This window comes from Barbatula barbatula, assembly GCF_947034865.1.
Source record: "Barbatula barbatula genome assembly, chromosome: 17".
NCBI classification, from domain to species: Eukaryota; Metazoa; Chordata; class Actinopteri; order Cypriniformes; family Nemacheilidae; genus Barbatula; species Barbatula barbatula.
Window position 1 is genome coordinate 15,125,507 of NC_136780.1, and position 144,179 is coordinate 15,269,685.

At 42.6% G+C, this 144,179-nt stretch overlaps 3 protein-coding genes across 4 annotated transcripts; 2 read left to right on the forward strand and 1 right to left on the reverse strand.

Moving 5' to 3' along the window:
* Positions 1-7,695: 7,695 nt before the first annotated feature.
* Positions 7,696-19,544, reverse strand: LOC306906699 (uncharacterized protein; the record flags this gene model as incomplete). The annotated part of the gene is made up of 7 exons (XM_079478299.1): positions 7,696-9,824; positions 13,355-13,567; positions 13,657-13,819; positions 13,901-14,107; positions 16,440-16,546; positions 19,005-19,207; positions 19,357-19,544. 7 exons carry the CDS (start codon positions 19,542-19,544, stop codon positions 9,271-9,273), a joined length of 1,635 nt encoding a protein of 544 aa, XP_079334425.1. The 3' UTR covers positions 7,696-9,270.
* Positions 19,545-29,735: 10,191 nt separating this feature from the next.
* On the forward strand, positions 29,736-43,695 carry cdh26.1 (cadherin 26, tandem duplicate 1). 2 transcript variants are annotated; one of them, XR_013787885.1, is made up of 20 exons: positions 29,736-30,010; positions 32,278-32,331; positions 32,721-32,816; positions 32,962-33,117; positions 33,265-33,412; positions 33,513-33,688; positions 33,771-33,899; positions 35,355-35,540; positions 36,269-36,540; positions 37,641-37,783; positions 38,124-38,351; positions 38,674-38,895; positions 39,587-39,717; positions 40,276-40,329; positions 40,995-41,057; positions 41,624-41,668; positions 42,444-42,485; positions 42,740-42,814; positions 42,972-43,420; positions 43,518-43,686. XR_013787885.1 is itself a non-coding variant. In XM_079478881.1 (19 exons), the coding sequence occupies exons 1-19, from the start codon at positions 29,975-29,977 to the stop codon at positions 43,188-43,190; spliced, it is 2,475 nt and encodes an 824-aa protein (XP_079335007.1). In that variant the 5' UTR covers positions 29,736-29,974; the 3' UTR covers positions 43,191-43,695. The 2 variants fall into 2 exon arrangements, 1 of the variants encoding a protein (XP_079335007.1); XM_079478881.1 differs by having other exon boundaries at positions 42,972-43,695.
* Positions 43,696-52,480: 8,785 nt separating this feature from the next.
* Positions 52,481-74,722, forward strand: LOC306906949 (cadherin-like protein 26). The gene is made up of 17 exons (XM_079478718.1): positions 52,481-52,548; positions 52,727-52,849; positions 53,005-53,157; positions 53,271-53,415; positions 53,727-53,899; positions 54,069-54,200; positions 55,160-55,342; positions 55,445-55,755; positions 55,844-55,986; positions 56,666-56,890; positions 58,931-59,149; positions 61,041-61,156; positions 61,240-61,296; positions 72,040-72,120; positions 72,205-72,246; positions 73,564-73,641; positions 73,772-74,722. Exons 1-17 carry the CDS (start codon positions 52,510-52,512, stop codon positions 73,958-73,960), a joined length of 2,409 nt encoding a protein of 802 aa, XP_079334844.1. The 5' UTR covers positions 52,481-52,509; the 3' UTR covers positions 73,961-74,722.
* Positions 74,723-144,179: the final 69,457 nt, after the last annotated feature.

The window sequence follows — 144,179 nt, forward strand, 5'->3', positions numbered from 1 at the left end:
CAGTATAAAAAATAACTAGCCATTCTAACACGCATTACGAGTCAGTTACGTCACCTATATGTTTCTTTGCTCACAGCTGATTGGTCAAACTTCAGTCTGAGATATCGAATCCAGAACATAACCTGCAGGTTAGCCGTGCAGCGTAAGACACCATGGCGACGAACACCGAAGAAAGCCGAGCTACTTTCATGGTACCTAAAACCCAGGGTTGGCACAAACTAAACTGAAACATAGCTGGCTAGCCACCTAAACCAGCTTCATGGTACAGGTCCCTGGAAGAATGCTTATAACCAAACAGATCTTGCCCCCCGTTGACTCCCATACACTATGATAGTCAATGGGTGTTGAGATCTGTTTGGTTATAAGCATTATTAAATTATATTATTCTCTGGACAACTGGTCACTTTAACGTAAACTGACCATTTACATCTTGAATTTTAGCATTGTGCCTTTACCCTGCCCAAATCAGAATGAGATATTTATACTATATATATATATATATATATATATATATATATAAACACAGTATGTGATATATATATATAGCCTAAGATAATATTGGCATCCTAGAATTTTTGTAGACCGATATCCTAAAACTAGTGTGGGCTTATATGGGGACGGTTACAACAGCAGTTGCAACATGATGCTCATACTGCACATGCTTAGTTTGTATTATTTGCAGTATATTCATGCGCTGAATTTTTCCTGTACTGTCTAATCTGTTTTTGTGAAACATTCATATAGCCTACTTTAAATCAATGTTTTCTTTGCCTCTAATGGGAAAAGCCTGCATGTGTCAAAGTTATTGTGTCTAGATAATATGGCAAATTTTATGACTGCCATTGTAGGGGCAGTTACAACTAGTTTTTTTATTTGTAGTACAAATGTGTTGTAAAGATGAATCAAAATTTGGTTTGTTACTCATTACTCAGAAATGTTTCTCCAATTTAGTCCTTTTGTACAGTCACACACACATAAACACCCCTTTAGTTCAGAGAAGTGCTTTCAGTATTTCAGTACATTTTTCTTGATTTTCATAAAAAATGTTTTGCCAGTTTAACTTTTTAAGGAGCCTGTCTGTTCACAAATAAAGCAAAGAACTGGCAAAATGATGTTATAGAATATAGTTTGTATTACATTAAGATAAATGTTGCAACTGCCCCTGCGGACTGTTGGAACTGTTCTGTTGCAGCATTTGACTTTAAGTATAAATTGTGCGTATACTATCATACACATGTTACAGCAATGTGGGTGGGTAGCTCATAGATGTGGGTGGGTTTAACATATTACAATTTTGGCTTTCCACTAAACATTCTCTGAGATCAGGTTTGAAAGTACAACCAGCACAGATTAAATCATTAATTTTTTTTACTGCAATTCAAATGGGCACAGTGCAGTAGAAAGAAACGATTAGATAATGTTGCCTTACGTATATTATCGAATTGGCTTTACATTTGATTTCAACTTGCTATTTTAAATCTTCAAACCAAGACTAACAAGACAGTTTTATTTCATTACAGTATATACATATAAGTTATCATACCACATGTATCATTTTAACAAAAAAGCACATTAAAAAAGACTATTAGATTAAAATGTTAAAAATGAACATTGATTCACCATTAATATCTGAATAATATGCCATCTACAAAATGAGCATTGTAGTTCCATTTTTTACAATGTCTTTTACCTTTAACAAGGTCCGGAAAAAAGGACCTCAGGTAATGATAATCTCACAGGAATAGTACGTCATTTCCTGTTTTCTGTGTTTGTATGGAGTCTCTTGAAGAAGAATTGTGTAGGCAGTGTAAAATTACATTTCTCTACCAACATCTATCCCAACCGAATATCCTGTATGCTTTACACTGTATAGATCAAAACATGATGATGGTAAATAAAAAGTAACCCCGGCCCTGGAGGCTCGTCCGCTTCCTCAAACATCCAGCCGTGTTACAGGAATGTGTAAAGAAGGAAACTTGTTACTTGTGTACGTTTGAACTCTCCCCGCTTCAAGGAATGTACCATCCGTAACACCGTCTTCGTTCAGCTTGTAAGCAGTTTGCTTCTATTTTTCCTTGTCAGTGCATCTATTTTTAGGCACTACGTCCGGCAAAGATTAGTTAATGCCCCACACACTGTCTCAATATCACACTGGATGTCTTCCTGATTCCGTGGAATAACAGATGTCAAAATGGTGAACTTTAAACGGCCAATGACTCTTTCCATATGTATTCTTACATTTGTCTGCCTGGTGTACCAGCTTCAGAAACCAGACAGCTGCTTGTTGCCTTTTTTGAAATGTGGAATATGAAGAGTGGCTCGGTATACCACAAGGTCCTCTCTAATGGAAAACCCTCGAAAGGCCAGAATTGTATCCATTGGTTCCAGCAGTTCGAAGAATCCTTAATTTGATACCATCTCTTTGACAGAAACACTTCCACCCCAGACTGGTGACAAAAAACAAACCGCTCCTGCTGGTGTTAATGGTATGGTGATGTTTATAATTTGACCACATCTGGGCTTGATCCATCATACATCTCGGTGTTTCAATACAAACCTCAATGCAATCAATAATACACCGACACTGCCTATATTTCTTGTGAAAACATTTTGGTATTTTATTGAGAACTGCACTCCTGGTTGGCCATTTAATCATTGGATTTAATGTCTGTGCCATTATACGGATTCTGTTTCTCAAAATATTGGAAATGTGGCCTTCTGTTACTGCAAACCTTAAATCGATGACCTCATCTCAGATCTTCCAGGCTCAATGTGCTGTATATCGCTGGCACGCTGCCCTTCAATTTAGATAGCAACCACTCAAAAATGACTGCTCAGACCGGTAAAGAAAAGCATTTGTTGGGCTTCCATTCGGATTGAGCTGAAAAAGCACGTCCTGCTGCAAAAGTTCCTCCTTTAGCCGGTTATTTTCCTCTGGTGCTGGACTTTGAGATTTTTGTAGATTTCTAGAGGGATCATGGCATCTTGTTCATCTGAGAGAAATAAATGCTATTATATACAGTGGGGCAAAAATGTATTTAGTCAGACACCAATTGTGCAAGTTCTTCCACTTAAAAAGAGGAGAGGCCTGTAATTTTCAGCATGGGTACACTTCAACTATGAGAGACAGAATGAGAAAAAATTCCAGAAAATGACATTGTCTGATTTTTAAAGAATTCATTTGCAAATTATGGTGGAAAATAAGTATTTGGTCACCTACAAAAAAGCAAGATAACTTCTTCTGTAACTTCTTCTTTAAGAGGCTCCTCTGTCTTAAAAGTATACTGCTATATGAACAAAAGTACAATAAGATTAGGTTTGCAAACACTTTTTAACAAAAAAATTGCTTTCTTACAACAGTATTTCATTTACATTGTAGCATTAACAAGCTTGTAAATCTCAACTTAAACATTTATGTAATCAAATTTTATATAAAATTATCTGCCACTGCTGGGCATTGACGTTCTATCTAGTTTGATAAAGAAAAACAAGTTATAATGATTAATGATTTTATTGTTTATATTGTGGAGTGTGATAAATAAGGAGACAGGAGACGGAGATGCGTCGAGTCAACTTTACTCCACTTAAAACAATAAACGAACAGCGAGTCAGAGTAAAACTGCTACACACCGGTAAACCCGGAACTTCAATAACAACACAAAACACACCCCCTTAAAGGCACAGTCCCTTGGTGAATGTCTCTTTCCTTGTGGATCACCACACAGGCCCCCCCAGAATTCACCCATACAAACCAGACAGAATAGGCCCGAAACCAAGAACAACCAGTGCCTAGAAAAGTCAGCGTATCGGGGGGCGGACCAAACGGCCATAACGGCTACGCTTAACCGGGGAGGGTAAGGCAGGGGGCAGGGCCGGTTCTGAGGCTGCCGCAGGGGGGCGTCCTCGCCGAGGGGGTTGGGCCAGCTGAAGGGGCTCGCCAACATCCACATGAGCAGGCTTGAGACGGTCTATAGCCACCCGCTCAGGCCTACCTCCCATATCCACAATGAAGTTCTTAGACCCTCCCACCAGGACACGGAAGGGCCCATCGTAGGGGGGCCGCAGCGGGGTACGATGGCCATCGTGGCAGATAAAAACGTACTTGGCGGAGGGCAAATCCTTGGGGACGTAGGACTGGGGGAGGCCATGGCGAGACGTAGGAATGGGCACGAAGGCATCGGCAATGCCCCGGAACACAGCCCGATGAGAGGCCACCGACCAAGGGGCCGTGGCATCTGGAAGAAACTCCCCTGGAACTCGCAGAGGCTGGCCATACACCAGCTCAGCGGACGAGGCTTGAAGATCTTCCTTGGGGGCGGAGCGAAGGCCAAGCATCACCCAGGGGAGGCGGTCAGCCCAGTCGCAACCCGTAAGGCTGGCCCGTAACGCGGCCTTCATGTCCCGATGAAAACGCTCGCAAAGGCCGTTGCTCTGTGGGTTATAAGCCGTGGTACGGTGGACTTTCACCCCCAGGATCTCCGCGACCGCCGTCCAAAGCTCCGATGTAAACTGAGGACCACGATCCGAGGAGAGGTCGGATGGTGTACCGAAACGGGCCACCCAAGCCATAACGAACGCCCGAGCCACGTCAGCTGAGGTAGTGGAGGACAGGGGAACGGTGAGGAGGTAGGTGTAACCACGAGAGGGGGAAGGTGGGCCCACTAGGTCCACATGCACATGATCAAAACGCCGCTCTGGCACTTTGAAGGTCGCCAAGGGGGCCTTGGTATGACGAGTTACCTTCGCGCGCTGGCACGCCACACAGGCAGCAGCCCAGGCCCTGACATCCCTCCGCAGACCCGGCCAAACGAACTTCGCCCCCACCAGCCTAGTAGAGGCCTTCACCCCCGGGTGGGAGAGGCCGTGGATGGCATCAAAAACCTTACGCTTCCAGCCAGCAGGTACCATAGGGCGTGGTTGGCCAGTAGAGACGTCGCAGAGGAGTGTAGAGTTGGCAGTGTCAAAAACCACATCTTCCAGGAGCAACGCTGTAGGGGTCGTCCTGTAGGCTTGCACCTCTGAGTCCGCAGTCTGGTCCGCAGCCATAGCAGCATAGTCAAGGCCCAAGTGGACAGACCCAGCAACTGCCCGGGAGAGGCAGTCGGCAACAAAATTGTCTTTACCGGCCACGTGCTGAATGTCAGTCGTGAACTCCGAGATAGCAGAGAGCTGACGCTGTTGTCGACCAGACCATGGTTCAGAAGACTTGGCCATAGCAAACGTCAGTGGTTTGTGGTCAACGAAAGCCGTGAAACGCCGGCCCTCCAACAGGAAACGGAAATGACGGGTGGCGAGGAAAAGCCCCAGGAGCTCCCTGTCGAAGGCACTGTACTTCCTCTCGTTGTCACGGAGCTTCCTGCTGAAAAAGGCCAGCGGCTGCCAGGCTCCGCCCACCCACTGTTCACACACAGCCCCCACGGCATAATCAGAGGCGTCTGTAGTAAGCGCAACTGGGGCAGTCGGAGAGGGATGCGCCAGCAGAGCAGCGTTGGCCAGCGCGGTTTTGGCAGCATCAAAAGCCTCCATCATCCCTGGGGACCAAGCCAACACGTCGGCAGGCCTCCCACCCCGCAAGGCGGCGTACAAGGGTCGCATAAGTTGGGCCGCATGGGGGAGGAAACGGTTGTAGAAGTTCACCATACCCAGGAACTCCTGCAGGGACTTCACTGTGCGCGGGCATGGAAAACTGGCGACGGCTTCCACCTTGGCAGGGAGGGGAACGGCCCCCTGGGGGGTGACATAGTGGCCGAGGAAGGTGATGGAGGACCGGCCAAACTCGCACTTGGCTGGGTTGATGATGAGACCGTGCTCCTCCAGCCGGCCGAACAGCTGTCGAAGATGCGCCCGGTGGTCGTCCACGGACGCGCTTGCCACCAGAATGTCGTCCAGGTAAACAAATAGGAACGGCATATCCCGCAACACAGAGTCCATGAGGCGCTGAAACGTCTGCGCTGCACCCTTGAGGCCGAAAGGCATCCGGAGGAATTCGAAAAGGCCAAAGGGGGTGATGACTGCTGTCTTGGGGACATCCTGCGTGTGGACTGGCACCTGATGGTAACCACGCACCAGGTCAACCTTTGAAAAGATAGTGGCACCGGCCAGGTGGGCAGAGAAATCCTGTATGTGTGGCACAGGGTACCGGTCGGGGGTGGTGGCATTGTTCAGGCGACGGAAATCGCCACAGGGACGCCAACCACCAGCAGCCTTGCTCACCATGTGTAGGGGGGAGGCCCACGGGCTGTTGGAGCGGCGCACGATGCCGAGGTGCTCCATGGTAGTGAACTCCTCCCTGGCGATCGCAAGCTTGGCAGAGTCGAGGCGCCGTGCTCGTGCATAGACTGGGGGGCCAACTGTGGTGATGTAATGCTCCACGCCATGCTTAGCCACCGCTGATGAAAAGGTGGGCGTGGTAATGTCAGGGAACTCAGCAAGCAGGCGTTGATACGGGTCCCCGGTAGCAAGTGTATTCGCCAGACAGAGTGCCCCCACCCCTCCCAGCGTGCAGGGGTACGAAGCAAAAGAAAGGGCGTCGATAAGGCGGCAGTTTGTAACATCCACCAACAGTCTGTAAGCGCAGAGGAAATCTGCCCCCAGGAGTGACGTAGACACGGCAGCCATGACGAAATCCCAGCCGAAACGTCGCCCGCCAAAACACACTTCCACATACCTCGTGCCATAGGTACGAATAGGCGTGCCGTTAGCAGCGTCCATCGGGGGGCCATGCCCGCCAGCCATAGTGTCCACAGGCGTTGCTGGCAATATGCTGCGCTGAGCCCCAGAGTCGACCAGCAGCCGCTGGCCAGACAAGGTGTCGGTGATGAATAGCAGCTTGCAGTCACGGCCAGCGCCCATAGCTGCTAATGAGCGCCGGCCCTGGCTTTTCCCTGGGCTGCAAAACTGCAAGGTTGGCGACACTGCTTGGCCTTGGCCCCAAACCTAGAATGGTAATAACACAACCCATCCTCACGCTGTCGGCGAGCTGTCACAGCGGCTGCGGTGTCCGGGTCGTCCTCTGGGGGGGGAAAGGGGGTAGACGTGTGGTGGTGGGGTAGCAGCGAATGGACAAACTGCTGCCGGTTGGCGAGGAAAATCCTGTCGGCCTCCACAGCCAGCGCCCGGTAGTTTCTGGAGGAAGGGAGGGAGGAACTGGCCAGCGCAGTGCGCACAGGTGCTGGAAGCTGCCGCAGGAATATGTGGGCGAAAAGGAATGAGGGATCCGCTGTGCCCAGCACAGCCAGCGTTCTCTCCATCAACTCGGACGGCTTGCCGTCGCCAAGGCCGTTCAGGGAAAGCAGGCGATCCGCTTTTTCCAGCTCCGACAGTTCAAATAGTTGCAACAGGAAAGCTTTGAGTGCGTCGTACTTGCCGTCAACCGGAGGTGCCTCTAACAGCGCCATAGCTCTGGCCGTCGTCGAGGCATCTAAAGCCGCTACTACGTGGAAATACTTCGTCACGTCCTGAGTTATTCCTCTCAGCTGGAACTGTGCTTCGATGTGCTGAAACCACGGCCGTGGGTTTTGCTGCCAAAAGTCCGGTAATTTGATGGTGGTAGCGTATACGACACCGCCATTAGCCGAGCCGCTAGCCGCGGCGTTTTCACTGCCGTCGTTGTGGGACATAATTCCGCCGTATCCAACTCGCATCAGGGGTCACCAATTGTGGAGTGTGATAAATAAGGAGACAGGAGACGGAGATGCGTCGAGTCAACTTTACTCCACTTAAAACAATAAACGAACAGCGAGTCAGAGTAAAACTGCTACACACCGGTAAACCCGGAACTTCAATAACAACACAAAACACACCCCCTTAAAGGCACAGTCCCTTGGTGAATGTCTCTTTCCTTGTGGATCACCACAATATATAAACTCTCCTTCAACACAAATTGTAAAGTGCACTGTATTCAAGTCAAGTCAAGTCAAGTCAGCTTTATTTATATAGCGCTTTTTACAATTTTCATTGTTATAAAGCAGCTGTACAAGAAAAAATGACTATAAGTAAAACATAAAAGGTTATGGAAGTCAAAACACAGGTCAAATATCAGACACACAATAAATTCCTATATGCAGTGTTAATTAAATAAGACTACCAAAGAACACCTTTAACAACTAAATTTTTGTATGCTTCTTTTTCTTAACAATTCATATAAGGAGAACACATTAAACTCAATAAGTTTAAGTATAACAAAAGTGAATATTTTCTGCTTATGGACAGTTTGTGTTTTGTTTGTTGACTCTGTGGCTGACTCCAAAGGGTTTTGTTAGATGTTAACCCCAAGACTAAACTGGAACTCGACGTTCATACATTTTCATAACAAACCTGTATCTTTCCTCAGAAACGATATTTATCTTATTTTATTACATTTATTCATTTGGCAGACGCTTTTATCCAAAGCGACTTACAAGTAGTTCTCTACAGTGGCACATTACTGCAGAGCAATCAGGGGTAAGGTGCCTTGCTCAAGGGCCCTTCAGTCATGACCTGCTGGCACTGAGATTCGACCCGGCAACCTTCTGATCACAAGGCCAACTCTCTAACCACCTTGACCCATCTTTGACCTAAGGAAGCATAAACCCTTTTACTAAGGTTTCTTATTAGTGGTGAGACACTACATTTGTCTCCTTCCAGAAAACCAATAAAATGTTCATATAAGTATTTCAGATGCTTACATCCGACTGCTAATGTAGATCTGTAGCTTACTGTCAGCGGGTAGGCTCTGGCCACAAAACACATCATCGCTAAACACAGCACAGTGATATCAAAAACACAAAGACAAACATGCTGTGTGATTTATTATTAGCAAGAAGATCAAGAAGTTAAATATTTATTTAACAATATGTACAACAATTACAATAATACTACTATCAAGTCGATTTTTGCAACCATGGTTGATGTCTTTATAATGCTTCCTACGAATCCAGCTTCAAATTCTTGAAGTCAATAAAGCAGGTTAAATGAGCATATCACTTTTGGATGGAGATCTTAGGCCCAAACCACCACTTAGGAAATAAGAAAACTGGTTGAACATCATTAAATCCAGAGTACCCCCCAAAAAGTTTTTTTTAAATCGTCCTCTGGCCATCGAAGTAGAACACAAAAGAGGATTATAAAATGAACTCATGCGTTGATGTCTACCCAACCGAGACTGCATCCAAATATGCTCTACATGTTTTTCCTTTCGAGCACGTTTCTGGGCGATGCGGTCGGTGAGCGTGTGATCCTCAAAGCATGTTTCCTGATTCTTTAACATTGTCAGCAGTTGTGTAGTGCATTTCAACCACGAGGAAACTCCTGTAGAGAACTCATGAACTCAGTATCTTCACCTCTGTGACATGACGCTGCATTCTGCAGTGTATTTTCTGTGCCTTGCACCCAGTTAAGAACAGACCATTCCCCAATTCCAAGCGTTGCTAAAAACATTCTCTTGCAAACTCTCCGTTTCCGTCCACCGACTTCCAAAGAGAAAACATAAGTAGATGACCTTCTTGAAGACAGCCCCCTTCTCCTCTGTACTGGGATGGCGTCTACCAAACTGCGCACGTACAATTGTTTCTCCTTCCAGTTCATGTACTCCCAAAAGCATTTAAAAAGGATCTCCCTGTCTGCCTCTTCAATGGAACTGCAGTGATGCTTAGAGGACTTCACACATGCGGCTGACTGACATCTCGCTCCCATCACCCGGGGCTGCTTCTCAACCATTTCTTTCTTGCTAAACCCAACGTAGGACTGTCCCATCATTCTTCTCATTTGTTGCACATATTTGTTATTAGTTTCTGGCATGCTCTTTCTTCTTCCAACTGTAACATCATCAGTCCCATCATGGGAATCTTAAAAAAACAAAAAAAACATTAGTATGTGAACTAACATCAACTGTTCCATGCAGCACTGCATTAAAAACAGTAGCCTCCATGTATATTTCCATATGATGGGATGGGGAGGATTTTGGGTTGTACAGCTATAGTTGCATTTTAATGGTGGTTTTTCGATTGTTCTTTTGCGGTATTTTGAATATTCTGGTTTATTTTCAAGTTTTTTTCAAGAGCCCACTTAAACTGAAGGATTAATGAACAGATTTTCAAAAACTAGGCATCACACACTTACAGACTTTTTGCAGAGAAAAACTGTCCTTCATACACTGGCTGAGGATCACACACACTACCAGATTTTATAAACGTTTTGAACACCACAGTGTCCCACAGAATCATGTGGATAAAATTGTTTTTACCTTATTATAAATGTGTTTGATGGCCATATTCTCACTTACAGAACATCTCTCAAAAGAAGAGCAGAAGCGCCACATTAAACTGTAAATGCAATCACAATTGCCTGGGGGCGATAAATATTAAACCCTTCTCAAAGTCTTTTGGTTAAATGAAATGCCGTAACTCGAATATGTCTGATTTCTTGAATCAGTAATTGGCTGATTTTGGTACATGGACCCGCCTGCAGGGGGCAATTTCTTTAGCGTCCAAAAGATGAGTTTGGGACATGAAGACAAGCACGGAAGACATATAGGCCAAGCATATATTTCAAACAGATTACTGTATATCATATCATATCTCAAAAAGTAAATGTATATAAATTAGGACTGTAACGGTACCTGTATTCGTACCAAACCATCACAGGTAAAATTCCATATGAAGTCATCATTCCTATGCCCTACTCCCTTCGAAGGGCAGATCCCTTGGAGTTTAGACTTTGGAGTGAACAGGGCATGTGTGTGCCATTATGCACACGTTTGGAAGGCACTTTGCAAAGGGAGCAACGTAATTTCCTTGTTATCTTCCGCTGGCATGTTGCCGTGACACGCAGGATGGTGTCCATCAGCAGATGTTGCTGTTTTGATGGCATACCTTAGGCATAAAACAGTTTGCAAATATTTTTTTTTTTTTTTTAAATATGGCATTTAATATATAAACACTAAAATACAGTTGGTCCATAAATATTTGTACAAAAAAACACTTTTTTTGTTATTTTAGGTGTTTATCAATGTGTATTCGAGTTACAGTTGTATAATGATTATTGTCTGAAAGGGCACACTCTCAGCTTTATTTCACATCCAGATTGGCTGAATGCTTTAGGAATTACAGCTCTTTAATATGAAGCTCCCCCTTTTTTTTAAATCACAGATCGTCTGGTATCGTGTAATGCCCTTAGACGCTGCACTGAAACTGTAATTTTGACCTTCAACCGTTTGGAGTCCATTGAAGTCCACTATGTGGAGTATAATCCTGGAATGTTTTCATCAAAAACCTTAATTTCTTTTCGACTAAAGAAATACATAAACATCTTGGATGACAACAGAGGTGAGTAAATTATCATGAAAATGTATGTTGAAAGTGAACAATTCCTTTTGTCTGGATGTTGTGAAGGTTTTCTTTATCATGGAGAGGATAATGTCATCATCCACCATTTTTATCTCATATGGACGCCCGGAATATATTGTTGTGGTGTGTTTGTTTCACAGAATGTACCAAATTGTTGACTCTTGATGCTTTAAATGTTCCTGGCATCTATCTGTGTGACTTGTTGTGTTCTTGAAATGTAACTATAGTCTGTTTTACTTGCATGGAGATCTCCCTGAACCCCATGATGTGGGTTCACAGCAACAGCTTCCAAATGCAAACGCCATACGTAGAATCAACTCCAGACCTTTAACATGCTTCATTTATGAAGAAATTATTTAAGGAAACCTGTGAATAAAACAGCTTTTGATTCAACTGTCCAATTACTTAAAATGAAGGAGCTTCATATTAAAGAGCTGTAATTCCTAAAGCCTTCAGCTAATCTGGATGTGAATACACTCTAAAATAAACTGACTATCCATTATAAAACTGTAACTAATACAATTTGATACACAACAAAAATAAAATTGCTTCTGTCCAAATATGTATGGACCTAACTGTAGTTAAAACTTTCTAAAATATATGTTTATTCGCAAACAGTTTTATTGCCCTTCCCAGGGAGTAGGGCAGAGGAATGATGATTTAATTTGCAAGGAAAAATGGTGCTATACAGGTTCTTAGGCTTGAATAAGGCTGTGTAGCCAAAATAACAATAATACAAAAGGTGCTAATACCAAGTTAATAGTTTCAACAAAAGCCAGAACAATACCTGTTAAGAGAAAGAGAGAGGGTTGGTTTTTCTTCATTCATTTGTCTGTCAAGTATTCACAGAAGAGATGTGTTTTAAGTTTTTTTTTTTTAAGGTTGTGAGAGATCTGATTGATCGGACTGAGTTAGGAAGAATGTTCCACCAACAAGGAGTTGTGAAGGAGAAAGAGCGGGACATTTATTTATTATATGCCCTAATAGTAGGCACTGTTTTTGTGTTGGAATAGATTGCACACACTGGCACATACTAACAGGAAATGGCCGTTGTTGTCTAGACAACATTGTGGCTAATAACTGTCACTCACATCAAAATACAGCTCTTCGTTTCATTAAGGTATTTATTCATTCATTATTTAATGTAATGTTTACTGTATACTTACATTTGTTAATTTAGTTTACTAAACTCCGCCTACATCGCGATGAGTTGTGTGTAAAATCAGCCATTAGAGTGTACATCATACTGCACTTCGACAATCCAGTAGTCATTGGAATACTCCTTTCAACATACTGCTTTTCTTTGGGACATACTATTCTACTTTTGAATACTACTTAGAACGGATTGGATGCACATTGGGACGCAGGGTATTACACCCCTAATATAAATGATTTCATGGTTGTTATTTCACGTGTGTCAATCACAATGAGAGTGGAGCCTTATCCCCCTCTATCGGCAAGCCAGAACTTGTGACCAGTCCACATCAGAATCAGTTAGATAAAAAAAATGCGAACAGCCAAATACCAACTTAGCTACTCCATGTATACATCACAGATGTTGACTTAGATTTTGCACCCACCTGCGGCTTATTTGATAACAATAACCCAAGAACCCATTTTACCTTGTGCTCAACCGTTTCCGGCACTTCCATGCAAATTAGAGATGCAGAGTTACAATGTTTGGCAGACCTTCTGATGGAGTTGCAAGGTTAGTCCTGTACCCATTTTTAATACTTTTCATTGGTTAAATAATTATAAAAATCCACAGACAGATATACAGGGGACCAACAGAGTTGATTTACATTGTAACACTGAATTTGGATATATGAGGTTTCCCCCCTGCCTCTTTTAAATGACAGACTCCAAAACACGACAAGTGTTATTATATACAGTGGACTAAAGCGACACAGTGCTGTAGCAATAAGAACGCCTTCAGTTCTCCTTCACTGCCTAAGAACAGTGTATACTGTGTCCAAACTGAGCCTCCTTTAACATGAAACATTATTCTTGTTGTTCGGTGAACAACATACCTTTGACAGTGGGAGGTGTAGAGCAGAGAGACTGGGTGACTGGTAGCTGGGTAGCCAGTGGATGGACAAGAGACTGAAAGACAGGTACAGGCTGTTCGATCAAAGAGGGGATCACTGGTTGAGGGGTCGTCTGAGGCTGGATCAGTAATAGCGGGGGGCCTGGTGGTTGGGCCGGAGCTTTGGTAACAGTTGGCTCAGGCGCCATTTGTTGGGCTAATAATGAAAAACAATAATGTAAGTGTTTATCATTTAAAACACATAGTTTGCATACAATATGTGCAGATAATATTCAATAGCTTTACCATTTATAAGCCGGACAAAAATCTGACGCATAGTGTCCTGTGCCTCCTTATACTGGGGGTGTTTAAATTTGATTGGACACAGGTACTGGGTCACAGTCTTAGACCGGCTCTTCCCCCCCACCAGGAAGAGCGGGTACATGCCCAGCAGCTGCCACTTGTGAAGCTGAAAGAGTCAAACACCACTACATCATAAAATAATCTTGAGTCGAAAAATTATAAAATAATAAATAATTTTCTGTTTTACCAGGAGATTTGTTTCATCAAGTAGATTGGTTAAATTCCCATTCTCCATCAGAGCACTGGCCCGTTCATCATATTTGTTTTTCTTTTTCTGAAGCTTTCGTTTCATTGGTTGTTCCTCCCCACATGCCTTGCAAACCTTTGTGGCAACACCAATGGCCATGTTACATTTGATGCACTTTTTCCGGCTCACTTTGTCTGATTCCATTTTCTAAAGCGCAAGAGAAGACATGTTGCATGATGTGACGTCGGCCTAAGGTGAATACTTTTTAAAAATCAAACAAATATCACATCTTAACAATTGATTAAGAACATCAAAGTTAGAATTTATTCACTGATATTTCAATCTTTTAGTATTGGTCAATATTAAAGATTTTGTAAGGCAGCCGTCTTATCACACCTCTCCCCTCCCCTCACTCTCTTCAGGCCATGACCATTGGAAATGTGCTTACATATTCAATACTGTGTATATAATTTATTGGAATGTTAGGAAGATTTTTTCATCATGTTTGGTATTGTTTTAAAGTTCATGGTGCAATGGGTAAAAGGGACTATTTCCTTCAAACCTAACAAAGAGTGTATTAGAGCTTTTTAACTTAAGGACATTGCCTGCACTCCTCTTTTTTTTTACATCTGGGTATATAAGGTGCGTTGGTAAAAGGCCCAGGGAGCATCCGTAACCAGAACTTCCCACACTACAACTGTGTGTCTCGATTTGGCCAGGTATGAGTAACTTTGTGGTTTTATTTTATTCTTATACTATGTTGATCATCTCTGTCTTTAAAGTTAGAATTGTCTTTGTATGGACATTCTATGATTTTAATTGATGTTGTACCTGACTGGCATAATACATTGTTATTATTAATTTGTTAAGAATTCTTCAGAGTCTGTTATTAAAGGGTAGATTAAAAGGAACCTGTTTTGTTACCGCAAAATCAATTATGTCAGGATAGCCGTTTTGGATTTAAACTACAAAATTAAAAAACACATTTACAAAATCTCACATGTACCAGGCCGCAAGTTGCATGATCGTGACTAAAATAACTATTGTTATGTTACTGAGCAAGCATGGGGCGACCAGACTTGATGATATTAGTTTACCCAGCAACCTCTGACGAAAGATCAGAACTGACAGTTTTGTGATCGTGAGATCCACATACTCGTCCAGTGTGAGACTCTGAGCGAGTTCAGGTCCCAAACGAAAGGATAACTATTAATAAATGTATAAAGATTAACAGATAAAATGAACTAAGATCAATAGATAAATTGGAAATGTCATATAACTTATACTATATTATATTAAAGTTGAAGTCAGATCTGTCTCAACCACAGAGTAATGTGGTTAATTATGGATTACCTCAGGGATCGGTTTTAGGACCCTTGCTATTCTCCATATACATGCTGCCCCTTGGAAAGATTATTAAAAACATGGGATTAGCTTCCATTGCTATGCAGATGATAACCAGCTATATATCTCATCAAGACCAGATGATTCCTCCCAGCTTTCCAAATTAGCAGAGTGCATCGAAGATACAAAACATTGGATGAATTGTAATTTCCTTCTTTTGAATTCAAATAAAACAGAAATTGTACTTATCGGACCAAAGACACGCAAACCGAATGTTTCTGATTATAAACTGCAAGTGAAGGATGTACTGTTACTCCAACAAATACAGTAAAATATCTAGGTGTTATATTAGACAGCAACCTGTCATTTCAAAAGCACATCTCAAATGTCACAAAAACAGCCTTTTTCCACCTAAGAAATGTTGCCAAATTATGAAATATACCATGTGTTGCTGATGCAGAGAAGTTTATTCATGCATTTGTGACCTCAAGACTTGACCACTGCAATGCACTACTAAGCGGTTGTCCTGCATCATCAATAAAAAAACTACAGTTAGTTCAGAATGCTGCCAGAGTTTCAACCAGGTCCAGAAAATACGATCACAAAACCAGAATGTTATCAACCCTTCACTGGCTACACATTAAGTATCGTATTGACTTTAAAGTTATTTTAATCACTTATAAAGCCTTGAAGGGTTTTGCCCCTACCTACTTAACAGAGCTTCTATCACACTACAAACCGTCACGGTCTCTAAGATCTCAAAACGCAGGACTTTTGATAACACCTAGAATAACTGAATTCACCAAAGGGGGTCTTAGGGGGTTTAGTAGCACCTAAACTCTGGAATAGCCTTCTTGACACTATTTGAGGATCAGACACACTCGCCCAATTTAAATCTAGATTAAAGATGTGTTTTTCGGTTTTCTTATTTTCCCCTGTAAAGCTGCTTTGGAACAATGCACATTTTGAAAAGCGCTATATAAATAAAATATAATTGAATTAATGTCAGTTGAACCAAATTGTAACAATTCCGTTTTAAATAACTTCACGTAGAAACACAGAGGAGAAGCAGAACACAATCTCCCTTCAACCACGCCATTGGATTCCGTCGTTGGGCCAGTGGACTGTCTTTCACAATATCAAGTTATACATAGTTTCCAAGATGATATCACATCTGAACAGTGTACACACATACCTTGTCTGACTCACTACACTGCTCTGCTAAAACATTCGATTTCCTCTTACGACATCCTCGAAAACTTCTGGAAGGCTCCTCAGAGGGATCAACATCTTCACTGTTATCTGTGACAGAAACTGGGGATGAATGTCATTGCATTTAAATATGAAATGTAAAATATATTAAGATTGCACGCATAAACAAACACACACACGTTTGTACAGCTATCTTTATGAGGACATACATTGACGCAATGCAATCTCTAGCAGTTTACCCTAACCATCAGAACTGAGTACATAACCCTAACCCTAACATAAACCTTATTATAACCTTAACCCTAAAACCAGGTCTTGACCCTAAACAGCCCTTTAAAGGGGTCTCAGAATGTGAGGACCGGCCAAAATGTCCTCACTTTACTCTCTTAGTCGTCACTCTAAAGATGTTATTAGGCTCAACCCGTCAAAATAAAAGTCCTTTATTTGAGAACAAGCCTTAACACAATTTTTTTATAATTCTGCCATGTAGTATATTAACTTACTTTAGTAAATTGAAGTGAATGTGGTAGTAAAATTATAAAACATAGTACATATAATAAAAAAAGATTACTTTTTACTATTGCTTAGAAAATAGTACTTCAATTTATGTAGACCTAAAACCAGAAAGGAAAAAAGAAATACGGTCTACCAGCCGTATTAGAATATTGCACTGTATGGATTGCTGTACTTTCGGTGTACTCGAGTACAGTGACAATAATAAAGAATCTTGAATCTAAAGACCGGGGTCTTCAACGTTTTTTGGGGCAAGGACCCCTTAGATGAGAGATGCATGGAGATGGGACCCCCAAATACTAAATGTGTAAACAGAGCTAATCAAATAGAATATTATCGTCACAGCAATGTTATGGCACGACATTACATAAGCACTATTATGCAAGTTATTGTTGCACATAGATACTTTTCTGTGTATTATTATTGTTAATCATATAGATTGTATGATTATTTAAAGGGATTTGCAGCATTATATATTTTCATTTTACTGCTAGATGGACAGTTAAACATTTACTTGTCCTGAACCTTAGTTTTTGTTAAGACTTCAATGAGATGACTGACCCCGGTTAATGGCACAACGACTATACTAGTGGAGGTAGAGGTCGTCTCTGGATCCGAAAGAAATAAGTGTAGATGTTATGCATTCTGCAAAAAAAGCAGGCTCGTACAAGAGTTTACAATGCAGAAGAGGTGTGGTGTCATTTACCTGTCAAATTAGCGGTTTACAGCTATAACAAATTTGAACGGAACATAAGAAATATATGAGAATGAACTTTATTTGCATGCAGCTCCTTTCAAGCTTACTCTGAACTTATCGGAAGGTAGACAGAGAATGCACTGATTCTAAACTTGCAATGGGCTTAATGCTGGCTGATTGGCTGAGGGGGGTTTCCCTCACACTTGCCATGCGATTATGTTGGGAGAGCGATGGGTTACGCTCTGTGCTACACTCACGGCGTTTATTCATATGGTTCCCCTAGTGTTTCACGCAATGTTGAGAGACCTCTCTCGAAAGGGAACATCTCCGGTTACGCTCGTAACCTCGTTTCCCCTAGAGGAGGGAACGAGACATTGAATAAACAGTCGTGTTCGCGCACACAGACCGTTGCACTGTAACGTTCAGTCGTAACCCCCAGTTCACACTGCATGCGTGAGCAGAGCGAGAGCAGCGCCATCAATGTAACTACATCATCACTGCGCCTACAGATTCGGGAGGGTATTCACACCGGAAGCTTTTGTACAGCAAATGTGCAAGGGGAGCAAACCAACCATACAGCATGCATTTGTTCTCTAAGTTTAAACAGTTGTACACGTGATACACTTAAACTTATGTTAGCAAGTGTGCAACACCCACGTAAATGGTAAACAATAAACTGCCCAAATTAATTTTGTCCATCTTAAAGTGTACTGTCACTTTAACTGAGCTTGAGCAGTGCAGCAAAAATAGACTCGCATTTTTTCGAAACCCTCGCACTAGTGCTGCTTCACACGGGGGTGAACTGGGGGTTATGTGGTCCAGACGGGGTGGCGATCCCCCCCAAAGCGCCGTCTTGGACCACATTTCCCTGTTACAGTTTAATTTCTACTGGCGTTATCCAATAAGGTTTAGAGAAGGGGTTCCCCTAGCGTTTCACGCAATGTCTTGTTCACATTTCAGCATCTCAATGCGGTTCGCCATTGATTATTGTCACACAAAAGCAATTCATAAAAACACAGAGCTCTGTCTAATGCACATATTCTTATTATTCCTAGCACAGGCCTTTTCTTCAAGTTTTCTTCAAGTTGTCCGGTCGGGCAAGTAAAATTCCCTCTAACTTGCCCATACAAAGCATTCATAAGCGTGTCGAGACCTGCTGGCTCTTAAAACGTGACTTTTGTAACATCAAAAGTCGGGAAATCTCTGGAATAGTACATACACTAAAAACCAAATGAAAGCAAATAAAAAGTTCTGAAAAACTTTGTTATGCAATGTCATTTCCAGCATACATACATCCTTTTATTAGTTCAAATGTTTTGCATTCTCAACCATTCAAACCTCGTTCTCCGTTGTTTGTTCTCCGGGAGCGTTCCTCTTCATCATCTTCCTCACACTCGGAGGACTCAACAGGAGCAAATATACCCAAATCCACGTCGCCTTCATCGCCCCCGTTTTCATCCTCCACCAGCTCGACGACGCAGTGGATGTCGGAGACGCTGTTAGCTTCAGCACCCTTCTCATCCGCTTCGCTTTTTATGGAACTGTGCGAGAGCAAATGTCGCTTAATCTTCATTGTGGGTAAAGACAGTCGAGGCTTTATGAGAGAGTTTATCCGAGTGTCAAAAGCTACTTCACAGATCGTTTGCGATATAGAAGACAAGCGTTTATTCTAGGAAGTTGATTTGTTTACGTTAGAAGCAGCAGCCGCTGAATCCTGCGTCCAAAATCCTTCTTCTCTCCATCGAAATTCACACTAAACGCTGCAGTACCGCCATCTACCGACAACAACCCACAGCGCAGCTGCTTCGAAACGTTCAGAACACATTGTGCTGGCGCCACCTGCTGGTAGCTAAAGCATCCTGATCGCAGGTCACTCATTTTTACCACACATTGCAAACGTTTTCTTAAAAGTCAATTTTCTCCAAATAATGAATCATAACATGCCATTAAACAGTATTCCGTGTTTCAGTTTTTAGCCTTATCATAGCATTAAAGTCTTTAAAGCTTGCAAAGTAAAGTAGCCTAGTGTTATTCCGAGTCTGGTAAAGGAAATTCAGAAATAATAAAAAAAATATTCATAGATTTTATTCATTAATCTAACACATAAATGGAAAACAGCTATGTTTGACATGAATGAAACTTTGACAAGAATAAATCCAAGGCTGAACTACCATTATTAATTTTATATTTAAGAATGTAAGTTGTTTGGATGCGTTAACACAGAATATCACTTTTGGAAGATTTTCTTTCAATGGCACAACTCTTCACCTTCTGCATTATCTTTTCTTTAATGATTTTATTGTTTTCTCAACCATATTCTTCGGGTGTGAATCTTCGATCATGTCCACTGAAGCCTCATTAATGTCTTTTGCACTTGCTAAAATAAAATATAAATGAATAATGTATGTAAGCAGTCTAAATGTCTTTATTTAATTATAATAGCGTGTGTGAATGGGTCGAATATTATACTCCAACACCTCACAAATATGTTCTCAAAATGGTCCTGTATAATTTTTCCTCCACTCATTTTTTCAATGTATATGGTAAATGCAAAATGATATATTTTTGTCTGTTCAATAACACAACATATGGCCTTTTTAAATTTGGCTAGACTTCACATGAGGTGATTAACAACTCATCCAGAGAAAACCATAGTAAACATGGTTCACCGGTTCACTTTTAGATCAACACCCCTTAGTGGCGAAACATCTGAAGGGTTTCGAAAATGAATGACGTAAGACAGCTTAGTTTACTCAAATGAGCGGCCTGTCACTGAGATCAAGCCACAGCTCTCAGATAACCTCCAGACTACAAAGTGTAATTACAATCCGTGCAAGCATTATTCCAATAGGATTCATTTGTGTCTTATTGGTTATAAAATGTAATAAAATGTGTAGGAGCTAACGCACAACATATGAGGTGCCGGTCAAGGAAGGTAAATGTATAAATTTTTGATCAAAGTCTTGATATTAAGATTATATTTTTTATTCTCTACTCTTTCTTTTAGCACTTCATCAACTTCTCCTTGAATTAAGTGTCTTCATTTGGTTTTATAATTCCACATGCAGAAACTGGAAAACATGGTCTCATCGCATCTGGTTCAGGTCTTTGCTCATTACACATAGAGCTCTTTTATTCAAATTGCCTTTAAGGAAAGATACAAAATATGAGCTTTAACTGTCGTGACAGTCCCACATGTTTTGTGTGGAAGCACATGGTCATTGCTTGTTATGATGGCCATGTGCTCTCCCGCCCTCTCTTTGACTCCGCTTCCCCAGTGTTTTTTCCCACACCAGCCTGTTGTAACTATCCCTTTTACTGCCCTTGCGTTTGCTGTCCTGTGCGGTTTCATTTGGTTTGGTCGATGTGCATTACTCTGGTTTTACTTTTCCCTGTATACCTTGTCTAGTTCCTGCCTTGTGTCAAGTTTAGTTATTCCTGTTTTGCCCCCTTGTGGGAAGTCTATGTTTTGCATTTGTTTTGAAGTTTTGATCTTTCACGGTTTTCGCTTCCCCGTGTGTCTTTATTTTATTTAGTAAAGTTTTGTTACCGTGGCACTGCAAAAAGGGATCTATATCCAACTTAGTAACCAAAATCACGCAGTCGCACATTTTAACCGGCAAAAAAACAAAACGTGTGTCGTACTGTCATGCAGAAATCAATATCTGTGTGTTTCCTTGCAACAACTGTAGCACGCAGCTTCTCTATTCGCCAAAGCCAGTTTCTAAATAATATCAATCATCTTATTTCTCTCGATCATTAATAGGAAAGTGTCTCACGAAAACCTTTGTCAAGTCTGTAAAATTGCATTGTTGCTTAGAAAAACATTTGTGTTCTGTACATTCAGAAATATATCTAATCTAGTTTAGGACATTACACAGAAAGCTGGCAGTAATGGCTAAGATAACTATATGCTATTATAGGCAGTACAATTTTAAGAAGTAAATCTGGTTAAAATAATTAACCAACTTTGTTTGGACAGAAAATACTGTTTTATTGTTTATGATTAAATATGTTCTTTATATTAGTTGGAGCCAAAAACCGAATGGTTTCTTAAAATATTATTATTGTATGTTAATGAAAAGATGTTATTATTGATTGTTATCATTGTGTAATGAATGCAGATGTGCAAGAAAACATTCTATGCACTTTCAATATGTCTATACAGTGCATGTCAACATTTTTATGTGTAGTATGTTGTTGATACTGAAATATTTTTTATACATAAATGTTACCTTCCCCAGTATTGTTGTACTGCATGAATAGTGGTTTAAGCAAGGGAAGTTTGTACAGTGCATTGTGCATACTTCTTGCACATCAGGTTTTTAAGAAAACGTGATAGAACAAGTTATGGGGGCCTGTGCCCCAGTAGAGCATTAGGTCTAGCAACGCCCCTGCCAACAAGCCTTCTTTTACATGTTTTTGCCTACTGACAATGAGGGCAAATAGCACTATTCTTTACTCAATATGGAAAGTCAAATCATGTACGGCTGCATATTTTTTACAGATCCACAGATGTAAACCCTTTTTGTCATCTGCTTCCTTCTCTTTATTTTTTGCTACATTGTTGGACACCATGCCCCACAAAATCCAACCCCTTGTCGCCATACTCTGTATGAATAATATCATGTTTATGTTGATGTTTTTTGATCAGGTGTGGTGAGTTTGCGCAACGGCAGAAGCATGTGCTTCATCGATTTTTAATGGCTCGACAAGAAGTATCAATGACATTTATCTTATGACTTAAATCATGATAATTTTCTCGGGTGGAAGCTGGGGTCTCATCTTTTGGACAGCAAAGTTTCATTGTTATTTAACATTGCAATTAGTACGTGTCTATAGAATTAAGCCAGTCCATTTTAACTTAAACATTTTAAAGGTATCTTTAAATAGGTTTTTAAATATTATCTTCTTAAATATTTTCAGCAATTGAAGATTGTTCCAAACCTGAATACATTTTTTTGTTCTGTTGACACACAGTTAGATATTTGGAAGTATTTCAGCATTCCCCATGGTATTTATTTTCCCTACTATGTCAGTAAAGAGAAACTAGATCCAACATTGTTTTAGTTTATCAAAATGTAAACTTTGAAAACTTTCCCATTCATTGAAATAAAAAAGTATTACCTTAAAGTTATTGGAAAAACTTAACTCCAGGAAAAATTTAAATGCTGCCTCAAAAATAACAGAACAACAGAAGTAAGTTTAAAGCAGTAAAATGATAAAAAATAAATATAATGTAAAAATAAATCTAGCAACATTACAAATAAAATCAGTCATAATAAAAACTTAAAACCAAAAAATAAAAGCTAATTTAAATATATATATATATATATATATATATATATATATATATATATATATATATATATATATAACTAAAACTATTATAACTGTATAATAAGATCTGACATTCTTACAAATATCTTCCTGTGTGTTCAGCAGAACAAATAAATGTATACAGGTTTGCAACAATCGGAGAGTGAGTAAATGATTACAGAATTTTCATTATTGAATGAATGAGGCATTTATATATTGCTTTATTGTGTATTTCTGTACACCCAAAGCGCTTTATTATTGGGAGAAGTATTCTTTAATGGAATAAAAGATCACCATAGTCTAGAATAGTGTTTTACCAATCCAAAATCCTGAGGGTTGTTTGCTGTTGGGTTATTAAGAAAGGGTGTAAACTTTCATTTCCAATGTCTATATCATAATATATTCTCTTGAAAAGTCTTTATCGTCATATGTGTGTTGAATATAAACTCCTTTCAGGAATTTCACCGTTCAGCGTGAATGTATGTCGTCATCCAAAATCACGTTTGAGGCACAGCAAAGTGCCGTAAATCATCAATGAGCCTGACACTTAAGATTTAGTCCTACACTTCACTTAAATTACGACTAAGCCGCTTTATAACTCATTTTTAAGTGCTTTTTTTGGCGTGTAACTCGTCCCGCATGGTTTGTCTGTGTATCAGAACATCAATTGCCATCTGCCATGCCCATAGCAACCAAACAGGTTAGCCTAGCAAGCATTTAGCAATATCTCTGCATCAGGGCATCGTAGAGACACAGGGATTTGTACGTTTTAGTTATAGCTTAGAGTATCATCAATTGGCAGATGCCAAGCCATGCCCATGGCAACCAAACAGATTGGCTTAGCAAATGTTTAGCAAAACCTTTATCTCTATATCAGAACATCGCAGAGACATGGGGGCTGTTTTGTTTCACTTGTGGCTAAGAGCATTATCAATTGACATCTGCCAAACCACGCCCATAGCAACCAAGACATTAGCTTAGCAACCATTTAGCAATACCCATATCTGTGCATGAGAACATCTAGAGACATGAGCGTTGTTCAGGTTCATTCTTGGCTTAAAGTGTCATCACTCTGAATGCCGTGCTCAGGTGTCAGGATTGTCAGCCACCCAATCCCAACCCCGTTCGGGCCTTATGCGATAGGTCCAGAAGAAGAGCGTTCAAAATTCTGTATGCTTATCGTCCTCCACATTTCTACAGTGTGGTCTCCACTTCCATGAAACCGGAATAAGTGCATTTGCTGACACAGGAGTTGCAAGTTCTGCTGGACAGAGGCGGCTATTATGCGGACTCCCAAAACGGACGTGGGGTTGCGTCCGATATTAGATCTTCGAGGATTGAACCGCTATCTAAAAACATACAAGTTCAAAATGTTGACAATCAGGACGATCGTGTTTCAGATTCGAGCAGGCGATTAGTTTATCCCAATCGATCTCAAGGACGCATACTTTCACATAGAGATCTTGCCACAGCACAGGAGGTTCCTGAGGTTCGCTTTCGGGGGCGAAGCATACCAGTATCGGGTTCTTCCGTTTGGCCTAGCCTTGTCACCCCGCACGTACACAAAATGCATGGATGCAGCTCTGGCTCCTCTGCGACTCCAGGGCATGTACATATTAAATTACAAAGACGGCAGGGTGATTTTAGCCCAGTCTCGGGAGCTAGCGGTTGGACATTGGGATGTTGTATGTGGGAGTCGTAGGGCAAATTTCTGTCCCTCAGAGTGATTCACATCCTCGCTTATGAATGTGGGAGCAGACCTGCTGTCCAGACAAGATTCAGTGAAAGAGGAATGGAAACTCCACCCCGAGATCTGTGAAAGATTTAACAAAACAAAGGTGGACCTCTTTGCTACGCAGGCAAGCATAATGTCCCCTCTACTTCTCTCTGACTCATCCCGCTCCCCTGGGTCTGGACGCGATGGCCCATACATGGCACAGTCTGCGTCTTCAAGCATATCCTCCAATAGCTCTGCTCCCGGGAGCCCTGGCGAGGGTTGGTCAACAGGGGTCTTGCCTCTTATTGATAGCTTCCCTTTGGCTAACCAGAATCTGGTTTTCGGACCTAGTATCCCTCCTCGATGACTCGCCATGGGCGATCACAGTCACGAGGGATCTCCTGTCTCAAGTGCAGGGGACGATACTTCACACCTGTCCTGAGCTTTGGAATCTCCATGCCTGGCCCTGAACTGGATCAGCTGAGAGGTGCTGGGCTTCCACCCGATGTATTCTAAAGAGAAACTGACTGCATCCGGTTGTCCAGAAATTCTCCTCCAATAGCGTTTGAAACGCAGCATCGAGAGAAGTTTTTGATAGGGAATGTATAGGGTGTAACCCTGTTCCCTGAAAAAGTGGGAATGAGATGCTGCACCTCAATTACAGTACTGTAGGCATGCCGGACATCATATCAGACAAAGTTGGAACCTGAAGACGCGTCCGCGTCACGTGTGTTTATAACCTGCAGGTGCAGGGGTAATTAGCCACGTTACCTGCCAAGGTTATTTAAAGCCAATTCTTCCCTCACAACTGGTCGAACAAAGAATCTTCTCCAATAGCGTATGAAATGCAGCATCTCATTCCCGCTTTTTCAGGGAACAGGGTTACAGCCAAGTAACCCGAGACGGTATTGACTGGTTGAAGTCAAAAGTATCTGTAACAGACTTGGTAGGTGCGTTCCAAATCTCACACTTAAGCACTGTAGTGAGGTAGGCGGGACGAGAGCTGGGATTCGAGGCCTGTGCGTGAGTGATTACAAGCGTCAGCGTCTCGTATCATGGAGGAGATTGGGAGCATAAGAGGACAAGCGACCGGACCGTCAGTGAGAGAGGACCAGGCCTGAATTTTATGTTGTGGTTTGTGTGTGTTTATTTACATTTGATTATTATTAATTAAAAGTTATTTTATGTTCGCCGGTTCCCGTCTCCTTCCTTCCCTTTTATGAATCTTGTTACAGTGGTGTTGGGAGGAAAGAGAAACATGCTTTCGGGGAGTCCTCGCTGCCGAGTGGCCTCGTGGGGCGCGGAGCCTGTCTCGTCGGCCCAAGAGGGGACGAGCGGGGGGCGGCCGAGGGGGAGGAGCAGGGAGTGGAAGAGCCGGAAGGGGCCACCGCCGGTGTGTATTAATTTACGTTTGATTTGATTAATTAAAAGTTATTGTATGTTCGCTGGTTCCCGTCTCCTTCCTTCCCTTTTATGGATCTTGTTACATGCACTGTCCTACGCCATTTTGTAGTATATAAGAAGTGAGTAGTGCATTCACATTGAAAATTCTAGAAAAGGAGTGCACTTTAAATACCCAAATCATGCACTTTTTCAACCTTAAATTTGAAGTGTGGAACTCTGGACACTTGTGGCGGGGGTTATCAAACGCTTCTTGAGCAAAACTCTCCTCTTCACACGCATTGTGCCGTAGTATTGACATCATTTGCACTGGAAAACCGATATACTGTACTTCTGGTTAGTATAAAAAACCATTATATAAAAAAATTGTGTTCCATTTGGGACGATACTACCCTTCTAAAATGAATGCACTACATGGTTGAGTGCAAAGTATATAGGATGTAATTTGGGAAACAGCTACCGTCTCTACCGACCACGGCCCCTGCACCAGTGCTGCCCCTCGCGTTCCTGCTCACTCGACTGCTGATTGGAAAATAATTTTATTAAACGTAATAGAACGCAAACATTTGCTTTGTTCTCTTTATTAAAAACTAATGCAAAAACGTGACAAATAAGGTGAAAATTAACTTTCCCATATTATAAAAAATCCATAAAGCCACATAGGTGTAACATAAGCCTTCTTTAATGTCATACGGCAAGCAATCTGCCTAGCCCCGTGGAATAAACTGTATGTGTGCAAACCTGCCTTTTGTCGTCCTACCGTGTGGTCTGTATTCCGTTACAGTAGAAACAAAATATATTTTATTACCTGGCATGTCTGTGATGGTTGAGGACAAAAGGTTGGAATGGGTATTGCTACAACTAAAAACAACTTATACTATGCCCAGAGGCAGAGCCAGCGCTTCCTATAGTCAGAGCAGGGAAATGCTTAGGGCCTCAGGCTTGGAGGTGGGGCTTCCATAACTGTAACGTGCCTCCAACTTCAAAGCAAATAACATCAAACTACTGCAGGAGTGCTTCGAAAGCATTTCACTAGAGTCTACTTGAGTCTTGGCTGCAGGCACCTGTCCTAACATGCAGGCTACCTTTGTCACCGCATATATCTTTTACCGCCATTGGCAGGCCGGGGCACAGAACTTTTGAGGTGCATGTGCTGAAGCTAAAAACGGGCACCCCCCCCCTTTAATTATAACATCTTAATGACAAATTAAATCAAACTAAATAATAGTCCCAAAAGCTCAAAAACACACTGTTAATAACAGAGAGTCTAACAGGTAGGAAATATAAAGAAATTTAAGTTGAAGTTCTTAAACACTTTACAGCCTTACAACACTTTACTTACCTTATTCTAAATGAAATACAGAAGAATACTCATTAAAGCTACAAAACACATTCATTTCTTCTTTTCTTTTGTCCTTAGATTACCATTAGTGACATGAGTCATAGCTGCAAGATTAAGATTGTGGCCCCTTTTTGGAGCCACGAGATTTTAGTGACAGTTTGAGCGTCTGGGCAGGTGCCTGGTCATTGGTGTTGCTTGTCATCACACAAGATTATTATTTTTACGTGTTTAAAACGCTTGCCCATTTCAACTTTCTATTGATTTCTCACAAAATCAGATAAAAACAGTCCGTTTTGTCTTCATTCTAAGTAAACAATCGGATATGTATCCCTATATCGGATCAGTTCATTTAAAGTGACTGTTGTTATTGCGGTATGATAAACACCTTCAGTGTGATATAAGAAGAAAGTGTGTCCTCATCACACTCTCAGGGCTCATTCTCCGGCTGTATATACAGTATCCCTCTACACTTCTCCACCAGCCAAGACAGACAGCAAAAACTAAAGTTATCGCCCATTGGTCCAGTCTCTGAATGAAGGCTATAAAGAGAATAAACACGTTCCTGCAGCTGACTGATTTTAAGTCATTTGTTTATGATGATTTTTTTCTCATTTTAAATACGTGTATACACTCACTTGTTTAACTGGTTAAAACTGTTACATTTTTATAGTGTAAAAACAATGTATTTCTTCTAAAAGGTGGAAGGGATGAGAGTACCGTGAGGGGCCTCCAACATAAGTTTTGCCTAGGACCTCCAAATGTTTAGAAAGTGGCCCTGCTCAGAAGTCAGCAGGTGCGCTGTAGTGCTACAACAGATACACAGCAGCTTTTGAGCATTTATTAAAATACTTTATTCATTAATTAACACTAATTGTTTTTTTCAAACCAAGATACAGTTCTGTCAAGGTATAGTTTGGGTTCTCTAAGCATCAAACCCATGACATTTGTGCCACTAACACAATGCTATGCCAATTGAGATACTGTACATGAACAATTACATGGTGACACCATAACTGTGAAAACTGTTCCCACAGTTAGTGCCATATCTCAGAACTGTTTTACCCCAGAGCAGTGAAGTGGTATTCCCACTTCCCATGCCAAGAACCTCCTTTAGTTAAATGAGACTTCCAAGTCTAAGCATGATAAACGTAATGCTATATTTTATCAACTATGATTTTATATATATTTGATATTAAAATAATTTGTTTTATATACATTTATATGTTGGAACTATTTTATAAACTGGAGTAACTAGGAAAAAGTAAGACGATTGCTCTGTCTTATTTTTTTCTGCAAAACAATCCTCAATGTAACTTGATCTTCATAAAGTGATTTCATTCCTATTCGCAGGGTTACCTTAAAATTGAATTCCAGGATCAGCATTCAGCATTCCAGGAACTTCATTAAGCTTTTAAGTCTTTATTTCAAAACATCTTGATATTATTGCAGAGAAGACTGAAGATGGTAATGCCATCTTTTTAATGTGACACCAAATATGATGTCATCAAAAAGTGTATTAAGGGATTATGAAGGACTGATTTTAAGGCAGTCAAACTGTTGTCACATTCCTAGTTGCTATTATCATGGTTGCTATTTAATCCAACAGTTAGAGGCACGAGTGTAAAATAAAACTATTGAGCAACTAATGATCGTCAGAATCAATAGGAACAGTTATCTGGATAATAAATGATTTATTACATGGCTTGATGTGTAAACGGCAATGCATTGTGTGGTGGTGGTTACTTTGTATTAAATTGACATTCTAACGTCCTCTATGTAACATTAAAAATATTGTAGAATAGTAAAGAATTGACCACGGTAAAAATATACTATATTATTGTAATAGGATTTTTGTAGTATTAACTGTAGTAAACTAAATCGTGACCATTAATATTTAAGTTAAAGCTATTGTATCTACGATTTTTATATGATTTACTAGTTGATACCTATAGTATTGTATTTTATAACATAAGTTTAGTCAGGGGAGTCATTTCCTCTGGGGACAGGGGGGACATGTCTCCCTCATTTTTCGAAATCCTGTTTGTGTACCCTCACTTTCAAATTAGTTTGCAATGATTATTGTACACAAGCCTACTGCTTGTAGTCAATTTTCAAATGATGACTATAATCTTTGCCAATTTGGCATCGCTTTTGGAAATAATCTGACACGAAACCAAACACGAAAGAGCTGAAAAGGCTTTCCGCCAATACTGCATATTTGCATATTGCGAACAACAATTGGTGAAGCCTGTTTTTCCACAGCACGGAGGAAAAAGTGAAACCCAACTCTGTGCCAAATGGCCCCTCCTAGTCTGCTGCACTCAAATGCTTTTGTGGTCGGGATGACTCATTGTGTTGAAAGACACAATGTAAGCGCAAAAACAAACACCTGAACACACTCACCGATCCTCAGAGAACTGTCCAAAATTAGACAAACTCCGTGGGATGGCTTATCACATCTGATATTAGTACAGGTGAAATCCAAAGGTGCTTCATTTTAGGAGTGTCGTCAGAGAGGAGCATTTCAGCATGACAAAGATCACCTTTTTGCTCTGTCTGCTCGCTGTGAGTACAACGTATTTTAATTTCAATTTGACCAAGATCGTATATAATATAATGACTAATAGTAATAGTGGAGATGTGTAGGTGCTGAGTCAGATTTAAGTATTTGAAGTATCAAGTATTTAAAGTTATTGTTTGCGCAGTCAGCACACATATAGGAATACGAAATGTGCAGCCATTTGCCTCCACGATAAAAAAACAAATAGAGGATAATCAAACAAACGTTTCAGTTCTCCCAAACTAGAAGAGGCCGTGGAAATACACGTACTTCAGTTCCCTGCATTGATCCACAGATTCAAAATGTACATCGGATCTTTGTGAATGACAGTTTATGCATCTCAAAATGCTTGTACACGGAACAACCGGTTATAAAACGGAGGAACTAAATTACATAAAAATCGGGAGCAATAGTTGTGAACTACAGCGGCCATAATTTCTTTATAGATTTGCAGGATATTAACATTATGCCAATTATTTCAACTAGACAAATGTTGTTATACATTGTTATCCGTAACTCACAGAGGCTTTAACAGTAGAATCGTGAAATACTAGAGTCTGGTTCCAGACGTCAAAGTCCAGGAATGTGTGAGCAGGTGTTATCCAAATAAATATAGGCCTATATCTGAGCTGAACAGTACTGCGAATTGTTTCCTTCTTCAAAATAGTTGAAAGACATCATGTGCACATACAGAGCAATACAGAATTGCACAGAAGTAGATTTAACATTTTTACAGTATATAATACAATGGCATTTCAGTCGGTGTTCACAGGAACGGATTGCAAAATATCACAACTGTTATTTATGGCACTTGGTAAGGCAACTTTTGTTATTACTAATGCTCATTACCAGAGCAAATCACACAACATCATGCCAAAATCTACTCGGGACATAAAGCGACCGCACAAGCTGTTTTAAAAGTCTAGGGATGCAGGTGTCAATAAAAATAGAAACAGCGATCACATTTCCATTTCAACACATTGTCTTTACATATCACGATTTGATCACGGCTGCCAAACGAATAAATGTTTGTGTTTACATAATATGTATCTGTACTGTGCATATTCATTTTGTATTTGTAAACGCATATTGTCACGGTTATCTTCATAATATTAAATTGCCCAACACCTGTTTCTGTTCTCCCTGAATATGTTCTCAGTTGTATTTAAGCCCTGCGTTTGCCTGTGTTCGTTATTGTCCGGTTTAACTTGTGCTATGTGTGGTTGTGGTCTCTCTTGTATACTTTGTGGATTAATTAAATACTTCTTGTGGAATATATTCCTTGTCATGCACCTCAATAGGCGACATCACGTGACACAAAAATGCACATCTTTAAGAAAAAAAACATAACATTGATATAATTTAAATATCTACATATTATCTCTCTATATATAAACACAATGTTTATTAATACAAAATAATATGCACAGTAGGCTAAAATAAAAAGGCTAAAATCGAATATTATGTTAACACAATCGTTTATTCTGGATGCGATTAATCGTTTAACAGCCCAAAAAAATTGATTAAACAATTTGAGCAAATAAAAATAATTGTTAACAATTTTGATCAAATCTTTAACACAATCGTGTGTCACTTTTATTTAGTAAAAACTGCTTTACTATCCTCCAAAAAAGCAAAATTAAAGAATTTGTGTTTTTTGCCATGATATTTACTGTCTCGTCTTATCCAAACACTTGTTAATTCATATGTAACGTGTGAACTTTATCCACTTTATCGTCGCTTACCCATTGTAATATTAAACACGCTAAATCTGCTCAAATTTACTGTATGTATTTGACAGATGCTCTGGATAAATGACTTAATGAATTTGAGTAAATTATTTTTGAGACGCTAGTGTCTTTAGTGAATGTACAGTAGGAGCAAACAGCTTAGACAGTCACATGGGTTGGGGTTTGGTTGCAATAAATAAATATAAAGACAATGAACTAAAAAGCAAGAAACATTACAAATCAATAGAACACAGGTGTTTTTGGAATACCAAACGTGGTCAATTGTTGTCACGGAGAGGCTGAAAGATGCACAAGGATTGACTGAAACGTGTGAATAACAAATCAAAATATATTAAAACTGACAACATTGGCGGGAACGGTGGTGTAAAAAAAATGTATAAGCAGCAGATTCCTCTTTGTGTAAAAGTGGTTGCCTCTTCCAAATTCAACACCCTAGAATTACACACAGACATACTCTTGTTAGTAGTGTAGACCTGTGTTGTGTGTTTTCACGTTTGTATTTACATGTTTACTTTCTTCAGTTTGTTCATCGGCTTGTTGTGGCGACAAATGTTACGCAACACAGAGAAAAGCGGGTACGTAAAGAACAAATCTTGACATTGCATGACACCTCACTTTGTATTCCACTAACTAGACAAAACCTGTCCAACACTTTTACCTGCCATTGTTTTTTAAGACTTGTTTTTTTTAAATACATTTCATGTGTAAATCAGTATTTTATTGGAGGTTCTTTTAGTTTCTGCAAATAAAACGTAAGTGCTTATATATATATTTTTCGTATAGGACACAAACTAACATACTTGACATTACTAAAGTACTAAACGTGTTTAACTGGTAAATAAAAAAATTTTCAGTTCTGTATCCAGTTTTGTGGCAATGTGAATCAGTGCTGTTTTTTAAAAAGGCAATTTCAATTTCCTCAAATCAAAAATTTTGCATTACATTTTCTCTTCATCTACCCCAGGATGCTGTTCTCATTCGTTCGAAAAGAAGATGGGTTCTCTCTACCATTGATCTCGAAGAGAACATGGAAGGACCTTTTCCTTTTAAAGTAACACAGGTAAATTTACAATGTCACCTGTCAGGATGTTTTCAATTTAATAGAATATTACAAAAGATGAATAATGCTGGATGGTACAGACCGTTGGTCTAAAAAATGTACAAACAAATGCATAACTGATATTCCTTTTCCCAACCGATGCTAGATGTTCAATGATAAAGACACAGACTTTGAAATCAAGTTTCTCATCAAAGGGGAAGGGATCACGTTACCACCTTTAGGTTTGTTTAGCATGGAGGAACACACTGGAAATATGTTCGTGCACCGGGCCGTCGACAGGGAGGTGAAATCCGTCTACCATGTAAGCCTGCAAACCCCACCTACAGCGAAACAATATCAAAGGGTAGCATTTGTAATGACACCATTGCAGTCTAAATAACACTTCTAAGAATTCACGGAAGGGATAAAAACCGATTCAGAATCCAGATTTGTTTTGATTCAATTGCAGGTGGACTTCGACGTTTTGGACAAGAAAACTGGTGGTGTGGTGGACAAAACACTGTCATTTAATGTGGAAATACATGATCTGAATGACAATCCACCCACGTTTACTCCTTCAACCATCCATGCAGAATTTCCAGAGAATGCACGAGATGGTTAACTTTGAAATACTGACATTTCTTATTTCTGCCTAAAATAAGTCGGTTTTGTAAGTTAATTACTTTACTTTTCTTACTCTATATTTTCTTATACTAGGCTCAGTACTGGCAACATTAGTAGCTCATGACAATGATCAACAAAAGACTCCTAACTCCCAGTTCACTATGAGATTGGCCTCACAAGAACCTGCTTTTCCAAAAATAGTCCTGCAGAACCTCACAAGAAGTACTACACTCAACCAGCTTAACCTCGTGGGCTGTTTTGATTATGATGTGAGTAACCTCAGCACATGTTTATTGTAAGACAACAAGATAACAGCCATTAACATTTTCACCTTCGTCTTTCATGTTTTAGAAAGCAAAACAATATAAAGTGCTAGTTGTAGCACAGGACCAGGGAAAACCTTCGTTGTCCTCCACTGCAACGGTTATTCTGGACATCAGAGACTCCAACAGTAATCCTCCTGAATTCACAGCTGCCAAGGTGAGTCGTTGCAGGCTTTCGGTTAGAAACAATAACAGTGATATGTGTAACTCTTTCTGTGATAAACGACTATGTTAATGTATAGAGAAAACAATAAGTGTTGTTGCCAAACAACACCATTAATGTTTGGTGCGAGAGTACTGTTTATGTGGCTCTGGACCTCGGAACCATTCAGGTCAATTTTCTGGGACATATCATGTGGCAGTGATACAAGATTTGAAAACCTGGGATTGTACCTTTTACAATCTGAGTTGTAAAAAATCTAAACGTTGAGAAAACCGCCTTTGAAGATGCTCAGAGGTGCTGTAGCAGCCTGTTGCTAAGAAGAAACAGGCTTGTTTTTACACTCACCGCTGTAATGACGTTGTGGAGACTAGATCAACCCGAAATGTGAAATTTAAATAGATTCCAAACTTGAGGGGGTATATTCACAAAGAGTGGGCAGCAGCGAGTGACATTTGTAGGCGTGTTTGTAACTTATGCTTGTAACTTATGTTTCCTATGTATTTCTGCACTTGAACTGCTGTTTAAAGCTGTTGTTATTGCTGAAAAGCACTGATTCAACATACGTCTGCATGTTAGTTTTTTAGTTTTGACCTGCCGCTTTGACAACAGCAGCTGCAGTAAATTGTCAGTCTTATACTGTAAAACGAGACAGACTTACTTAATCATCAAGAGAACAGCAGTATTTAACAAACAGATATCTAGGTTTTAAGTATATGTATATTTGTTTATTTTCTTTGTTAAATATTCTTTTCATATTTTCTGTCCTTAATATCTTGGTTTGTAGTCTTTCTCCAAGTAACCACAAAGAAAATACATCCCCCATGCTGTAACTGTAATTTACAGAGCCCTGTTTACAGTAAACCACAGCAAAGTGTTTCGTCTCCACTATTACTGCTAAACATGGAAAAAACATTTGGTTTGAAAACAGTTGGTACATAAAAAATGTTTGTATTACTAACCTGTTGAACGTCACTGTGGAACACTTAAGTTTACTTTAAAATTTGACATTTAAATTCTAATCAAATCATGACAAACTGTATATCACTATAAAGTTCACTGTATGCCTCTAAAACACACACCTGTCCAGTTTATTACAATATAAATTATGTCGAAACAGTAATTGAGATAAAATAATGTCTCAGTTAATTTGGGTGATTTTTTGCTGAGAAATAGTCTGCCAAGTGCTTTTTAAAGGCAACTTAGGACTCCATTCCAAATTATGAATTTTTAAAACCATTTAAGTTTGGAATGTGATTTCCGTAAATACAGTATATTCTCCATACATTTTGTGACGAGTGTATCTAATCATGAGGCAAGTAAGGATTGAGTGTTTTCTACGTGTGTTTTCTATGGCGGTCATTAGATGGTACTTGGAACAACTCATCTTATTAAAGGTTTTACTTGATACAAAACGTTTGAGAACAACTGATATACATGATTGTGTTGCAGTACAAAACTGAAGTCATGGAAATGGTATCCAACAAAGAGATCTTACGAATCGGCGTAACAGACAAAGACACCCCAGACACACCTGCTTCAAGAGCTGTGTTTACCATTCTGAAGGGCAATGAAGAAGGAAACTATAAGATTGAGACAGACCCCAAAACCAATGAGGGTGTGCTATACGTTATCAAGGTGAATGCCATTATTTGCTATTATCATTTGTACAAATAAAGAAATATATAAATAAATATTCACCAATATATATTTTGAGAAAATGCTAAATACTCTTTCATTTGGGATAAAAGTATCTACTTAAGGAATGTAAATATGTGCTTACACATGGGAAGATGGACTCTATCCTCCATTATGCCAAATTGATATTTTACTGTATTTCTTCTATAGTTTGGTTGGGTCTTTATGTTAGAAGGAACATGACAAACAAACCAAAAGTTATTTGGCTATTTATGCCTTTTTGGACACATTATTGATGGTAGCAAATGTCTCATTTACTCTGTTAAGTTTGCTAAGTTATGGGATGAGACTATATACCTTGTGTGAAGCAATTAAAACAATAATATTTAACATGACATGCTTGGTAAAGGGGCTTGAGTATTCAAAGCAACTGTATCAGTTTACGTTCAGATTCCCGCTACGGTGTTAGGTAAATCCCTTTAAGGCTCTTTCTCTCGGACTGTTATCAAAGGACATAGGCTAAGCTATATTGTCATGGCGTAACACTGTGTTTGACTGCTTCAACAATGTCTAATATTGAATTTCTTTCTGCTGCACAATTTTCTGTTGCACTGGACAATTATTCCATGGAAATCATCTTTGTTGCAATAAACGTTAAGATGATTTCCTAGCATGGATGATAGCCATGGTTCACCCAAAATATTTCAAATTTGTTTGTATCGTCACAGGGAAAGAATTTTGAGAAAACAGAAATCACAGAGCTGGAGATATCTGTGGAGAACGAGGAGAAGTTATTTAAATGTGTTGACTGGAAACCTGTAAAAAATCTCAAACCTCAGCCGAACACTGTAATAGTGGAGGTGAAAGTCATCGATGTGAATGACCCCCCTGTGTTTAAGAAGAGCGAGGAGTTGATATACAGGGTTGAAAACACGAGTCCAGGTGATTTGCTGTTCACACCCGAGGTTAAAGATGAAGACTCGGATGTAGCCAATATTAGGTGTGTTTGAGCACTAACAAAAACATGATTTCCTTGTTTTCATAACTTCTTGTTGCACAAACTGTGTAAACGGGCTTGGGTACCGTCTGTTTGTAAATCAGGACCCGTATTTATCAAGCTTCCGAGAATTACTTACAAGAACACTGCTGAGAGTTGACTTTAGAGTAAAAGGTTTCCTGTCTCAAAGCTGCTCTTAAAAGTTAAAGCAGCTCAGTCGTAATTTAAGTGAAGTGTAGGACTAAATCTTAAATGTCAGGCGTAGAGATGATTTTCGGCACCTTGCTGTGCCGCAAACGGGATTTTGGATGACGACTTTGGCATGGACCAATCCCTGAAAAGGTTTCCCTATTTAAGAATATTCTCTGATACATTCACGTTGAATGGTGAAATTCCTGAAAGGAGTTTATATTCAACACACATATGACAATAAAGGCTTTTCAAGAGAATACATTATGAAACAGACATTGGAAATGAAAGTACGTTTCCACCATTTCTTACCCATTTTAAACCGGTGCTGAAATGAGTTTTTATTCGCTTTAGTAGAGTAGTTTCCCTTCAAATACAATGTTATTTTGGGTTAAAAAAAACTTACATCACACATACCATTGAGAACCAAACACAGCATAACTCGAACCCGTACCTTTTATCTTGCGCACAAACAAGTTTGTTAAATGTATACATTTGATAATGATGTGTAGATGTTGTTTCACTAAATGCCTTTCGCAAATTCATACTTTAAAAAAGTGCCACCTGCAATTACGCCTATGCAGGGGAGTACCGAATTTATGCTTATGGTTCCATTGGTCAACCCATCTGTCCGCCACATGTCTCTGTCCCCTCAGCGCCATCACAAGCCCCTAGTGGCAACTCCTAGGCACTTGAGAGACCCCTCGGGCTGTCTTAAATATTTGGGAGAGTTAAAGGGATTCATAGCTTTAAGAAATTTGATAACTTAAGTTTGGAAGTAGGAGTAAATGTCATGAATTCTCAGCACTTTAAGACTAGATGGCACTTTGAGAAGCTTGATAAATACTGGCCCTGGTCTATAATCTGTGTGTTTGTGATATTTATGTATGTGCACATTTCGATTTCATTCAAAGGTATGAGTTAGTACAAGATCCAGCGAAATGGGTGACTATTGACCCAAAGTCAGGAAAAATAACCTCACTCAAGAAAATGGATCGGGAGTCTTCATATGTCAAAAATGACACCTACACTGTTGTGATCCATGCTATAGATGACGGTAGGCACCAGACTAGCAGTTATCAATAATCATTTTTTGCTTGTAACTATCAAAATCAGAAATCTTTTCAAAATGAAAAAACAGGATTAGGACAATATACCAATGATGCCAAAATGTACAAAAAAGTAAAATACTTAGCAAACAAATGAAAACACAGATAAGTAGTACTGCTTACCAAATACATTGTTTACTGCAGACTAGTTTGTTTAACCGGTAAATGTGTGAACAATGTATCACAGACTGCAGCTCTCTTTCGATTTTTTTACACAAGAAGTTAGGAAGGAGACTCTCATCTCATGAACTTACCGATCACTGACTTCTCTTAATGTGCTGTTTACAGGAGAGCCACAAGGCACAGGTACATGCACCGTAGTAATCTACCTGGGTGATGTAAATGACAATGCCCCATATCTCCTTAGCAAGACTGCGGTCCTGTGCCTGAACAAGGTTGACCGTGTCAACATTATGACAGCAGACATTGACAAACCTCCATTTACGGGACCTTTTTCCTTTTCCCTGATGGGGGGGAATGAACTTAAAGACCTCTGGAAGATCGATCCCACCACAGGTCAGTGAATGCGCATGTGTAAATACCTCACACTTACATTAAGGCTAATATTCTACAAACAAGTGACACTCAGCTAACCGGAGAGGGATTCTTAAAACAGACATGTTTTCCTGTTGTTGTGATAACATTTAAAGTAGGAAGGTGTTGTTTAATTAATTCATTTAAGTATAAGTAATGAGCTTTTTTAATGCTGTTCTTTGTTATTTTGTAAATGCAGTTGTTAATGTGTTCTCTGGGCCAAGAAACCTTTCAACAATTAAATAATAGTCTTTAATTAATAATACATTAGAGACTTTAAAGCTTTGTATGGTTTACACCGTAGGGGACAGCACCTCCCTGATAGGTTTGGAGAGTCTGCCATATGGAAACTACTCCATTCCCTTGAAGATACAGGATCAACAGGGCTTGGCAACAGAAGATGTTTTTAATGTGGTTGTGTGCCTCTGTGTGGGAGAAAATGTGTGTCGTGGTCGGCAGGCGTGGTCCTCTAGGTTGGATTCAATAGGCATCGGTCTCATTTTTGCTGGAATTCTCCTGTTGGCCTGTGAGTCAAAATCACAAACTAAAACTTTACAATAAATGTGCTGTTTCGTTCATTACACTGCAAAATGTGATGGGATATTTTCTTCCCAGTATTGGATAAAAAAGGAGCGAACCCAGCCGCTGGGTTAAATGATTCCCCCTAAAAGGTTTATATTTTACATTGTTAAAACAACCCAGTATTGTGGGTTTAAGCAACCCAGCATCGGTTCATTTACAAACCAATGGCAGGCTTCGCCCCTTTTTTGTGTATTTGGTAGAATTACAGGAGCAATTCACCCAAAAACATTGTCATTTATTTATTTATGTAAATGTGAGCCATGGCAACCAAAAAGTCCTTTGCATTACATATCTAGTCTTCTGAAACCATAAAATGGCTTTGTATAAAGAACATTACTCAAATTATTTGACCAAAATCCAAATGTTTTGCCTCATGCAGGAATATTTGGTGTTATTGTTTGCCATTTTTCATATTCTGGAGCCTAATAACATGGTTTTCTGTTGCTGTTCAGCTAAAATTTCTGGTTAGTAGATCATAACAGTAATTTTACCATTTGAAAAAAAGAACTATCCAATTTAGGGCAAAAAAGGGAAGAATTACTAAAGAATACGACTAACATCCAGTGATATGATATGATTGAAAAATTCGTCCTATCATGAATGATCTTCAGAACAACAAATTTGTCTTTCTACAGTGTTACTCATGTTTTGTTTACTGTGTGAATGTGGAAACAACACATTCCAACCCATCTCACTGCACCTGCACGACGAGGGAAGCCAAACCCTTATGAAATACAATGAGGAGGGAGGAGGCTCAGTCTATAAGGTACGTTCTTTAAACATATGTCAAACACACAGTAATGCAGGAGTTATTCAAATTAGTACAATTTAGCAAATTCTTGAGGCTTGTTGGAACTAGGGAAACAATTAATAGTTGTCTTAAGTTTTACTGCTTATCATAACTCACCAGTTCACACCCGTTCTTCTTGTTGGTTTATGTAATGCAAAAAAACCATATACATATAGACAAATTCCATCCAATACTGATGATTGCTGATATTGACAAGCTAAGAGACATACTATTTATATTACTAAATGTGAAATAGAAATGTGTTGTAAACACCGTTGGCCATGACATCAGTTTTTATTCCATCTTGTTTGGATTGTGTACACTTGATGAAAAATATTAATGAAATATGCACTTAATGCACATTATAATATACATGACTGTGCCATTTCTAGACAGGTATTGTTGTCAGCAAACAACGATATACAAAAACAAAACGCATTAATCTGGTCCAATTCAATATTACACCTGCTGTCTTAAACAATCTTTCAGTTTGAAGTTTTTAAATGTTGTTCTTGTTTGTTGTTCTCTCGTAAGCCTGAACATGTTCCAGCTGGCAGTGCTGTTGGCAAGAAGGTTGCATCTGCACCGGTACTTTCCATTGATAGTTTTTTACCAAGAGGTTCATTTATCTATCAAACAGTAATAGTTTATTGAAAAGAAAAATTTAATTGAATGAGGACATTAGCTGTCTAATCTCTTAATGACTTCTCGAATGGCTTTAAAAGATTTCTTTGGAATAAAGTTCTTTGCACCAATTTTTTTTCATTGAATGTGTAGCCAGAAAAACTTCTTTGTAATTTGTATTTAGAATGAGATACGGATTAGTAAATAAATACTACAGCAAATTTCTTGAGTAAACTGCTTTTGAAGTGTCTTAAGGCCAAAAGCCGTTGGATTAGAGACAGCAATGTTGCATGCATGCAAAAAGGTGCATTCAAACAGAGATAAATTATATGACATAAATAATGACAGAAATTTCATTTTTGGGTGAAGTATCCCTTTAAGGTTGATTCAGTTCAGACTTGGCATACGTATTTGCCTTCTACGTATATGGCAGCATTCCTCTTGGTTTTATCCTGCAATATTTCTCTTCAGGAAGACAGGCAATGCCGGTTTTTACCAAACATCCATAAACAAACACATTAAACATACACATGATTTTCGGACAACCTACACAGAATGCCTTTCAGTTCTCTGTTATCAAACATTCTAATAATATGTTACTAACAACCAGCGTGTTGCTATTTTTCTAGACTATGATTGGGATGAATGGATTCAGACAGAGTCAAAATCGCTCACTCAGAAGCACTGTAGGGGTAAGTGTGAAATCTAGTAGATTTTCACAAAAATCACAAGAATCATGTTGGAGTCTAGAACAAAAGAATGATTGTAAACTAAGGTAAACATTTGTAAATAAAAATGCACAGCATATGATCTATATGATCTAGAAAATCTTCTTTATAGAATCTATACATTTACATACGTTCTTTGCTGATTTGGAAAAACTGAAATACATTTTTAACAGATTTTTATGTGTTCTGATGGGTAGTTGAAGAGTATCACAGTCACTCACATGGGTGGAGTTATTAAGAACTTTACAGGGAATGTGAATTTTGCTCTAGATTCAGTCTAGTACTGCATTTTGATACAAATCTTACGCATGATGGATAACTGTTAATAGACAAAAATGTTCATTATGTCAAAACTTATGAGTGGGGCAGTTACATCAATACAATGATATGAAAAGTTAAAAACTTTAAACTTGACTTGCTTTTGATATACTTTGATATAGTATTTTATTTATCACTAATAATAATACCTTTATCAATATAATCATTTACTTCAGATTGTGAAATATGGATTTTGCTTCTATCTTTCTCAGTATTCCATGAAAAGTCATGAAATGCCCGATGGCGTAGGTGTGATGGTAAGGGACAGCTTTGTCAAACTGACACATGGGTGTGACACGTGTGGTTGCTGGCAGGTGCCTGGGTGGGGCTTGTATGTGGGGAAAGTGTCGTACAAAAACAAAGAAAGAGTTTTAGCCTAGAGCATTATAAAGGACACAATGCTTCACACATTTCTGTTGTTTCAGGACAACATTTAACCTACACACACGATCTGTTTCTATGCGTTTCTACATTTAAAATTGTCAAAAAGTATTTGTGAACATAGACACTACAAAGTGTGATGGTAATTGCATAAGATAAAAAAATATACTGTAAAATGTATCGCAAAATAGCACACTTAGCACGTATTTTAAGTCTGTTAATGAGAATATAAGATATGTCTGTTTAGGTTTTAAAAGAGCATACTTTTCACAATGTCAAAAATCATAACATTCTGTTTATGTTATTGCTATGAGCTATCTGTTGAGTCCTTTTCAGGTGTCAGCTCAAAAAAAGCTGTTTAGGGAAAAGACATTGCATGAAAGGGTGGGGCATCATACACCTCCCAAAATATATTTTTGCATGACGGATGAGCTTCATACAATGCAAGACATTTTGTAAACTCTTGCCATTAAGTGGTAAAATTACTTAATTTATTGCGTCAAACACGTCACAGCTTGATATTTATTTAAGTGTGGCTAAGTGTACAAATATATTTTGGGGTTATTGTAAATATATATTTTTTAATTACATAAATGTTATGCATTATTTTAATGATGATGAATATGTAATATATATTTCTGCTATCTAAAGCCTCATTCAAGCTGGTCAACAGTTCGAACCAACACAGTAAGGGTAAGTTTTGCCAAAGAAATACAAATTAGAAACACTGTACGCCACATCATTTTTTGAATAATTATAAATAATAATGTTTAATGTTACATAATCATGTTAATGATTAAAGCTTTTATTTGATTAAATCCAATTAAAGCTTAAAATTGTGAACAATGAATGTAATGTGATTGAAAAAGATAATGAACTGTTTTAACTGAGGGGTACATTTACAAACATTAGAATTGAATTTGCTGTTCATCACACTTGTTTTTCAGAGTGGAGTGAGTCAGTTGTCGCGTCCATACAGTTTGTCACGATTAGAAATAAACCCCGCAGATCATATTGACAGGGTGAGAATCTCCACGATTGCTGAACACTCCACTCAAGATGTATAAATCTACTCAAAATCTACTTTTGAGATTTGCCAACCTGCAAATCTCAAAATGATGTTGTTATGCTGATAAGGATTTGGATTCAAATATGTTTCTTTTCATTGTTATACTTTAGAGATCCGTTTGGCCTCCAGAAGATCAGAGCTTCTATCCAGTATATGTTCCACGTCAGTATGCAAATGAAGGGAATGAAAGTGATTGCGTGTCATTAGATCAGATCACCGTTAGCAATCTCGGAGATGACATGGACTTCCTGCAGAACCTTGAGCCAAAATTCAGTACTCTTGGTGGGATTTGTCAACAGTCCATGACACACAAAAACGTCAGACTTTAAAGACTGGTGCTGATTTAACTCTTTGGGATTTCATCTTGATTATTTTCTGTTTTTCTAACACTTTACCTCTTGAAAGTCACTTTTTTACGTGTGGGAGACTGGTGTAAGGCACAAAGGGTTTACAGGGTTTTTAGGCCTCTGAGTTTTATTATGGATATACGCTTTTAACATGAAGTCTTCAGGGCCAAGACTGGCCATGAAGGATCTCTGGGATAAACTGTGCATTTAAGGTGAATGTACAAAGGAGCATTTTTGAAAATTGACAGGACTTCTGCTTATGCTCCAAAAAAGATGTTACCAAAGTAGTATTTTTCTCTTGTTTTCCAGGAAGGATATCCTTTGAATCTAGAATAGTCAAGAAACAGAAGGGTGACTTGTTTCTTTGGGATACGTTTTAAAATTAGTTTATAGCTTTCACTTGGGTTCAAATGTGCAAGAACAGCAGATGTGATTAAAGATTACACTATAAATAAAACTGTCTATTCCTGTTTAATGGAGAACTGTGAAAGAAAATCTTCATTTTATTATTATGGATACTATTATGGATGCGAAACTTTACCTAATGGTCTTTACGTTAAAGTCAAAAGACATCAAACCGACCAAAAGCTCAACCTTTAAATCATTATTTCAATCTTACTGTTGAGAACAGGGAGGTAAGGTAAGGTGACATAGTTTACTTAATTAGCTCCATCGCTTAAAGGGATACTCCACCCAAAAATGAAAATTCTACCATTTACTCACCCTCAAGCTTTTCCAAACCTGTATGGATTTCTTTGTTCTCATGAACACAAAGAAAGATATTTGGAAGAATGTTAGCAACTGTACCGTGGCCGTGAAGTGCAAAACAAAACAATATAACAAATCTTAAAAGCAAAATAAAAAAATCATACCATGAAACAAAAAAGAACAGGTCAGAAGTCAAAACGACAACTCAGAAAACACAACGACAAATCAGTCAAATCGGAAAAGGTGGGTCTTTTGTTGAGATGGGAGAGCTACGCTGATTGGGCGAAACTCCTGTCAATCAAGATATCCAGGACGTTCACTTTGAGGAAGGACATTCATATGTGATACAGAGCATATTCATTGATTCACGTCACATCTTGTTAAAAGTGAAAATGGGCTCATATTGGATTAGGAGTAGATGTGAGTCCGTGCGCTACCGTTTCACACTGGATGCATGAGAACTGAGCACCTGTGTAACTTACCATCCGCGATTGTTTCCCCCTCACATGATACATGCAATATAAAACTAGCTGTCTTGTAATCACAGATAAAAATATTTTAACTTCAGTTTAATTTGAGACTGCAAAACATACTGCCGTTCATTTGATTGATGCAGCTTTGTGGTCATTTATCATACAAAGCACCATTTAGGACCCAATGAATTACATTAAAAGGCGCAATGTAATTTTACATCCAGGAAGACTATCAAGTATCTAGTGCAATATGTACCATTCACCATCTTGAAAATAGTAAATATAAGAAGTGCATAAATTGTCTGATTGAAGGTGCAGCTTAAGCATCTTTTATAGACGGTTTCAACTTTCAAACAAACGTTCCTGCACTTTTGTGAACCCCGACTGAATTTCCGGAACACAAACAATAGAGTGCCTATAGATCATTTCAGAAAACAATCGAAAGAAACTTGCCTAAAATTGGCTAAACTTGTCTCTCCAATGTTTTACATTTAGACTGCAATACCAAGCTGTCAACCTAGATATCAATGTACCATACAGTTTTGTTCACAGAGTGAACTACAGGAGCCATTCAACAAATGTTTTATTTAATAAAATGAACATACAACCAAGATTCAACATATCAATTGTTAAATGCTATTATTATACAATAAAATAAGACAATGACGCTGAAGAAACACACACTGACGCACCAGGAAATGAAGGTGAAATACACACAGACCCTCCCATCTCTATAATAAGAGTATCTCTGTGAAGTCCCTGTGAACCAGAAGTTGCGATCATTTTTACTTCCGTATTCTGACATATATCTGAGTGAAAATTTATTTCAAAGGAGAAAAAAGCCACACCCGGCATCTGTATTTCACTGCAAATTGATTGGATGTGTAAAAACAGCTGTTGCTTTAGGTGTGTTCGACCTCATGCGACACTTTGCAGGCTAGACTGGCTGCTTGCAGTCGATGGAGGAGTTGAAAAAGGAGGCAGTCATGTCGGACACCTGAAAAAAATGTTGTATGTTGCCTTAGTGACGCTGGCACTGTGTTTCCTTTTCAAAGCGTGATTTAAGTGGATTCGATAGTGGATTTGTCTGTTGGCTTCCACTTAAAACGTGCCCAGTGTCACAAACTGTCTCGCCCCTGCCCGCCTCCTGTGTTCTCCTGTGCCAGTTTCCCCCTTGAACTCCATCATCCTCCATGCTCCCGCACCAGTTCCTCGCCTTTCATCACCGCACCCAACAGTCATCAGCCCCATCACTAGGACACTAAACATACTCTGACTGTTTCATGCTTCGTTGTCTTGTCTCAAATGTAACTAGCTGTACATATATGATTGTTTCCGTTTGTTTTCAGTGTTATTCCTTAATAAATATGTGATCTCAATATTATATATATCACTCATTTGTGGTTTGTGGATGAAGCGTTCTGTTACACCCAGTCAGTGTGGGCTTCAGCACTGGTATTAAGATTGGGTCCCGAGGTGTGCATGGTGGGCCCTGATCAAAGCACATTGTACTATTGTTTTCTTTTGCACTAACCTAACTCTATGGAATGGAAATCATGTTTCTTATTATGTTATGTTTTTATTGTGTTTTATTGTGTTAGTTAGCTGTATTTTTTGAGTTATTATGGCTTAAATCAAAACAAACCAACTGCAGTTTTCATAGATATTCATTGGAATGCACAACAACAACAAAAAACATGATCTCATTTTCATTTTTTACTATTCACATGAACTTATGTTTATACTGTAAGTGTGCATGAAACCCTATACATTGTATTTTTTAGCAAACATTTATATTATATTAACAGTAGTGTCAAAGCTTAAACTTTTGTGTTTTCACGTTTGTTTTAACACAAGTGAACAATTTGCAGCGCACCTGAAATCCGCAGAGAACAGTGCACAAGCTACACGACGCTCTAAAAAGGTGTCTGGTTTCATATTGTTTTGTCTAAAAGTAGGTTGTTATCTCTGTTCATAGGAAACCACACACATGTACACCTCAGTCAGTTGACAAGTCTTAGAACAAGTATTCTAAGAAATACAACAATGTTTACATAATTTATAACACATCCTTTGGTGGGTTGGTTCCCTGGATGGTCTTGTCAGACAGGATCCCATATCTTGCCGGTACATGTCTGCATCTACAGATGCCTGTAGAAATTCCTCCAAAATCTTTGCTGGACACCCATCTTTAGCCAAGATGTTTGGTGTCCATTTCCCAACAACAGCATTAGACACATATAAAGGTCTAACCTCTTTTTACAATAGTAAAATTGTTACATTCTATTTACAACTATCTACAGGCCTCCCAAATATTCCACAGTCTTTGCTGATGACTTCCCAGAACTGTTATCAGCTATTTCTTCTGAATTTGACTGTGTAACACGGTTCAATAAAATAAAGGAAGGAGGCAGGAACCGGTGAACATAAAACAACTTTTAATATAATATACAAACCAAACAAAGTAAAATGTGGGGGCAACGGGTTATGTTTTGTTTTGTTTGTAAATTATATTAAAAGTTGTTTTATGTTCACCGGTTCCTGCCTCCTTCCTTTATTTTATTGAACCGTACACAGTCAAATTCAGAAGAACACAATACATAAAGTCCAGGCCTGGTCCTCTTTACACTCTGTTGCTCGTCCTTTTATGCTCCCGAAGTTCCTCCGTGAGAGATGCAAGACCAGTGCAACGTGCAGCTGACACTCATTGTCACTCACGTCACCAGCCTCGGCTGTCCCCTCATGTTTCTCGTCCCGCCTTGCTCGTTACATACCCCCGTTGCCCCTCACAGGCCGGGGGATACCCACGAGACTGTGCTCTACTCCCCCCGAGGGCCAGTCTCGGCCCACGCAGCATCTGGGGGTATCAACAGACGAGACAAGAGAAAAGGAGCCGGAAGCACAAGGAGCGACAGAGATGATAGAGGGAAGAGAGGAAAAAGTAAAAAACATTCTGGTCCGGTTCCCAGACACCCAGACTTCACAGATCATTAGGGTCAAGTCAGTTAGCGATAACAAGGCTTCACTCAAAATAAGGCGAGTCAGTGTTTAGCAATCATGCCGCCCGGAGCTGGAATCTGCTTCGAGAAAACATCAATCGTGCTCCAACAGTAGCCACTTTTAAATCTAAAGATCATTAATCCTAATGCCAAAACTTTGCTATATTTTAATATCAATATTTATATATACAAATCTGAAGTGCAAACCCTGCTTATTGTTGCGAACAATGAAAACAAATAACAATGAACAATGAAGAGAAAAGGAATAGACATAAATAACATTGACATTGGAAAATCTATTTACAGGCGAATCTTTATGTGTTTTGTAAAAAAAATATATCAGGCGTTCAGGAAATAATGTGAATAGTAGGCGACATTAAATATTTATTCAGCACACAGAACTCTCAATAGGTAGTGGTCTAGCTTTTGTTGAAACTAGTAACTCTGTATTAACACCTACTGACTATTGCTCTTTTTTGTGACATTCAATTATTTGCTTATTTCTCCCTGAACTCTTTGTAAGTCGCTTTGGATAAAAGCGTCTGCTAATTGACTAAATGTTAGTGTAAATGTAAATAATACCAAAAATAACAGTTTATTATTTTCCATTTAAAGAGACTAATTTTATAGAAATATACGCATGTGTCAAACAGATGAAGCATGACAGAGAATTAAATGTACTGTTTAAGTTCAATGAATTTTAAAATAAAGAGATGGCTAGAAAAAGTTATATTTACCAAGAACAAAATGATAAAGAGATAAAGCCCTGGGTGGAAACAAGTTAAACCGGTAAATTCAGTTTCACACCCTGTAAATGAACTGTGAGCAAAGATGGACTTACAAAACGTATCAAAAACGTCTGTAGTACTTTTAGACCCAAGATCATAAAGGGGCAAAGGAAAGAAAAAATATGTTATGTGTTTTCCAAAAGTATGTCAATGAAAGTGTACAAAAAATTACATCTGACAAAATCGGCGCAGGGCAGAGCCTCACCGGTGCAAAGCAACAAAAGGAAAAACAGAGCATACTTTAAAAACACTTGTTGAGAACTTAAAACTATAAACTCAACACACACCACACAGGATTAGAACCCACAACTGCAGGAATTTCAAGCAGGTTGCTAAGCCAGCCATGCCACTCAGCTGACAATCTGGCTGTTGATCAGACTTTACAGAGCTGCATGTAGCGATTTATACCAATCACTGAAGTCAGGCATAAGGAGCGAAAATGTCTGAAACTTGAATACAGACCTGTTGAGATGACCAGGTGAGAATAAAACATTGACTTTACACAGAAGTTACACAGCTGTACAATCAAGTGCTGTCTGAACCTATAGTAGCACAGAATGACAAGAGAAAAAACTGCCAGATATAGAAAGTACGTGAGAAATAAATAGGTAATGAAGAGAAAGTTAGAGTGAAATGAAATCTTTGTCTTGGCATACAGTATAAACATTACATGTGCTACACAAGGGGTTCGAACCTCCAACCTCAAAGTTTCAAGGTGTGGGTTTGACACATTGCGCCACTCAGCTACACTCAGAACAACACAACAAGAACAAAAACCTCAGAAACGGAACATAAGTGAAAGCAGTCAGGTTGACAGCACTGGTGAGAATAAAATCAAACTGTAGTACTCTATATATAAATGTAGCAATCCCACAAAACAGGCTTCAAAACCACAACAAGTATCTAAGCATGCGGTTCAAATCATTTCAACCCCTGAGCCACACACTCAAGTGCTGCCTGGAGCTACAGCACTACAGATCCACACGGGTACAGAGCAACAAGAGCAAAAACCACAGCAACGGACCATATGTGAAATCGTATAGGTTGATAAGCACAAGTCAAAATGACTTAATCAATGACTCGAAACTTGTAGTTTATCAGGTAATGACTAAATGGTATGCCACTCAGTTAATAATCTTGACACAGGATCTTAAGAAGAGCTTTCACAGCTTCAAACATTGACATTGGCCAATAACCGAAGGTGCTGAAACGTGAGCGTAGAGCAGAAATAACAGAAACACAATGTATTTCAGAAACAGAAATCAGAAGTGACAATGAACGCAAAAATAATGTTTTTTTTATGTAATGCAAAACGCATTACAAACAGTCAGAATAGTTCAATACGAGAAAGAGACAATGTCACAGTCAACTTTGCGCATATATTTCTCAAAACAATCGCCCCAGAAATCAAAATTTCTGTACGGCTCGCCCTAAAGATCATACAAACGGCGCTTGGAAAAAAATAGATCACATTTATCAAATGAGCAGCAACAAAAAGTTTCTCAAATGCTTCACAATAAGTTGTGGCAAACAAGACAAACGAGGCATCAATAGAATCGGCACAGACTAGGCAGAAAGCGAATTTCAGATTAAGGGTTCAAGAGTTAATAGCAGTTATATAAAAAACATTATATCTCATGAACGTTACATGGCGCTTGCTTGAAACATCACCTGTACATCATGGACATTAATTCAATGGTGAGTACCAAATTTGGTGCAGATATACCGTATCATACAATTCAAAAGATATTAAGATTTATGACAGAATTCAAAAGGACATACAGGCCGGTTGTGACAGAAGTGTACAGGCAAACATATCCAAAGTCCATTTTTCAAATTTCGTGATCCTTTGGTGTCGCTGTTCCCAAATTTGGCACGGACCCCGGTCCGATGTGTTGATGAGTGTACAAAGTTCCATACCAGTAGATCCAACAGTGGCCGAGATAAATCCTCAGATCTATTTTTTGGCAAAACTTTTGAACTATCGCATTTCTGACGGTTGCAAAGATTGCTTGAGCGGATGTTCATGACAATAGGCTAGAATTTCTAGGATTAGTAACAACAAAATGCAATACTCTACTTTTCAAGATGGCCGCTACTGTAATGGGCGGAATCTTAATGCAAAACATGGAATGGGGAAAGCGTGGCTTTGCCCCTCATAAATACAAAAAAAAAATGGCAAAGAGCTTAAGTTCCCGGTTATGGTAGGAGTATGGTATTTCCGGAAGCACACTTAAAGTTTGAGATATGTCACCACAGACTGTTAAGAGAGGTGCTATTGTCAGGATTTGGTGGTGGACAGAACCCAGGTATAGGCAGGGAAAGGGTTAACATAAATACTCAATAATAAATAAACAATAAATAATAATAAACAATAAAATCCACAATGGGGTAAAACAGACAACAATAATGATCAACAAACAAAACACTTCTTAGAAGGAGCCAAATAAACAAACTCCAAGATATATAATATTTCCAAACACAAGACAGGGCACAGAGAAACAGGAACAAGGTATTCCAGAAGGTGACTAATCCAAGATACGGGGACGTACTCAATGAGTATATAAATGGCAACGAACCGCTGATTCATGAATGAATCCGGAATGCCCGTAAAAAGAGACGACAACCTTGAAATAAACAAGGTATTTTATAATGCAGATCTTAAAATGAAGGAACGTAGGAACGTCACGCAATGTAATGAAGTTAAAGTATAGATTTTCCATTATAAATATCCTCAAGTAAGAGTAAAAGTACCCACTTTTAATTCTACTTTAAAAGTACATATTTGTAACTTAAATGTAACAAAGTTAACTGCCCACCTCTGCACCCAACATAACTAAATCTTGTCATCAAATTTTTTTATTCCATGTCCGCAGAATTTAGCACACACATTCCACAAGACAAATGAAACATGACAAATGTATGTGGGCAGAATTCTGCAGAACTAAAATCCACGTCATGAACACAATTCTGGTAATGCTGTTTTACACATACACTGTCAAATGTTTCTGTGTGAATTTACAATTCAGTTCTATTAGTTGCCATACCCTATCGAGAAAGAATAGATTATTACAGTGGTTATACAGCAGTACAGTGATATTTTAACCTCATCCCAGGGGTGGTCTATTGAATCGTATTTGTAACAACCAGATGTTGAAGTGACACGGGAAACACATTTTAAATGTAGTTCACTTAATGGTTTCAAATATCAAATAAATCCTGACAGTTGCCACAAGCTGTTGGTAAATCTATCCGTAAATCTATTTCAAGTTAATTATAACAAACAATACAGCTAAGAATTATTTTACAAGCTTGAGAAAAATGACAGAGGGGTCATAAATTACTTAAATAAAAAAATAATCTGACTCTCCTCCATCGTTACACTCTTTTCTTATTCTGTATTTCGCTTCTCTTGTTATCTGATGAATGTCAGTGAAGCGCTCCATTTCTGAATGGGCCTAATTGACGTCTTAACAGACTCATATGGCCCAAATATGTTCCTATTATTCTGAAGAATTTTTCATTTGTTTGAAACTACTGGAATGTTCCCTGGCAATAACTAGATGTCGTCTTGAACAGGGGGGGTTATTGAGGGCTGTTGTCGGGCACAACCCATGACGTACACACCCTGGCTATTTCTGAGAACCTCACTTGAACCAAAGTGGTTTTGTATAACATTTTAAATTTTACACCTCTTAAACGTTACATCTCTTTCTGTACCTTTTCCGGCATCTCTGCTCCACACCATTACAACAGCAGCCTGTACCATTGACACACGACATTATGATGTTCACATTGTTTACGCCAATTTCTCAACCCAAGAACCAAGCTACTTTGCTAATATTCTGCAGATTTAAACCAGATCATGACTACATGCAAAAATACACTGACTGATTGTCACATGGTTGGGTTATTAGATATTTGGGTACACAATAAATGACATTATTGCTCACATCATCACTAACACTCATTCATTTCACAAGTAAAACATCTCTCCTGTGCAATGTGAAACTTGTCAGAAGAACATTTTAGGATTGGGTAATTAAGTGTCACCTGTTTAAAAGCTGACTCGTCTACATCAGTCATAGTGGTGATTTTAAACAAAACCATTTACACATACTTCAAACGTATCATGATATGGTTGTGTTTTAACAACAATGAATTCCTGAAAAAAAGGGTTGTACTGTAGAAAATAAACATAATAAATTGTTGTCAACCCTCATTTGAATATTTCTCTTCCACCCCCATTGGTCATGTGAGCAGTATATGTGAATAGTCCAAAAAAAGAAAAACGTCTTGGTTTCACTTGTGCAGGACTGCTCGAGGATTCATCATGAGGACCCTTCCTGTCACTTTTTTTTCCCAGCTGCTGGTGAGTTAAAGGCTTGTGTGGTAACTGTGACGGATCGAAAGGGTTTGCAGTGTGTATGCAACTTTATCCTCCAACATTCTCTACAATGTTACTATAGAAATTCACCCAGTTGACCTGTATTACGTTTGAGTTTAGACAAATCAACAAGACTATTTTACCCTCACTTCTTTCATTTCAGTTTGCCTGGACCATGCATGCCTGGGCAGAAATGGGAAGGATAAGACAGAAACGTACATGGATCGTTGATTCTTACTCTATTGAAGAAGAAGACCCCGGACCGTTTCCATATACACTCGGAAAGGTGAGTCGCAATGTAACAGTCACTGCATTCAGCTAGATATTCTTCAATTTCATTCCTTTTTTATTTGTAAACAAAAGTGCTGGATATTTATTATAATGATAAAAATAAGAATACTTGTATTTCTCAATGTGTGTGCTATTTGTATTGTGTTTCAGATTGGAATTGATAGGAACTATCAGGCACTAGTAAATTTTGAGCTCCATGATTTGGGTTCACTGGAAAAGATCCTCATCATAGATAAGAATACGGGGGAAATTTCTGTACATGGAAAAGTGGATTACGAAGCAATAGGAAACCATACTCACAACGTATGTGCAATATATTCATCGCATTATAACAATTAAAAAAAATCTAAATGCCATTTATTTAAATATACTACAAGAAATGACTGTATATTGAGTTACATCTGATCCAACTACAGCTCTATTTTAAATCGATGAACATACACAATCATGCAGTGGACACAAGGCTCGGGGTTGAGATCAAGATATTGGACATAAATGATAACGCTCCAATATTTCAGCTATCAAACTATGACGTCACTGTGAAAGAGTCACATGCCCAAGGTAACTATTTCTAAACATCACAACATAAAAGCAGAGAAATGCCAACCCCAAAATGAAATAAATCATCACACTCAATGTTTTGTCCAGAATACAAAAATAAATATTTTCTCAAGATTCACGAGCCTTAATATAAACCCAAGCAAATATAGAGTTTTAGTCATATTGATCATTTAAATAAACATGTCAGATAATACATTACCTTTTAATAAAAATGGTGTTCCACTATACACAATAATAACATCATTCTTGAACACAAGCTTATAAAGACAGAAAGTTGGCAATATCTATTCATATAACACGTTTTCATTAAGGTGAAAAAGTTCTGGTGGTGCTGGCATCTGATAAAGACGATTCAAAAACACCTAATGGATCTTTCTCCTTCACAATCAAATCTGTCACACCAAAAACAGACAATGTTGAGTTTTATATCCAACAAAATAATCAAAATGGGAAAATTTACTTTAAAGGGTGCTTGGACTACGAGGTATGAGCTTGATTTTGTACATGTTCAACTTTTTTTATATATTTTATATTACATATTGCTTTGCATACGCACGAAGCGTACCTGCTTAATCCAAATCTGCACCTTGTCACAGAACATACATGAACCAATTAATGTAAACATTAATTTAATTTAAACTGAAATATTTCAGAAAGCTCAAGAATATATAATTCTGGTTGAAGCAAAGGACCACGGAGAAAAGAAACAGCTCTCAAGCACAAGTACAGTAACAGTCAAGATTTCTGACAATAACAACCACCTTCCAGAGTTCTCCGGCCAAACAGTGAGTTTCTCTTTTTAATTTAAGATTTATTATGTACTGTATTGTCAAGGTTCTGTGACAATTACGCGTGTCTTGAAGTTTAATATTTATCTTGTCGTGTCTTGTAAGTAGTTAAAAGCTATCTTGAATCCGTTGTTTTCTGCCCCGTCGTGGGAAGTCTTTGTTTTGATTCTGCCTTATTTAAGTTTTCGTGGGTGTTTTTCTTGTTATTAAATAAAAGCCTTTGTGTCTGCTAATGCTGCCTGCCATTGGGTTCTTCCCCACCACATGCCCTGTCATAACAAACCTGCCAAACAAAACCCAGCAGGCAGCCATGGGCGGTGCAACCACTTCCCGGTGGCCTTGCACCTCCAATCCCGAGTGGTGCAAGGCGATCGCCACCCAGTCCCATGCCTCCCGGCTCCCATTCCAGCCGACATCCAGTCCTGCCCAGCCACAGGCGTCCAGCAGTCGGTGTCAGCGGCCAAGCAGTGTCTTCTGATGGCTGGGCAGCGGACTGGGACACCTGCTGAAATGGCCGGATGGACAGGACTGGGTACCGGCTGGAACGTTGGAACATCCCAGCCGATGACTCTCCGATTCGGCACCCTGTCCGGTTCTACCAGCACACCCTGGCATAGTATTTGATGTTTTTAGGTTTTGTTTGAATGCTGTAAGAAAGTTATTGGCAAGTTTGACAAATGATTGCAGAGAAGACTGATGTTTGTTTTCAGAATTCATTCAGAACACAGACAAATAATCCTAAAAAAACTTTTACTATTACAAACCTGAATATGAAACCAAACAAAATGTTGTTAGAATAACAAACACTTTCAAACAGCCTTTTTCAGCTTCATGACAGCCCAAAATCATAAGTCTTGTGATGTAAAAATTAGGCTGATTTGCATTTGAAGGACAGTTTAGACCTCAAACCTCAATATTATGATATCATGAATATCGTAAATTATGACTTTTCTTAGGGCACTGGGAAAGTGAAGGAGCGAGACACTGGGACCGAAGTTTTGAGACTACAAGTGACAGATAAAGACAGTCGTGGATCAAAAGCTTGGAAAGCTAAATACATAATCCATGGAGATATCAAAAATCGATTTCAAATAGAAACGGACCCAACTACAAATGAAGGGATTTTAACTGTTGTTAAGGTACGCTGACAGTTTTCAAAAAGCAAGCAAATCTGACACATCAGCTTTAAATGTCAACAATGTACTTTGACACTGGTTCTGCAATATATTCTTTCTGCACAGCCAATGGATTATGAGGAGCAAACTTACCAAAATCTGATCATCAGCGTGCAGAATGAGGCTCCTTACTTCTCATGTATGATTAAAAAGCGGCCACAGGACTCAATGTGGGAACTCCAAAGATATTTTGAAACTCCTGGAACAAGTGATCCAAACCTCTATAAGTCCATCCCAGTGACCATTTATGTTGAAGATGTCAACGACCCTCCAGTATTTATACCCCCTGTTAATGATGTTCTTATAATGGAAAACACAAATGCTGGAACCTATTTAACAACAGTTACGGCTGTAGATTTGGATGCGAACACGATAAGGTAAGTGAAGCTGAGGTTATATGACGCAAATATCATTGTAAATTAAATGACATATGATCATAAATTACAGTCTTTCTCCTTCTCTCAGATATGTTAAGGGAAAAGATGTTGCTGGATGGATAACTGTTGATAAACAGACTGGAAACGTATCCGCAGCTAAAATTCTAGACAGAGAATCACCATCTCTGATAAACAGTGTATATGAAGCAATCGTGTATGCAGTGGATGATGGTATGAAATACATACTTTACTATAATTGTGTATATTAATTTATTCTAAATATAGAATGCAGCTATGGAATGTATTTTCAATGTTTTTTTAAATAAACACACACAGGGTAAAAATCAACACTTACAAAATTAATTTGAAAGCTGTCTTTGGTAATAAAGTCAAAGAATGAGCATCCATATGTCAATATTGAATACTTCTCTGACCATAACTTAAGTAAGGTTCTTTTACACCATGTTTGAAATATGGTAATCAAATAAATATTATTAAAGAATTTCCTTGTACAACTAAATTTAAACCAGTTATGAAATATGATAATTTATCATTTTATTTCTCGACATGCAAAACCAGTAAGTTCATAGTTACCAATGTTTAGCCACTACAGTCGATAGCTACAGTATCCCTTGAGACACAACACACACATTTGAAAATCGCTTTAAAAGTGTTGAATATTGTTATATTTTTTTACACTCAGTTAACTTACACTGTAAAAACAGAAATTTTCCAGCAGCTGATGTGCCAGTGAAATACCATGGCCATTTCTTATTGCAAGAGTTACAAACAAAAAGTTACATAAAACGATTTTCAACAAAGATCTATTGTCCTCCTCGTCTTACCATACATACATAACATTTGATATACTGCTACATGTATTTCAGTCCATTGTGCATGTGATTGACAGGTTCACCACCATTGACCGGCACAGGCACTGTGCGTATATACTTACAAGATCAAAATGATAATGTACCAGTGTTGACTATGGACCATGTTAATATATGCTTTGACAAAGAGCCCACAGCAGTCAACATCACAGCTGCAGATCTGGACCTTCCTCCATACAGTTCACCTTTCTACTACGAGCTATTGGGTGATGTTGAGGGGAAATGGATGATTGACCCTGCTCAAGGTAATCCCACTTTCCATCGACTGCATTAATTTACACCGATGATGACAATATCCAGAACGTAACCATTTGGGAAATGGCAAAAATAGACTGAGGGGACTCTAATTGAGATGGGACTTTTGGGGTGGCAGGGGTTGTATTTGTTATAATCACAGTAAAATTATTCCATGTTTCCTCCATGCATGGCTTCTGTTTTTATTTCATTTACAGCTTTGACCAGCATGCATCACTATTTGTGTGTTCACTTTTTTTTATTGTATAGTATTGTTTAATTAAAATTATTACACGGCTCATTTGAATGCTTGATTCTGATTTGTCCAGTCCAGTGGCGGCTGGTGAAAAATATTCTCGGTGGGGCTGTGCCATACTTTTTTGTTTCCGTAACCATCGCAATAAAATTTAACACAAACTGCAGGACAGCAGTGCTCAGTGAAATAGTCAGTAATTATTTAATGCCAATATTAAAAAGTTGAGGCATTCGTACACAAAAACATAAACATCATGATGCACAAACACAAGCCTTTTATTTGCATTTAAACTGAACTTGTAAACAATTGACTATTTCTACATATAAGTAACATCTTTTGGAAAGGCTGTTGGTGCCATTGGTAGTAAATAGGCAACACAATATGCATGCTGTCAGAACAGAGTGGAAAGTGGACAATAACATTAAATTATTATAAAGTTTATAGGAATTCTTACACTGTATAAAGGATGTATAATATAGAAATGGATATCAAGTGGCTGAACTCAAACCTTTGACTGGAAGAATAGCATAAAGTATTTTATGATCAAACTAAATGTAACTAATTGTTAATGTGCTCCAGAACTGCAACAATTAATTGATACAAAACATATATACAGTAATATTAGCAAACACACTATTAACATTTTTTAAAGTACCATATATAACTGAATGATTTTTATGCTAAGGTCAACTATATACAAAGAAACGTGTGTGTGTGTGTGTGTGTGAAGCTACGGGAGAAGCCGCGCATATACTGCTTCCCTTTTTCGCTAGCCTGCTGTTTGATTGAGAGGTCAGGTTGATCTGGGCCCAGCTCTTTCACCCGAACTTTCTCCGACAAAGTTCTCCTCTCAAACGGATCTTGGAGGAGAGATTTCACCGAGTTAGGGTTGGGTCTTGGAGGAGTAACGTCCGCGCTCGCCATTGTCGTTTAGTAAAAATGGCGCCCCTAGAGCCCAGTCCTTATTTTATCAGGGCTTGGGGCGATAAAATGATCGCCCTTCTTGGATTCTATTTAAGAACGCTGATTGGCTAAATTTTATGTCATACATTCATATCTTAAATTAGCAATTGGCTTAACTGCTACATAGACCCGCCTCCTTGGGGCGCTTTCTCTATCGCCCCAGAGCTGATGAAGCGGTCAGACAGGCAGAGGAAAGGTTGCAAATATGATTTTGTATCATATTTTACATGTATTACTGGGTGCATTCCATATTTAAAACACACAAATATTGACATACTGATGTTTTTCTCATAATTATTACTATTTTTGTTTTAATTGTTTTAATTTTTTTTTTGTGGCTTAAGGGGGGCGGCGCCCTAGCGCCCTCTATTGGCCGGCCGCCACTGGTCCAGTCGCTACATTCCAAGGGTTGTTATTCGTAAAAAAATACACCACTTAAAACTAATAACACCCTGTAACCCAGATGCTGCAAATCATCTTTTACAAATTGTGTAATATTACACAAAAATGAATTATAAATATGTCTTTTAACAACATATATGACATTATATTTGCAAATAATTTAACCATTTTGCCTTTTTGTAACGTTTGAACGTCGTGTCTTTGTTTAAAACCGAAACGAAACAGCTTTTTCTTGCGGACGGTCTGAATTTTTCTCATGTGGCAAGTAGCCGTGTAATAATCAGGATAATGTACAAGCAGCCGGCTGATATCGTGAAATAAGCCCCTTCAAAGCGATCACACTGTCTGGGTTTATTTCTGCGATAACAAGTAGCTGCCTGTACATTAACCCTTACTTATCATTTGTTTTCTCTCTCTTTCTCTATTAAAGGGACAACTGTGAATCTTTATAAAGAAAGCTACGTATATTCAGGTCATTATTCTCTCCAGCTGAGAATATCAGACCAACAGGGATTTTCTGCCATCCAGAATCTGTCAGTCACTGTGTGCAACTGCACTAGACATTCCAAATGCCAAAGAATGGTGCCAAGTTTTCGAATGGGCACTGGGGGTACATGCGTCGTTCTACTTGCAGTTCTGTTACTAACAGGTAGGGTGGAATGAAACTAATTAAACGTTTCACGGCCACTTCCTCAACTACTGTCATCTGAGAAGAGAATATCACATTTGAATGCTATGGCTTTATGTATCAGGACATAATACACAATTCACCTGGTCCTCAGCAGGTCCTAAAATGAAGATTTTGTCATTTAATAATAAAACTTTATTAAATTAACAAAAAGGTAGAAGCTATGTGTAAAAACGAAGCACTATGATTCAAAGAACAACCTTTGGCTGCAATAATGTTAAGTAATCATATAATCACACAGCTTTTTACATCTTAATTGTTTTCTTTTTGAGTCTTACTCTGTCTTTGCAGAAAAACAATAATCATTTTACAGCTAATAATCTCTTTGAATCTTTTCAGTCCGGTTTTCGAAAACTTCACAGTTCAGAAACAGCTTTGGTCAGGGTCACAAATGATCTATTAATTGCCTCAGGTTCTCTTTCCATACTGATGCTTCATGAACTAATCGCTGCATTTGACACTGTCAATCACAAACTCTAACTAAATCGACTTGGAAGGTGTTTTTGGGATTTCTGGGACTGTTTAATCCTGGTTTAAATCTCATCTCTCAGATCACCATCAGTTTGTTATGATGAATTGTTTGAGGTCTGATATTGGCTCTGTCTCCACTGGGGTTCCTCAGGGTTCTATCTTGGGCCCCTTACTCTTTAGTCTGCTCTTAAGGTCACTTAGGCATAACTATCATCTCTACGCTGACGATACTCAGATTAATATTAATTCTAAATCTGGTCATAGTGTGGATGTTTCTAATCTCTCTCATTGTATTTCTGAGATAAAAATGAATGACTCAAAAAAATTTGTGTCTTCATAGTGACAAGACTCAGGTCTTGCTTATTGGCTCCACTTATCAGCTGCGTAAAGCTAGTTAATTTACTGTACAGGTTGATAGTTCTATCATGGAGTTTTATTTGATTTTACTTTTTCTTTTGTACCACATGTAGAATATACTGTGAAGAATTTATTTTTTCATCTCAGAAATATTGCTAGACTACATCCCATGTTATCTATTTTTGTGGCTGAAAGGCTTATTAACATTTTTGTTTTCTCACGTATTGACTATTGCAATCCATTATTGGTGGGGCCCCTAAGTCAACTCTAAACAAATTGCAATCTGTGCAAAATGCTGCAGCTAGAATCCTCACTGGTGTCAGGAGGAATGAACATATTTGCAGTCCTTGCATTGGGTTTCAGTCCGTTTCCATATTGATTTTAAAATTCTTATGCTTACGAACAAAACACTTCATGGTCAAGCCCCCCAGTATCTCTCAGCACTTTTGACTCCCTCTACTCCTGGGTGTACTTTGCGTTCATCTCAGGATGGGTTTTTGACTGTTCCACAGACACGCCTTCGAACTGTTGGTGACAGGGCTTTCTCTTTCTGTGCTCCGAGATTGTATAATGATTTTCCCTCCATTATTCGAGATGCTCAGTCTTTAAGTATTTTTAAAACTTCTCAAAACATATTTTTTGGGGAAAGCGTTTTTCTGGTGGCTTTATTGAATTACTATTTTATTGTTCATTTCAATGTTTATTTAGTTTCCTGTTTTTATGTTAAGTGCCTCGAGAAGCTGCTGTTATGGCGTTAAAGTTATAACTATTATTATTATTACTTTACAATCATATGAGGGCGTTTCTGCTCAACACAGGTGCAAACAGGTTGCATTATGAGTCTTGTAAAGCCATACAATATCGTTGTTTGAGCACAGCAGGTTTTAACCACCAATGATTGCGCTCCAGGAATGCAAGCAGTCGAGAGTTTGCCCAAAACACTTTCATTCTGTCAACCTTATATTGCTATTGTTTGAATATTTAACTACAGTGGTCGTGACAGAAATGCTTCTTTTAACTACAGCAATGCTCCTAATGGCCCCGTTATGCAGACGAGAGAAATTCCAGGTTCCAACAGATTACAAACACTCTAGTTATTTGATGAAATCCAATACTGAACATGAAGGAACAGACTGTGAGGTAATTTCATCACACAACTGACAACAATATTAAGAATTATTTTTCATTGTATTCATATTGAACACGCATTTCTATACTTACAGTTCTTCATGCAGGTACCTGTCAGTGTAAAGTCATTTCAGCAGAGCACATCACATGCTGTGAGTTACAAGAAAATTATTTTTACTATTCAACTTCAAAAAATGTTGTCTGGACAAATCGTCTCGGTTACGTATGTAACCTCCGTTCCCTGATGGAGGGAACGAGACGTTGTGTCGACAGAATGGGGTTTGACTTGAGAACCTACCTTCTCTGACTGACTTGAACAGGCCAATGAAAATTGGCGAATGAAATTTGCATGCCGGACTCCGCCCCCGGACATCCGGGTATAAAAGGGAGCCGGCGTGCCGCATTCATTCACCTTTTGTGCTGAGGAGCCTGAGGATCTTGCCCCGACTGCTGCAGCGGGCGGCCAGTGTTGTGGCATGAAGGACACAACGTCTCGTTCCCTCCATCAGGGAACGGAGGTTACATACGTAACCGAGACGTTCCCCTTCTGTCGGTCTCTCGACGTTGTGTCGACAGAATGGGGTTCCTCGGAAAACGCCACAGCGCTGTGCCGCGTCACAATTCCTCGCGAAGCGACGCTGACTGGCCTGGGCGTGTCAGACGTGAGCGCTAAGCATGAATTGCAACCTTCCAGCGGAAGGGAAGGAGTCCAGAGCTTTCAAAAAAGATGGGAGCCCCTTCCACCGGCCGTCACGGACGGCGGCCTAGTTCTCTTAACAGCGAGAAGCCGCCCGGCACCGTAAGGCCACTGGGAAGCGTCATTCCCCCCTGAGGGAACGCGCTACGGAGACCACTTCCTACCGCAGGGAGGAGCTTTAGTGGAGATTCACACACGGTCTCACCGGATAGGGGAGAGCACGTGGGAGACATGCAGACACGAGAGGGTGTCGCGAACAGGTGAAGTACACCTGGGAGAGGTCATGGGCCATCGATTGAGAGCCATTCATGAGAAGACATCAGACGGAACCGCCCTGTGGGGGGGTTACTACGTGTGGAGCACTAGGCCTTGTTTGAGTCACTGCTAGAGCTCAGAAACAGGCCAAGGGAGGCAGGGCTGCTCCGCCGAGCCCGACGCCGAGGAGTGCTTAGTGATGGATGGAATGCCTACTCTTCGCCCACGTGGGGGGAAGAGGGGAGGCTGGATAGCACCACGTCTCACCTATGGAGGAGTGCTATCGCAGGCGTACGCCCACCGGCTGCCGGACTTACCTGGCGGTGCTTCGTAAGACTCTGGCTGATACCGGTTCCACGCGGAGGCTGTAGAACCTCGCGAAGGTGCCGGGCGTAGCCCAACCCGCAGCTCTACATACGTCTGCCAGAGGGGCGCTCTGAGCCAGTGCCCACGAGGAGGCCACACCCCTGGTGGAGTGTGCCCTCACTGCAAGCGGGCACGGGAGATCCTGTGATCGGTAAGCCATTGATGGCGTCCACGATCCAGTGCGCCAACCTCTGTTTGGAGACAGCCCTCCCCTTGTGCTGACCTCCCAAAACAGACAAACAAGCTGCTCAGAGCTCCAGACGCTCTGCGTGCAGTCCAGGCAGAGGCGCAGCGCGCGCACTGGACACAACACGGAAGGGGTTGGGTCTTCCTCCCGAGAAGGGAGCGCCCGCAGGTTCACCACCTGGTCCCGAAAGGGAGTGGTGGGAACTTCGGGCACGTAGCCAGGCCGGGGTCTCAGGATAACGTGAGATTGACCAGGCCCGAACTCTAGGCAATCCGTGGCCACGAAAAATGCATGTAGGTCCCCTACCCTCTTGGCGAGCGCCGCTAGGAGAGCCGTCTTCATCGAGAGATGAGAAAGAGCGGCATCTCTGAGGGGCTCGAAGGGGGGCCTCTGGAGGCCCGCCAGGACCACATTGAGGTCCCAAGAGGGAACGGAGCGCGGACGGGCCGGATTCAGCCTTCTCGCGCCCCTCAGGAACCTAATGACCAGGTCGTGCTGTCCCAGAGACTTCCCACTAACTGGCCTGTGATGAGCGGCAATTGCGGCTACATACACCGTCAGCGTGGAAGGGGAGAGATTGCTCTCGAGTCTCGACTGCAGGAAGGACAGCACGCTCCCGATCGAGCATATCCGTGGGTCTTCTCCACGAGAAGAACACCAGGACGAGAAGAGGCGCCACTTAAAAGCGTATAACCGCCTCGTGGCTGGGGCCCTAGCCTGAACAATGGTCTCTACCACCGCTGGGGGTAGACCACTCAGGATCTCCTCGTCCCGTCCAGGGGCCAGACATGGAGGTTCCAGAGGTCTGGACTCGGATGCCACAACGTGCCCTTCCCCTGAGAAAGGAAGTCCTTCGTCAGGGGAATCGGCCAGGGGGGAGTTGTCGTCAGGAGCATTAGCTCCGAGAACCAAGTCCGGTTGGGCCAGTAAGGCGCAACTAGTAGCACTTGATGCTCCTCTTCCCTGACTTTGCACAAGACGTGTGCAATGAGGCTCACTGGGGGGAAGGCGTACTTCCGCTTGTCCCGCGGCCAGCTGTGCGCCAGGGCATCCGTGCCGAGGGGGCCCTCGGTCAGGGAGTACCAAAGCGGGCAATGGGTGGTGTCCAGGGAGGCGAACAGGTCCACCTGTGCCTGCCCGAACTGCACCCAAATGAGCTGGCGCGGGGGTGGAGCCGCCACTCTCCGCGGGGCGTCGACTGACGAGAGAGCGCATCGGCTGTCTGGTTCAGGTCGCCCGGGATGTGCGTGGCTAACAGAGACTTGGTCACCTGCTGGCTCCACAGGAGGAGGCGTCGGGCGAGTTGCGATAGCTGCCGTGAACGAATACCACCCTGTCGGTTGATATATGCCACGGCAGTCATGCTGTCCGACCGGACCAGCACGTGCTTGTCCTGCACGAGGGGAAGGAACCTCCTCAGTGCAAGCAGCACCGCCAACAACTCTAGGCGATTGATATGCCAGCGCAGGCGGGGGCCCGTCCAGAGACCCGACACTGCGTGCCCGTTGCACACAGCACCCCAACCCTGCAGGGAGGCGTCTGTCGTCACCACGACGCGCCCCGAACCTGCCCAAGAGGGACCCCTGTCCGCAGAAAGGTCATTGAAGACCATGGGGTTAGGGTGCGCCGGCAGAAGGGCGTGATCGCGACGCGCCTGTTGCCGGTGTGCCACGCACTCCAAGGAACTCTGCTCTGTAGCCAGTGCTGTAGCGGTCTCATGTGCATCAACCCGAGGGGGACCACCCCCGCCGAGGACGCCATGTGTCCCAGGAGCCTCTGAAAAAGTTTCAGCGGGACCGCTGGCTGCTGCCTGAAGTTCCTCAGGCAGGTCAGCACTGACTGGGCACGCTCGGAAGAAAGACGTGCAGTCATGGAGACAGAGTCGAGTTCCATACCGAGGAAAAGGATGCTCTGCACAGGGGAGAGCTTGCTCTTCTCTCGGTTGACCTGTAACCCCAAATGGTCTAGGTGCCGGAGCACCAGGTCCCTGTGTGTACACAACAGATCTCGCGAGTGCGCCAAGATGAGCCAGTCGTCGAGATAGTTGAGTATGCGCACCCCCTGCTCCCTGAGGGGAGTGAGGGCGGCCTCCACGACCTTCGTAAAGACTCGAGGAGACAGGGACAGACCAAATGGGAGGACGCGGTACTGATATGCCTGTCCCTCGAAAGCGAACCGTAGGAACGGCCGGTGACGAGGGAGGACGGACACATGGAAGTACGCGTCCTTCAGGTCGATCGCCATGAACCAATCCTGACGCCTGACGGACGTCAGAATGCGCTTCTGCGTTAGCATCCTGAACGGCAGCTTGTGTAGGTGCTTGTTCAGGGTACGCAGGTCCAAGATGGGGCGCAGCCCGCCACTTTTCTTGGGGACAATGAAATACGGGCTGTAAAACCCGGAGTACATCTCAGCCAGAGGGACGAGCTCGACCGCCCCCTTCGCCAGAAGGGTAGCGACCTCGGCCCGAAGCACGGGAGCATCTACTCCCACTGATGTGAGGAGGACGCCCCGAAACTCGGGTGCGCATAGCCGAGACGGATCGTTCGCTCTAGCCACCGTGCCGGTCTGGGAAGAGCCAACCAGGCTCCCAGGTACCGAGACAGGGGGACCAGAGGTTCGATCTGATTCACTGCCCCCGTGGGGGGTGGTTCGATGGCTGGCAGTACGGCTCCCTCGACGCGGGGGGGACCCCGGGGAGGAGAGCGGCTCTGCCGAGGTGCCTGTCGGGCGATATCGCGGCATACCGCACCGTCTGACTGAGGGTGCTGGTGGCCACTGAGAGTATACCCAACCGTGTGTCTCGCCGAAACACAACGTGGGGTTGCCGAACACCGTCCTGCGGAGGGTGAGAGCGGCTGTGAAGAAGACCCAGGGAGAGAGAAAGCTCTTTCTGTGAGAAAGTGGGCGCCAGGCCCTGAAAAGGACCCGGCTGGTGTTGCTGGGACAGGGCAGGCACCGTCCCAGTCCGACCCTCTAGCGATGTAGTTGCCAGGGTCGGGCCCGGTGAACTCGATCTCCCTGGGTTCACCCCGTCAGGAACGCTTCTGCTTCCGCGGAGGTTGGTGACGGGATGGTGCTCTCCTCTTCGACGTCCTTCTCCGGGAGGCCGCCTGTGCAGGGGGCGCTGGGGCCGGAGTCTGAGTCGGAGAGGGGCGGGGCTGCTGGGAAGCAGACGCCGCGCGGGACCTCGACGGACGATAGGCGGCCGGGTCGCGGCGGGGCAGAATCGCCTCCGTCTGCTTCTGTACAGTCGAGAACTGCTGCCCTCGACCGTATCACCAAACAGCCCACCCTGCGCGATGGGAGCGCCGAGAAAGCGAACCTTCTCAGCGTCCCGCATCTGTGCAAGGTTCAGCCAAAGGTGTCTCTCCTGGACCACCAGTGTGGACATCGTACGACCCCAGGGCTCGCGCCGCCACCTTTGTCGCCCGAAGAGCGAGGTCAGTGGCAGTGCGGCAGTAGCCCAGGGTCGGACTTTCCCTCGTGCAACTCCTCCAACGCCCTGGCCTCCTGCAGGATGGCCATGGCGCGAAGAGCCAAGGCAGCTTGACCCGCAGCGTTGTAAGCCCTCGACACCAGCGATGCCGAAAACTTACAAGCCTTGGAAGGGAGCCTTGGTCGATCTCTCCAGGTGGCAGCTGTCTGCTGGCACAGGTGCACCGCGACTGCACGTTCCACCTGAGGGATGTCGACGTAGCCCTCAGCTGCCCCGTCATCGAGGGAAGTCAGGGCGACCGAGCTAGTCTGACGTGCACGCGCCGAGAAGGGGCGTTCCAGGTCCGACTGAGCTTCTCATGCACTTCCGGGAAGAATGGTACCGGTGCCGACCGTGGCTTAGTCACGGCCGGTCCCCAGATACCACGTGCGTTGGGCGGACTTACCTGGCAGTGCGGTGCACTGCAGCCCAACACTCGCGGCCCGGGAAAGCATGGTTGACATCTCAACGTCCGCTTCATCCTGAGCTCGACCCCCCGGAGGGGGAAGCTCTAAGGAATCGTCAGGGTCGGATGCCAAGAGGACGCCCTCCGATGCTGCGAGCGACATCTCATCGTCGTCACGCCCCGTGTCCGAGTACGTGACGGAGGAACAAGGCGGCGTACCGCCTTTTCCGAGACGGTCAGACGAGCGAGGCGGGGCGTGAACGGTCCGCGAGCCGATGGCTGACGGATTGAGGCTCACGGTAATTCCCCGATCACCCTCGGTGCTCGCCGAAGCGGACGGCAGGGCTGATGCCACTGCTGCCGCAGAACGGGAAGCACTCGAGGTGGCGGCTGATTCTCGGAAGAACGCAGCTACCCGTGAACGCAACGTCTGAATTACCATCCGCGCGCAGTGACGCAACGTCTGGACAGCCATCCGCGCGCAGTGACGCAACGTCTGACTAGCCATCCGCGCGCAGTGCGGGCAAGATGTATCCACAAACGCTGCCTCAGCGTGCTGGAGTCCCAGACACACGAGGCAGACATCGTGTCCGTCCCCTTCCTCGATGAGTGCGCCGCACCCATGAGCACAGCGGGACATGCCGCGCTGAAGAAATATTAAGCCCTGAAAAGGGCTCGCTCTTTAGAGAGATGCCTTGGAAGTTGCCGAGACGCCCAGGGGAAGTCACAGGAAAAGGGACAGTCCGCTGCACCACGTCGTAAGACCAGCAACACGTAGATAGTATCTGCAGAGTCGTCAGCATCAGGATGCGAAGGCTCCGAAGAACAAAAGGTGAATGAATGCGGCACGCCGGCTCCCTTTTATACCCGGATGTCCGGGGGCGGAGTCCGGCATGCAAATTTCATTCGCCAATTTTCATTGGCCTGTTCAAGTCAGTCAGAGAAGGTAGGTTCTCAAGTCAAACCCCATTCTGTCGACACAACGTCGAGAGACCGACAGAAGGGGAACTTCTGACACGCAAAAAGAATATACAGTACATCAAAATATTGATATACTACTGCTTGGTCAACTTGCTCAAATAACATTGCCCCCTAATTGGTCACTAGATATTTGAAAAATGTCAAACAAATACAACATACCATATGTGGTGGTGCTGTGGTCCGTGCTCACCGTGTATTCGGTTTTTATAGCGGCTCTGATGAGCCGCTGATGATGATGACGACAAGCGGGCAGGGCACAATCCATACCCAGACCTGACAAATGCTTTGATGATAAAGCTGGACAAAGGACGTGGCGACTCTACAAAACTTCAGCCGCTATTATATTATTAATGATAATTTAAAATCTAACTTTTTTATTTTGCCTTGTTGTGCAAGCACTGTCGAGCTTGTGCAGAGGCTGCGGTTTTTGCCAGAGGGGAACTGGAATCCCCTGGATAGGCCTGGTTTCCCTCTGAGTTTTTTTTCTCCTCCAATGGAGTTTTGGGTTTGCCTGGCCGAGGGGGCTGCTAGAATTTGATAGTCTAATTTAATTAACACTGCATATAGGAATTTATTGTGTGTCTGATATTTGACCTGTGTTTTGACTTTCATAACCTTTTATGTTTTACTTATAGTAAATTTTTTCTTGTACAGCTGCTTTGTAACAATGAAAATTGTAAAAAGCGCTATATAAATAAAGCTGACTTGACTTGACCTTCCTGCTGATATACACCACAGGGTGTTCCAACCCGTCTTTGGATTGGGACAGGACTGCTCCCAACCCAGTGTCTGACGCGTCGGTCTGGAGGATGAAGTCCGGGGCGTGTAGTACCGGCGACGATGACAGGGCCCTCTTCAGCATCTGGAACGCCTCCTCTGTCTCCGGGCGGGACTCTTCCCCTTTTCCTGCTGTCCCTTCCTGGTCAGGTCGGTCATGGGGCTGGCTATGGAGAAAAATTTTGGTATAAAGCACCTATAATAGCCCGCTAGCCCCAGAAAAGCACGTACCTGGGATTTGTTGAAGGGTCGGGAGGCGTACCGGGGCTGGATAAGTCCACTTCTGACCCTGTACCCCAAGTACTGGGCTTCGGCAAGTCCAAGGTGGCCCTTCTTGGGGTTCGCTGTTAGACCCGCCTTCCGAAGGTCCATCAGCACCCTCCACACTCTGTCCAGGTGGTTTTCCTAGGTCACCGAGTGGATGATCTGGTCGTCTATGTAGGCGCCTGCAATGCTTGATGTGGCCTCAGCAAGATGTGCATCATCCTCTGGAACGTGGCAGGTCCTCCATGTTGCCTGAACCACAGTTCCTGGTATTGCCAGTGACCTGATGGGGTACTGAAGGCCGTCTTCTACTGGGAATCCGAGGACAGGGGCACCTGCCAGTACCCTTTTGTGAGGTTGAGTGTAGAAATTAAGTGTGCATTTCCTAGCTGGTCCAGGAGTTCATCCCCCGGGGCATCGGGTAGCCATCGATGGAATGGATACCTCATTGAGCCGACGGAAGACATTGCAGAAGCGGAGGGTGCCATCTGGTTTTGGGACCATGACTATGGGGCTGTACCACGGGCTACGGGAGGGATCTATCACTCCTAGGGGCTTCACCCGGTTAACCTCCTCCTCTATAGCCAGCCGACGAGCCTCTGGGACCCGGTGGGGTTCAGACTTTGTGATGTAGGATCCGAGTCTGCCCGGAATTTCTCTGAGAACACATCTGCGAACTGACTGTCCAGGGACTGAAGCTCGTGCTTCTGCACAGGGGACAGTTGTTCTCCCATCCGTACCATCCAGCGGTTCGGTGGCGGCCTGTGGTGCCAGCTGTGTTGGGGCAGCGATCCACTTCTTCAGGAGGTTGATATGGTGCAACTGTTCCTCCAGGCGGTGCCCCGGCAGACGGACACGATAGTTAAACGGCCCCACCTTCTCCACAATGCCAGGAACTTCGACGTTGTGGTCGGGGTCAACACCAACACTCTGTCGCCGGGCTGGAACTCTCGAGGCTGAGCAGGCCGCTTATACAGTCTCTGCTGGGCCTCGACGAGACGTTTCTTCACAATTGGCACAACTGGGTCAATGTGTGTCCTCATCTGGCGTACATGCTTTATGATGCTTCAGAGTGGGGCTGGTTGCTGCGTCTGGGGCACTTCCTGAATGCCAAAGAGTACATAGGGCAGTAAGAGGTCCCAGTCGTGCCCATTCTCTGCCACGACTCGTCGGAGCATCCGCTTCAGGGTCTGGTTGAACCTCTCCACCAGGCCATCGGTTTGCGGATGGTACATGGACGTCCAATACTGTTTTACCTTGAGCAGGCGGCAGAGGTCCTCCATTAGCCTGACATGAACGGAGTTGGGGGGGCATGGCTTCGGGGTATCTGGTGGAGTAGTTGACGACAATAAGATTTGCTCGACAGTCCTCTTCGTCTATGACCCTTACTTGCGCCCAGCAGTTCCTCTTTTTCAAATGACCCCCCCCGGTCACCTGTTGGAACAGATCAGAGAACAGGTTAGGGTCTTGGCACTCACCCTCCCGCTCGCTCTCTGTGGCCAACAAGACAGGTTGGGTGCGTTGCTCCTCCCGGGGCCAAGATTTCCCACCGGGTCGGGGCCGGACAATCCTGGGCTGTATCAGCGTTACCGAGCTGCTGGAGTCCAGGGTCCACCCGTATCGTCCGACGTAGGGCCCCCGGAGGCACAGTCTGATGCACCACACAGCCGGCCAGCCAGGCGCGGGGTCCAGGGGAGTGGTGGCCAGGGGTCTGGGTACCGGCCTCGAGATGCCCTCCAGCGATCGCCATCATGGGTTTACCCTCCGAGGTGTCCCACCGCTCTTTCTCCGGCATCCCAGCCTGCCACTGCTTCAGCTAGCTCGACTGCCTCCACTTGTTCGAAGAGGTTGGTGGGGCCTTGCGTGATAATGGCTGCTTGGTAGCGTCGGGGCAGCTCGAGCAGCAGCCGGTCGATGACGACTCGTTCCGCGATTTGGCCGGCCCACGGTTCTCCCGTCAGCAGCCAAAGGTGTCCTAACCGCATCAGCTGGGAGTCCTGAGCTCTTACTGGGACGTGGTTGTGTGCAAGTCCACTGGTGGAATTGCCACGCTTCGCAGATGGGGGAAAGCCCGACCCTAGCGAGGATCTCTTGCTTCAGGGCATCATAGTCCTCGCAGAGGGGCGCCTGGAGCGAGAAGTAGGCGCGCTGGGTTTCACCGGTTAGGAACGGGGCCAGGATCCTCGTCCATTCGGCTTTATCCCATGCTTCTTTTCTTTCTAAAATCTTTAACGTGTGGAGGTACGCCTCAATATCATCCTGGGCCGTGAGCTTGGTTATGAGCTGGTGGGCTGTGGTTCTGGCATCCGGCAACGGCACCCGGGTAGCCGCCGTCTCTCTCATTACTCAGAGGACTTGCTCTGTGCGCTCCTGTCGCTGGGTCAGCTGTTCTGTAAAATGCTGTTGCCGCGTCACCACGTCGGCAAGTCGTTGGATTATCTCCTCCATCCTTGTCCAGGCTCTGCTGAGAGAGAGAGAGAGAGAGAGAGAGCGGGGCGATCGGTAATACAAGATGGTGTTTATAGCAGCTCCAGTATGTATTGTGGGGTCGTTATTGTGGGGGCAGGACAAATACGCGGAATGGAGTTCCTGCAAGCCTCTTAGCTGTGGTCCTGGGTTCTAGACGTTGTAGTCACTGGTGCAGCTTCCTTGGCTGGCGGCATCTCGTCTGACCCATCACTCACTCGTCTGACCCTTAAAACACACATAAGACATGGGAGAGTTAGCGCGATATGCGTGGAGAATGTGCTCACCGTATCTTCTGTGTGTTCGGTTTTTATAACAGCTCTGATGAGCAGCAGATGATGATGACGACAAACGGCAGGTTTTTCCCTGGCGACATGGTTGCGCAATTTGTGACTCGTCACACATATTATAATGTAATTGTTTGAAACATTTCCCATTTTCACTTGAAAAATTTAAGATTATTTCAACCCGGCAAGCATTGCATCAAACGTGGAGAAATCTTACCACTGGTTTAAACAAACCGGCATTTTAGGTCAAAACAGCTCAGCATATGTTAATTTACATCCCAAAGATTGGATTTGTCCATTTCTTTCCCAACGTTGGGTTGAATTAAGGCAACATTTTGTGTGTTTTGTGAAATTTCTGCAAAATTTGAACTGCGGTTCAAATTCTAAATCATTATTAAGATAATGTTACATAGGTTGCAACAGTAGTGAGTGTTTAGTTGGTTTTAAAAGCATACACAGCACAGTGTTTCTGGTGGTGTGGCACCCAAAATCCTTTCATTTGCCCAAGCACGGCTTGGTTTGCAAGGTAAATATACAACTACATTCAATAAGTCAGTTACATTGTACTTTTATGTCAATGCTATCATTTGTAATAAAAATATATTTAAAATAAAAGTATTTTGGCTAGTGGTCTCAAACGTTTGGATCCCTAGCTAAATATAAATGTTATGTCAGTTATGGTTGGGATTAATAATGCAAAATTGAATGATAATGTTTAAATTATCCAAAAGAGATATCCAGGAGAGCAGGCTGATGCACGGATTAAGAATTCAGTCTACTCTGACCAGCTCTCTGAAAAATATATATCTAGAGTAAGTATTTGGTCTCTTTCACTTAAATAACTGTAAATTTTGGTATAATCTTTTAGTTTTTTACTGTTTTTATTTGTCTTTTAGAATTCATCAATGCGTTCATTCGGGGAGATAAAAACATTTCAGGTAAGAAAATCAACAGTATAAGTTGTTCTGTTTCATTCCTCCTGACCACCATAGGCAGTGCTACGCAATAGTGGATAGTTGAAAAAGTTGGAAAGTTGAAAATCACAGTCTTGTCTTGTCCCAGATCAAGATGCAAGAAAAATAGCCGACTTTCCACCAACTTGCAAATGTTGTCCAAACACATTTTCTCTTCCCAGTGATGGACATGGTTGCTGTCAATGGATCCAGTGTCTAAAACTGTGTCTTTGAATCCGTGTTTGCTTTGCAGTATGCTACCATTAGCTCAAAGACAGAATTACCAAATTGAGTAGATCCTAACTAATCTGTAAGCTTCACTCAAAAGGGCTCAGCACAGAAAGCACTCTACAGTAATCGCCAAAAAAATACATAAACTGTATCACAAACTGAGACTGCACAGCACTTACTATTGAAGATGCTTGCTTCTCTCATTTTAAAACGTGTGAATGAAACTTATTTTTTCAATCTTCCGTTTATCAGGCAACAGACACAGTTGCAACCGAGACGTTCCTTTTCTGTCCGAGTGTAGCAGCACGTGCTTGCCCTGAATGAGGAGAAGGAACCTCTTCAGAGCAAGCCAAGCAGCCAATAACTCCAGGCAATTTAGTCATCCTTGTCCGGTCTTGTTTAGTCCAGTTTAGTCGACTAAATGTCTATGCGTTCTCGTCTCGTTTGCACGGTCCCAGTGAAATTCAACCTGCAGGGTTTCAACGCGGAGTACAGGAGCATATTCCACCCCAAAGGAGATGAGGAAAACAGGAAACCTAAAAGTTATCTTGCATAGAAGAAATAAATGATGAAACTGTAAACCTCCTTGACAAGTGGGGGAGCCCAGAAAAGTTTCTATTAGGATGTGCTGAGAAATCTTCAAGGATAGCGGAAACTGGAGAAAATATTTGTTGAAGAATCCAGGTATGTATGTGGTGACTTGTCTTTTGTTAAAAAAGTGTCATATCAAATATAGTTCTTTCTGTAATACCGCTGTTGCTTGGACCATTTGATTTGTGTAATGATCATCACCTTTTCCGTGCCCCTTCCCACCCTTCTTCTCAAAGCGCCCACACGTCTTATGTCCTTGCATCTTGTACTGCATCATGACGTGACTTTTTTATTCTCTTTGTACCCACCATAGTTGACAATGCCCACTAATGCTTAGCACCACCTCTGATGGTCATCCGGAAATCATAGAACCTCAGTTACATAAATTCTGAAACTACTGTCGCATGTTTCACATCAGATTTTCACTCCAATTAAGAAGCATTTTCACAGATAATCATCTGTCAATTTTCTTTCACTTAGAGATCAAGCTATATATCGTCGCCTTCTTACAACAGTATATACATCAGCAGGAAAAGCCTTTCCACTTTCATTAACCAGGTGATTTTATTCTTACTTTGTAAATGTATCCTTCTTTAATCTCTTACTTCAAGAAGGGTTTTAATTATACGAAAAAGTTCAGAATGGTGGATAAAGTTCTCACATTTTTCCACATATTCTTCTTCTGCAGCGACTCCTTGCTGTTCAAACCAGTGATAAGGACCATGATGTTTATAAACCGCACTGTTATGCACAAGAAGGAGAATTTATTGCTAATGCTGATCTGGATGCAATCTCCATTGCTGAGATGGACTTTCTTCCAGAAATGCTTAATAATCTGGACTGCAAGTACAGAGATCTAGCATCAATTTGCACCTGACTTGATCGTGAAAACGTGAAAATTCTATCAGAAAGTATAGCAGGTTTTCTGAGTATGAGACTGATATGGTATAAAAAAAAAAGAGTAATATATAGTGAAAGCTCAGGGTTGGTGTGTATGGGGTAAGAGCATGTTATGACCGCAAATGAGTATAAATGTATTTTATAGGATTTATTTTTTTGTGTATTGATTTCAATTGTAAACTGCATTGTTAACTATTCCATAACCAATTTATAATGATTAAGATATTAAACATCTATAATGTTACACAAAGTCGAACTAAGATTCAAAATAAGATTCAAACTCAAGATTTGTGAAGCCTGTGTGCTGCCATCTAGTGATGTATTTTGTTTACATCCAAACGTGACTAAATAAGCTCAAAATATTAATAGTTTATTAGCGAATTGAATTTTATGGCATTTACAGGTCAACTGATACAAATAAAAGTCATAAGTTCATTCTTTAAAAGTGACAGCTATAGCTCTCACAAGCAACACTGTATGTCTCGTGAAGCATTTATTCTATAATTAAACAGACATGCTAACATTTCAAGGCCACACACACACACTACATGTTACACACAGCGATAGCCAATGCCACACTAATAAATAGGGTTTATAAATAGTATAAAGGTTTGTTTGTTTTGTTTGTTGTTTGTCTATGCTTATGCTTATGTTTAGGCATTTGTATTTTGTATTTTTGTTTGTGAAGCCAAATATATGCTGCTTATTTAAAGTGTTATGCTGTCCTTAAATGTAAGTGAAAGAACGATAGCGTCTTTGTTAATTTTATTACTAGAGTGCATGCTGGTAAATGTTTTGAAAAAAGAAGACACACCAAAGAAACAACAAGTTATATATTTACATTTATGCATTTGCCTTGAGTCGGAGGCTGGCAATTAAACAGGTGTATTATTTCCTGGTGACCTTTATATTCTGCCGGGTAATTATGGGGAATGTAAATTTTAACAAAGATGTACTTGTAATGGTTAAACCTACTAAAAAATATATTAGTAATTTATAAAAATAATTCTGATTATTCTTTTTACAGTTTTGTTCCAATATACATATGAAGTAGGTGATGCATCAAAGATAATAATTAATACAATATATAGTGCTGTACCTGAACATACAGCCCTCAGTTGTTTTATCTGGTCATTGTTTCTCTCAAAAGGCACCAGGTTAATGTCTCGTTTACGTATGTAACCGCCGTTTCCTGGGGCCTGTACCATGAATGTAGCTGAACAAACTCAGGGTTACAGGATTAGTTTTGGGTTGACAAAACCAAACCAACGTGATCAAGCTTTGTTGGTACCATGAAGCAGCTCGTGGAGTTTCTTTGTCAACTCAAGCTTTGATCCTGAAGCTAAGATTAGTTTGCGCGCGCGTGCACGTGAACGAGTGACGTCAGCGTGACTAAACCAATCGCATTATAAATGAATAAAGCGATTTCCACAATATGAACACAAAGTTGAATTTCAGCCATGGAGTGATATGGTTCTGCTGTCTACTCAAGAGAGAAGTGTTTCAGAAACACTGCTGATTGCGTTAATGTTAAATTAAACGACTATAGTACACACATTTACTGTAGTGCTGTAGGGCAAACAGGATCCGCGGGGTCCTCGGTGGAACTACAAGGGGTCCGTGTCCTTGCGGGCAACTTTTTTTATGTAAGGCATGCGTACAGAAATATTACAACAAAGTTCATTGAAGCTCCTGCATATTGCAATTTTAACCTGCGTGCGGACAAAAAACATCCATTCAGGCAGCAGAAGCAAGAAAGTTAACCTTACATCTGCTTCATCATTTCCCTTCAGAGTACACATGAGAGGAGTTGCGTGCATATAAAGTTCATTCTCATATATTTCTGAACTTATGTACAAATTTGTTAAAGCTGTAAACGGCTATTTTGACAGGCAAATGACACGCACCGCTTCTGCATTGTAAACTCTGACATCTTACATGTTTAAAATCAATGAAACATGCACCGTGTACTGATGGTGCATGTCAAACAAGTTGCCCAAAAAATAACGCGGACTGGTTGCATGTTGGTCTCCTTTTAGTCTGATATGATGCTCTGCAGAAAAAAAACGAGTTTATTTTTTTGCAGAAAGACAACGGAGCTCAGAATTATAAAATAGTGGTGTGTTCTGCAACACAGAGAAGCGGAAGAAAATATAAGAATTACACTTAATAAAATGGCTGCTTTACAACAGAATACATAAGCCTTTGCATTTAATAAACTTTGCGCCATTAACCAGGGTCAGTCTTTTCATTGAAGCCTTAATAAAAACTACGGTTGAGGACAAAGAAAAATGTTCTTATACAGTGAAACTGAAAGTGTTCCTAGATGTTCTGCACCACAGACAAGAATGTAAAAAATCCAATGCAAATACATGTGATACAATAAAAGTGGAATATAAGTAAGTTTATTGAATTTCATATGAGTGTAAGGGAAAGCCAGCAAATCTGTAAAATCTGATTTGACCTATATAGTTGTAGTGATAGTCATTACGGTAATCATTGCACGTTATGTACTGCCCGCTTAAGACGGGGACTACGGTAGTAGTACGGGGTTCATCCGTAATGCCATGGTCTGTGAAATGTTAATAAAGACGACTAAGAGTTAACACAGACGTGCGTGTGTATGGTCCTTATTCCTACGAGTGCCATCCTAACATTACAATAGTAACCAATATTTTATTTTATATTTTTATTTTATTAAACAGTATAAAAAATAACTAGACATTCTAACACGCACTGTGAGTCAGTTACGTCAGCTATATGTTTCTTTGCTCACAGCTGATTGGTCAAACTTCAGTCTGAGATCTTGAATCTAGAACATAGCCTGCCCCGGAGCAGGTTAGCCGTGCAGCGTAAGATACCATGGCGACGAACACCGATTAAAGCCGAGCTAGTTTCATGGTACCTAAAACCCAGGGTTGGCACAAACTAAACCGAAACATAGCTGGCTAGCCACCTAAACCAGCTTCATGGTACAGGCCCCTGATGGAGGGAACGAGACGTTGTGTCGACAGAATGGGGTTTGACTTGAGAACCTATCATCTCTGACTGACTTGAAAAGGCCAATGAAAATTGGCGAATGAAATTTGCATGCCGGTCCCCGCCCCGGATATCCGGGTATAAAAGGGAGCCGGCGTGCTGCATTCATTCACCTTTTGTGCTGAGGAGCCTGAGGATCGTGCCCCGACTGCTGCAGCGGGCGGCCAGCGTTGTGGCATGAAGGACACAACGTCTCGTTCCCTCCATCAGGGAACGGAGGTTACATACGTAACCGAGACGTTCCCTTTCTGTCGGTCTCTCGACGTTGTGTCGACAGAATGGGGTTCCTCGGAAAACGCCACAGCACTGTGCCGCGTCACAATCTCCTGCGAAGCGACGCTGACTGGCCTGGGCGTGTCAGACGTGAGCGCTAGCGTGAATTGTAACTTTCCAGTGGAAGGGAAGTAGTCCAGAGCTTTCTTAAAAAGATGTATCGCAGGCGTACGCCCACCGGCTGCCGATCTTACCTGGCGGTGTCCTGTAAGACTCTGGCTGATACCGGTTCCACACGTAGGCTGTAGAACCTTGCGAAGGTACTGGGCGTAGCCCAACCTGCAGCTCTACATACATCTGCCAGAGAGGCGCCCTGAGCCAGTGCCCACGAGGAGGCCACACCCCTGGTGGAGTGCGCCCTCACTGCAAGCGGGCACGGGAGATCTTGTGATCGGTAAGCCGTAGTGACGGTGTCCACGATCCAGTGCGCCAACCTCTGTTTGGAGACAGCCCTCCCCTTGTGCTGACCTCCAAAACAGACAAAGAGCTGCTCAGAGCTCCTGAAGCTCTGCATGCGATCCAAGTAGAGGCGCAGCACGCGTACTGGACATAACACGGAAGGGGTTGGGTCTTCCTCCCCAGAAGGGAGCGCCTGCAGGTTCACCACCTGGTCCTTGAAGGGAGTGGTGGGAACTTTGGGCACATAGCCAGGCCGGGGTCTCAGGATAATGGAGATTGACCGGGCCCGAACTCTAGGCAATCCGTGGCCACGGAAAATGCTTGTAGGTCCCCTACCCTCTTGATGGAAGCGAGCGCCACTAGGAGAGCCGTCTTCAACGAGAGACGAGAAAGAGCGGCAACTCCGGGGGGCTCGAAGGGGGGCCTCTGGAGGCCCGCCAGGACCACATTGAGGCCCCAAGAGGGAACGGAGCGTGGACGGGCCGGATTCAGCCTTCTCGCGCCCCTCAGGAACCTAATGACCAGGTCGTGCTGTCCCAGAGACTTCCCACTAACTGGTTCGTGATGAGCGGCAATTGCGGCTACATACACTTTCAGCGTGGAAGAGGAGAGATTATTCTCGAGTCTCGACTGCAGGAAGGACAGCACGCTCCCGATCGAGCATATCCGTGGGTCTTCTCCACGAGAAGAACACCAGGACGAGAAGAGGCGCCACTTAAAAGCGCAGAGATGGTAAGTAACGAAGTACAAATACTTCGTTACTGTACTTAAGTAGATTTTTTTGGTATCTGTACTTTACTTCACTACTTATTTTTCCGACAACTTTTTACTTTCACTTCTTACACTTTTAACCAAATATCTGTACTTTCTACTTCTTACATTTTCAAACCAGACTTGTTACTTTAATCTGTATTATTTTTTGTCATGCGCGCTGTTTTTAAACAAGAAGCCTGTTGGTTTATCGGTTTTTAGGTGAGTCATTCCCAGACATCCCAAGTCTCCCGGAAGTTCCGGGAGTCTCCCGCATATTGATAGCGGCTCCCTGATGCCCGCAAATGAGTTAAAATATCCCTGAATCTAGAGCGAGTGATCAAGAGCGCGCATGCGAGACAGAGACTGTGCTTCAACACATGTAGCGCGCGCACAGCAGAGAGGGAGCGCGATACCTTGCGTGTGTGTGTTTGTGCTAATCTGCGTGTGTGTGCCTCGTGAAGCGCAGGTAATACAGAGAGCATCCTGATTGGCCCGTTTCGGTAAATCAACCAATCAATTGTCAGTGTGGGCGGGCTTTTATCTCTTCTCCCTAGTCCCGAACTGAATACTCTGTTCAGTGTATATCTGGGTTTAATGATTGTAAAGACATGTTGAGGTGAGTTCATCAAGTTTTATTTGATTTCATGCGCATATTATTCAGGTCGGATAACAACTAGCTACGTGAAAACACCTTAGACATATTTAAAATGGCAATGGAATGTAAATAAATGCAGTTTACATGAGAGAGAGAGAGAGAGCGAGAGAGGGAGAGGGAGAGGGGGGGAGAAGAGATTTTATTTGTCATTGTGCAGTAGTACCATACAACTAAATTTGCTTGTGCATCCTCTAAAACAATACTCACTTTCATATACACACTCACACAATAAATAAAGTATAAAAATATAAAACAATAACAGGGCATCCAACATTACTCTGAAGTCCCATTGCATAAAAGCCCCTATCTATAAAGTGCAACTGTGCTGACTGGGTGGTAGGGGTGTATGATTGTTCAGTTCTATGATGGCTCTTGGGATAAAAGTATAAATAGAATAAGCAGCTTATATAAATAGTAAAATTAATCTACATATAAAATGAAAGCTTGCAAGAAAAGTAAAAGGCATATGATGTAGGAAATAGGCCTAGGCCTACTACATTTGCAGTGTGTGTAAATAGTTATTTTATTCATTCATTGTTGTTATATTCAACTGTATTTGGCTACACAAGTAAAGTGCAGTTCTGTGGTGAATTGTCATATCCTTGTCCTTCCTTTTTTTATGGGGGGGGGTCTTCGGGACACCTCCCTGAAATGACTTTTTGCAGGTTGGGATGTCTGCATTCCTAATCACCCATGGGCATATATTCGGGAGATGTTTGAAATTGTCGGTGTTAAAAATATTTCCGTAATTATAGTCTATTTTCTATGTTTGCTAAGTCTGTAATGTTATCATGAATTCATATTTTGCTAGCGTGTTAGTTAGATGTTGTTCATTGTTCACACTTCGCATCTTTTTTGACCAGAAAAAGAACACACATATACACTCACCGGCAAACACACACAATAACTTAATGTAGTGTTGCTTGCCTGTTATTTGTTTTTAAGTTTTTCCCTCCAATTTTTTCAGTTTTGTTAAAGGGATGTTGCTAGTGCTGTTCGTGCTGTTGGCACACACTTTAATATTCAGTCTTTAGCACAAATTGTTTAAGCCAGCGAATAGGTTTATCTAGAAAGTTGCTAATTTGAGCAGTAATGATTTATAATATTTTCACTAGGCCTATTAATCTGTAATCTGGTAAACTGGGTGAGGTGTGAATTATAATGATACTTTCACTCTTGTTTGCATTTCAGTATAATTAACAATGTAACTCACTTTTGTCTGACTGTGTTCTCTATAGCAGTTGTTCATGGATACAGGCTAAAGCAGGTAGTAGTAATGGCTACTTTTTACTTAAGTATATTTTAGAGCTCATACTTTTTTACTTTTACTTGAGTAAAAAATTAAGTCAGTACTTCAACTTTTACCAGAGTATTTTTAAACATGAGTATCTGTACTTCTACTTAAGTAAGGGATGTGTGTACTTTTGCCATCTCTGTAAAAGCGTATAACCGCCTCCTGGCCGGGGCCCTAGCCTGAACAATGGTCTCTACCACCGCTGGGGGTAGACCACTCAGGATCTCCTCGTCCCGTCCAGGGGCCAGACATGGGGGTTCCAGAGGTCTGGTCTCGGATGCCACAACGTGCCCTTCCCCTGAGAAAGAAGGTCCTTCGTCAGGGGAATCTGCCAGGGGGGAGTTGTCGTCAGGAGCATTAGCTCCGAGAACCAAGTCCGGTTGGGCCAGTAAGGCGCAACTAGTAGCACTTGATGCTCCTCTTCCCTGACCTTGCACAGGACGTGTGCAATGAGGCTCACTGGGGGGAAGGCGTACTTCCGCTTATCCCGCGGCCAGCTGTGCGCCAAGGCATCCGTGCCGAGGGGGCCCTCGGTCAGGGAGTACCAAAGCGGGCAATGGGTGGTGTCCAGGGAGGCGAACAGGTCCACCTGTGCCTGCCCGAACTGCACCCAAATGAGCTGGACTGCGCGGGGGTGGAGCCGCCACTCTCCACGGGGCGTTGACTGACGAGAGAGCGCATCGGCTGTCTGGTTCAGGTCGCCCGGGATGTGAGTGGCTAACAGAGATTTCGTCACCTGCTGGCTCCACAGGAGGAGGCGTCGGGCGAGTTGCGATAGCTGCCGTGAACGAATACCACCCTGTCGGTTGATATACGCCACAGCAGTCGTGCTGTCCGACCGGACCAGCACGTGCTCGTCCTGCACGAGGGGAAGGACCTCAGTGCAAGCAGCACCGCCAACAACTCTAGGCAATTGATATGCCAGCGCAGGCGGGGGCCCGTCCAGAGACCCGACACTGCGTGCCCGTTGCGCACAGAACCCCAACCCTGCAGGGAGGCGTCGGTCGTCACCACGACGCGCCTCGAAACCTGCCCAAGAGGGACCCCTGTCCGCAAAAAGGTCATTGAAGACCATGGGGTTAGGGTGCGCCGGCAGAAGGGCGTGATCGGGACGCGCCTGCTGCCGGTGTGCCACGGAGGTCAGGCAGGTCAGCACCGACTGGGCACGCTCGGAAGAAAGACGTGCCGTCATGGAGACAGAGTCGAGTTCCATACCGAGGAAAAGGATGCTCTGCACAGGGGAGAGCTTGCTCTTCTCTCGGTTGACCTGTAACCCCAAATGGTCTAGGTGCCGGAGCACCAGGTCCCTGTGTGTACACAACAGATCTCGCGAGTGCGCCAAGATGAGCCAGTCGTCGAGATAGTTGAGTATGCGCACCCCCTGCTCCCTGAGGGGAGTGAGGGCGGCCTCCACGACCTTCGTAAAGACTCGAGGAGACAGGGACAGACCAAATGGGAGGACGCGGTACTGATATGCCTGTCCCTCGAAAGCGAACCGTAGGAACGGCCGGTGACGAGGGAGGATGGACACATGGAAGTACGCGTCCTTCAGGTCGATCGCCATGAACCAATCCTGACGCCTGACGGACGTCAGAATGCGCTTCTGCATTAGCATCTTGAACGGCAGCTTGTGTAGGTGCTTGTTCAGGGTACGCAGGTCCAAGATGGGGCGCAACCCGCCACTTTTCTTGGGGACAATGAAATACGGGCTGTGTGATGTGAAGAGGATGCCCCGAAACTTAGGTGGGCGCCTGGCGAACTGAATCGCATAGCCAAGACGGATCGTTCTCTCTAGCCACCGTGCTGGTCTGGGAAGAGCCAACCAGGCTCCCAGGGACCGAGACAGGGGGACCAAAGGTTCGATCCGATTCATTGCCCCCCTGGGGGGTGGTTCGATGGCTGGCAGTACGGCTCCCTCGCCGTGGGGGGAACCCCGCGGAGGAGAGCGGCTCTGCCGAGGTGCCTGTCGGGCGACATTGCGGCATACCGCACCGTCTGACTGAGGGTGCTGGTGGCCACTGAGAGTTATACCCAAGCGTGTGTCTCGCCGGAACACAACGTGGGGTTGCCGAGCACCGTCCTGCGGAGGGTGAGAGCGGCTGTGAGAAAGACCGAGGGAGAGAGAAAGCTCTTTCTGTGAGAATGTGGGCGCCAGGCCCTGAAAAGGGCCCGGCTGGTGTTGCTGGGACGGGGCAGGCACCGTCCCAGTCCGACCCTCTAGCGATGTAGTTGCCAGGGTCGGGCCCGGTGACTCGATCTCCCTGGGTTCACCCCGTCAGGAACGCTTCTGCTTCCGCGGAGGTTGGTGACGGGATGGTGCTCTCCTCGACGACGTCCTTCTCCGGGAGGCCGCCTGTGCAGGGTGCGCTGGAGCCGGAGTCTGAGTCGGCGAGGGGCGGGGCTGGTGGGGAGCAGACGCCGTGCGGGACCTCGACGGACGATAGGCGGCCGGGTCGCGGCGGGGCAGGATATGTTTTATCGCCTCCGTCTGCTTCTTTACAGTCGAGAACTGCTGGGAGAAGTCCTCGACCGTATCACCAAACAGCCCACCCTGCGCGATGGGAGCGTCGAGAAAGCGAACCTTCTCAGCGTCCCGCATCTGCGCAAAGTTCAACCAGAGGTGTCTCTCCTGGACCACTAATGTGGACATCGTACGACCCAGGGCTCGCGCCGTCACCTTTGTCGCCCGAAGAGCGAGGTCAGTGGCGGTGCGGAGTTCCTGCATAATCCCTGGGTCGGACTTTCCCTCGTGCAACTCCTTCAACGCCTTGGCCTGATGGACCTGCAGGATGGCCATAGCGTGAAGAGCCGAGGCAGCTTGACCCGCAGCGTTGTAAGCCTTGGACACCAGCGATGCCGAAAACTTACAAGCCTTGGAAGGGAGCCTTGGTCGATCTCTCCAGGTGGCAGCTGTCTGCGGGCACAGGTGCACCGCGACTGCACGTTCCACCTGAGGGATGTCGACGTAGCCCTTAGCTGCCCCGTCATCGAGGGAAGTCAGGGCGACCGAGCCAGTCTGACGTGCACGCGCCGAGAAGGGGGCGTTCCAGGCTCGACTGAGCTCCTCATGCACCTCCGGGAAGAATGGTACCGGCGCCGACCGTGGCTTAGAGTCATGGCCGGTCCCCAGATACCACGTGTCCAACCGCGAGCGTTGGGGAAGAGGCGGTGCGGTGCACTGCAGCCCAATACTCGCTGCGGCCCGGGAAAGCATGGTTGACATCTCGACGTCCGCTTCATCCTGAGCTCGATCCCCTGGAGGGGGAAGCTCTAAGGAGTCGTCGGGGTCGGATGCCAAGAGGTCGCCCTCCGATGCTGCGAGCGACATCTCATCGTCGTCACGCCCCGTGTCCGAGTACGTGACGGAGGAACAAGGCGGCGTACCGCCTTTTCAGGGACGGTCAGACGAGCGAGGCGGGGCGTGAACGGTCCGCGAGCCGATGGCTGACGGATTGAGGCTCACGGTAATTCCCCGATCACCCTCGGTGCTCGCCGAAGCGGACGGCAGGGCTGATGCCACTGCTGCCGCAGAACGGGAAGCACTCGAGGTGGCGGCTGATTCTCGGAAGAACGCAGCTACCCGTGAACGCAACGTCTGAATTACCATCCGCCAGCAGTGTGGGCAAGATGTATCCACAAACGCTGCCTCAGCGTGCTGGAGTCCCAGACACACAAGGCAGACATCGTGTCCGTCCCCTTCCTCGTTGAGTGCGCCGCACCCACGAGCACAGCGGGGCATGCCGCGCTGGAAAAAACTCTAAGCCCTGAAAAGGGCTTGCTCTTTAGAGAGATGCCTTGGAGGTTGCCGAGACGCCCAGGGGAAGTCACAGGAAAAGGGACAGTCCGCTGCACCACGTCGTAAGACCAGCAACACGTAGATATTGTCTGCGGAGTCGTCAGCATCAGGATGCGAAGGCTCCGAAGAAAAAAAGGTGAATGAATGCGGCACGCCGGCTCCCTTTTATACCCGGATATCCGGGGGCGGAGTCCGGCATGCAAATTTCATTCGCCAATTTTCATTGGCCTGTTCAAGTAGGTCAGAGAAGGTAGGTTCTCAAGTCAAACCCCATTCTGTCGACACAACATCGAGAGACCGACAGAAAGGGAACACTAGTTTTACAATATACAGTAAGTATACTTTAAGTAAACAGTGGCATTTTATTTTACTCAATTTAGTGTTTTGCAATACTATATTTTTTCCACACAGGACTGCAAGACAACTTCACTGGGTTGCAGACGGCCCCTTTTCACACCTAAACTGTCTTTTGACACTCTCTACAGGGATCTCATCCCTGAAAAACAGAGGGGTCAGATTGGAGATGACCTGCCAAAGTACGTGTTAGTTTGGGACAATGTCAGTTTCCATCGCTCCAACATCATCAGGCAATGGTAATGGCAATCGCACCAGCCTCCGGTCAGCTGAGAGAAAATGGCACAAGTCAAAAGACCATACTGACCTCTCTCTCTACCAGTCTCTCCTCTCTACTTTCTCCGTTGACGTCGCCTCTGCAAAAACTGATTCTAACCACTCGAAGATCAGCAACTCTCCTGACTCTCGCACGCTCTTAAAAACCTTCTCTGCTCTCCTCTGTCCGCCTGATCCCACACCTTCATCGGAGTTAACAGCTGATGATTTTGCATCGTTCTTCGTAAAGAAAACTACCGCCATCAACAGCCAGATTTCTACACCACCATCACCTGCCTTTTCTCCTCTGTCTGAAAATGATGTTTCCAAGGTCATTGGTTCCAACCACCCTACCACCTGCCCACTGAATTCCATCCCCACCCATCTCCTCCATGCCATCTCTCCAGCAGTTGTGCCTGGTCTGACCCACATCATCAACTCTTTGCTCACCACTGGGACATTTCCCACTGCGTTCAAAGAGGCCTGCATCACACCGCTACTGAAGACACCCACTCTCAACCTTACACTGCTAGAAAACTACAGGCCGGTGTAGTGTGTGAAAATGCATATCTTCTGTCAAAATGTAGATGATTGATTTTAACCTCTAATTCTTTTCTGTCTTCTTAAAAAAATATTTTTTTACTTACCTCACTATTCTTTGCTTTGTATACTGTGCTAGGCTTTAATGGACTGGATTTAATTAACTTATGCATTTTGTTGCCTATATTGTTATAATTGCTTCCAATGTTTCCTCGTCTGTAAGTCGCTTTGGATAAAAACGTCTGCTAAATGACTAAATGTAAATTTAATGAAATGTGTAATGTCATGTGTAAAGTAGTAGTGTGTGGCCTTGAAATTTAAGCATGTCTACGTAATCATGAATAAATGCTTCTTGAGACACACAGTGTTGCTTCTTTGCATGCATCAAACGAATTGTTTCTGGCTATATGCATCCATGCATCAGTTTGAGAGGGGTGGAAATGGGACAATTGGGTGAAACAAAACTGCCCCAAAAGTACCCCCACCCACTTTAAATACAGTTTTTTCTAAGTCAATTTGGTACATTTCTCAGATCCGATTTGAAATTCTCAAAACTTCTTGTTCAATCCTTACATCCTTGTGTCACTTGTGCACATCAAACAAGCATTTTCTCATTTCTTTGAACAAGTTGCAAATGCTTTGGTACATCCATGCAAGTGAATATGACACAATTCTGTGCAGATTCCTACATTATCAATTGCTTATGTCATGTTGATCAAAATGCATTATAATGGGTCTCTGTTGAATAGTATAATCCCCCATGACATTTAAGCACTAGTTTTACAATATACAGTAAGTATACTTTAAGTAAACAGTGGCATTTTATTTTAATCAATTTAGTGTTTTGCATTACTAAATTCTTTCCACATAGGATTGCAAGACAACTTCAATGTGTTGCATACGGCCCCTTTTCACAGCTAAACAGTCTTTTGTGACTCTCTACAGGGATCTCATCAGGATTCCCTCCCTCCTGCTTTTCCTCTGCTGTCTTGTCTGCACTCCCCCCCTCTGAGGAGCTCTCTCTTTTGAATACCAACAGTGCCACAGACACTCTGTGTTCCACGCTTACATCCTGCTTGGACAACCTATGCCCTCCTACATCTGGACCAGCCCGTGCATCCCTGTCTGCCCCCTGGTTATGGGATGTACCACGTGAGCATCGCACCAGCTTCAGTCAGCTGAGAGAAAATGGCCCAAGTCAAAAGACCATACTGACCTCTCTCTCTACCAGTGTCTTCTCTCTACTTTCTCCGTTGACGTCACCTCTGCAAAAACTGATTATAACAACTCGAAGATCAGCAACTCTCCTGACTCTCACACTCTTAAAAACCTTCTCTGCTCTCCTCTGTCCGCCTGCTCCCACACCTTCATCTGAGTTAACGGCTAATGATTTTGCATCGTTCTTCGTAAAGAAAACTACCGCCACCAACAGCCAGATTTCTACACCACCATCACCCGCCTTTTCTCCTCTGTCTGAAAATGATGTTTCCAAGGTCATTGGTTCCAACCACCCTACCACCTGCCCACTGGATTCCATCCCCACCCATCTCCTCCATGCCATCTCTCCAGCAGTTGTGCCTGGTCTGACCCACATCATAAACTCTTTGCTCACCACTGGGACATTTCCCACTGCGTTCAAAGAGGCCTGCATCACACCGCTACTGAAGAAACCCGCTCTCAACCTTACACTGCTAGAACACTACAGGCAGGTGTAGTGTGTGAAAATGCATATCTTCAGTCAAAATGTAGATGACTGATTTTAACCTCTAATTCTTTTCTGTCTTCTTAAAAAATTTTTTTTTTAGTTACCTCACTATTCTTAGCTTTGTATACTGTGCTAGGCTTTAATGGACTGGATTTAATTAACTTATGCATTTTGTTGCCTATATTGCTATAATTGCTTCCAATGTTTCCTCGTCTGTAAGTCGCTTTGGATAAAAACGTCTGCTAAATGACTAAATGTAAATTTAATGAAATGTGTAATGTCATGTGTAATGTGTAGTGTGTGGCCTTGAAATTTAAGCATGTCTACGTAATCATGAATAAATGCTTCTTGAGACACACAGTGTTGCTTCTTTGCATGCATCAAACGAATTGTTTCTGGCTATATGCATCCATGCATCAGTTTGAGAGGGGTGGAAATGGGACACTTGGGTGAAACAAAACTGCCCCAAAAGTACCCCCACCCACTTTAAATACAGTTTTTTCTAAGTCAATTTGGTACATTTCTCAGATCCGATTTGAAATTCTCAAAACTTCTTGTTCAATCCTTACATCCTTGTGTCACTTGTGCACATCAAACAAGCATTTTCTCATTTCTTTGAACAAGCTGCAAATGCTTTGGTACATCCATGCAAGTGAATATGACACAATTCTGTGCAGATTCCTACATTATCAATTGCTTATGTCATGTTGATCAAAATGCATTATAATGGGTCTCTGTTGAATAGTATAATCCCCCATGACATTTAAGCACTAGTTTTACAATATACAGTAAGTATACTTTAAGTAAACAGTGGCATTTTATTTTACTCAATTTAGTGTTTTGCATTACTAAATTCTTTCCACATAGGATTGCAAGACAACTTCAATGTGTTGCATACGGCCCCTTTTCACACCTAAACAGTCTTTTGTGACTCTCTACAGGGATCTCATCAGGATTCCCTCCCTCCTGCTTTTCCTCTGCTGTCTTGTCTGCACTCCCCCCCTCTGAGGAGCTCTCTCTTTTGAATACCAACAGTGCCACAGACACTCTGTGTTCCACGCTTACATCCTGCTTGGACAACCTATGCCCTCCTACATCTGGACCAGCCCGTGCATCCCTGTGTGCCCCCTGGTTATGGGATGTACCACGTGAGCATCGCACCAGCCTCCAGTCAGCTGAGAGAAAATGGCCCAAGTCAAAAAACCATACTGACCTCTCTCTCTACCAGTCTCTTCTCTCTACTTTCTCCGTTGACGTCACCTCTGCAAAAACTGATTATAACAACTCGAAGATCAGCAACTCTCCTGACTCTCACACTCTTAAAAACCTTCTCTGCTCTCCTCTGTCCGCCTGCTCCCACACCTTCATTGGAGTTAACGGCTAATGATTTTGCATCGTTCTTCGTAAAGAAAACTACCGCCATCAACAGCCAGATTTCTACACCACCATCACCCGCCTTTTCTCCTCTGTCTGAAAATGATGTTTCCAAGGTCATTGGTTCCAACCACCCTACCACCTGCCCACTGGATTCCATCCCCACCCATCTCCTCCATGCCATCTCTCCAGCAGTTGTGCCTGGTCTGACCCACATCATCAACTCTTTGCTCACCACTGGGACATTTCCCACTGCGTTCAAAGAGGCCTGCATCACACCGCTACTGAAGAAACCCGCTCTCAACCTTACACTGCTAGAACACTACAGGCCGGTGTAATGTGTGAAAATGCATATCTTCTGTCAAAATGTAGATGACCGATTTTAACCTCTAATTCTTTTCTGTCTTCTTAAAAAAATTTTTTTTAGTTATCTCACTATTCTTTGCTTTGTATACTGTGCTAGGCTTTAATGGACTGGATTTAATTAACTTATGCATTTTGTTGCCTATATTGCTATAATTGCTTCCAATGTTTCCTCGTCTGTAAGTCGCTTTGGATAAAAACGTCTGCTAAATGACTAAATGTAAATTTAATGAAATGTGTAATGTCATGTGTAATGTGTAGTGTGTGGCCTTGAAATTTAAGCATGTCTACGTAATCATGAATAAATGGTTCTTGAGACACACAGTGTTGCTTCTTTGCATGCATCAAACAAATTGTTTCTGACTATATGCATCCATGCATCAGTTTGAGAGGGGTGGAAATGGGACACTTGGGTGAAACAAAACTGCCCCAAAAGTACCCCCACCCACTTTAAATACAGTTTTTTCTAAGTCAATTTGGTACATTTCTCAGATCCGATTTGAAATTCTCAAAACCTCTTGTTCAATCCTTACATCCTTGTGTCACTTGTGCACATCAAACAAGCATTTTCTCATTTCTTTGAACCAGTTGCAAATGCTTTGGTACATCCATGCAAGTGAATATGACACAATTCTGTGCAGATTCCTACATTATCAATTGCTTATGTCATGTTGATCAAAATGCATTATAATGGGTCTCTGTTGAATAGTATAATCCCCCATGACATTTAAGCACTAGTTTTACAATATACAGTAAGTCTACTTTAAGTAAACAGTGGCATTTTATTTTAATCAATTTAGTGTTTTGCATTACTAAATTTTTTAAACAAAGGATTGCAAGAGAACTTCAAAGTGTTGCAGACGGCCCCTTTTCACACCTAAACAGTCTTTTGGCACTCTCTACAGGGATCTTATCAGGATTCCCTCCCTCCTGCTTTTCCTCTGCTGTCTTGTCTGCACTCCCCCCCTCTGAGGAGCTCTCTCTTTTGAATACCAACAGTGCCACAGACACTCTGTGTTCCACGCTTACATCCTGCTTGGACAACCTATGCCCTCCTACATCTGGACCAGCCCGTGCATCCCTGTCTGCCCCCTGGTTATCGGATGTACCACGTGAGCATCGCACCAGCCTCCAGTCAGCTGAGAGAAAATGGCCCAAGTCAAAAGACCATACTGACCTCTCTCTCTACCAGTCTCTTCTCTCTACTTTCTCCGTTGACGTCACCTCTGCAAAAACTGATTATAACCACTCGAAGATCAGCAACTCTACTGACTCTCACACACTCTTAAAAACCTTCTCTGCTCTCCTCTGTCCGCCTGCTCCCACACCTTCATCGGAGTTAACGGTTAATGATTTTGCATCGTACTTCATAAAGAAAACTACCGCCATCAACAGCCAGATTTCTACACCCCCATAACCCGCCTTTTCTCCTCTGTCTGAAAATGATGTTTCCAAGGTCATTGGTTCCAACCATCCTACCACCTGCCCACTGGATCCCATCCCCACCCATCTCCTCCATGCCATCTCTCCAGCAGTTGTGCCTGGTCTGACCCACATCATCAACTCTTTGCCCACCACTGGGACATTTCCCACTGCGTTCAAAGAGGCCTGCATCACACCGCTACTGAAGAAACCCACTCTCAACCTTACACTGCTAGAACACTACAGGCCGGTGTAGTGTGTGAAAATGCATATCTTCTGTCAAAATGTAGATGACTGATTTTAACCTCTAATTATTTTCTGTCTTCTTAAAAATTTTTTTGTTTACTTACCTCACTATTCTTAGCTTTGTATACTGTGCTAGGCTTTAATGGACTGGATTTAATTAACTTATGCATTTTGTTGCCTATATTGTTATAATTTCTTCCAATGTTTCCTCGTCTGTAAGTCGCTTTGGATAAAAACGTCTGCTAAATGACTAAATGTAAATTTTATGAAATGTGTAATGTCATGTGTAATGTGTAGTGTGTGGCCTTGAAATTTTAGCATGTCTACGTAATCATGAATAAATGCTTCTTGAGACACACAGTGCTGCTTCTTTGCATGCATCAAACGCATTGTTTCTGGCTATATGCATCCATGGATCAGTTTGAGAGGGGTGGATATGGGACACTTGGGTGAAACAAAACTGCCCCAAAAGTACCCCCACCCACTTTAAATACAGTTTTTTCTAAGTCAATTTGGTACATTTCTCAGATCCGATTTGAAATTCTCAAAACTTCTTGTTCAATCCTTACATCCTTGTGTCACTTGTGCACATCAAACAAGCATTTTCTCATTTCTTTGAACAAGTTGCAAATGCTTTGGTACATCAATGCAAGTGAATATGACACAATTCTGTGCAGATTCCTACATTATCAATTGCTTATGTCATGTTGATCGAAATGCATTATAATGGGTCTCTGTTTAATAGTATAATCCCCCATGACATTTAAGCACTGGTTTTACAATATACAGTAAGTATACTTCAAGTAAACAGTGGCATTTTATTTTACTCAATTTAATGTTTAGCATTACTATATTCTTTCCACATAGGATTGCAAGACAACTTCAATGTGTTGCAGACGGCCCCTTTTCACACCTAAACAGTCTTTTGGCACTCTCTACAGGGATCTCATCAGGATTCCCTCCCTCCTGCTTTTCCTCTGCTGTCTTGTCTGCACTCCCCCCCTCTGAGGAGCTCTCTCTTTTGAATACCAACAGTGCCACAGACACTCTGTGTTCCACGCTTACATCCTGCTTGGACAACCTATGCCCTCCTACATCTGGACCAGCCCGTGCATCCCTGTCTGCCCCCTTGTTATCGGATGTACCACGTGAGCATCGCACCAGCCTCAAGTCAGCTGAGAGAAAATGGCCCAAGTCAAAAGACCATACTGACCTCTCTCTCTACCAGTCTCTTCTCTCTACTTTCTCCGTTGACGTCACCTCTGCAAAAACTGATTATAACCACTCGAAGATCAGCAACTCTCCTGACTCTCACACACTCTTAAAAACCTTCTCTGCTCTCCTCTGTCCACCTGCTCCCACACCTTCATTGGAGTTAACGGCTATTGATTTTGCATCGTTCTTCGTAAAGAAAACTACCGCCATCAACAGCCAGATTTCTACACCACCATCACCCGCCTTTTCTCCTCTGTCTGAAAATGATGTTTCCAAGGTCATTGGTTCCAACCACCCTACCACCTGCCCACTGGATCCCATCCCCACCCATCTCCTCCATGCCATCTCTCCAGCAGTTGTGCCTGGTCTGACCCACATCATCAACTCTTTGCACACCACTGGGACATTTCCCACTGCGTTCAAAGAGGCCTGCATCACACCGATACTGAAGAAAACCACTCTCAACCTTACACTGCTAGAACACTACAGGCAGGTGTAGTGTGTGAAAATGCATATCTTCCGTCAAAATGTAGATGACTGATTTTAACATCTAATTTTTTTCAGTGTTCTTAAAATTTTTTTTTACTTACCTCACTAATCTTAGCTTTGTATACTGTGCTAGGCTTTAATGGACTGGATTTAATTAACTTATGCATTTTGTTGCCTATATTGTTATAATTTCTTCCAATGTTTCCTCGTCTGTAAGTCGCTTTGGATAAAAACGTCTGCTAAATGACTAAATGTAAATTTAATGAAATGTGTAATGTCATGTGTATTGTGTAGTGTGTGGCCTTGAAATTTTAGCATGTCTACGTAATCATGAATAAATGCTTCTTGAGACACACAGTGTTGCTTCTTTGCATGCATCAAACAAATTGTTTCTGGCTATATGCATCCATGGATCAGTTTGAGAGGGGTGGATATGGGACACTTGGGTGAAACAAAACTGCCTCAAAAGTACCCCCACCCACTTTAAATACAGTTTTTTCTAAGTCAATTTGGTACATTTCTCAGATCCGATTTGAAATTCTCAAAACTTCTTGTTCAATCCTTACATCCTTGTGTCACTTGTGCACATCAAACAAGCATTTTCTCATTTCTTTGAACAAGTTGCAAATGCTTTGGTACATCAATGCAAGTGAATATGACACAATTCTGTGCAGATTCCTACATTATCAATTGCTTATGTCATGTTGATCGAAATGCATTATAATGGGTCTCTGTTGAATAGTATAATCCCCCATGACATTTAAGCACTGGTTTTACAATATACAGTAAGTATACTTCAAGTAAACAGTGGCATTTTATTTTACTCAATTTAATGTTTAGCATTACTATATTCTTTCCACATAGGATTGCAAGACAACTTCAATGTGTTGCAGACGGCCCCTTTTCACACCTAAACAGTCTTTTGGCACTCTCTACAGGGATCTCATCAGGATTCCCTCCCTCCTGCTTTTCCTCTGCTGTCTTGTCTGCACTCCCCCCCTCTGAGGAGCTCTCTCTTTTGAATACCAACAGTGCCACAGACACTCTGTGTTCCACGCTTACATCCTGCTTGGACAACCTATGCCCTCCTACATCTGGACCAGCCCGTGCATCCCTGTCTGCCCCCTGGTTATCGGATGTACCACGTGAGCATCGCACCAGCCTCAAGTCAGCTGAGAGAAAATGGCCCAAGTCAAAAGACCATACTGACCTCTCTCTCTACCAGTCTCTTCTCTCTACTTTCTCCGTTGACGTCAACTCTGCAAAAACTGATTATAACCACTCGAAGATCAGCAACTCTCCTGACTCTCACACACTCTTAAAAACCTTCTCTGCTCTCCTCTGTCCGCCTGCTCCCACACCTTCATCGGAGTTAACGGTTAATGATTTTGCATCGTTCTTCGTAAAGAAAACTACCGCCATCAACAGCCAGATTTCTACACCACCATCACCCGCCTTTTCTCCTCTGTCTGAAAACGATGTTTCCAAGGTCATTGGTTCCAACCACCCTACCACCTGCCCACTGGATTCCATCCCCACCCATCTCCTCCATGCCATCTCTCCAGCAGTTGTGCCTGGTCTGACCCACATCATCAACTCTTTGCTCACCACTGGGACATTTCCCACTGCGTTCAAAGAGGCCTGCATCACACCGCTACTGAAGAAACCCACTCTCAACCTTACACTGCTAGAACACTACAGGCAGGTGTAGTGTGTGAAAATGCATATCTTCTGTCAAAATGTAGATGACTGATTTTAACCTCTAATTCTTTTCTATCTTCTTAAAAAAATATTTTTTTTACTTACCTCACTATTCTTAGCTTTGTCTACTGTGCTAGGCTTTAATGGACTGGATTTAATTAACTTATGCATTTTGTTGCCTATATTGTTATAATTGCTTCCAATGTTTCCTCGTCTGTAAGTCGCTTTGGATAAAAACGTCTGCTAAATGACTAAATGTAAATTTAATGAAATGTGTAATGTCATGTGTAATGTGTAGTGTGTGGCCTTGAAATTTTAGCATGTCTACATAATCATGAATAAATGCTTCTTGAGACACACAGTGTTGCTTCTTTGCATGCATCAAACAAATTGTTTCTGGCTATATGCATCCATGGATCAGTTTGAGAGGGGTGGAAATGGGACACTTGGGTGAAACAAAACTGCCCCAAAAGTACCCCCACCCACTTTAAATACAGTTTTTTCTAAGTCAATTGGGTACATTTCTCAGATCCGATTTGAAATTCTCAAAACTTCTTGTTCAATCCTTACATCCTTGTGTCACTTGTGCACATCAAACAAGCATTTTCTCATTTCTTTGAACAAGTTGCAAATGCTTTGGTACATCAATGCAAGTGAATATGACACAATTCTGTGCAGATTCCTACATTATCAATTGGTTATGTCATGTTGATCGAAATGCATTATAATGGGTCTCTGTTGAATAGTATAATCCCCCATGACATTTAATCACTAGTTTTACAATATACAGTAAGTATACTTCAAGTAAACAGTGGCATTTTATTTTACTCAATTTAATGTTTAGCATTACTATATTCTTTCCACATAGGATTGCAAGACAACTTCAATGTGTTGCAGACGGCCCCTTTTCACACCTAAACAGTCTTTTGGCACTCTCTACAGGGATCTCATCAGGATTCCCTCCCTCCTGCTTTTCCTCTGCTGTCTTGTCTGCACTCCCCCCCTCTGAGGAGCTCTCTCTTTTGAATACCAACAGTGCCACAGACACTCTGTGTTCCACGCTTACATCCTGCTTGGACAACCTATGCCCTCCTACATCTGGACCAGCCGGTGCATCCCTGTCTGCCCCCTGGTTATCGGATGTACCACGTGAGCATCGCACCAGCCTCAAGTCAGCTGAGAGAAAATGGCCCAAGTCAAAAGACCATACTGACCTCTCTCTCTACCAGTCTCTTCTCTCTACTTTCTCCGTTGACGTCACCTCTGCAAAAACTGATTATAACCACTCGAAGATCAGCAACTCTCCTGACTCTCACACACTCTTAAAAACCTTCTCTGCTCTCCTCTGTCCACCTGCTCCCACACCTTCATTGGAGTTAACGGCTATTGATTTTGCATCGTTCTTCGTAAAGAAAACTACCGCCATCAACAGCCAGATTTCTACACCACCATCACCCGCCTTTTCTCCTCTGTCTGAAAATGATGTTTCCAAGGTCATTGGTTCCAACCACCCTACCACCTGCCCACTGGATCCCATCCCCACCCATCTCCTCCATGCCATCTCTCCAGCAGTTGTGCCTGGTCTGACCCACATCATCAACTCTTTGCACACCACTGGGACATTTCCCACTGCGTTCAAAGAGGCCTGCATCACACCGATACTGAAGAAAACCACTCTCAACCTTACACTGCTAGAACACTACAGGCAGGTGTAGTGTGTGAAAATGCATATCTTCCGTCAAAATGTAGATGACTGATTTTAACATCTAATTTTTTTCTGTGTTCTTAAAATTTTTTTTTACTTACCTCACTAATCTTAGCTTTGTATACTGTGCTAGGCTTTAATGGACTGGATTTAATTAACTTATGCATTTTGTTGCCTATATTGTTATAATTTCTTCCAATGTTTCCTCGTCTGTAAGTCGCTTTGGATAAAAACGTCTGCTAAATGACTAAATGTAAATTTAATGAAATGTGTAATGTCATGTGTAATGTGTAGTGTGTGGCCTTGAAATTTTAGCATGTCTACGTAATCATGAATAAATGCTTCTTGAGACACACAGTGTTGCTTCTTTGCATGCATCAAAAAAATTGTTTCTGGCTATATGCATCCATGGATCAGTTTGAGAGGGGTGGATATGGGACACTTGGGTGAAACAAAACTGCCTCAAAAGTACCCCCACCCACTTTAAATACAGTTTTTTCTAAGTCAATTTGGTACATTTCTCAGATCCGATTTGAAATTCTCAAAACTTCTTGTTCAATCCTTACATCCTTGTGTCACTTGTGCACATCAAACAAGCATTTTCTCATTTCTTTGAACAAGTTGCAAATGCTTTGGTACATCAATGCAAGTGAATATGACACAATTCTGTGCAGATTCCTACATTATCAATTGCTTATGTCATGTTGATCGAAATGCATTATAATGGGTCTCTGTTGAATAGTATAATCCCCCATGACATTTAAGCACTGGTTTTACAATATACAGTAAGTATACTTCAAGTAAACAGTGGCATTTTATTTTACTCAATTTAATGTTTAGCATTACTATATTCTTTCCACATAGGATTGCAAGACAACTTCAATGTGTTGCAGACGGCCCCTTTTCACACCTAAACAGTCTTTTGGCACTCTCTACAGGGATCTCATCAGGATTCCCTCCCTCCTGCTTTTCCTCTGCTGTCTTGTCTGCACTCCCCCCCTCTGAGGAGCTCTCTCTTTTGAATACCAACAGTGCCACAGACACTCTGTGTTCCACGCTTACATCCTGCTTGGACAACCTATGCCCTCCTACATCTGGACCAGCCCGTGCATCCCTGTCTGCCCCCTGGTTATCGGATGTACCACGTGAGCATCGCACCAGCCTCAAGTCAGCTGAGAGAAAATGGCCCAAGTCAAAAGACCATACTGACCTCTCTCTCTACCAGTCTCTTCTCTCTACTTTCTCCGTTGACGTCAACTCTGCAAAAACTGATTATAACCACTCGAAGATCAGCAACTCTCCTGACTCTCACACACTCTTAAAAACCTTCTCTGCTCTCCTCTGTCCGCCTGCTCCCACACCTTCATCGGAGTTAACGGTTAATGATTTTGCATCGTTCTTCGTAAAGAAAACTACCGCCATCAACAGCCAGATTTCTACACCACCATCACCCGCCTTTTCTCCTCTGTCTGAAAACGATGTTTCCAAGGTCATTGGTTCCAACCACCCTACCACCTGCCCACTGGATTCCATCCCCACCCATCTCCTCCATGCCATCTCTCCAGCAGTTGTGCCTGGTCTGACCCACATCATCAACTCTTTGCTCACCACTGGGACATTTCCCACTGCGTTCAAAGAGGCCTGCATCACACCGCTACTGAAGAAACCCACTCTCAACCTTACACTGCTAGAACACTACAGGCAGGTGTAGTGTGTGAAAATGCATATCTTCTGTCAAAATGTAGATGACTGATTTTAACCTCTAATTCTTTTCTATCTTCTTAAAAAAATATTTTTTTTACTTACCTCACTATTCTTAGCTTTGTCTACTGTGCTAGGCTTTAATGGACTGGATTTAATTAACTTATGCATTTTGTTGCCTATATTGTTATAATTGCTTCCAATGTTTCCTCGTCTGTAAGTCGCTTTGGATAAAAACGTCTGCTAAATGACTAAATGTAAATTTAATGAAATGTGTAATGTCATGTGTAATGTGTAGTGTGTGGCCTTGAAATTTTAGCATGTCTACATAATCATGAATAAATGCTTCTTGAGACACACAGTGTTGCTTCTTTGCATGCATCAAACAAATTGTTTCTGGCTATATGCATCCATGGATCAGTTTGAGAGGGGTGGAAATGGGACACTTGGGTGAAACAAAACTGCCCCAAAAGTACCCCCACCCACTTTAAATACAGTTTTTTCTAAGTCAATTGGGTACATTTCTCAGATCCGATTTGAAATTCTCAAAACTTCTTGTTCAATCCTTACATCCTTGTGTCACTTGTGCACATCAAACAAGCATTTTCTCATTTCTTTGAACAAGTTGCAAATGCTTTGGTACATCCATGCAAGTGAATATGACACAATTCTGTGCAGATTCCTACATTATCAATTGCTTATGTCATGTTGATCAAAATGCATTATAATGGGTCTCTGTTGAATAGTATAATCCCCCATGACATTTAAGCACTAGTTTTACAATATACAGTAAGTATACTTTAAGTAAACAGTGGCATTTTATTTTAATCAATTTAGTGTTTTGCATTACTAAATTTTTTCAACATAGGATTGCAAGACAACTTCAATGTGTTGCAGACGGCCCCTTTTCACACCTAAACAGTCTTTTGGCACTCTCTACAGGGATCTTATCAGGATTCCCTCCCTCCTGCTTTTCCTCTGCTGTCTTGTCTGCACTCCCCCCTCTCTGAGGAGCTCTCTCTTTTGAATACCAACAGTGCCACAGACACTCTGTGTTCCACGTTTACATCCTGCTTGGACAACCTATGCCCTCCTACATCTGGACCAGCCCGTGCATCCCTGTCTGCCCCCTGGTTATGGGATGTACCACGTGAGCATCGCACCAGCCTCCAGTCAGCTGAGAGAAAATGGCCCAAGTCAAAAGACCATACTGACCTCTCTCTCTACCAGTCTCTTCTCTCTACTTTCTCCGTTGACGTCACCTCTGCAAAAACTGATTATAACAACTCGAAGATCAGCAACTCTCCTGACTCTCACACTCTTAAAAACCTTCTCTGCTCTCCTCTGTCCGCCTGCTCCCACACCTTCATCTGAGTTAACGGCTAATGATTTTGCATCGTTCCTCGTAAAGAAAACTACCGCCACCAACAGCCAGATTTCTACACCACCATCACCCGCCTTTTCTCCTCTGTCTGAAAATGATGTTTCCAAGGTCATTGGTTCCAACCAACCTACCACCTGCCCACTGGATTCCATCCCCACCCATCTCCTCCATGCCATCTCTCCAGCAGTTGTGCCTGGTCTGACCCACATTATCAACTCTTTGCTCACCACTGGGACATTTCTCACTGCGTTCAAAGAGGCCTGCATCACACCGCTACTGAAGAAACCCGCTCTCAACCTTACACTGCTAGAACACTACAGGCCGGTGTAGTGTGTGAAAATGCATATCTTCTGTCAAAATGTAGATGACCGATTTTAACCTCTAATTCTTTTCTGTCTTCTTAAAAAAATTTTTTTTTAGTTACCTCACTATTCTTAGCTTTGTATACTGTGCTAGGCTTTAATGGACTGGATTTAATTAACTTATGCATTTTGTTGCCTATATTGCTATAATTGCTTCCAATGTTTCCTCGTCTGTAAGTCGCTTTGGATAAACACGTCTGCTAAATGACTAAATGTAAATTTAATGAAATGTGTAATGTCATGTGTAATGTGTAGTGTGTGGCCTTGAAATTTAAGCATGTCTACGTAATCATGAATAAATGCTTCTTGAGACACACAGTGTTGCTTCTTTGCATGCATCAAACGAATTGTTTCTGGCTATATGCATCCATGCATCAGTTTGAGAGGGGTGGAAATGGGACACTTGGGTGAAACAAAACTGCCCCAAAAGTACCCCCACCCACTTTAAATACAGTTTTTTCTAAGTCAATTTGGTACATTTCTCAGATCCGATTTGAAATTCTCAAAACTTCTTGTTCAATCCTTACATCCTTGTGTCACTTGTGCACATCAAACAAGCATTTTCTCATTTCTTTGAACAAGTTGCAAATGCTTTGGTACATCCATGCAAGTGAATATGACACAATTCTGTGCAGATTCCTACATTATCAATTGCTTATGTCATGTTGATCAAAATGCATTGTAATGGGTATCTGTTGAATAGTATAATCCCCCATGACATTTAAGCACTGGTTTTACAATATACAGTAAGTATACTTCAAGTAAACAGTGGCATTTTATTTTACTCAATTTAATGTTTAGCATTACTATATTCTTTCCACATAGGATTGCAAGACAACTTCAATGTGTTGCAGACGGCCCCTTTTCACACCTAAACAGTCTTTTGGCACTCTCTACAGGGATCTCATCAGGATTCCCTCCCTCCTGCTTTTCCTCTGCTGTCTTGTCTGCACTCCCCCCCTCTGAGGAGCTCTCTCTTTTGAATACCAACAGTGCCACAGACACTCTGTGTTCCACGCTTACATCCTGCTTGGACAACCTACGCCCTCCTACATCTGGACCAGCCCGTGCATCCCTGTCTGCCCCCTGGTTATCGGATGTACCACGTGAGCATCGCACCAGCCTCAAGTCAGCTGAGAGAAAATGGCCCAAGTCAAAAGACCATACTGACCTCTCTCTCTACCAGTCTCTTCTCTCTACTTTCTCCGTTGACGTCACCTCTGCAAAAACTGATTATAACCACTCGAAGATCAGCAACTCTCCTGACTCTCACACACTCTTAAAAACCTTCTCTGCTCTCCTCTGTCCACCTGCTCCCACACCTTCATTGGAGTTAACGGCTATTGATTTTGCATCGTATTGGGATTATGATGTTTTATGTATTATAAATTCATGTTTACTGTTGTTTTACTGTTAAATATAATGATATGAGTATGTCCATGCTGTGCTGGGTTCTTTGTCTTGAAAGCTAGTTGGCAGAAGTGTGTAACATGAGCTCTGAGGAATGCAGAAGCAGGGTCTCAGATAACAAGTGTGTGAGTGTATGTGTGTGTGTGCGTCAATCGCATCTCCCGGCAGGACCGGCTATTTTCAAAATGTTTTGCAGGAACCAATGGTTGGGGCAGAATGGAGTCAGATTTACATGTCCCGAGGTGATTGGTTCCGGAGGATTCAACGCCCGCCCGATGAAGGGGAGGAGCCCGAAGAGAGAATCGACGTCACATATTTTATAAATACTTGTAACCCAGAAGTGTGTATTCAGTTGTTCGGCTCATTATATATGTTTGAGTGACAGCCCCAGCTGGAAGAAGCTTTTACATCTGATAATAAATTCTACTTAAACTTATTGGGAAAAACGATCTCTTTGACTTTTCTTCAAATTTTGAACACGCAGGACTCGAGTTTCAAAAGTCCAATAGTTGGTGACGCCGACGTGCTTTGAGGACAAAGGAAAGTTTTGGCGCCACATTTCGGCGGACCCCGTGGGGGAGGGAAAAGATACCGAGACGATTCAGATTTAACACAAAAGGCCGGCTAAAATACATAAGGTAAGCAGAAAACCTGTTATTTCGAATTCTGCTATTGGATATACTAAATTTCTGTGTTAAATTTGATGAACATCTCGATGAATAGACGAGTAAAATTGAAGTAAGGAAAATCAGATTTAAAAGCTTCTTAATAAGGGTTAGAGTCCCTGGAATTAAAACAAGTTGGAATCTTGTCTAATAAGGGTTAGAGTCCCTGAAATTAAAACAGTTAAAGTCTGTTGGGAAAGAAATCCCGTGATCGGCGTATCACAAATTCATTTAGGTTAAAGTCCTTCGGAGAAGAGATCCGTAAATTATTTACTAGTTTGATTTTATTTGTATGAATGGTATTGGGGATGAAAGTATTTAGACGTGGTGTTTAGTTGAATGCATAAGTGAACGGAAAATTTGCACGTGGTGTGTGTGGGCTTTGTGTATGTGTATAATTTAAGTTGGGGTAAGGAGACGATCGTAGAGAAACTAGTAGGAAAGTTGTATTGAATATATATATATATATAAGTAAATAAATATAATAGAATGGCAGAGTTTCAAAAGGAGTGTGATGAACACGAATGTCCGACCGTATTAGCGCAATGGCAGAGTATCGCTGAGATGATGATAGCACAGGCTGAACCAAGAGAGAAAAAAGGGAGACAAAGAGAAGTTGAGGAATGTTGGGTAGAATTGTGTGATAATTATGCATGGACGAAAGAGGCAGAGACATTTAAAGTGCCCCTGGCCCCGAAAATAAGAAATATGGAGAAAAAGGCTCATTGTAGGTTAGTCAGACATAAAGGTGATGAAGAAACGATTAAATGGTATAATGCAAGTCGATATAAAAATAAAGGGTGTGACTTAGAAAAACATTTAAGAAAATGGAGTCGTCTTGCCCTCGTGGCGACAGCTTTAGCACCCATTAGACAAAGGAAGGAAGGGAAAGCTACAGAGGATGATGTTAGACTGAAAGTGAAGGATGGAAACAGGGAGACCGAGTCACTAGCACCGCCCCCTGAACAGTACCGCCCATTGTATCCGCCTCTTGCTCCGCCTATTGCTCAGCCCCCACCCTACATCTCACAAAATACGACTGACAGCAAACAACAGGTCATGCTTGAGGTACGAGAGGGAGTTTTAGACTGTAATTTAAAAGAATTAGAAGAACTTCGACAGGAGGTACAACATCTGGGCAAGGTAGTGACAGAACAGGTACATGCGGCACGAGCTCAGGTGAATGAGACAATGCGCCACATGGCAGAAAATATGGAACTTCCAGAGGGAAGTGATGGTAGTGAGAACGGAGTAGGAAGTGAAGATGAAAGGGGAAGTTGTAGAGCAGCTGGCCCTATAGAAACAACAGGTCAGGCCCAGGGCACGATGCATACAGTATGTATTAAGGGAACGATGGTAATGGATGAGGAGCCAATAGCAAAACGAACTAGGGGAAGGGAAAAAGAACAGCAGCTTTCTAATTTTTCAATTGATCATTGCCCCCCTAACGTACCAGAGCAGAGAGAGCAGGCAATGAGTCATCATAATAATCAATTATATCCAGGCGTACAAGCCCCATTGTTAGCAAAGAGCACTGGGGTGCAGTACCAGCCCTGGTCACACAGTGACATGACTGCTATTTCCAGTAAACTTCCTCCAATTACATCAGGGTGCTCTAAGTGGTTAAGTAAATTAACGGCCTTGAGTCATGGTACCGTTTTGGCTTTGGGTGACATAAGGTGTCTGTTGGGTCAGATTTTGACAGCCTCTCAGATGGGGAGTTTTGAACTCGAAGCCCAAACATTACAATATCCAAATGATCTTGATTTTTCAAAAGTAATTACAATGGTGGGCAGGGCACTCGGTCGATTGTACCCATTGCCACCCACCGTATACCAAAACATAAAGTTTCGCATAAAACCAGGTGAGACAGGTGCAGCATATTATTTCAGGTGCGCTGCTGAGTGGGAACAGATGGTGGAAGAAAATAGTTTAACCAACCCAATTACACGAGACATATTCAGAGAAGCGGTTATGGCAGGTGCCCCTAGTGGTGTTAAACAAATAATGGAAAATAACCCTGACATTCCAATTGCTAGTAACGAAATATGGGAAAGGCATTTAGTCCACCACACAGATAGGGCTGTAGAGAAAACAGGAAAAGAGGAAGAACAATTAGAAAAGATAAAAATAGAGTTGCTAAAACTACAGTTGGAACAAGCAAAAAATGAGGGAGGGACAAAAAAGAGTAAGCAAATGCCACAACAACCCTATCAGCCACCCCCTTACCAATATAACGGCCCACCCTATGGTACAGACGCCCATGCAGCAGGTGGGAGGGGAAATAGACAAAGGAGCAATTGGAGGGGTAGTAATAGAGGGAGGGGGTCTTATGGAGGGAGGCAGCAGGGCGAGGGAAATTGTTACGTGTGTGGTGAGGCAGGCCACTGGATGAGAGAGTGTCCACAGCTTTCAGGTCAGTTTAACGGACCACCTGCGGAGGGATGGGGTCCTCGAAGAGGTGGTGCCGGTGGTCGCGGCAGGGAACCACAAACCCCATACAACCCTGGGCAATACCTTCCACCACCCTCCAACCTACAGGTGCCGATGTTCCCGCCATCGGGCCCCGAGGGTGGCGCGAGCGTTTATTGAAGGGGCCCCCAGAGAACTGAAATGAGGGCTAGGGCCGAACCTCTCATTTCGTTAATGGTAAACAACAAACCATTAAAAGCTCTGGTAGACACCGGAGCCACCTATTCGACTGTCACAGGCGGCATAAAACAATCTGATTTGAGTGACAAGTTTGTGACGGTCCTCGGATTCTCTGGGGGAAGAGAAAGCCACCAAATGACACAACCCTTCAAAGTTGAAGTGGCAAATCAATGCTTATCACACTCGTTCCTTTTCTCCAGCAATGCTCCCATTCCTCTTTTGGGTAGAGATTTATTAATAAAATTAGGGGCTAGCATTTTGTGCTCAGCAGAAGGGGTAATAGTTACATTTCCAGATGGTACAACCATTAACTGTTCCCTATCAGGTAATACGACAGACAGCCAGTGGATGCTGACCTCGTGTGGGGAGGAGGAGGCAGCTGATCTTTACTGGGTAAAATTAGATGATGACGCACAGTGGGGCACCACAATGGAACTGTATAACAAATACCGTTCATGGATTTCAAATTTAGATATCTATTTACCCCCCATAGACCCATTGCATTGTACATTGTTTTATGACAGAAATGACATAACCATTTATGAAGACATGTTTCAGGAAGTGGAGGGAGACAGATGGGTGTTGGAGGGAGCTGGAATTTTTGTGAGTAAAGAAGGAGTGATGGCTCCAGTGAAGCTGACAGAAGAGCAGTTAAAATGGTATGAGATGGCAGACACAGCAGCACCTCACATATCGTTAGCCTTACACCCAAGCCATGAAGCCAGGGAGCTAGGTAAGATTACAAAAACACTGTTGGCCGCCCAGGATTGGGAGCCCACGGAGAAGACAGATGTTAAATATTCACCTAAACACAAAGCCTATTGGATAGAAGGTGCCACACGAGACACTGGAGCTCTAGAGCATGTGCAGGTTTCTAGATTCCATGGCAGGGAGCTGTCAGATAGTGTGGGAGCACCAGACATCATAAAAAATTTACCTGAGGATCTTTGGTCTCAGGGTCCAACAGATGTAGGTTTTTGTAACATGTCTCCAGTTTACTTTCAGTTAAGCACACCTGACCCCATCTGGATTCCACAATACCGCAACAAACCTGAGGCGGACGAGGGTGTGGCCGCAACAGTAAAAGGTCTCCTAGAGAGGGGTGTAATTACACCATACAAATCTAGGTGGAACACACCTATTTTTCCGGTGCCGAAACCAGGCACGAATAAGTACAGGTTGGTACATGATTTGAGAGCAATCAATGCTGTTGTGGCTACACCATCGTTAACAGTGCCTAATCCGTATACTGCACTCTCTGTGATAACACCTGAGCACAATTGGTTTACATGTATTGATTTGGCTAACGCATTTTTCTGTATCCCTTTAGCAGAGGAATGCAAGGCGTGTGTGGCTTTTACATACAAAGGTTGTCAATATTCTTACAACAGATTACCCCAGGGGTTTGTTTTATCACCAGGAATTTTTAACCATGCATTAAAACAACAATTACAGGACTGTAGTTTGCCTGGAGACTGTGTGTTGATCATGTATGTTGATGACCTCCTTTTGGCAGCCAAAACAGAGCAAGGATGCCTGGAGGGGAGCGAAGCTGTGTTAAGACAATTACACAAAAGTGGCTTCAAGGTAAGCAAGGAAAAGCTGCAATTTTGCAGACCTTGTGTTACATTTCTAGGTCGCATGATCACCCCAGAGGGCTCCACGCTAACTGTAGCCCATAGACGAGGAATTCTGAGTCATCCAAAACCAACCACGGTTAAAGAGATGTTGTCATTTCTAGGCCTAACAGGGTATAGTAGACATTATATTCCAATGTATGTTTCATTAACAGCCCCTTTGAGAGATCTTGTAAAACAACAGGGTATGAAGAATTTGAGAGCAGACATTGAGTGGACACAGGAAGCTGAACGGACGTTCATTAACCTGAAACAACAGCTGGCACATGCAGCTAATCTCAGCAGTGCCGATTACAGATCACCATTTCACTTAGATGTCTCTGAGACTGGGTCAAGTGCACATGGGGTACTTTATCAAAAAGACCAGGGGGGCAGAAAAGTGTTGATGTATGTTAGCATGTTGTTGGACAGTGTAGAACAAAGACAGCCACCATGCAGCAGGTTTGTCGCAGGATTGGCAAAGATAGTGAAGAAAACGTTTCACATCGTTATGGGCCACCACCTAATTGTTTTAACCATGCATTCAATCGCATCTTTTGTTAATTCTGAATCATTCACATTTTCCCCTTTACGACAGCGACGCATTGCAGCAATTTTGCTCGCCGACCATATCATATACACGCATGAGGGCATTAACATGGCAGATTTGGTGGAGGAGGGAGAACCACACGACTGTGCACCGATCACAGAGAGGGCATCAGTGGTCAGACCAGGTTTGTTTGCAAAACCATTGACTGGCCCTGAGCCAGTCATGATTTTGTTCACTGACGGGTGCTGTTTCAGGGCGGAGGACGGAAGTTTGAAAGCGGCTTATGCAGTGGTGGAGCAGGTAGGACAGGAGATGATTACGAGGGATGCAGCAAGGTTAGAGGGGAAGCAGTCAGCACAGAGGGCAGAAATGATAGCAGTGATCAAAGCCTTGCGACATACTGGTGGACACCGTGTAAACATATATACTGACTCTGCTTATGTTGTTACAGCTGTACACGTAGAAATGCCGTTGTGGAAACGTTGTGGCTTTATCACTTCGTCAGGTCGACCAATAACACATGCATGTGAAGCCAGAGACCTTTTAGAGGCTCTGATGATCCCCTCAGAGGTGGCAGTGATTAAATGCGCTGGTCACTCTAAGGTGGATAGCTCTTTGAGCAGAGGCAATGACGCAGCAGACTTGGCGGCAAAAGCTGCTGCTGGTTATGTGTCCTCGCAGATGATGTGCACATCAGAAAGAACATCTAATGATTTATTGCCGAGATTCACAAGGGAATACCTTTGTAAAGAGCATCAGCGCTGTACCCCTGAAGAAGTCTCTGTGTGGGCACAACATGGAGCTGTTCGTGCCTCTGACGGACTGTGGCAAGCTCCGGACGGACGTCCGGCGCTCCCAGCGAGTCTGTGTCATTCCATCATGGTAGAGGTTCATGGAGTGAGCCATGTCGGGGACAAACAGATGATGAGAGCGCTTGAATATTGGTGGCATCCTTTTTTAAAAGCTATGGTCTCAGCACATGTGAGCACGTGCGAAGTTTGTCAGGGATATAACGTTAAACCCACGATTAAACCAACAAGGGGTTCGTTTCCTTTGACCGGTGGTCCGGGGGACGAAATCGTGATTGATTTCACAGACATGATCACGAGGATACAGGGTAAGCGTTATCTTCTGGTAATCGTAGACTATTTCACTGGATGGCCTGAAGCTTATCCTGTAGGCAGAGAAGACAGTACGGCGGTGATAAAATGTTTAATTAACCATTATATTCCTCGCTATGGTTTCGCCCGGCGTTTACGATCAGATAATGGCAGCCATTTCAAGAATGAACATTTGCGAGTCGTCGAAAAGGCCCTAGGCCTCAAACATGCATTTGGTGCAGTCTGGCATCCTGCCAGCCAAGGTAAGGTTGAACGAATGAATCTCACACTAAAACTCAAATTGGCTAAAATCTGTGCACAGACAAAATTAAATTGGTTGTCAGCTTTGCCATTGGCCTTAATGTCAGTAAGATCATCTGTTAACCGAATCACAGGTTTCACCACTTTTGAATTATTTACAGGTCGCCAGTTTCCAGGGCCACGGAATGCACTGTCGGATGCCATTGTGACACCATTATCTCACGCTGTCTATTTTGATAAACTGACTGCTCTCATTAAGACTTTTTCATGCCAGGTCAATCCATCTCCAGCAGCCGACCCCCCTCCAACGACGGTACAGTGGGTGAGGCTGAGGACGTTCAGGAGAAAGTGGAATGAGCCGAGGTGGTCGAAACCCCATAGGGTGACAGCAAGGACATCACACTGTGTTCGATTGCAGGGCAAGGGTGACACTTGGTTTCATTTAACCTCATGTGTAGCTTGTGACCCCCCCTCAAGGGATCTTGCAGAGACACGGGTGGACCTGCGTAGACAGGTCCAAGAGAGGGAAGGAGAATCAGAGGCTGAAGAAGCCACAGGTGAAATCACAACACCACCAGTACAATAACAATTGCAAATCGTTCACAAGACAGGTGTTCCAGGTGAATGTGCTGTGACCAAAGAGAAGGACGGTAGAATCATTTTCCAGTGCAATAAATTTTGAGTGAATACTCACGGAGGTGGAAATACGTATTACCATATATTCTTTATAACCATATTATATATTGTTCTTATTGTGATTCTCATATTTATTGTTTTCATATCTATTGTTTTTCATATTTTTTAATATTTACTATTTTTTATACCTTTATATTGCTATTGTGATTTTTATATTGTCATTCTTTATCTTCTTTACCATTTTATTTGGTGTGATTTTAACCATATATATTTTTCCTTAATTGCATATTCCCATTAAGTATATTGTGTGTTTAACCATTTTAATTTCCAAGAGTGTGTTTATTATTCCTTTAAAGTCCAAGAGAGGGCAACAAAATGAAGCTGTGGGAAAACTGTAAGCTGTCGGGGATCCTATTAATAATTTCAGGAGTTATAGTAGGAATAATTTTTAGCCTAACTAAGGGTCAGGAAAGCAACAACACCATATCAAAATCGAGACATAAAAAAGCCATAGCCGATACGAGGTTACCGTGTGAACAACTCGTAATTAACTATGTTTGGGGTAAGACTACATCATTTACTTTCGACCTATGCGCTGTCATAAATTGTGGGGGAAAAAATAGCTCATGGAGGGGGTACAATATATATATATGTATGGATGGGAATATGGACAGTGTTTGTAAGGTGTCCCAGTCTAGGCAAACCTATAGGGGTGAATGGTGTCCATCATGGAATAAGGTAATCGCATATACAGGTGCTTGGACTCCGGAACAACCTAGCCTTTGGACCCGTACCTCGGCAAAATTTGATTTAAAAATGCAGAGAGATTACAGTGCAAGTCAAAATCCACTCACCCTTTCAATATCCACCAGAACGGGATCAGCCAATTATACAGGGGAGTTTTTCCTTATAATGGGGGTGCACAGCCCAGGAACAGATAAAAAAGCAGTAATAAAATTTGTTGTGGACAGTTCACATGAGGAGGAAAGAAATGAGACAACAGCTGGGCCATTATCGGTAGGACAAAAGAATGGAGTGGTGGAAATAGATTACACCATGTTAAAACCAGAAGATATGATAGAGAGAGCTACAGGATATGGGGAAAATAATTTGTGGCTGGAATGGATAATTACCACAGCCAGAGAACAGAGGTTAGATGATTGTGTTGGATGTGCTAATGCAAGACCACATTTATACATTGAACCAGCCCCGTTGTACCAAAATGATACGTGGGGCTATGAGTGTATGCTGGCATTGACACGGATGGCCAGTCCAAAAAATTGTACCACATTGGCAGCAATATTCCCACCAATAACTAACCTTTCACGGGCAGGTCCATTTACACCAAAGAAAGCAAATTATACCTGTTTTGATATTAAACGTCTATCACCAACCAGCAACCTGGGGGAGATAAATAAGGAGTGGTGTGATCACATCATAGTGGATAATGGGACTGAAATAGGTACGTGGGCTAGAGCAGGTTTGTATTATTATTGTGGAGATCGAAGATTGTTTACTAGGATACCTGAGAAGGCAAAGGGAGTGTGTGCTTTGGTAAGACTGGGAGCCCCAATAACTCTGATAGGTGACAGAGCAGTCAGAACGGAAACCATAAATTCAGCAACATTGACAAGAAGACGTAGGAGACATATCATTAAACAGAGAGCAATAGGCTCAAGTGTAGATTTATCATTAAATAGCCCGACATACATTGATGCGATAGGCATTCCACGAGGTGTGCCGGATGAATATAAACTAGCGAACCAAGTGGCAGCAGGTTTTGAGAATATACCCATAATAGCTGCTCTTTTTCCAGTCACCCCAAACAAGAATGTAGATAGGATTAATTATGTGCATTATAATGTGATGAGGTTAGCAAATATGACAAGGGATGCCGTAGATGGTTTAGCGGAGCAGCTAGCACCAACTTCACTGATGGCTATACAGAACCGTATGGCTCTGGACATGCTGTTGGCAGAGAAGGGAGGAGTATGTGTAATGTTTGGTGATCTTTGTTGTACGTACATTCCCAATAATACTGCCCCAGACGGATCAGTGACTAGGGCATTGGAAGGGTTGAAAACTTTGTCTATCGAAATGAAGGAACATTCTGGAGTAAATAATCCTATTGGAGATTGGCTAGACAAAACATTGGGAAGATGGAAAGCAATAGTAATGTCTATTGTGATGTCTATAGGGGTATTCATAGCAATTTTGATTACGTGTGGTTGTTGTTGCATTCCTTGCCTTAGATCACTGTGTAATCGTTTAATAGTTTCAGCTATTGAGAGACCGGAAAGCCACAAACCATTTAATATGCCGTTGTTATCCAGCTATACTGACGACCCAGAGAACCAAGAATTTTGACCTCTGTCGAGGTCAAGAGAGGGATTATTGGGATTATGATGTTTTATGTATTATAAATTCATGTTTACTGTTGTTTTACTGTTAAATATAATGATATGAGTATGTCCATGCTGTGCTGGGTTCTTTGTCTTGAAAGCTAGTTGGCAGAAGTGTGTAACATGAGCTCTGAGGAATGCAGAAGCAGGGTCTCAGATAACAAGTGTGTGAGTGTATGTGTGTGTGTGCGTCAATCGCATCTCCCGGCAGGACCGGCTATTTTCAAAATGTTTTGCAGGAACCAATGGTTGGGGGAGAATGGAGTCAGATTTACATGTCCCGAGGTGATTGGTTCCGGAGGATTCAACGCCCGCCCGATGAAGGGGAGGAGCCCGAAGAGAGAATCGACGTCACATATTTTATAAATACTTGTAACCCAGAAGTGTGTATTCAGTTGTTCGGCTCATTATATATGTTTGAGTGACAGCCCCAGCTGGAAGAAGCTTTTACATCTGATAATAAATTCTACTTAAACTTATTGGGAAAAACGATCTCTTTGACTTTTCTTCAAATTTTGAACACGCAGGACTCGAGTTTCAAAAGTCCAATAATCGTTCTTCGTAAAGAAAACTACCGCCATCAACAGCCAGATTTCTACACCACCATCACCCGCCTTTTCTCCTCTGTCTGAAAATGATGTTTCCAAGGTCATTGGTTCCAACCACCCTACCACCTGCCCACTGGATCCCATCCCCACCCATCTCCTCCATGCCATCTCTCCAGCAGTTGTGCCTGGTCTGACCCACATCATCAACTCTTTGCACACCACTGGGACATTTCCCACTGCGTTCAAAGAGGCCTGCATCACACCGATACTGAAGAAAACCACTCTCAACCTTACACTGCTAGAACACTACAGGCAGGTGTAGTGTGTGAAAATGCATATCTTCCGTCAAAATGTAGATGACTGATTTTAACATCTAATTTTTTTCTGTGTTCTTAAAATTTTTTTTTACTTACCTCACTAATCTTAGCTTTGTATACTGTGCTAGGCTTTAATGGACTGGATTTAATTAACTTATGCATTTTGTTGCCTATATTGTTATAATTTCTTCCAATGTTTCCTCGTCTGTAAGTCGCTTTGGATAAAAACGTCTGCTAAATGACTAAATGTAAATTTAATGAAATGTGTAATGTCATGTGTAATGTGTAGTGTGTGGCCTTGAAATTTTAGCATGTCTACGTAATCATGAATAAATGCTTCTTGAGACACACAGTGTTGCTTCTTTGCATGCATCAAACAAATTGTTTCTGGCTATATGCATCCATGGATCAGTTTGAGAAGGGTGGATATGGGACACTTGGGTGAAACAAAACTGCCTCAAAAGTACCCCCACCCACTTTAAATACATTTTTTTCTAAGTCAATTTGGTACATTTCTCAGATCCGATTTGAAATTCTCAAAACTTCTTGTTCAATCCTTACATCCTTGTGTCACTTGTGCACATCAAACAAGCATTTTCTCATTTCTTTGAACAAGTTGCAAATGCTTTGGTACATCAATGCAAGTGAATATGACACAATTCTGTGCAGATTCCTACATTATCAATTGCTTATGTCATGTTGATCGAAATGCATTATAATGGGTCTCTGTTGAATAGTATAATCCCCCATGACATTTAAGCACTGGTTTTACAATATACAGTAAGTATACTTCAAGTAAACAGTGGCATTTTATTTTACTCAATTTAATGTTTAGCATTACTATATTCTTTCCACATAGGATTGCAAGACAACTTCAATGTGTTGCAGACGGCCCCTTTTCACACCTAAACAGTATTTTGGCACTCTCTACAGGGATCTCATCAGGATTCCCTCCCTCCTGCTTTTCCTCTGCTGTCTTGTCTGCACTCCCCCCCTCTGAGGAGCTCTCTCTTTTGAATACCAACAGTGCCACAGACACTCTGTGTTCCACGCTTACATCCTGCTTGGACAACCTATGCCCTCCTACATCTGGACCAGCCCGTGCATCCCTGTCTGCCCCCTGGTTATCGGATGTACCACGTGAGCATCGCACCAGCCTCAAGTCAGCTGAGAGAAAATGGCCCAAGTCAAAAGACCATACTGACCTCTCTCTCTACCAGTCTCTTCTCTCTACTTTCTCCGTTGACGTCACCTCTGCAAAAACTGATTATAACCACTCGAAGATCAGCAACTCTCCTGACTCTCACACACTCTTAAAAACCTTCTCTGCTCTCCTCTGTCCACCTGCTCCCACACCTTCATCTGAGTTAACGGCTATTGATTTTGCATCGTTCTTCGTAAAGAAAACTACCGCCATCAACAGCCAGATTTCTACACCACCATAACCCGCCTTTTCTCCTCTGTCTGAAAATGATGTTTCCAAGGTCATTGGTTCCAACCACCCTACCATCTGCCCACTGGATCCCATCCCCACCCATCTCCTCCATGCCATCTCTCCAGCAGTTGTGCCTGGTCTGACCCACATCATCAACTCTTTGCACACCACTGGGACATTTCCCACTGCGTTCAAAGAGGCCTGCATCACACCGATACTGAAGAAAACCCACTCTCAACCTTACACTGCTAGAACACTACAGGAAGGTGTAGTGTGTGAAAATGCATATCTTCCGTCAAAATGTAGATGACTGATTTTAACATCAAATTTTTTTCTGTGTTCTTAAAATTTTTTTTTACTTACCTCACTAATCTTAGCTTTGTATACTGTGCTAGGCTTTAATGGACTGGATTTAATTAACTTATGCATTTTGTTGCCTATATTGTTATAATTTCTTCCAATGTTTCTTCGTCTGTAAGTCGCTTTGGATAAAAACGTCTGCTAAATGACTAAATGTAAATTTAATGAAATGTGTAATGTCATGTGTAATGTGTAGTGTGTGGCCTTGAAATTTTAGCATGTCTACGTAATCATGAATAAATGCTTCTTGAGACACACAGTGTTGCTTCTTTGCATGCATCAAACAAATTGTTTCTGGCTATATGCATCCATGGATCAGTTTGAGAGGGGTGGATATGGGACACTTGGGTGAAACAAAACTGCCTCAAAAGTACCCCCACCCACTTTAAATACAGTTTTTTCTAAGTCAATTTGGTACATTTCTCAGATCCGATTTGAAATTCTCAAAACTTCTTGTTCAATCCTTACATCCTTGTGTCACTTGTGCACATCAAACAAGCATTTTCTCATTTCTTTGAACAAGTTGCAAATGCTTTGGTACATCAATGCAAGTGAATATGACACAATTCTGTGCAGATTCCTACATTATCAATTGCTTATGTCATGTTGATCGAAATGCATTATAATGGGTCTCTGTTGAATAGTATAATCCCCCATGACATTTAAGCACTAGTTTTACAATATACAGTAAGTATACTTCAAGTAAACAGTGGCATTTTATTTTACTCAATTTAGTGTTTAGCATTACTATATTCTTTCCACATAGGATTGCAAGACAACTTCAATGTGTTGCAGACGGCCCCTTTTCACACCTAAACAGTCTTTTGGCACTCTCTACAGGGATCTCATCAGGATTCCCTCCCTCCTGCTTTTCCTCTGCTGTCTTGTCTGCACTCCCCCCCTCTGAGAAGCTCTCTCTTTTGAATACCAACAGTGCCACAGACACTCTGTGTTCCACGCTTACATCCTGCTTGGACAACCTACGCCCTCCTACATCTGGACCAGCCCGTGCATCCCTGTCTGCCCCCTGGTTATCGGATGTACCACGTGAGCATCGCACCAGCCTCCAGTCAGCTGAGAGAAAATGGCCCAAGTCAAAAGACCATACTGACCTCTCTCTCTACTAGTCTCTTCTCTCTACTTTCTCCGTTGACGTCACCTCTGCAAAAACTGATTATAACCACTCGAAGATCAGCAACTCTCCTGACTTTCACACACTCTTAAAAAGCTTCTCTGCTCTCCTCTGTCCGCCTGCTCCCACACCTTCATCGGAGTTAACGGCTAATGATTTTGCATCGTTCTTCGTAAAGAAAACTACCGCCATCAACAGCCAGATTTCTACACCCCCATCACCCGCCTTTTCTCCTCTGTCTGAAAATGATGTTTCCAAGGTCATTGGTTCCAACCACCCTACCACCTGCCCACTGGAACCCATCCCCACCCATCTCCTCCATGCCATCTCTCCAGCAGTTGTGCCTGGTCTGACCCACATCATCAACTCTTTGCCCACCACTGGGACATTTCCCACTGCGTTCAAAGAGGCCTGCATCACACCGCTACTGAAGAAACCCACTCTCAACCTTACACTGCTAGAACACTACAGGAAGGTGTAGTGTGTGAAAATGCATATCTTCCGTCAAAATGTAGATGACTGATTTTAACATCTAATTTTTTTCTGTGTTTTTAATTTTTTTTTTACTTACCTCACTAATCTTAGCTTTGTATACTGTGTTAGGCTTTAATGGACTGGATTTAATTAACTTATGCATTTTGTTGCCTATATTGTTATAATTTCTTCCAATGTTTCCTCGTCTGTAAGTCGCTTTGGATAAAAACGTCTGCTAAATGACTTAATGTAAATTTAATGAAATGTGTAATGTCATGTGTAATGTGTAGTGTGTGGCCTTGAAATTTTAGCATGTCTACGTAATCATGAATAAATGCTTCTTGAGACACACAGTGTTGCTTCTTTGCATGCATCAAACGCATTGTTTCTGGCTATATGCATCCATGGATCAGTTTGAGAGGGGTGGATATGGGACACTTGGGTGAAACAAGACTAACCCAAAAGTACCCCCACCCACTTTAAATACAGTTTTTTCTAAGTCAATTTGGTACATTTCTCAGATCGGATTCGAAATTCTCAAAACTTCTTGTTCAATCCTAACATCCTTGTGTCACTTGTGCACATCAAACAAGCATTTTCTCATTTCTTTGAACAAGTTGCAAATGCTTTGGTACATCCATGCAAGTGAATATGACACAATTCTGTGCAGATTCCTACATTATCAATTGCTTATGTCATGTTGATCGAAATGCATTATAATGGGTCTCTGTTGAATAGTATAATCCCCCATGACATTTAAGCACTAGTTTTACAATATACAGTAAGTATACTTTAAGTAAACAGTGGCATTTTATTTTACTCAATTTAGTGTTTTGCATTACTAAATTCTTTCCACATAGGATTGCAAGACAATTTCAATGTGTTGCATACGGCCCCTTTTCACACCTAAACAGTCTTTTGGCACTCTCTACAGGGATCTCATCAGGATTCCCTCCCTCCTGCTTTTCCTCTGCTGTCTTGTCTGCACTCCCCCCCTCTGAGGAGCTCTCTCTTTTGAATACCAACAGTGCCACAGACACTCTGTGTTCCACGCTTACATCCTGCTTGGACAACCTATGCCCTCCTACATCTGGACCAGCCCGTGCATCCCTGTCTGCCCCCTGGTTATGGGATGTACCACGTGAGCATCGCACCAGCCTCCAGTCAGCTGAGAGAAAATGGCCCAAGTCAAAAGACCATACTGACCTCTCTCCTGACTCTCACACACTCTTAAAAACCTTCTCTGCTCTCCTCTGTCCGCCTGCTCCCACACCTTCATCGGAGTTAACGGCTAATGATTTTGCATCGTTCTTCGTAAAGAAAACTACCGCCATCAAGCCAGATTTCTACACCACCATCACCCGCCTTTTCTCCTCTGTCTGAAAATGATGTTTCCAAGGCCATTGGTTCCAACCACCCTACCACCTGCCCACTGGATTCCATCCCCACCCATCTCCTCCATGCCATCTCTCCAGCAGTTGTGCCTGGTCTGACCCACATCATCAACTCTTTGCTCACCACTGGGACATTTCCCACTGCGTTCAAAGAGGCCTGCATCACACCGCTACTGAAGAAACCCGCTCTCAACCTTACACTGCTAGAACACTACAGGCAGGTGTAGTGTGTGAAAATGCATATCTTCAGTCAAAATGTAGATGACTGATTTTAACCTCTAATTCTTTTCTGTCTTCTTAAAAAAATATTTTTTTACTTACCTCACTATTCTTAGCTTTGTCTACTGTGCTAGGCTTTAATGGACTGGATTTAATTAACTTATGAATTTTGTTGCCTATATTGCTATAATTGCTTCCAATGTTTCCTCGTCTGTAAGTCGCTTTGGATAAAAACGTCTGCTAAATGACTAAATGTAAATTTTATGAAATGTGTAATGTCATGTGTAGTGTGTGGCCTTGAAATTTTAGCATGTCTACGTAATCATGAATAAATGCTTCTTGAGACACACAGTGTTGCTTCTTTGCATGCATCAAACAAATTGTTTCTGGCTATATGCATCCATGCATCAGTTTGAGAGGGGTGGAAATGGGACACTTGGGTGAAACAAAACTGCCCCAAAAGTACCCCCACCCACTTTAAATACAGTTTTTTCTAAGTCAATTGGGTACATTTCTCAGATCCGATTTGAAATTCTCAAAACTTCTTGTTCAATCCTTACATCCTTGTGTCACTTGTGCACATCAAACAAGCATTTTCTCATTTCTTTGAACAAGTTGCAAATGCTTTGGTACATCCATGCAAGTGAATATGACACAATTCTGTGCAGATTCCTACATTATCAATTGCTTATGTCATGTTGATCAAAATGCATTATAATGGGTCTCTGTTGAATAGTATAATCCCCCATGACATTTAAGCACTAGTTTTACAATATACAGTAAGTATACTTTAAGTAAACAGTGGCATTTTATTTTACTCAATTTAGTGTTTTGCATTACTAAATTTTTTAAACATAGGATTGCAAGACAACTTCAATGTGTTGCATACGGACCCTTTTCACACCTAAACAGTCTTTTGGCACTCTCTACAGGAATCTCATCAGGATTCCCTCCCTCCTGCTTTTCCTCTGCTGTCTTGTCTGCACTCCCCCCTCTCTGAGGAGCTCTCTCTTTTGAATACCAACAGTGCCACAGACACTCTGTGTTCCACGCTTACATCCTGCTTGGACAACCTATGCCCTCCTACATCTGGACCAGCCCGTGCATCCCTGTCTGCCCCCTGGTTATGGGATGTACCACGTGAGCATCGCACCAGCCTCCAGTCAGCTGAGAGAAAATGGCCCAAGTCAAAAGACCATACTGACCTCTCTCTCTACCAGTCTCTTCTCTCTACTTTCTCCGTTGACGTCACCTCTGCAAAAACTGATTATAACCACTCGAAGATCAGCAACTCTCCTGACTCTCACACTATTAAAAACCTTCTCTGCTCTCCTCTGTCCGCCTGCTCCCACACCTTCATCGGAGTTAACGGCTAATGATTTTGCATCGTTCTTCGTAAAGAAAACTACCGCCATCAACAGCCAGATTTCTACACCCCCATCACCCGCCTTTTCTCCTCTGTCTGAAAATGATGTTTCCAAGGTCATTGGTTCCAACCACCCTACCACCTGCCCACTGGAACCCATCCCCACCCATCTCCTCCATGCCATCTCTCCAGCAGTTGTGCCTGGTCTGACCCACATCATCAACTCTTTGCCCACCACTGGGACATTTCCCACTGCGTTCAAAGAGGCCTGCATCACACCGCTACTGAAGAAACCCACTCTCAACCTTACACTGCTAGAACACTACAGGAAGGTGTAGTGTGTGAAAATGCATATCTTCCGTCAAAATGTAGATGACTGATTTTAACATCTAATTTTTTTCTGTGTTTTTAATTTTTTTTTTACTTACCTCACTAATCTTAGCTTTGTATACTGTGTTAGGCTTTAATGGACTGGATTTAATTAACTTATGCATTTTGTTGCCTATATTGTTATAATTTCTTCCAATGTTTCCTCGTCTGTAAGTCGCTTTGGATAAAAACGTCTGCTAAATGACTTAATGTAAATTTAATGAAATGTGTAATGTCATGTGTAATGTGTAGTGTGTGGCCTTGAAATTTTAGCATGTCTACGTAATCATGAATAAATGCTTCTTGAGACACACAGTGTTGCTTCTTTGCATGCATCAAACGCATTGTTTCTGGCTATATGCATCCATGGATCAGTTTGAGAGGGGTGGATATGGGACACTTGGGTGAAACAAGACTAACCCAAAAGTACCCCCACCCACTTTAAATACAGTTTTTTCTAAGTCAATTTGGTACATTTCTCAGATCGGATTCGAAATTCTCAAAACTTCTTGTTCAATCCTAACATCCTTGTGTCACTTGTGCACATCAAACAAGCATTTTCTCATTTCTTTGAACAAGTTGCAAATGCTTTGGTACATCCATGCAAGTGAATATGACACAATTCTGTGCAGATTCCTACATTATCAATTGCTTATGTCATGTTGATCGAAATGCATTATAATGGGTCTCTGTTGAATAGTATAATCCCCCATGACATTTAAGCACTAGTTTTACAATATACAGTAAGTATACTTTAAGTAAACAGTGGCATTTTATTTTACTCAATTTAGTGTTTTGCATTACTAAATTCTTTCCACATTACTAAATTCTTTCCACATAGGATTGCAAGACAATTTCAATGTGTTGCATACGGCCCCTTTTCACACCTAAACAGTCTTTTGGCACTCTCTACAGGGATCTCATCAGGATTCCCTCCCTCCTGCTTTTCCTCTGCTGTCTTGTCTGCACTCCCCCCCTCTGAGGAGCTCTCTCTTTTGAATACCAACAGTGCCACAGACACTCTGTGTTCCACGCTTACATCCTGCTTGGACAACCTATGCCCTCCTACATCTGGACCAGCCCGTGCATCCCTGTCTGCCCCCTGGTTATGGGATGTACCACGTGAGCATCGCACCAGCCTCCAGTCAGCTGAGAGAAAATGGCCCAAGTCAAAAGACCATACTGACCTCTCTCCTGACTCTCACACACTCTTAAAAACCTTCTCTGCTCTCCTCTGTCCGCCTGCTCCCACACCTTCATCGGAGTTAACGGCTAATGATTTTGCATCGTTCTTCGTAAAGAAAACTACCGCCATCAAGCCAGATTTCTACACCACCATCACCCGCCTTTTCTCCTCTGTCTGAAAATGATGTTTCCAAGGCCATTGGTTCCAACCACCCTACCACCTGCCCACTGGATTCCATCCCCACCCATCTCCTCCATGCCATCTCTCCAGCAGTTGTGCCTGGTCTGACCCACATCATCAACTCTTTGCTCACCACTGGGACATTTCCCACTGCGTTCAAAGAGGCCTGCATCACACCGCTACTGAAGAAACCCGCTCTCAACCTTACACTGCTAGAACACTACAGGCAGGTGTAGTGTGTGAAAATGCATATCTTCAGTCAAAATGTAGATGACTGATTTTAACCTCTAATTCTTTTCTGTCTTCTTAAAAAAATATTTTTTTACTTACCTCACTATTCTTAGCTTTGTCTACTGTGCTAGGCTTTAATGGACTGGATTTAATTAACTTATGAATTTTGTTGCCTATATTGCTATAATTGCTTCCAATGTTTCCTCGTCTGTAAGTCGCTTTGGATAAAAACGTCTGCTAAATGACTAAATGTAAATTTTATGAAATGTGTAATGTCATGTGTAGTGTGTGGCCTTGAAATTTTAGCATGTCTACGTAATCATGAATAAATGCTTCTTGAGACACACAGTGTTGCTTCTTTGCATGCATCAAACAAATTGTTTCTGGCTATATGCATCCATGCATCAGTTTGAGAGGGGTGGAAATGGGACACTTGGGTGAAACAAAACTGCCCCAAAAGTACCCCCACCCACTTTAAATACAGTTTTTTCTAAGTCAATTGGGTACATTTCTCAGATCCGATTTGAAATTCTCAAAACTTCTTGTTCAATCCTTACATCCTTGTGTCACTTGTGCACATCAAACAAGCATTTTCTCATTTCTTTGAACAAGTTGCAAATGCTTTGGTACATCCATGCAAGTGAATATGACACAATTCTGTGCAGATTCCTACATTATCAATTGCTTATGTCATGTTGATCAAAATGCATTATAATGGGTCTCTGTTGAATAGTATAATCCCCCATGACATTTAAGCACTAGTTTTACAATATACAGTAAGTATACTTTAAGTAAACAGTGGCATTTTATTTTACTCAATTTAGTGTTTTGCATTACTAAATTTTTTAAACATAGGATTGCAAGACAACTTCAATGTGTTGCATACGGACCCTTTTCACACCTAAACAGTCTTTTGGCACTCTCTACAGGAATCTCATCAGGATTCCCTCCCTCCTGCTTTTCCTCTGCTGTCTTGTCTGCACTCCCCCCTCTCTGAGGAGCTCTCTCTTTTGAATACCAACAGTGCCACAGACACTCTGTGTTCCACGCTTACATCCTGCTTGGACAACCTATGCCCTCCTACATCTGGACCAGCCCGTGCATCCCTTTCTGCCCCCTGGTTATGGGATGTACCACGTGAGCATCGCACCAGCCTCCAGTCAGCTGAGAGAAAATGGCCCAAGTCAAAAGACCATACTGACCTCTCTCTCTACCAGTCTCTTCTCTCTACTTTCTCCGTTGACGTCACCTCTGCAAAAACTGATTATAACCACTCGAAGATCAGCAACTCTCCTGACTCTCACACTATTAAAAACCTTCTCTGCTCTCCTCTGTCCGCCTGCTCCCACACCTTCATCGGAGTTAACGGCTAATGATTTTGCATCGTTCTTCGTAAAGAAAACTACCGCCATCAACAGCCAGATTTCTACACCACCATCACCCGCCTTTTCTCCTCTGTCTGAAAATGATGTTTCCAAGGTCATTGGTTCCAACCACCCTACCACCTGCCCACTGGATTCCATCCCCACCCATCTCCTCCATGCCATCTCTCCAGCAGTTGTGCCTGGTCTGACCCACATCATCAACTCTTTGCTCACCACTGGGACATTTCCCACTGCGTTCAAAGAGGCCTGCATCACACCGCTACTGAAGAAACCCACTCTCAACCTTACACTGCTAGAACACTACAGGCAGGTGTAGTGTGTGAAAATGCATATCTTCTGTCAAAATGTAGATGACTGATTTTAACCTCTAATTATTTTCTGTCTTCTTAAAAAAATATTTTTTTAGTTACCTCACTATTCTTAGCTTTGTATACTGTGCTAGGCTTTAATGGACTGGATTTAAGTAACTTATGCATTTTGTTGCCTATATTGTTATAATTTCTTCCAATGTTTCCTCGTCTGTAAGTCGCTTTGGATAAAAACGTCTGCTAAATGACTAAATGTAAATTTTATTAAATGTGTAATGTCATGTGTAATGTGTAGTGTGTGGCCTTGAAATTTAAGCATGTCTACGTAATCATGAATAAATGCTTCTTGAGACACACAGTGTTGCTTCTTTGCATGCATCAAACTAATTGTTTCTGGCTATATGCATCCATGCATCAGTTTGAGAGGTGTGGAAATGGGACACTTGGGTGAAACAAAACTGCCCCAAAAGTACCCCCACCCACTTTAAATACAGTTTTTTCTAAGTCAATTTGGTACATTTCTCAGATCCGATTTGAAATTCTCAAAACTTCTTGTTCAATCCTTACATCCTTGTGTCACTTGTGCACATCAAACAAGCATTTTCTCATTTCTTTGAACAAGTTGCAAATGCTTTGGTACATCCATGCAAGTGAATATGACACAATTCTGTGCAGATTCCTACATTATCAATTGCTTATGTCATGTTGATCAAAATGCATTATAATGGGTCTCTGTTGAATAGTATAATCCCCCAAGACAATTAAACACTAGTTTTACAATATACAGTAAGTATACTTTAAGTAAACAGTGGCATTATATTTTACTCAATTTAGTGTTTTGCATTACTAAATTCTTTCCACATAGGATTGCAAGACAACTTCAATGTGTTGCAGACTGCCCCTTTTCACACCTAAACAGTCTTTTGGCACTCTCTACAGGAATCTCATCAGGATTCCCTCCCTCCTGCTTTTCCTCTGCTGTCTTGTCTGCACTCCCCCCTCTCTGAGGAGCTCTCTTTTTTGAATACCAACAGTGCCACAGACACTCTGTGTTCCACGCATACATCCTGCTTGGACAACCTATGCCCTCCTACATCTGGACCAGCCCGTGCATCCCTGTCTGCCCCCTGGTTATGGGATGTACCACGTGAGCATCGCACCAGCCTCCAGTCAGCTGAGAGAAAATGGCCCAAGTCAAAAGACCATACTGACCTCTCTCCTGACTCTCACACACTCTTAAAAACATTCTCTGCTCTCCTCTGTCCGCCTGCTCCCACACCTTCATCGGAGTTAACGGCTAATGATTTTGCATCGTTCTTCGTAAAGACACTACCGCCATCAAGCCAGATTTCTACACCACCATCACCCGCCTTTTCTCCTCTGTCTGAAAATGATGTTTCCAAGGCCATTGGTTCCAACCACCCTACCACCTGCCCACTGGATTCCATCCCCACCCATCTCCTCCATGCCATCTCTCCAGCAGTTGTGCCTGGTCTGACCCACATCATCAACTCTTTGCTCACCACTGGGACATTTCCCACTGCGTTCAAAGAGGCCTGCATCACACCGCTACTGAAGAAACCCACTCTCAACCTTACACTGCTAGAACACTACAGGCAGGTGTAGTGTGTGAAAATGCATATCTTCTGTCAAAATGTAGATGACTGATTTTAACCTCTAATTCTTTTCTGTCTTCTTAAAAAAATATTTTTTTTACTTACCTCACTATTCTTAGCTTTGTCTACTGTGCTAGGCTTTAATGGACTGGATTTAATTAACTTATGAATTTTGTTGCCTATATTGTTATAATTGCTTCCAATGTTTCCTCGTCTGTAAGTCGCTTTGGATAAAAACGTCTGCTAAATGACTAAATGTAAATTTTATGAAATGTGTAATGTCATGTGTAGTGTGTGGCCTTGAAATTTTAGCATGTCTACGTAATCATGAATAAATGCTTCTTGAGACACACAGTGTTGCTTCTTTGCATGCATCAAACAAATTGTTTCTGGCTATATGCATCCATGCATCAGTTTGAGAGGGGTGGAAATGGGACACTTGGGTGAAACAAAACTGCCCCAAAAGTAACCCCACCCACTTTAAATACAGTTTTTTCTAAGTCAATTGGGTACATTTCTCAGATCCGATTTGAAATTCTTAAAACTTCTTGTTCAATCCTTACATCCTTGTGTCACTTGTGCACATCAAACAAGCATTTTCTCATTTCTTTGAACAAGTTGCAAATGCTTTGGTACATCCATGCAAGTGAATATGACACAATTCTGTGCAGATTCCTACATTATCAATTGCTTATGTCATGTTGATCAAAATGCATTATAATGGGTCTCTGTTGAATAGTATAATCCCCCATGACATTTAAGCACTAGTTTTACAATATACAGTAAGTATACTTTAAGTAAACAGTGGCATTTTATTTTAATCAATTTAGTGTTTTGCATTACTAAATTTTTTCAACATAGGATTGCAAGACAACTTCAATGTGTTGCAGACGGCCCCTTTTCACACCTAAACAGTCTTTTGGCACTCTCTACAGGGATCTTATCAGGATTCCCTCCCTCCTGCTTTTCCTCTGCTGTCTTGTCTGCACTCCCCCCCTCTGAGGAGCTCTCTCTTTTGAATACCAACAGTGCCACAGACACTCTGTGTTCCACGCTTACATCCTGCTTGGACAACCTATGCCTTCCTACCTCTGGACCAGCCCGTGCATCCCTGTCTGCCCCCTGGTTATCGGATGTACCACGTGAGCATCGCACCAGCCTCCAGTCAGTTGAGAGAAAATGGCCCAAGTCAAAAGACCATACTGACCTCTCTCCTGACTCTCACACACTCTTAAAAACCTTCTCTGCTCTACTCTGTCCGCCTGCTCCCACACCTTCATAGGAGTTAACGGCTAATGATTTTGCATCATTCTTCGTAAAAAAAACTACCGCCATCAACAGCCAGATTTCTACACCACCATCACCCGCCTTTTCTCCTCTGTCTGAAAATGATGTTTCCAAGGTCATTGGTTCCAACCACCCTACCACCTGCCCACTGGATTCCATCCCCACCCATCTCCTCCATGCCATCTCTCCAGCAGTTGTGCCTGGTCTGACCCACATCATCAACTCTTTGCTCACCACTGACACATTTCCCACTGCGTTCAAAGAGGCCTGCATCACACCGCTACTGAAGAAACCCACTCTCAACCTTACACTGCTAGAACACTACAGGCAGGTGTAGTGTGTGTAATTTGCATATCTTCAGTCAAAATGTAGATGTCTGATTTTAACCTCTAATTCTTTTCTGTCTTCTTAAAAATTTTTTTTTTACTTACCTCACTATTCTTAGCTTTGTATACTGTGCTAGGCTTTAATGGACTGGATTTAATTAACTTATGCATTTTGTTGCCTATATTGTTATAATTGCTTCCAATGTTTCCTCGTCTGTAAGTCGCTTTGGATAAAAACGTCTGCTAAATGACTAAATGTAAATTTTATGAAATGTGTAATGTCATGTGTAATGTGTAGTGTGTGGCCTTGAAACTTTAGCATGTCTACGTAATCTTGAATAAATGCTTCTTGAGACACACAGTGTTGCTTCTTTGCATGCATCAAACAAATTGTTTCTGGCTATATGCATCCATGCATCAGTTTGAGAGGGGTGGAAATGGGACACTTGGGTGAAACAAAACTGCCCCAAAAGTACCCCCACCCACTTTAAATACAGTTTTTTCTAAGTCAATTGGGTACATTTCTCAGATCCGATTTGAAATTCTCAAAACTTCTTGTTCAATCCTTACATCCTTGTGTCACTTGTGCACATCAAACAAGCATTTTCTCATTTCTTTGAACAAGTTGCAAATGCTTTGGTACATCCATGCAAGTGAATATGACACAATTCTGTGCAGATTCCTACATTATCAATTGCTTATGTCATGTTGATCAAAATGCATTATAATGGGTCTCTGTTGAATAGTATAATCCCCCATGACATTTAAGCACTAGTTTTACAATATACAGTAAGTATACTTTAAGTAAACAGTGGCATTTTATTTTAATCAATTTAGTGTTTTGCATTACTAAATTTTTTCAACATAGGATTGCAAGACAACTTCAATGTGTTGCAGACGGCCCCTTTTCACACCTAAACAGTCTTTTGGCACTCTCTACAGGGATCTTATCAGGATTCCCTCCCTCCTGCTTTTCCTCTGCTGTCTTGTCTGCACTCCCCCCCTCTGAGGAGCTCTCTCTTTTGAATACCAACAGTGCCACAGACACTCTGTGTTCCACGCTTACATCCTGCTTGGACAACCTATGCCTTCCTACCTCTGGACCAGCCCGTGCATCCCTGTCTGCCCCCTGGTTATCGGATGTACCACGTGAGCATCGCACCAGCCTCCAGTCAGTTGAGAGAAAATGGCCCAAGTCAAAAGACCATACTGACCTCTCTCCTGACTCTCACACACTCTTAAAAACCTTCTCTGCTCTACTCTGTCCGCCTGCTCCCACACCTTCATAGGAGTTAACGGCTAATGATTTTGCATCGTTCTTCGTAAAGAAAACTACCGCCATCAACAGCCAGATTTCTACACCACCATCACCCGCCTTTTCTCCTCTGTCTGAAAATGATGTTTCCAAGGTCATTGGTTCCAACCACCCTACCACCTGCCCACTGGATTCCATCCCCACCCATCTCCTCCATGCCATCTCTCCAGCAGTTGTGCCTGGTCTGACCCACATCATCAACTCTTTGCTCACCACTGACACATTTCCCACTGCGTTCAAAGAGGCCTGCATCACACCGCTACTGAAGAAACCCACTCTCAACCTTACACTGCTAGAACACTACAGGCAGGTGTAGTGTGTGTAATTTGCATATCTTCAGTCAAAATGTAGATGTCTGATTTTAACCTCTAATTCTTTTCTGTCTTCTTAAAATTTTTTTTTTTACTTACCTCACTATTCTTAGCTTTGTATACTGTGCTAGGCTTTAATGGACTGGATTTAATTAACTTATGCATTTTGTTGCCTATATTGTTATAATTGCTTCCAATGTTTCCTCGTCTGTAAGTCGCTTTGGATAAAAACGTCTGCTAAATGACTAAATGTAAATTTTATGAAATGTGTAATGTCATGTGTAATGTGTAGTGTGTGGCCTTGAAACTTTAGCATGTCTACGTAATCTTGAATAAATGCTTCTTGAGACACACAGTGTTGCTTCTTTGCATGCATCAAACAAATTGTTTCTGGCTATATGCATCCATGCATCAGTTTGAGAGGGGTGGAAATGGGACACTTGGGTGAAACAAAACTGCCCCAAAAGTACCCCCACCCACTTTAAATACAGTTTTTTCTAAGTCAATTGGGTACATTTCTCAGATCCGATTTGAAATTCTCAAAACTTCTTGTTCAATCCTTACATCCTTGTGTCACTTGTGCACATCAAACAAGCATTTTCTCATTTCTTTGAACAAGTTGCAAATGCTTTGGTACATCCATGCAAGTGAATATGACACAATTCTGTGCAGATTCCTACTGTAACACTCCCGTCCGTTTCCCTGCCTGTTTTTCCCCATGGACTCATTTGCTATCCCGCACCTGTCTGTCATTTGTATCACGCCGTTTCCCGCACCTGCCAGCGATCATTGTCATCATTTAAGACTATTTATACCCTGTGTTTCCTTTGTTCCCCGGTCGGTTATTGATTGTCTTGCGTTTCGTGTACCAGTCTGTTCATTAAAGTTACCTGTCTTTTTGTAAAACCTGCATTCTCGTCTGTCTCGTCCGGCGCGACACCGTGACAGAATAACCGACCCAGTATGGATTACATCTACGTCTCTCCAGTGGACCAGCTCGTGGGTCTTCTTCAAGACGGACGGCCACTGGAGAGGTATGTGGAGGAGTTTGTTGAGGTGTGTTACCGGGTGGGTTGGGACAATCCCACACTTAACCGTGTGTTTTTGACCGGTCTGGACGACGACCTGCTCGCCGCCGTTCTGCTCCCGTACGCGGACGACCTTCCCCTGGAGGAGTTGATCAATCAGGTTCTCCCGGGGGAGGAATCCGTGGACCGCGTTGGGGAGCTGGACGGTGGCTTGAGCGGTTCGCGTCCGGTACCGGTCATCCGCGTGGGGGTTGTTCTGACTCACTCCGGGACCGCGCCTCACTCCTCCACGAAGTCCCGTCGGCGCCATCCACGTCGGCGGGCACTACAGCGCAAGCAGCGCGAGTGCGCTCCTGAGATTCCGCAGCAGCGGAATATGGAAGGCCGTGAGGGTCAAAATCCCCGGCCTTCCCAGGCACACCTACCGGTCCTGATCGCACCAGAGGCACTCCGGGAGTTGGATTCCCTCTGGTGTTCCGAGCCAGCGCCCCGATGCACCCCCGTGCCAGCGCCCCGATGCACCCCCGTGCCAGCGCCCCGATGCACCCCCGTGCCAGCGCCCCGAAGCACCCCCGTGCCAGCGCCCCGAAGCACTCCCGTGCCAGCGCCCCGAAGCACTCCCGTGCCAGCGCCCCGAAGCACTCCCGTGCCAGCGCCCCGAAGCACTCCCGTGCCAGCGCCCCGAAGCACTCCCGTGCCAGCGCCCCGAAGCACTCCCGTGCCAGCGCCCCGAAGCACTCCCGTGCCAGCGCCCCGAAGCACTCCCGTGCCAGCGCCCCGAAGCACTCCCGTGCCAGCGCCCCGAAGCACTCCCGTGCCAGCGCCCCGAAGCACTCCCGTGCCAGCGCCCCGAAGCACTCCCGTGCCAGCGCCCCGAAGCACTCCCGTGCCAGCGCCCCGATGCACTCCCGTGCCAGCGCCCCGAAGCACTCCCGTGCCAGCGCCCCGATGCACTCCCGTGCAGGCGCCCGAGCCTCACCAGGCCTCCGTGCCCGTCTCCGAGCCTCACCAGGCCTCCGTGCCCGTCTCCGAGCCTCACCAGGCCTCCGTGCCAGTCTCCGAGCTCTCTCCAGAGCCCAAGGAACCCCAGGGGCCAACCCAAATGTTTTTTGGGGGGGTGCACATTGCCGATGCGGTGAGCCCGGCATCCACCAGTCTTTTCATGGCCCCGGATAGCCCAGAACCCAAGCCTCCGGACCCTCAGCCCGAACCCAAGCCTCCGGACCCTCAGCCCGAGCCCAAGCCTCCGGACCCTCAGCCCGAGCCCAAGCCTCCGGACCCTCAGCCCGAGCCCAAGCCTCCGGACCCTCAGCCCGAGCCCAAGCCTCCGGACCCTCAGCCCGAGCCCAAGCCTCCGGACCCTCAGCCCGAGCCCAAGCCTCCGGACCCTCAGCCCGAGCCCAAGCCTCCTGACCCCAAGCCAGGGGGAAGCCAGCTGAGTGACTCCCTGTCCCGTCCTAGTCTGTATGTCCCGCACGAGTCTCTCAGCTGCCCACCCCCCCTCCCTGGTGTTTCGTTGGCGCGAGGACGCGCCTTTGGGGAGGGGGGTGTACTGTAACACTCCCGTCCGTTTCCCTGCCTGTTTTTCCCCATGGACTCATTTGCTATCCCGCACCTGTCTGTCATTTGTATCACGCCGTTTCCCGCACCTGCCAGCGATCATTGTCATCATTTAAGACTATTTATACCCTGTGTTTCCTTTGTTCCCCGGTCGGTTATTGATTGTCTTGCGTTTCGTGTACCAGTCTGTTCATTAAAGTTACCTGTCTTTTTGTAAAACCTGCATTCTCGTCTGTCTCGTCCGGCGCGACACCGTGACACCTACATTATCAATTGCTTATGTCATGTTGATCAAAATGCATTATAATGGGTCTCTGTTGAATAGTATAATCCCCCATGACATTTAAGCACTAGTTTTACAATATACAGTAAGTATACTTTAAGTAAACAGTGGCATTTTATTTTAATCAATTTAGTGTTTTGCATTACTAAATTTTTTCAACATAGGATTGCAAGACAACTTCAATGTGTTGCAGACGGCCCCTTTTCACACCTAAACAGTCTTTTGGCACTCTCTACAGGGATCTTATCAGGATTCCCTCCCTCCTGCTTTTCCTCTGCTGTCTTGTCTGCACTCCCCCCCTCTGAGGAGCTCTCTCTTTTGAATACCAACAGTGCCACAGACACTCTGTGTTCCACGCTTACATCCTGCTTGGACAACCTATGCCTTCCTACCTCTGGACCAGCCCGTGCATCCCTGTCTGCCCCCTGGTTATCGGATGTACCACGTTAGCATCGCACCAGCCTCCAGTCAGTTGAGAGAAAATGGCCCAAGTCAAAAGACCATACTGACCTCTCTCCTGACTATCACACACTCTTAAAAACCTTCTCTACTCTACTCTGTCCGCCTGCTCCCACACCTTCATAGGAGTTAACGGCTAATGATTTTGCATCGTTCTTCGTAAAGAAAACTACCGCCATCAACAGCCAGATTTCTACACCACCATCACCCGCCTTTTCTCCTCTGTCTGAAAATGATGTTTCCAAGGTCATTGGTTCCAACCACCCTACCACCTGCCCACTGGATTCCATCCCCACCCATCTCCTCCATGCCATCTCTCCAGCAGTTGTGCCTGGTCTGACCCACATCATCAACTCTTTGCTCACCACTGGGACATTTCCCACTGCGTTCAAAGAGGCCTGCATCACACCGCTACTGAAGAAACCCACTCTCAACCTTACACTGCTAGAACACTACAGGCAGGTGTAGTGTGTGAAAATGCATATCTTCTGTCAAAATGTAGATGACTGATTTTAACCTCTAATTCTTTTCTGTCTTCTTAAAAAAATATTTTTTTACATACCTCACTATTCTTAGCTTTGTATACTGTGCTAGGCTTTAATGGACTGGATTAAATTAACTTATGCATTTTGTTGCCTATATTGTTATGATTGCTTCCAATGTTTCCTCGTCTGTAAGTCGCTTTGGATAAAAACGTCTGCTAAATGACTAAATGTAAATTTTATGAAATGTGTAATTTCATGTGTAATGTGTAGTGTGTGGCCTTGAAATTTTAGCATGTCTACGTAATCTTGAATAAATGCTTCTTGAGACACACAGTGTTGCTTCTTTGCATGCATCAAACAAATTGTTTCTGGCTATATGCATCCATGCATCAGTTTGAGAGGGGTGGAAATGGGACACTTGTGTGAAACAAAACTGCCCCAAAAGTACCCCCACCCACTTTAAATACAGTTTTTTCTAAGTCAATTGGGTACATTTCTCAGATCCGATTTGAAATTCTCAAAACTTCTTGTTCAATCCTTACATCCTTGTGTCACTTGTGCACATCAAACAAGCATTTTCTCATTTCTTTGAACCAGTTGCAAATGCTTTGGTACATCCATGCAAGTGAATATGACACAATTCTGTGCAGATTCCTACATTATCAATTGCTTATGTCATGTTGATCAAAATGCATTATAATGGGTCTCTGTTGAATAGTATAAACCCCCATGACATTTAAGCACTAGTTTTACAATATACAGTAAGTCTACTTTAAGTAAACAGTGGCATTTTATTTTAATCAATTTAGTGTTTTGCATTACTAAATTTTTTCAACATAGGATTGCAAGACAACTTCAATGTGTTGCAGACGGCCCCTTTTCACACCTAAACAGTCTTTTGGCACTCTCTACAGGGATCTTATCAGGATTCCCTCCCTCCTGCTTTTCCCCTGCTGTCTTGTCTGCACTCCCCCCCTCTGAGGAGCTCTCTCTTTTGAATACCAACAGTGCCACAGACACTCTGTGTTCCACGCTTACATCCTGCTTGGACAACCTATGCCCTCCTACATCTGGACCAGCCCGTGCATCCCTGTCTGCCCCCTGGTTATCGGATGTACCACGTGAGCATCGCACCAGCCTCCAGTCAGCTGAGAGAAAATGGCCCAAGTCAAAAGACCATACTGACCTCTCTCTCTACCAGTCTCTTCTCTCTACTTTCTATGTTGACGTCACCTCTGCAAAAACTGATTATAACCACTCGAAGATCAGCAACTCTCCTGACTCTCACACACTCTTAAAAACCTTCTCTGCTCTCCTCTGTCCGCCTGCTCCCACACCTTCATCGGAGTTAACGGTTAATGATTTTGCATCGTTCTTCGTAAAGAAAACTACCGCCATCAACAGCCAGATTTCTACACCACCATCACCCGCCTTTTCTCCTCAGTCTGAAAATGATGTTTCCAAGGTCATTGGTTCCAACCACCCTACCACCTGCCCACTGGATTCCATCCCCACCCATCTCCTCCATGCCATCTCTCCAGCAGTTGTGCCTGGTCTGACCCACATCATCAACTCTTTGCTCACCACTGGGACATTTCCCACTGCGTTCAAAGAGGCCTGCATCACACCGCTACTGAAGAAACCCACTCTCAACCTTACCCTGCTAGAACACTACAGGCAGGTGTAGTGTGTGAAAATGCATATCTTCTGTCAAAATGTAGATGACTGATTTTAACCTCTAATTCTTTTCTGTCTTCTTAAAAAAATATTTTTTTAGTTACCTCACTATTCTTAGCTTTGTATACTGTGCTAGGCTTTAATGGACTGGATTTAATTAACTTATGCATTTTGTTGCCTATATTGTTATAATTGCTTCCAATGTTTCCTCGTCTGTAAGTCGCTTTGGATAGAAACGTCTGCTAAATGACTAAATGTAAATTTTATGAAATGTGTAATGTCATGTGTAATGTGTAGTGTGTGGCCTTGAAATTTTAGCATGTCTACGTAATCTTGAATAAATGCTTCTTGAGACAAACAGTGTTGCTTCTTTGCATGCATCAAACAAATTGTTTCTGGCTATATGCATCCATGCATCAGTTTGAGAGGGGTGGAAATGGGACACTTGGGTGAAACAAAACTGCCCCAAAAGTACCCCCACCCACTTTAAATACAGTTTTTTCTAAGTCAATTGGGTATATTTCTCAGATCCGATTTGAAATTCTCAAAACTTCTTGTTCAATCCTTACATCCTTGTGTCACTTGTGCACATCAAACAAGCATTTTCTCATTTCTTTGAACAAGTTGCAAATGCTTTGGTACATCCATGCAAGTGAATATGACACAATTCTGTGCAGATTCCTACATTATTGCTTATGTCATGTTGATCAAAATGCATTATAATGGGTCTCTGTTGAATAGTATAATCTCCCATGACATTTAAGCACTAGTTTTACAATATACAGTAAGTATACTTTAAGTAAACAGTGGCATTTTATTTTACTCAATTTAGTGTTTTGCATTACTAAATTCTTTCCACATAGGATTGCAAGACAACTTCAATGTGTTGCATACGGCCCCTTTTCACACCTAAACAGTCTTTTGGCACTCTCTACAGGGATCTCATCAGGATTCCCTCCCTCCTGCTTTTCCTCTGCTGTCTTGTCTGCACTCCCCCCCTCTGAGGAGCTCTCTCTTTTGAATACCAACAGTGCCACAGACACTCTGTGTTCCACGCTTACATCCTGCTTCGACAACCTATGCCCTCCTACATCTGGACCAGCCCGTGCATCCCTGTCTGCCCCCTGGTTATCGGATGTACCACGTGAGCATCGCACCAGCCTCCAGTCAGTTGAGAGAAAATGGCCCAAGTCAAAAGACAATACTGACCTCTCTCCTGACTCTCACACACTCTTAAAAACCTTCTCTGCTCTCCTCTGTCCGCCTGCTCCCACACCTTCATCGGAGTTAACGGCTAATGATTTTGCATCGTTCTTCTTAAAGAAAATACCGCCATCAACAGCAAGATTTCTACACCACCATCACCCGCCTTTTCTCCTCTGTCTGAAAATTATGTTTCCAAGGTCATTGATTCCAACCACCCTACCACCTGCCCACTGGATTCCATCCCCACCCATCTCCTCCATGCCATCTCTCCAGCAGTTGTGCCTGGTCTGACCAACATCATCAACTCTTTGCTCACCACTGGGACATTTCCCAATGCGTTCAAAGAGGCCTGCATCACACCGCTACTGAAGAAACCCACTCTCAACCTTACACTGCTAGAACACTACAGGCAGGTGTAGTGTGTGAAAATGCATATCTTCAGTCAAAATGTAGATGACTGATTTTAACCTCTAATTCTTTTCTGTCTTCTTAAAAAATTTTTTTTTTTACTTACCTCACTATTCTTAGCTTTGTCTACTGTGCTAGGCTTTAATGGACTGGATTTAATTAACTTATGCATTTTGTTGCCTATATTGTTATAATTGCTTATAATTGCTTAGTATAATCCCCCGTGACATTTAAGCACTAGTTTTACAATATACAGTAAGTATACTTTAAGTAAACAGTGGCATTTTATTTTAATCAATTTGGGTTTTGCATTACTAAATTTTTTCAACATAGGATTGCAAGACAACTTCAATGTGTTGCAGACGGCCCCTTTTCACACCTAAACAGTCTTTTGGCACTCTCTACAGGGATCTCATCAGGATTCCCTCCCTCCTGCTTTTCCTCTGCTGTCTTGTCTGCACTCCCCCCCTCTGAGGAGCTCTCTCTTTTGAATACCAACAGTGCCACAGACACTCTGTGTTCCACGCTTACATCCTGCTTGGACAACCTATGCCCTCCTACATCTGGACCAGCCCGTGCATCCCTGTCTGCCCCCTGGTTATGGGATGTACCACGTGAGCATCGCACCAGCCTCCAGTCAGCTGAGAGAAAATGGCCCGAGTCAAAAGACCATACTGACCTCTCTCCTGACTCTCACACTCTTAAAAACCTTCTCTGCTCTCCTCTGTCCGCCTGCTCCCACACCTTCATCGGAGTTAACGGCTAATGATTTTGCATCGTTCTTCGTAAAGACACTACCGCCATCAAGGCAGATTTCTACACCACCATCACCCGCCTTTTCTCCTCTGTCTGAAAATGATGTTTCCAAGGCCATTGGTTCCAACCACCCTACCACCTGCCCACTGGATTCCATCCCCACCCATCTCCTCCATGCCATCTCTCCAGCAGTTGTGCCTGGTCTGACCCACATCATCAACTCTTTGCTCACCACTGGGACATTTCCCACTGCGTTCAAAGAGGCCTGCATCACACCGCTACTGAAGAAACCCACTCTCAACCTTACACTGCTAGAACACTACAGGCAGGTGTAGTGTGTGAAAATGCATATCTTCCGTCAAAATGTAGATGACTGATTTTAACCTCTAATTCTTTTCTGTCTTCTTAAAAAAACATTTTTTTAGTTACCTCACTATTCTTAGCTTTGTATACTGTGCTAGGCTTTAATGGACTGGATTTAATTAACTTATGCATTTTGTTGCCTATATTGTTATAATTACTTCCAATGTTTCCTCGTCTGTAAGTCGCTTTGGATAAAAACGTCTGCTAAATGACTAAATGTACATTTTATGAAAAGTGTAATGTCATGTGTAATGTGTAGTGTGTGGCCTTGAAATTCTAGCATGTCTACGTAATCATGAATAAATGCTTCTTGAGACACACAGTGTTGCTTCTTTGCATGCATCAAACAAATTGTTTCTGGCTATATGCATCCATGCATCAGTTTGAGAGGGGTGGAAATGGGACAATTGGGTGAAACAAAACTGCCCCAAAAGTACCCCCACCCACTTTAAATACAGTTTTTTCTAAGTCAATTTGGTACATTTCTCAGATCCGATTTGAAATTCTCAAAACTTCTTGTTCAATCCTTACATCCTTGTGTAACTTGTGCACATCAAACAAGCATTTTCTCATTTCTTTGAACAAGTTGCAAATGCTTTGGTACATCCATGCAAGTGAATATGACACAATTCTGTGCAGATTCCTACATTATCAATTGCTTATGTCATGTTGATCAAAATGCATTATAATGGGTCTCTGTTGAATAGTATAATCCCCCATGACATTTAAGCACTAGTTTTACAATATACAGTAAGTATACTTTAAGTAAACAGTGGCATTTTATTTTACTCAATTTAGTGTTTTGCATTACTAAATTCTTTCCACATAGGATTGCAAGACAACTTCAATGTGTTGCATACGGCCCCTTTTCACACCTAAACAGTCTTTTGGCACTCTCTACAGGGATCTCATCAGGATTCCCTCCCTCCTGCTTTTCCTCTGCTGTCTTGTCTGCACTCCCCCCCTCTGAGGAGCTCTCTCTTTTGAATACCAACAGTGCCACAGACACTCTGTGTTCCACGCTTACATCCTGCTAGGACAACCTATGCCCTCCTACATCTGAACCAGCCCGTGCATCCCTGTCTGCCCCCTGGTTATCGGATGTACCATGTGAGCATCGCACCAGCCTCCAGTCAGCTGAGAGAAAATGGCCCAAGTCAAAAGACCATACTGACCTCTCTCCTGACTCTCACACACTCTTAAAAACCTTCTCTGCTCTCCTCTGTCCGCCTGCTCCCACACCTTCATCGGAGTTAACGGCTAATGATTTTGCATCGTTCTTCGTAAAGAAAACTACCGCCATCAACAGCCAGATTTCTACACCACCATCACCCGCCTTTTCTCCTCTGTCTGAAAATGATGTTTCCAAGGTCATTGGTTCCAACCACCCTACCACCTGCCCACTGGATTCCATCCCCACCCATCTCCTCCATGCCATCTCTCCAGCAGTTGTGCCTCGTCTGACCCACATCATCAACTCTTTGCTCACCACTGGGACATTTCCAACTGCGTTCAAAGAGGCCTGCATCACACCGCTACTGAAGAAACCCGCTCTCAACCTTACACTGCTAGAACACTACAGGCCGGTGTAGTGTGTGAAAATGCATATCTTCTGTCAAAATGTAGATGACCGATTTTAACCTCTAATTCTTTTCTGTCTTCTTAAAAAATTTTTTTTTTAGTTACCTCACTATTCTTAGCTTTGTATACTGTGCTAGGCTTTAATGGACTGGATTTAATTAACTTATGCATTTTGTTGCCAATATTGCTATAATTGCTTCCAATGTTTCCTCGTCTGTAAGTCGCTTTGGATAAAACGTCTGCTAAATGACTAAATGTAAATTTAATGTTATGTGTAATGTCATGTGTAATGTGTAGTGTGTGGCCTTGAAATTTAAGCATGTCTACGTAATCATGAATAAATGCTTCTTGAGACACACAGTGTTGCTTCTTTGCATGCATCAAAAAATTGTTTCTGGCTATATGCATCCATGTATCAGTTTGAGAGGGGTGGTAATGGGACACTTGGGTGAAACAAAACTCCCCCAAAAGTACCCCCACCCACTTTAAATACAGTTTTTTCTAAGTCAATTTGGTACATTTCTCAGATCCGATTTGAAATTCTCAAAACTTCTTGTTCAATCCTTACATCCTTGTGTCACTTGTGCACATCAAACAAGCATTTTCTCATTTCTTTGAACAAGTTGCAAATGCTTTGGTACATCCATGCAAGTGAATATGACACAATTCTGTGCAGATTCCTACATTATCAATTGCTTATGTCATGTTGATCAAAATGCATTATAATGGGTCTCTGTTGAATAGTATAATCCCCCATGACATTTAAGCACTAGTTTTACAATATACAGTAAGTATACTTTAAGTAAACAGTGGCATTTTATTTTAATCAATTTAGTGTTTTGCATTACTAAATTTTTTCAACATAGGATTGCAAGACAACTTCAATGTGTTGCAGACGGCCCCTTTTCACACCTAAACAGTCTTTTGGCACTCTCTACAGGGATCTTATCAGGATTCCCTCCCTCCTGCTTTTCCTCTGCTGTCTTGTCTGCACTCCCCCCCTCTGAGGAGCTCTCTCTTTTGAATACCAACAGTGCCACAGACACTCTGTGTTCCACGCTTACATCCTGCTTGGACAACCTATGCCCTCCTACATCTGGACCAGCCCGTGCATCCCTGTCTGCCCCCTGGTTATCGGATGTACCACGTGAGCATCGCACCAGCCTCCAGTCAGTTGAGAGAAAATGGCCCAAGTCAAAAGACCATACTGACCTCTCTCCTGACTCTCACACACTCTTAAAAACCTTCTCTGCTCTCCTCTGTCCGCCTGCTCCCACACCTTCATAGGAGTTAACGGCTAATGATTTTGCATCGTTCTTCGTAAAGAAAACTACCGCCATCAACAGCCAGATTTCTACACCACCATCACCCGCCTTTTCTCCTCTGTCTGAAAATGATGTTTCCAAGGTCATTGGTTCCAACCACCCTACCACCTGCCCACTGGATTCCATCCCCACCCATCTCCTCCATGCCATCTCTCCAGCAGTTGTGCCTGGTCTGACCCACATCATCAACTCTTTGCTCACCACTGGGACATTTCCCACTGCGTTCAAAGAGGCCTGCATCACACCGCTACTGAAGAAACCCACTCTCAACCTTACACTGCTAGAACACTACAGGCAGGTGTAGTGTGTGTAATTTGCATATCTTCAGTCAAAATGTAGATGACTGATTTTAACCTCTAATTCTTTTCTGTCTTCTTAAAAAAATATTTTTTTTACTTACCTCACTATTCTTAGCTTTGTATACTGTGCTAGGCTTTAATGGACTGGATTTAATTAACTTATGCATTTTGTTGCCTATATTGTTATAATTGCTTCCAATGTTTCCTCGTCTGTAAGTCGCTTTGGATAAAAACGTCTGCTAAATGACTAAATGTAAATTTTATGAAATGTGTAATGTCATGTGTAATGTGTAGTGTGTGGCCTTGAAATTTTAGCAAGTCTACGTAATCATGAATAAATGCTTCTTGAGACACACAGTGTTGCTTCTTTGCATGCATCAAACGAATTGTTTCTGGCTATATGCATCCATGCATCAGTTTGAGAGGGTGGAAATGGGACAATTGGGTGAAACAAAACTGCCCCAAAAGTACCCCCACCCACTTTAAATACAGTTTTTTCTAAGTCAATTTGGTACATTTCTCAGATCCGATTTGAAATTCTCAAAACTTCTTGTTCAATCCTTACATCCTTGTGTCACTTGTGCACATCAAACAAGCATTTTCTCATTTCTTTGAACAAGTTGCAAATGCTTTGGTACATCCATGCAAGTGAATATGACACAATTCTGTGCAGATTCCTACATTATCAATTGCTTATGTCATGTTGATCAAAATGCATTATAATGGGTCTCTGTTGAATAGTATAATCCCCCATGACATTTAAGCACTAGTTTTACAATATACAGTTAGTAAACTTTAAGTAAACAGTGGCATTTTATTTTACTCAATTTAGTGTTTTGCATTACTAAATTCTTTCCACATAGGATTGCAAGACAACTTCAATGTGTTGCATACGCCCCCTTTTCACACCTAAACAGTCTTTTGGCACTCTCTACAGGGATCTCATCAGGATTCCCTCCCTCCTGCTTTTCCTCTGCTGTCTTGTCTGCACTCCCCCCCTCTGAGGAGCTCTCTCTTTTGAATACCAACAGTGCCACAGACACTCTGTGTTCCACGCTTACATCCTGCTTGGACAACCTATGGCCTCCTACATCTGGACCAGCCCGTGCATCCCTGTCTGCCCCCTGGTTATGGGATGTACCACGTGAGCATCGCACCAGCCTCCAGTCAGCTGAGAGAAAATGGCCCAAGTCAAAAGACCATACTGACCTCTCTCCTGACTCTCACACACTCTTAAAAACCTTCTCTGCTCTCCTCTGTCCACCTGCTCCCACACCTTCATCGGAGTTAACGGCTAATGATTTTGCATCGTTCTTCGTAAAGAAAACTACCGCCATCAACAGCCAGATTTCTACACCACCATCACCCGCCTTTTCACCTCTGTCTGAAAATGATGTTTCCAAGGTCATTGGTTCAAACCACCCTACCACCTGCCCACTGGATTCCATCCCCACCCATCTCCTCCATGCCATCTCTCCAGCAGTTTTGCCTGGTCTGACCCACATCATCAACTCTTTGCTCACCACTGGGACATTTCCCACTGCGTTCAAAGAGGCCTGCATCACACCGCTACTGAAGAAACCCACTCTCAACCTTACACTGCTAGAACACTACAGGCAGGTGTAGTGTGTGAAAATGCATATCTTCTGTCAAAATGTAGATGACTGATTTTTACCTCTAATTCTTTTCTGTCTTCTTAAAAAAATATTTTTTTAGTTACCTCACTATTCTTAGCTTTGTATACTGTGCTAGGCTTTAATGGACTGGATTTAATTAACTTATGCATTTTGTTGCCTATATTGTTATAATTGCTTCGAATGTTTCCTCGTCTGTAAGTCGCTTTGGATAAAAACGTCTGCTAAATGACTAAATGTAAATTTTATGAAATGTGTAATGTCATGTATAATGTGTAGTGTGTGGCCTTGAAATTTTAGCATGTCTACGTAATCATGAATAAATGCTTCTTGAGACACACAGTGTTGCTTCTTTGCATGCATCAAACGAATTGTTTCTGGCTATATGCATCCATGCATCAGTTTGAGAGGGGTGGAAATGGGACACTTGGGTGAAACAAAACTGCCCCAAAAGTACCCCCACCCACTTTAAATACAGTTTTTTCTAAGTCAATTTGGTACATTTCTCAGATCCGATTTGAAATTCTCAAAACTTCTTGTTCAATCCTAACATCCTTGTGTCACTTGTGCACATCAAACAAGCATTTTCTCATTTCTTTGAACAAGTTGCAAATGCTTTGGTACATCCATGCAAGTGAATATGACACAATTCTGTGCAGATTCCTACATTATCAATTGCTTATGTCATGTTGATCAAAATGCATTATAATGGGTCTCTGCTGAATAGTATAATCCCCCATGACATTTAAGCACTAGTTTTACAATATACAGTAAGTATACTTTAAGTAAACAGTGGCATTTTATTTTACTCAATTTAGTGTTTTGCATTACTAAATTCTTTCCACATAGGATTGCAAGACAACTTCAATGTGTTGCATACGGCCCCTTTTCACACCTAAACAGTCTTTTGGCACTCTCTACAGGGATCTCATCAGGATTCCCTCCCTCCTGCTTTTCCTCTGCTGTCTTGTCTGCACTCCCCCCCTCTGAGGAGCTCTCTCTCTTGAATACCAACAGTGCCACAGACACTCTGTGTTCCACGCTTACATCCTGCTTGGACAACCTATGCCCTCCTACATCTGGACCAGCCCGTGCATCCCTGTCTGCCCCCTGGTTATCGGATGTACCACTTGAGCATCGCACCAGCCTCCAGTCAGCTGAGAGAAAATGGCCCAAGTCAAAAGACCATACTGACCTCTCTCTCTACCAGTCTCTTCCCTCTACTTTCTCCGTTGACGTCACCTCTGCAAAAACTGATTATAACCACTCGAAGATCAGCAACTCTCCTGACTCTCACACACTCTTAAAAACCTTCTCTGCTCTCCTCTGTCCGCCTGCTCCCACACCTTCATCGGAGTTAACGGTTAATGATTTTGCATCGTTCTTCGTAAAGAAAACTACCGCCATCAACAGCCAGATTTCTACACCACCATCACCCGCCTTTTCTCCTCTGTCTGAAAATGATGTTTCCAAGGTCATTGGTTCCAACCACCCTACCACCTGCCCACTGGATTCCATCCCCACCCATCTCCTCCATGCCATCTCTCCAGCAGTTGTGCCTGGTCTGACCCACATCATCAACTCTTTGCTCACCACTGGGACATTTCCCACTGCGTTCAAAGAGGCCTGCATCACACCGCTACTGAAGAAACCCACTCTCAACCTTACACTGCTAGAACACTACAGGCAGGTGTAGTGTGTGAAAATGCATATCTTCTGTCAAAATGTAGATGACTGATTTTAACCTCTAATTCTTTTCTGTCTTCTTAAAAAAATATTTTTTTAGTTACCTCACTATTCTTAGCTTTGTATACTGTGCTAGGCTTTAATGGACTGGATTTAATTAACTTATGCATTTTGTTGCCTATATTGTTATAATTGCTTCCAATGTTTCCTCGTCTGTAAGTCGCTTTGGATAAAAACGTCTGCTAAATGACTAAATGTAAATTTTATGAAATGTGTAATGTCATGTGTAATGTGTAGTGTGTGGCCTTGAAATTTTAGCATGTCTACGTAATCATGAATAAATGCTTCTTGAGACACACAGTGTTGCTTCTTTGCATGCATCAAACGAATTGTTTCTGGCTATATGCATCCATGCATCAGTTTGAGAGGGGTGGAAATGGGACACTTGGGTGAAACAAAACTGCCCCAAAAGTACCCCCACCCACTTTAAATACAGTTTTTTCTAAGTCAATTTGGTACATTTCTCAGATCCGATTTGAAATTCTCAAAACTTCTTGTTCAATCCTAACATCCTTGTGTCACTTGTGCACATCAAACAAGCATTTTCTCATTTCTTTGAACAAGTTGCAAATGCTTTGGTACATCCATGCAAGTGAATATGACACAATTCTGTGCAGATTCCTACATTATCAATTGCTTATGTCATGTTGATCAAAATGCATTATAATGGGTCTCTGTTGAATAGTATAATCCCCCATGACATTTGAGCACTAGTTTTACAATATACAGTAAGTATACTTTAAGTAAACAGTGGCATTTTATTTTACTCAATTTAGTGTTTTGCATTACTAAATTCTTTCCACATAGGATTGCAAGACAACTTCAATGTGTTGCAGACGGCCCCTTTTCACACCTAAACAGTCTTTTGGCACTCTCTACAGGAATCTCATCAGGATTCCCTCCCTCCTGCTTTTCCTCTGCTGTCTTGTCTGCACTCCCCCCCTCTGAGGAGCTCTCTCTTTTGAATACCAACAGTGCCACAGACACTCTGTGTTCCACGCTTACATCCTGCTTGGACAACCTATGCCCTCCTACATCTGGACCAGCCCCTGCATCCCTGTCTGCCCCCTGGTTATCGGATGTACCACGTGAGCATCGCACCAGCCTCCAGTCAGTTGAGAGAAAATGGCCCAAGTCAAAAGACCATACTGACCTGTCTCCTGACTCTCACACACTCTTAAAAACCTTCTCTGCTCTCCTCTGTCCGCCTGCTCCCACACCTTCATCTGAGTTAACGGCTAATGATTTTGCATCGTTCTTCGTAAAGAAAACTACCGCCATCAACAGCCAGATTTCTACACCACCATCACACGCCTTTTCTCCTCTGTCTGAAAATGATGTTTCCAAGGTCATTGGTTCCAACCACCCTACCACCTGCCCACTGGATTCCATCCCCACCCATCTCCTCCATGCCATCTCTCCAGCAGTTGTGCCTGGTCTGACCCACATCATCAACTCTTTGCTCACCACTGGGACATTTCCCACTGCGTTCAAAGAGGCCTGCATCACACCGCTACTGAAGAAACCAACTCTCAACCTTACACTGCTAGAACACTACAGGCAGGTATAGTGTGTGAAAATGCATATCTTAAGTCAAAATGTAGATGACTGATTTTAACCTCTAATTCTTTTCTGTCTTCTTAAAAAAATATTTTTTTTACTTACCTCACTATTCTTAGCTTTGTATACTGTGCTAGGCTTTAATGGACTGGATTTAATTAACTTATGCATTTTGTTGCCTATATTGTTATGATTGCTTCCAATGTTTCCTCGTCTGTAAGTCGCTTTGGATAAAAACGTCTGCTAAATGACTAAATGTAAATTTTATGAAATGTGTAATGTCATGTGTAATGTGTAGTGTGTGGCCTTGAAATTTTAGCATATCTACGTAATCTTGAATAAATGCTTCTTGAGACACACAGTGTTGCTTCTTTGCATGCATCAAACAAATTGTTTCTGGCTATATGCATCCATGCATCAGTTTGAGAGGGGTGGAAATGGGACACTTGGGTGAAACAAAACTGCCCCAAAAGTAACCCCACCCACTTTAAATACCGTTTTTTCTAAGTCAATTGGGTACATTTCTCAGATCCGATTTGAAATTCTCAAAACTTCTTGTTCAATCCTTACATCCTTGTGTCACTTGTGCACATCAAACAAGCATTTTCTCATTTCTTTGAACAAGTTGCAAATGCTTTGGTACATCCATGCAAGTGAATATGACACAATTCTGTGCAGATTCCTACATTATCAATTGCTTATGTCATGTTGATCAAAATGCATTATAATGGGTCTCTGTTGAATAGTATAATCCCCCATGACATTTAAGCACTAGTTTTACAATATACAGTAAGTCTACTTTAAGTAAACAGTGGCATTTTATTTTAATCAATTTAGTGTTTTGCATTACTAAATTTTTTCAACATAGGATTGCAAGACAACTTCAATGTGTTGCAGACGGCCCCTTTTCACACCTAAACAGTCTTTTGGCACTCTCTACAGGGATCTTATCAGGATTCCCTCCCTCCTGCTTTTCCTCTGCTGTCTTGTCTGCACTCTCCCCCTCTAAGGAGCTCTCTCTTTTGAATACCAACAGTGCCACAGACACTCTGTGTTCCACGCTTACATCCTGCTTGGACAACCTATGCCCTCCTACATCTGGACCAGCCCGTGCATCCCTGTCTGCCCCCTGGTTATCGGATGTACCACTTGAGCATCGCACCAGCCTCCAGTCAGCTGAGAGAAAATGGCCCAAGTCAAAAGACCATACTGACCTCTCTCTCTACCAGTCTCTTCCCTCTACTTTCTCCGTTGACGTCACCTCTGCAAAAACTGATTATAACCACTCGAAGATCAGCAACTCTCCTGACTCTCACACACTCTTAAAAACCTTCTCTGCTCTCCTCTGTCCGCCTGCTCCCACACCTTCATCGGAGTTAACGGTTAATGATTTTGCATCGTTCTTCGTAAAGAAAACTACCGCCATCAACAGCCAGTTTTCTACACCACCATCACCCGCCTTTTCTCCTCTGTCTGAAAATGATGTTTCCAAGGCCATTGGTTCCAACCACCCTACCACCTGCCCACTGGATTCCATCCCCACCCATCTCCTCCATGCCATCTCTCCAGCAGTTGTGCCTGGTCTGACCCACATCATCAACTCTTTGCTCACCACTGGGACATTTCCCACTGCGTTCAAAGAGGCCTGCATCACACCGCTACTGAAGAAACCCACTCTCAACCTTACACTGCTAGAACACTACAGGCAGGTGTAGTGTGTGAAAATGCATATCTTCTGTCAAAATGTAGA

What these genes read in the sequence shown, in the direction of transcription:
- cdh26.1 (XM_079478881.1), top strand. Translation starts at nt 29,975, where the DNA reads ATGACAAAGATCACCTTTTTGCTCTGTCTGCTCGCT. An exon ending in TTCCTTTTAAAGTAACACAG is followed by an intron (nt 32,817 to 32,961) that starts GTAAATTTACAA and finishes AACCGATGCTAG; the next exon opens with ATGTTCAATGATAAAGACAC. An exon ending in GATCCATGCTATAGATGACG is followed by an intron (nt 37,784 to 38,123) that starts GTAGGCACCAGA and finishes TGCTGTTTACAG; the next exon opens with GAGAGCCACAAGGCACAGGT.
- LOC306906949 (XM_079478718.1), top strand. Translation starts at nt 52,510, where the DNA reads ATGAGGACCCTTCCTGTCACTTTTTTTTCCCAGCTGCTG. An exon ending in GGATTTTAACTGTTGTTAAG is followed by an intron (nt 55,343 to 55,444) that starts GTACGCTGACAG and finishes CTTTCTGCACAG; the next exon opens with CCAATGGATTATGAGGAGCA. An exon ending in TGCAGTTCTGTTACTAACAG is followed by an intron (nt 59,150 to 61,040) that starts GTAGGGTGGAAT and finishes TTTTAACTACAG; the next exon opens with CAATGCTCCTAATGGCCCCG.